Here is a 142,881-nt window from a genome sequence, read left to right as displayed (position 1 = left end):
TTTGGTGACCTAGGCAGGTAATGGCTCCCTTGTTACTCAGTAAATCCTATAATATGCTAAGACCAATCCCCCCAAACAGTAGTGACTATATAGTGGTAGATACCAGCTCTACACAGGTTCTGCAGACTGTAAAAATAATCACAGTTAACTTATATCTAGTGACTCACAGGGGGCGTCTTCCCTGGTTGGAATGGTTAACTTTTATTTACATTTGGCCTGGGACACAACTTTTCTCTTCATAAAACATTTTATATTACTTGCTCCAACACATATAGTATTAAGTCTCTATACACCCCTTTTGGTATTAGACACCTATGTTCCTCCATATAGTAGTTAGACCCCTCTGTGCCTCCCATTTAGTATTTAGGCCCCTATGTGTATATAGTAATTGAGCCCCTCTGTGCCCCATATAATAGTTAGGTACATCTAAGCTCCCATATAGTATTTGGGTCCCCTCTGTGTCCCCATATATTAATTCGGCCCATCTGTGCCCTCATATAGTAGTAAGGTTTCTCTGTGCTCACAATACAAAATTCTGTCTGAAGCTAAATATTAATATACATGCCTTACACTACATCTAGTATGTGATTTAGACACTTTTCCTTTAAGACCTAGAGAAGAAGGATGTGGTTTGTGATAAAGGGCATGGCTTGAAATGCAAACATGTGCTCCAACATTTTGGTGCAATGTCTATCATGGTGAACAAAATATATCATCAGCATTGCCTGAGTTCAAGCCGTCTTTATTTTAGACGTTAGGGTTATTTTAGGGTTAGTAAATTTGTGCCACTTTTTTGATTTCCATGTTAAAATTATAACAAAGTTTATAGAAGATAGATACCGGCACTACTCTGTAATATGGAAGTATTCTTGGTAAATGGAGTAACTTGGTGTCACTGAGGGGTGCACTTTTGAGATATGCTATGACTTGGAACTTTAACAATCTTCAGAAAAAGTGAGAGTAAGAGGCACTCACCACTTTTTATTGCTGCTTCATGGTGCAAGAAATCATAATGTAGATAGGAGTCAGCATGGACGCCCAACACTTGATCAGTGTGACAGCTGTTTCGCGCGTATTAGCCGCGCTTCCCCAGATACTGCCCTTCTGAGTCTGCCGCAGGTTAAATATCCAATGTGAGATGTCATCAAGGGGGCAAATGCAAAATGTTACATTAAAAACAAAGTTACAATATATACAAATTCTTACATGACAATGCAATTCTTTTTACAAAAACATACTTAAATTGACACTCTCGTTCAGACCACATGGGCCTTGTGCGTTTGTTTCTAATATCCAACAAGCTTCTTTTTGCTTTTGTTCCTGTCCATTTTCCTATTTATATATAACTGTTCTAGACCCATGAATTGTTGTTCTTGCATGTGTTGGATGACCCTAGGTACTCCTTTTGCAGAGAGCACTGTGTCAGACTAAAAAGAAAACACCACTTCCTGCAGGACATACAGCAGCTGATAAGTACGGGAAGATCTTTAAATAGAAGTAAATTACAAATCTATATAGCTTTCTAAAACCAGTTGATTTGAAAGAAAAAGATTTATGCTGGATAACCCCTTTAAGATCTTGCATGCTTACTAAAACGTTTGTTAAACGGCCTGATCATCTTTCCAACATAAAATCTTCCACAACTACATGTCAATGTAAAACAATATTACAGGTACGACAGCAGATCATGTCTTTTATTTGTTTTGTTATGGAGGAATAATGAAACAAAACATGGGAGGAATAACAAAACAAATCATAGACATGATCTATTGTTGTACCTGTAATGTTCTTTATGCATTCACATGTACTTGTGGAAGATTTTATGCTGTAAAGACGATCAGGCCACTTAACAATCGTTTTTAGTGAGCATGTGAGATCTTTAGTGAACAATTTAGACCTTTGTTTAATGCTGATAGCACATGTTCATTTAATTGTAGGTCCGTTAAATTCACGACTAATGGTGCCTTTACACAGAGAAAATTATCTGACAGATTTGTGAAGCCAAAGCCAGGAATGGATTTGAAAAGATGAGAAATCTCAGTCTTTCCTTTATAACCTGTTCTCTGTTTATAGTCTGTTCCTGGCTTTGGCTTCAAAGATCCGTCAGATAAATCTCTCCGTGTAAACGCACCATGAATTCAAGTTCAGTGTCCACATTTTCCAGCTGACTTGCTTCCTTTTCACACTTTCGGTTTTTGTACTTTCGTCCTCTGCCGCGTCTTGTTTTCCTTCTAAAGGGACAAACAATTGAGGTTGTTTCATTCTCTTGTGTAATGCTGGGTTTACACGTAGCGATAATTCGCCCGATCTCACAATGAACGATTTCGAAGTTACAATTTTTTTTTATAACAATCAGCGTTTAGACGGAACAATGTATCGTACAGAAAAATCGTTTTGCGATCGCTTAAGCCTATCCCGCACATAGGTTAAATTGGTGAACGACTGTTTACAAAGAACGATTTGCGAATTTTTTGCGAACAACCAACGACGATTTGAGAACATGTTCAAAGATCAAAATGAACGATTTCTCGCTCGTCGCTTGATCGTTCGCTGCGTTTACACGTACGATTATCGTTCAAATGTGATCGTTATTGTGCAAATTCGCACGATAATCGTTCTGTGTAAACTCAGCATAACTGTAGTAACTTGATTCAAATTTATTATTCTGGGTACAAAGTTCTGTTTATTTTTGTTGTCGTTTTCCTTTTTGTGCAGTTCTTTTCTTTATCTGTTTATTCTGTTCATGAAGAGTCACTTTCTTTAATATAAAAATCGTGCGTTTTCCTCTCTTTTTTGTCCTGCATTCCTAGTGTCTTTGGAAAAAAAACACATTTTATAATTAGATTTAACACCCAAAAATTATTATTTGTAAATTGTTGTTGTTGTTTAAAAAAAAAAAAAAAAAAAGATCTGTGTAAATTGTGGGACGGTGTTTCTTTTTTACATTTTTTTTTTATATATGCTGACACCTAGTGGTCAAACAGACTACACTGCAGACTGGTACAAAATAAAAGATATCCAGTTTCACAGGCCACACAGTGACAAGTAAAGATGTTATCGCATCACTATTACTAGAAGACAGAGGATTAGTAACTGTGACTACTGGCACAGAGCAGAGTAGATAGGTCAAGTATTTCAAGATATTGTTGGCAAATATTTGGCGGAATACGTCATTTTCAAGTTCTAATGCTGTAGGGCTGGGTTCACAAACAGAGTGAAACTAACACCAAGAAAAACTATAACATATGTAGCCTTTTCTGTAAAAAAATACTGACCAGATACTCAGCGAAACACTGAGCGAACAAACACCTGATGAACATTTGTTTACCGCCATTCTTCTCGAATCCTTTATACACATGCATATATTTATTATGGGGAGAGGGGCCTGACAGAAGCATATCTCTTGTGGGAGCAAATGATCTGGCGTGTTGAATTTCTCAGAACACGTGATATCATTGAGGAGGTGACATTTCTCAATACATGTAAGAGTATAGGCTGCTCCTGGCAGGTTTGACAAACTTAACTGTAGTTCGGTCTGAAAAAAATTGTTTTCAGATTGACTGGAGACAGAAAGTTATAAGAATATGTAATTACTTCTATTTAAAAATATCAAGTCTTCCAGTACTTATCAGCTGCTGTATGTCCTGGAGGATGAGATGTGTTATTTTCAGTATGACACTGGCCTATCACTGGCCACAGCAGTGTCCCTTCTTGGCCAGTGATTGGCTGAGTTGGATTGGGGTGTAAATAAAAATACCTTTTTCTATGGCTATATATATATATATATATATATATATATATATATATATATATATATAACAAATAGATAATCCACGGCACTCACAGGGTTAAACGGTGAAAAAAGTAAGTGATTTATTGCAGCATTCCATTTTGGAATGCTGCAATAAATCACTTACTTTTTTCACCGTTTAACCCTGTGAGTGCCGTGGATTATCTATTTGTTATTTGGGAACGATCTGTGGTCAGGATCCAGGACCGCTGGCACCCGAACATTTTTGAGCAGTGCTGCTTAGATTTTCTGTTACATATATATATATATATATATATATATATATATATATATATATATATACAAAAAATAAGAAAGTCCTGCAGCACTCCTTCAGCAAAAAAGTGGTGCAAAAAGTGGTTCGCACTTAAGGGACCACAAGTGCAACAATGTACAGTCAGCAAAAAAACGCAGCACTCCGAAGATAACTTCAAAAAGACGTGATGTTTATTTTACAAAAAAATCTAAGACGCTTCGCCCTCCCACTCAGAAGATAACTTCAAAAAGATGTGATGTTTATTTCACCCCAAAATCTGCGACGTTTCGCCCTCATATTGAGAGCTTTTTCAAGCAATTGAATGAAGTAGAAGTCAGATATGCACACTGCTGCAGCATACATTGTATATGGGAGGTATCAGAGATAACAGCGCTGTACACGGCTATGTATAAAATTACAGGCGGTTCCAGCAGTTGGGCTTCCTGTGATCATATAATTATCCCCTATCCTGTGGATACAGGGCATTTGTTCATGGTGGGACAGCTCCAGCAGTAGGTTTCAATCCACCCATCTGGCCTGTAGATGGCAGTGTTCCACTGACTTGCAGAGAACTCTTCTGACATTAAACAGTCTTTTAGACAGAGCAAACTGATTAGATCGGGAATTACAGAGAATTAAGAATGTGTGATAACATAAAGAATGAAATGAATGTAGATCAGCAAACTTTCCCAACGCACTTATTTCTCATTTTCATTCTGTAACACATCTGCAACTAAATTCTCTGGCATAAATATTTCATTATCTCTATTGTTCTGACATACATATTTGTCTGACTCAATAACCACTCTGACCTGCCATAACATTAAAACCAGTTAATATTGTGTAGGTATGGCAGCCTAAAGCTGTCCTGTGGTACCTGGCACCAAGATATTTTAAATGGGCATTGTCATTACTGATAAATAATCAGCAGGGGAGGTGATATACTACATCTTTGCAATTTACTTCATTTATTTTTTTTGCCAGTTTTTATATGAAATTAAATGTTAAAAAAAGGCCACTAGGTGTCTCACTTTCTGGAGAACGAAGTCTCCATCACTTATGCCGTTTGGTCTTTAGTAACAGCAAAAAAAGACCAAACGCAGGAACTGATGTAAGTTGTCCCTCTACTCCGCACAGACTGGTCCAGTGAAGAAGAATGCTGATTGGCCAGCAGCTGTGCATGCCCCTGTATGCCCCCCCTGTACACAACCCCTGTGCATGCCCCCTGTACACAACCCCTGTGCATGCCCCCTGTACACACCCCCTGTGCATGGCCCCTGTACACCCCCCCTGTGCATGGCCCCTGTACACACCCCCTGTGCATGGCCCCTGTACACACCCCCTGTGCACTGCTGCAGCTGAGCAAACTAACAGATCTAAAGCAAATGCCATTTATTAAAAAGACCCCCCCAACTGGCTCAGAGTGAAATCCAGAAGCATAAGCAGCATATATCATAACAGGTACACTTTAAGTCCCCTAAGATGCCAGGTGTGGCCTCCACAGATCGGACTTGTTTTTCCAGCACATCCCATAGATAGTTATGTAGATACTTTAGTGGCCAAGATAACACCTTGAACTCTTTGTCATGTTTGTTAAACCATTTCTGAAAATATTTTGCTTTGAGGCGAGTCACATTATCCTGCTGAAAGAGACCACTGCTGTTAGGGAATAACACTGTCATGTATTAGCTCTGCAACAATGTTTAGTAAGGGGTTATATCAAAGTAGCATGCAGCTAGATCCCAAGGTTTCCCAGAAGAACACTGCTCATAGTATCACACTGGGGTATTACACCACCAGCTTTCCCATGTCTGCGATGCAAGTGCACCCAGACATTCATGTGATATAGAAAAAAAAAATCATACCCATAATCATAATCATACCCAACTAAACTAATAAGGGGGATGGAGCATCTTAGTTATGAGGAGAGATTAAAAGAATTACATTTGTTTAGTCTGGAGAAGAGACGTTTAAGGGGAGATATGATTAACTTATTTAAATATATAAATGGCCCCTACAAGAAATATGGGGAAAAGATGTTCCAGGTAAAACCCCCTCAAAGGTCACTGGGAGAGGGAGGTGTTTATGGGAGGGGACGTACACGCCGTCGAACATCTGCAGTGCTGGCTGAGGTATATTGATGATATTTTGTTTATCTGGCAGGGGTCGCCATCCCAGTTGGAGAACTTTATGGTGGGGTTAAACAATAATACCAAAAATATAAAGTTGACATTTAAATGGAGTCCGAACAGGATTGAATTCTTGGATGTAGACATTGAAAGGGACGAACAGGGACAATTACAAACAAATGTATATAGAAAGGCCACATCAACTAACTCATTACTTCATGCCTCTTCTGCCCACGTCAGGTCGACTATTGAGGCAAACCCAATTGGGCAGTTTCAAAGAATGAAAAGGATCTGTTCGTCAGATGAAAGATTTGAAAAACAGGCGATTGATCTAACAGATCGTTTTTTAGATAGAGGATATAGCAAGCGTTGCATTAAGAAGGGGTACAGGCGTGCAAAAGAAATGCAGAGGAGGGAACTCCTACAACCTAAAAACCGACCTAAACAAACAGAAGATAAGGTAAGATTTATTTCCACATTTAACTGCCGATGGCCAGAAATGCGGCAAATAATGCAAAAACATTGGTCAGTGCTACAAATAGATCCAATTGTGAAGCAATACTTACCTGACTACCCACTGATGACAGCCCGTAGAGGGAAAAATCTACGTGACTTATTGGTACGGAGCCATTATGTAGCAAAAACTAATAGTATAGGCGATTCGTCTAAGATGAAAGTGGGCAGCTTTCCTTGTGGGGATTGTGTAGCATGCACCAATGTTGAAAGAGCAACGACGTTCAAAACAGCGGACGGGAAAAGAGAGTACAAGATTAGAGATTATTTATTATGCGACTTGTGATTGTGGAAAAATCTATGTTGGTCTAATGTCAAGAACCCTTCGCATTAGAGTGAGAGAGCATGTGCGAGGAATATTGGCCGCGAAAGATGTGGAAGATCTTACACAACTTAAAACTATACCGAGACATTTTAAAATCCATCACAGAAGCAACCCCAAATCGTTTAAGGTTAGAGGAATAGAACATGTGAGAACTGGCATCAGAGGAGGGAATGTGAGACAGATCCTTGCCCAGAAGGAGACACGGTGGATCTCAATTTTGGGTACGGAGGTGCCCAATGGTTTAAACGAACACTGTAGTTTTGTGCCATTTTTATAATATGACTGTTCATATTTTAATGTGTTGTCTGTTTTATGTTTTTATTCAGATATAACTGAAGTATGTGGTCTCGATATTTGATGTATGAAATGAATGTGAGTGGAGTACAACAGGAAATGAATAGCTATGGAATGACCTGTTGGGAGGAAAAAGGAGAAGACACCATAAGAAACAAGAATTTTTTTTTTTTTTTTTTCTTGCTGCGTTTTTGATGCGGTTTTTCACTTAACATTGCATTTTTTTGTGTATAAGCTGTCACTTATTGCGGTATATGTATACTCATATTATTATGTTTTTTGACACTTATTTTGAATGAATTATTGCACTTTTGCACTTGCACTTTTTTTGATCATAATTCACATTAGTACTCTCTAATTGAGCGAGACTTAGGCATTTTTTATGATATTCTATATATAAGTAATGGATTTATATCACAGTTTTTATAGTATAGCACTTTGGCACTTTTATGTACTTATGGGTAAACTTAAGACACACTCCATCCCCCATTTCTATTGAATAGATATTATTATAAGGTTTACTACCATTTCCTTTAGTAACATCAACTTAGCTCACATTGAGATTTTTTTTACTGAACTAGGATATGGCCGCCTCCATGGATGTGCGCATGTGTGGAGAAGTAACCTGGACGCTGCTCTGCCGGGCGGACGTAGGTGACGCTTCCATGTTGGCAGCCATTTTGGTTGTGGGCATCGGAGTGTGACTGGACGCCTAGGGAGGAGCGCTGTGATTTCCGGGAGCTATTCACGCATGCGCCGTTTAATCCGGAAGTAGCTATGACATCATCAGATCAGGACATAAAAGAGAGCCCACATGACTGAATAGGCAACGCCCCCTGAGGAAGCAAAAAGGTCGCTTTACGATCGCGAAACGTGCGTTGGGGAACTGACCAGACCGGTGACTTTATGGGTAAGAGGCAATGATCATTTAGATGGCTTGTGCAATATGTGTGTTTATATTCACATTTGAGCATAGTGCGGACCTTTATGCACTAAGAAGCTCATAGAGAGTGCTGTTTAGAGATGGTATTGATGGGACGCAGTTGACTGAACACTATGTGGGTGTAGAGCAAGACATGCCTTAGTATACTGTGATCCGTTACATATACAGCTATAATAGCAATCAGTTTGCACTATTTGCACTTTTTTCTCTGAATATTGTTTACAGCACATAGCCTTACTTTATAAGTAAAAACATTCTTGTTTCCCTAATCACTTGGTCTGGAACTCTTTTCATGTTTGGAATTGCCTCTTGGTTATTTTATTGTATGTTTATTGTCTAAAATAAAGAAGTTTTGATTTTTATACGGGTGTTGATCCAATTTCTGTAGATATGTATATTATGGGGGATCTCCGTGATTACTAGATGGGATGAGTACTAATTGTGGAACATCATCACTTGCTGATGTGCATTTATCATCCACTGGAGTACCTGTATATATATTCATGTGATATAGAAAAAAAAAATCATACCCATAATCATAATCATACCCAACTAAACTAATAAGGGGAATTGAGCATCTTAGTTATGAGGAGAGATTAAAAGAATTACATTTGTTTAGTCTGGAGAAGAGACGTTTAGGGGAGATATGATTAATTTATTTAAATATATAAATGGCCCCTACAAGAAATATGGGGAAAAGATGTTCCAGGTAAAACCCCCTCAAAGGACAAGGGGGCACTGCTTCCGCCTCGAGAAAAAAAGGTTCAACCTCCGGAGGCGACAAGCCTTCTTTACAATGACAACTGTGAATCTGTGGAACAGTCTACCCCAGGATCTGGTCACAGCAACAACAGTAGAGGGCTTCAAAACAGGGCTAGACAAGTTCTTAGAGCAAAATAACATAAATGCATATGTATAGAACCTATCGCCCCTCCCCCTTCCCTATATCCATCCCCTCCTTGGTTGAACTTGATGGACATGTGTCTTTTTTCAACCATATTAACTATGTAACTATGTAACAGACCAGACTTATATAATCACTCTCTGCACTCTTCAGCCCTCTTCATGTCCAGGCCTAAAAAACATTAAATATACTGTTTTTAGACCTTTTTCCGTTTTGTGTCATGTTTGCCTGTATTTGTAGCTGTTTTTTTTGCAGCAAAAGCTATACTCACAAAACTGTTAAAGGACAAGTCCCATGAAAGTAAATAATGACAGAAAGGCTGGGAGTGCGGGAACATAATAAAAAAACTATACTTTTCTGTCCTTTTGCCCCGTAGCGCCGCTCCCGGGTGTCGCTGACAGTCGCTGGCCTCCTGCAGCTGCAATGTCATGTACTCGGCTGATGGATTGCCAGCTCAGCCAAGCAGTGGTCCCGCCCACTCACTCACTGACTGGGCAGGCAATCGACCAGCTGGGCTTTGAGGTTGCAGTTGGAGGAGCCGGGTACGTGATATAACTGGATGCCATCCAAAAATGACAGCCAGAGAGACCCGGGAGCTGCACAACGGAGGCACAGGGATAGGTAAGTATACTTTAAGTTTATTATGTTCCTGCACTTCCCTCTGGCCTTCCTGTGATTTTTTAGTTTCATGGGACTTCTCTTTTAAATTTATGCCCAAAAAATACAAACAGCCATTATATTTAATAGAACTAAGTAAAACAAATGGCAGGTTTTGTGTTGTTTTTACTATTTTAACAAAACAAATTAAAATGGCTCCAATACTATGGGGGACATTTATTAAGTCCGGTGTTTTCTGTGCCGGACTTAAAAATCTCCCCGCAGCTCCAGCACTACGGAGATTTATGTAGAGGCGCACTGCCTCTACATAAATCCCGTGCGCACCAGTGCGCGTGTCAGGAAACCTACGCCAGCTAAGAGCTGGAGTAGGTTTCCTGACTATTTCTTTGACGAAGATAATCATGAATAGCGCTGACTCTGAGTCCGTGCCCCCTGTTCCGCCCCCTTCACACCCCCTCGGCGGACCGGGCGGAAAGGGGCTAGATGCGAATATTTTATTCGCAAAACGGCCGTTTGCAAATAAATTTATTTGCATCTGGCCCCTTTCCGACGAATAATACGCATTTTTACAATGGTAAATGTCCCCCTATTTGTGAACAGGCTCACGGTTATAATGTTACGGTTGATTGGTGTATGTTTTTACCTACCATAGGTACATATAGCGGTAGTACTATGTGAGCTACTAGATATATAGAAAAAAAGAGAGATTCTGTTTTGAAGCCAAAGCCCAGCCACACCAAATATTCATGTGATTTTGATTTATCTTCTGTTCATTCACTGTTCAGGACCATCTATAAAATTCCCCAAAATAAGCAAAACAAAATCTCCATTTAGTGACATGTCTGGCAAGGAGTTCAAGAACTGGAAATTTATAACAGTATAAGGCTATGTTCCCACAAAGTATAAACGGACGTTCTGCCAAAGCGCTCCCCAATTCTTCAATAGAAAACCTGATAAAGAATCACGACTTCTACTGCAAAAAAGAATTTTTAGCCCCCCCCCCCCCCCCCCCCTAAAAAAATCAACCCACTGTGAAAGTTGTGCAAGGTGCAGCTGGGGAAACCTTATTCTAGTAGCTTTTGCAAAAATCTGCATTTGTTACATAAATGATGGTTTGGGTGTATTCTCACATGCCAGGAAGGCACAGTATGATGTATGGACAAAAACCACATTCAAAAAGTAACATCAATCTTTGTTTCTACAGCCCCATCACATTATGCAGCACTTAACAATACAGATGAAATCAGACATTACAGAGGAGCAAACTTATCAATAATTCAGACAAGAAGCCCAAGTTTTCTGTCTAGATGGCACAGCACTGGTGCCTAGTGACATGTGAGTATACACCCTGGGGAATGGCTGCTCATGAAGTTACAGACACATGATATAAGATGAAGGATTACTGTATATATATCGTAGAATTCATAGGAACAGCAATGACTTTCCCTTTGAAATCATTTCAGCTGCATTTCTTTGCTTTATTCACTTTCCTTATGAACTACTTAATATTGGACTGAAATCCGCTGAGCTGGAGAATGATTTAAAGCTCACAAAGAAATATTGTTGTAGTTGAGACTTTAAGTGGATGAAGTAAGGATGAGTCACAAAATTCTGCCCCCACTCTCCACTCCTCTGCAAATACTTGATGGATTTTACAGTGAATTACATTATGCTCAGTCTGATTACAGCTAAATAGCTGGTAACTAGTTATAGTGAACCCTGGACCGGACAGCTGTTCAGAGCCGCCATCTGAGAAACTATTGTAGATTTGTTTTCTTTATACAAAATACATATGCAGTCCCCGTGTGTTACTGAGTGAGGAAGGAGTCTGAAGTCATGTTGCATCGATTGCCATTACTGCTCTGCGTTTCTTTCCTTGGGGAACAGAAAATATGCCATAGGGTATAGTCATTAGATCATTAGACAATCCAGCCTTAACCTACCCTCTGACCATGTGAAAATTAAATAGTGTTGATACATGTATGTGCATGTGTGTCTATTTCATATTTTACACCACTGAAGGTTATGCTCTCTATGACTCAGACCAGAAATGGGCTTATCGTGTTATAAAAGGGCCTGGAGATAACGTTTTCTGACATATAAGACGACTGGGCGTATAAGATGACCCCCAACTTTTCCAGTTAAAATATAGAGTTTGGGATATACTCACTGTATAAGATTACCCCTCTTTAAACGCACACAAAATAAGAATTTATAAAAAACATCAAAGATTACTGGACCTGTTAGATGTGCCGGTAATCGGGCAGTAAGGGCTGTATGGACATTGTTAGTGTTGGTTTAGGTTTGGACCTAATCATTGGGCCGGCTGACGATACCTCAAACACCTGATACCTTACCTCTCCCTGCCTTCTATCCTGTGCTCTGCAACTTCCCGATCCATGCATCAGCTGACAGGCCACTGCCACGGTTTGTGATCGGCTGAGTAGCCTTTCCGTTGACAGACCACTGAGAAGCTGCAGCCGCAGGGACCCGGAAGCTGCTGAGCACAGGAGAGAAGACGGGGAGCGGTACGGTATCAGGTGCTTGGGGAATTGTCAGCCAGCCCAACGATTTTAGGTCCAAACTTAAACCAACAATCAGCTGATGATCGTTTCATAGGCTGATTGTTGTCTCTATTATGGTGCGCTTACACTGAACGATTTTTGTTCGAATTTTCGCAATAACTATCGCATTTGAGCGATAATAGGCGTGTGTAAATACAGAGAACGATCAAGCGATGAGCGAGAAATTGTTAATTCAACATGTTCTCAAATCGTCGTTGGTCGCAAAAAATTTGCAGATCGCTTTGTGTAAACAGTCTTACATAGGTTCACCCTATGTGTGGGATGGGCTTAAGTGATGTTAAAACGATCGCAATAACAATTTTTTTAACAATTTTTCACACTGTCTAAATGCTGATATAAAAACCAAATCGTTGTTTCAAAATCGTTAAATGATCGATTGGGCGAATTATAGCTTCCTGTAAAAGTAGCATTACATGGAGCGATAATAAGCCGAAAAGCCCCAATTCAGCCAATTATCGCTCCGTGTAATAGGGCCCTTACGTATGTATTTTTTATTAGACAGTATAAGTACATACTGTAGATGCCTATGGACACATTCCTTCCATATTACTGACAGCAGCAGCCCATAAACTGAATGTACACCTTTTTAAAGTCTGTTGCTTATATATGCACCATTTTGTGCTTTTTGGTTTCTTAATATATGTTTATGAGGGCCAGTCTTCATTTTTTTCAATATTTGTCTCTACTTCCCCTGCATAGTCCTAGAGCTAAACAGTAAAATTCAGGCTACCTGTAGCCACCAGTAGGTAGAGCTTAAAGGCCCTATTACTCATTACAGTGTGTTGGGGGGGGGGGCAACCAAGCGATTGTCAGATCGTCTGGGCAGCCCATAGGAGATGGCGGCGGTCTTCTGCCACCGCTTCTATTTCGCGAAGGGACGGCAGCAGATTGTTGTTAGGCACATCGTTTGTGTTTTAGCCTGTTGAAAGACAACAATCAGCCGATCGCTGTCTTCTATTACATGAAACGATTATCGGCCAATAATCGCTTTGTGTAATAGGGCCTTAAGAGTTCAATGCATACTATGTATACATAAACATGCACGCTAATATAAAAGAGTATGCAGTTAGATCCTCCTCAGGGGCAGATTAACTTTACCATAGGCCCCGGGCTGTTCAACAAGCCTGGCCTCCCCACCCCACTGTAACTATGGCAGCACTAGCATGGTGCTCATAGTACAGGATAGATAGTGATAGTGTTTTCACACCTACCATCCCTCCTGAGTCTGTCTCCGTTTGAATTTCCCGCTGCTTGCAGGTCCCTGAAACTCCAGTTGCTGTATTCATTTCTTCTTTACTTCCTGGTTTGGGCTTTCCCATGATGCACTTTGTCTACTGTGATGTCTGTGCCCAACCACCCCACCCCTTCCCCAACACACACACACACAGTGAAACCTGACAGCTATTAGCTCTGGGCTGCAGCGCTGGGGGAGAGAGGAGGGGGAGACAGGCAGCAGTGACAGAGGAAAGAGCAAATTCACTGCCTGAGCTCCGGGAGAGAGAAGTGCTTATCTGCACGGAAGAAGGGGAGATAACAGGATTCATTTACTCACTGACTGTACTGGGCACAGAGAGAGAGGGGGGGTCCCTGTAACTGCTGGGGAAAGAGAAGATGATTAATTCATCGACTCTGTAGAACTGTTAGATGGCTTCCAGCTTGCTCAGCCAATCAGAGCTAAGCAAGCTGAGTCATCTGACAAGGGAGGCTGGCCTAACAGGGTGACATCATTGTCACAAAATGGCGGCCACAGAACAGCCTGGTGACAACAGTCGTCAGATATGAATGAGTTTACTTCACTTCCTGGTTGAGGGTGGAGGGGGTAAAAGATAGGGAAGGGGGGCAGATAGGTGATTGAAGCATATTACAAAGTTAAATAACTTTGTAACATGTTTCAGTTACTGGGAAAAAGCTTTTCACAGGAGTTGTCCTTTAAAGCAGAGCTCTGAACCATTTTAAATCCTTGGCGACATCCACCATGTATTTATGCTGGAAAGTATGTAGTGGAGTCACCTCTGATGCCAGTCATATACCCTTTACATGCTGCATGACATGTGCATGATCTAGGCTGTTAGATGACAGGTGCCGCTCCTGTCATGTTTTCTAATTGCCTTCTAAAGAAGGTACTTTAGCATCAAATGGCAAATATTCATGAACATTTCCAAAATCAGTTTTTTAAGGGACCAGATCATTTTTGAAGTAGGTTTGATAAGCCTATATACTGTATTAGAAACCCCCATAAAGAAAAAAACTGCACCCTCAAAGAATTCACAACAAAATTTAGGACCTTTGTGGTGGTTCAAAGGAATTAAAGTGAATATGAAAATTTAAAAATACAACTTGCAAACTTTCATTACATATCTACTGTAACAGCGGGTAGTAACAGAGAAGTCAACTAAATATTTATTACTCTGAATCTACAATTTTTAGACATATCCCATGCGTGGTCCTAGTGCACTGCTTGACGTACATACAGGCCTGTTACGGCCGCGGCGGCGTCCCGCGTTCCGGGCCGCCGCCGCGACCGCTACCTGCCCTATGCAGCAGCCGGTGTCCATAGTCGGGGACCCGGCGCTGCTGTCACCTCGGCCCCGGGGGGCGCCTCACCTCTCCACGCTCCTGTCTCCCGCTGTGCCGGCCGGCGCGCGCGTCCCCGCCTCCTAGGGCGCGCGCGCGCCGGCTGTCTCAGATTTAAAGGGGCAGTGCGCTCCTAATTGGTAGTTGCACCCAATCACTCCCCTATAAATCCCAGCATGCCCTGTCCTTAGGGTTGGAGCCTCTACATGCTTCCCATAGCGTTTGGCCCAGCTCCCTGTTGTTCCTGTGTCCTGTCCGTTACCTGGTCCCTAGTCCCTGTTCCTGAGTCCTGTCCGTTACCTGGTCCCTAGTCCCTGTTCCTGGTTCCTGTTCCCCTGTCACTCCACCTGTTCCTGTGTCCAGCTTGTCACGTGCTCTCTCATCTGCAGACTATTGCCTGTGCCATCTCCAGCCACGCCTCGCCTGCCGACACCAGCAACCAAGCCAGGGGTAGCGACCTGGGGGTCGCCTGCCGCAGCAAGTCCATCCCGCCTTGCGGCGGGCTCTGGTGAAAACCAGCGGCCCCTTAGACTCCGCTCCCTGGTGAGGTTTGTGCCATCGCTGGTGCCGGTCCAGTGGATCCACTACTCCGGGCGTTACAGTAGGCTCCAACCATGGATCCCGGCGAGGTGCCAGATCTCCGTGACGTCGCCAGAGTGGTCGCGCAACAGGCTCAACAAATCCAGAAACAGTCACAGCAGATCCAGCAACTCACTGCCGCCTTACAGCAGCAGACTACTGCCCAGCGCACACCATCTCCTGACGCTGCTTCTTCACTCCGACTGGCTCTCCCAAGCAAGTACTCTGGGGACTCTAAGTTGTGCAGAGGATTCCTGACTCAGTGCACCATGCACATTGAACTTTTGAGTAGTCAGTTTTCCACCGAGCGCTCTAAAGTGGCTTTCATCATCAGCCTATTAGAGGGTAGAGCCCTGGCCTGGGCCACGCCACTGTGGGACCGTGATGATCCTGTTGCTGCCAATCTCCGGGCCTTCCTATTCGAGTTTCGCTCCGTCTTTGAGGAACCTGCCCGTGCTTCTTCGGCCGAGACTGCTCTCCTCAACCTCTCTCAAGGCAGCTCCTCTGTCGGTGACTACGCCATCCAGTTCCGCACCCTGGCAGCTGAATTGGACTGGAACGAGGCCGCCCTGTTGGCCACCTTCAAGAAGGGCCTGTCTAGTCGAGTGAGAGACGTGCTCGCTGCCCGAGACCTGCCTACCTCCCTGAACGAACTCATTCTACTGGCCACCCGAGTTGATACTCGTTTTTCGGAGAGGGAGGAGGAGGTTCGGCATGAACATTTACTAACCCATTCCCGTCGCCACCCCCAGTTGGCGCCGGTTTTCCAGAATCCTGACCTTTCGATGTCCCAGCCCTCTCCTGAGATTCCTATGCAGGTGGAACGGGCTCACCTGACGCCTGATGAAAGAATCCGGCGCCTGGAGCAGAATCTCTGTCTCTATTGCGGTGGTTCCGATCACTTCCGGCTGGGATGTTCCCTACGTCCCCAAACATCCGGAGGACGCTCGCACCTAGGTCCGGTGGGACAGGTGTCCCTAGGTGCGAATGCCACCATTCCAAGTCTGTCTATGCCTGTTTCCATCCGGACTCCCTCAGGACAAAATCATCAGACTACTGCCTTCCTCGATTCTGGCTCAGCAGGCAGTTTTATTGCGGCAACATTGGTCCAAAGATGGCGGCTACCCGTGACCCGACTAGCCAGGCCCCTGACTATCTCCTCGGTCACGGGCGAAATTCTTACCGACCGTGTGTACTACCAGACCGCATCTTTAGTCCTCCAGGTGGGTCCTTCACATCAAGAAGAGATATCCTTCTACGTCCTGCCCCATTCTTCCCCCGCGGTCCTCCTGGGACTCCCGTGGCTACAAGAACATGCCCCTCAGCTGGACTGGAGAACCGGGGAGATTCTCAGTTGGGGTCAGGACTGTTCCCACCAGTGTCTCAAGTCACCTCAGACCAAGTGTATTATGTCATTTCCTGTCCCGGCCAAGCCTCTATCCGGCCTACCGGCAGAAGACCAAGACTCGGCGGATGCCTTCTCTGCCGAGGTGTACCCTCTCCCCGTACCCAAGACTAAGGTCGTGTCCTCTCACCACCGGAAGAACTCACAGAAGGTCCCTTGCCACGTTATACCGCCTGATCGCCTAGTACCAGTCGTCACCTCCACTCTTCAGAGAGTACCCCCCGGAAAGACTCATGTTCACCCTGCGCTTCGAAGAGGTATTTTGAACTGGGGACATTCCTCGTTGGAGGCCGGGCACCCGGGAGTCCGTAAGACCGGCCAACGGATCTCTCGCCACTACTGGTGGCCCAGCCTATCCCAAGATGTCAAAGACTTTGTGGCTTCCTGTGCCATTTGCAGGCAAGAAAGAGGGGGAGGCCAAAGGGGGGGGGTACTGTTACGGCCGCGGCGGCGTCCCGCGTTCCGGGCCGCCGCCGCGACCGCTACCTGCCCTATGCAGCAGCCGGTGTCCATAGTCGGGGACCCGGCGCTGCTGTCACCTCGGCCCCGGGGGGCGCCTCACCTCTCCACGCTCCTGTCTCCCGCTGTGCCGGCCGGCGCGCGCGTCCCCGCCTCCTAGGGCGCGCGCGCGCCGGCTGTCTCAGATTTAAAGGGGCAGTGCGCTCCTAATTGGTAGTTGCACCCAATCACTCCCCTATAAATCCCAGCATGCCCTGTCCTTAGGGTTGGAGCCTCTACATGCTTCCCATAGCGTTTGGCCCAGCTCCCTGTTGTTCCTGTGTCCTGTCCGTTACCTGGTCCCTAGTCCCTGTTCCTGAGTCCTGTCCGTTACCTGGTCCCTAGTCCCTGTTCCTGGTTCCTGTTCCCCTGTCACTCCACCTGTTCCTGTGTCCAGCTTGTCACGTGCTCTCTCATCTGCAGACTATTGCCTGTGCCATCTCCAGCCACGCCTCGCCTGCCGACACCAGCAACCAAGCCAGGGGTAGCGACCTGGGGGTCGCCTGCCGCAGCAAGTCCATCCCGCCTTGCGGCGGGCTCTGGTGAAAACCAGCGGCCCCTTAGACTCCGCTCCCTGGTGAGGTTTGTGCCATCGCTGGTGCCGGTCCAGTGGATCCACTACTCCGGGCGTTACAAGGCCTCTGAAGCGTTGAGGGTACAGCCTGCTCTCTCTCCAAGCTCAAAGCGACGTGGCCTAAGGGAGAAGTAAAGGAAGGTCTGGACAGTGGGTCAGCTACATGGGCAGCAGAGAAGGAGCATGGACCCCTATTAAATAACATCAGGGGCATTGATGGTATGTTCACACATTCAGGTTTTTAATTGCAGTTAGTAAAAACAAAGACAGATATTGCGTTGAAAAGAGGAAAAATCTCAAGTCTTTTCTTTACGACATAAGTGAACACACTCTTAGGCTACAGAGAAATCTAGCTCTATTCTTCTTTAAAGTAACTGAAAATTCCAGACGTAAGCAATGGTATAGGATCCATTCTCATAAAGTTAACAGCACTGCGTAATAAAACAATGAAGAGAAGCATGACTGCACACCCGAGAACAGATGGGGGGGGCAGGTCATTATACAAGGCTAAAAAGATCCTGTCGCTACAGTTAAAGGCTATTCCTGAAGCTGAAATGTGTACGCTGAAAATGTCTGCCATTTGAAGGTGTCCAAATAAAGATTTTACGTTTTATTTCCGTGACAGCTTGGATCACCCGTTTGTTTTTAAAAGATTATTTAAGACGGAATTACATGACATTGGGATTTATTATATTATAAGTCATCTGTCGCTTGGAGGAAGGAGGTCAGGCTTGGGAAGATCTAACTCCCTGCAGCTGCTATGACAAGGGATAACAAGCTAACTGGTGAAGACCACTGGGAGCACCACTGATCCCAACAACAGGCAGAACTGCCCCCAGAAGAAGGGTGTGCACCGTGCAGGCGTGGCCATGACTCCATTCATTCTCTATAGGCCATTAACATTGAGGAGCACTGAACTCAGTCCCGGGTCCTGGCTTCAGTCTTTAGAACCATATTTGTCAGCTTATCCCCTATATTAATTTATCCCCTAACTCATCAAATGGGAATACCCCTTTAAAAACACAGTATACAGTACGCTTCCATCCTCCCTTTAAATGTAGTTATTTGCACTTAGAAAGTTTTATACCTATGCATGAAATCTGGAGCTGTTTTAGTAAAATATAGTAAATTAAATAGAATGTGGGACTTGTTCATTAAAATGTGGGCTTTAAAGGGAACCAATCACCCAGAAAATCAATGTAAAGACAAGGATATGTGCTGATAGATCACCCAGCACACTTCCCAAATATGCCCCTGTAACCTCTGTGCCCCCCTCAATTAGACAGTAATCTTACTTTGTTCAGGTCACGCGCTGTATGTAAATTTTTGCTAACTAGTCCTGGTGGGCGTATGTAGTCCTGGTGGGCGTATGTAGTCACGGTCCGGGGGCGTATGTAGTCATGGTCTGGGGCTGTAATCACGCCCAGAGGGGCGTGATTCGGAGGCTTGCGGTCCAGTGACGTCATCCGTCGGCTTGCATTCCGCGTCGCGGCCGCGCTGACGTGTTCGGGAACCCGCGCATGCGCAGTACGTCAGCGTCGTCTCCCGCCGTACTGCGCATGTGCGGGTTCCCGAACACGTCAGCGCGGCCGCGACGCGGAACGCAAGCCGCCGGATGACGTCACTGGACCGCAAGCCTCCGAATCACGCCCCTCTGGGCGTGATTACAGCCCCAGACCGTGACTACATACGCCCCCGGACCGTGACTAGATACGCCCCCGGACCGTGACTACATACGCCCACCAGGTCTACATACGCCCACCAGGACTAGTTAGCAAAAATTTACATACAGCGCGTGACCTGAACAAAGTAAGATTACTGTCTAATTGAGGGGGGCACAGAGGTTACAGGGGCATATTTGGGAAGTGTGCTGGGTGATCTATCAGCACATATCCTTGTCTTTACATTGATTTTCTGGGTGATTGGTTCCCTTTAAAGTGTCACTGTCGTTATAACTTTCACAATCTAAATAAACAGTAGATGTGATATAAAGCAAGTTTGCGATTGACATTAATTTTTTTTTAGTTATCATGGAAAACACGACACTTCCTGTTTTTCTGGAAAAAAAAAACAGGAAACAGTCAGAAAACAGGAAATCCTGTGTATCCCAGGCCAACTGAGCGCTCAAAGAGAAATCGGTCATATGATTGATGGACACTTTGAGCCGTGACTCTCTGTACTTGCTGGAATTCCTGTGTTTAGTTTGTTTTTCCCAACCAGCACAAGTCAGAAAATCTGCCTTTAGGAGACTGGACCTGGATTTCTGGTAAGTTCAGCTTTGTTTTACAGCATGACAACAAAAAAAATAATGTATGTATATGGCAAACTTGCTTTATATCGAATCTACTGTTGATTTAGACTTTGAAAGTTATAAACGTCAGGTACACTTTGATATGAGATAAAGCCACTCTCCAAATATAACAAAACAGTGGTTGTAAAGTGGCATGCTGCTATTGTGAATGCTCACCACTGCCCAGAATTCAGTAAGGTTTATTTTATTAAGAAGGACACAAATGGTTCATTTTCCATCCAGGCTAATACAAGATGTTAGCAGGATCTGCATACATCAAGTCAACAAGGAACTGCATTTAATAGGATAAGACACAGAAAATAAGATTTCAGAATCTGCAAACAATGGAAAGCGGTTATGTAAATGAATTGCAGTAATACTATTATACTAACAGGCTTATTCGTGTTAGCCGACACACAAGGATTGTGTTTGACTCGGCATTGAAGCTGCTGCATATAAAATAATCTGAAAATATTCATTATTTTAATAGTGACATCTTGAAGGACAAAGTGATGAAATGCACATGATGGTTCAGGATGCATGGCAGTTTTATTAAGGTTACTCTGATTATATATTTAAATGCTATCAAATTAGTAAGGGGAACATCATCTGTCTGTTTAGTGAGTGCTTAAATCATGCTATTGCTCAGTACTAAATTTCCAAATATCAGGGGGGAGGGGGGCTGTGGAGTATTTCCAAATGGGAACAAGTCACTCATAAAATGAAAGTGTACTTGTACTTTTCAAAAAATAAAATCCTATATATTGAGAGTCCTCTTAATTTCGGGAGGCAGGTAGAGATGAGCGAACCCGCCGGATTTTTGGTTCGTATGAACCAGAACTCTCGGCGTCTGATTCCAGTTGTCCGCAGGCTCCGTGCAGCGGGTGGATACAGCCTAAGGACCGCCTGGAAAATTGGGATACACCCGCTGCACGGAGCCTGCAGACAGTCGGAATCAGATGCCGAGAGTTCTGGTTCATACGAACCAGAAATCCGGCGGGTTCACTCATCTCTAGAGGCAGGACAAGAGCTGGGTTACAGGCACCTATCTTCTCTTAGGGCCCTATTACACGGAGCGATAATCTTTCAGATTGGTTTGATTCGGCCGATTATTGCAACGTGTAATAAAGAGAATGATCAGCCAATATAACAATTATTGGCTGTTTTTTTAGGTTCAGACCTAAAATCATTGGGCGCTGACCACACATCGCTACAAGTAATAGTGATGCGTGGCCGATGGCTGATGATTATAGTATAAAATAATAAATATTAACTTTCCACGTGGTGTGCAGCTCTGCTTCTGCTCTTTGCAGTGCCAGGCCGCGGTCGCTCAGCCAATCACCGGCCGAGAAACACCGCTCAGCCAATCACTGGCCACGACCTCGGTCTCGGCCGGTGATTGGCTGAGCGACCAGCAGCCTGTAACTGCAAAGACTGGAGCAGAAGCAGAGCATTACACAGTGCAGAAGGCCTCTGAGGACGCCCGGGAACACGTTAAGTTAATATTTATTATTTTACACTAAATGTACAGGCTGCATGGACATCCCTTGCTGCCCGATATTAATACACAAAACACAAAAGTGTAATTGGCCTGTGTAATAGCTCAGTAGCTAGCAGATTGGCGCTTGTTTACTGTTTATTATTGGGCCGTGTAATAGCATCCTTACTGTCACACAGCAGCATTTACTCCTGCCATGACATAGTGCTAAGAAAAAAATCACTAGACTGATCTCCTGGATTACATTCAGGAGGCAGCACTGTATACATACAGTAGAAAGAGCATTGGTATTTACATATGGGACATCTGCTCAGAAACATATGGGTGCTCAGTGAATTTACCCCACAGCGTCCTCTGGAGGGGGCAGACAAGGTTACAGATTGCAGGAAGACAGCCCAGGCTCTCTCCTTGCACAAGCTATGTCATAAAAATACTTTTCAAAGTTGTTCATAGTCTTTAACTTTTACTTCATACAAAGCTTATTAAGAAAAACATATGGTTTTACTAAATTCAGGTTGCACTGAACTTCCATTTTAAGCAAAACTAACTTCAAGACGGAATAACAGTTATTCACTTATTCTTTCTCTTCATAGTAGTAGTTTCATGGGGTCATAAGTGTAAACCAGTGCTTCTCTTTAAGTGGTGATAAAAGTGGTCCCTCTTCTCTCCCCACATGACCCTCCAAGTCATGTTTGAGTTGCTCTACTCCCACAGATTTATGACCCTAAGTTGTAAAACACACGTACAAAAAACAAATGGTATCATGAGAAAAAGATTTCTGAGCACAATAAAGAGAAAGAAAGAAAGACCTGGTTGCTTCTGCAGAAACCTTTGTGAGACCTGGGTTGTAGCTCACACTCTTGGGATGAAAGTGTAACACAAAATGATTCAATCTTTGCTCCACTCAAAGAATTGACGTGTGAAAGTAGAGCGGCGGATAGCAGAGGTGTGCGAGGCATCGCAATGGCACACTGAGGCAGGTGGGATTCCGAGTGGAGTCCATGGCAGGGGTTCCGCTTAGCATTCCGCTACTTTTTCTCAGTGTGAACATACCCTTATATTGTAATATATCGCCTAGGCTTATGGATATATCCACACAGTAACTAGTATCATTGATGACAGATACTGACCATTATGTTCTGGAATGCCAACAATACTGGAGAAATCTGAAAAATTTCCACACAAATCATATATTACAATTTCATAAGTATAGGGCACTGCATGCGGAGTAACTGGGATCAGTGTCAGTTTAGTTACCAGGTTTAGGGTCTTTTCAGCGGCACATTTGTCCACTGAACATTAGTCATGGCTGCAGCCTATTACCACAGATACAGGAATCTAACTATAGAGAAGGGGTAGTAAATTGGAAATCCCCAGATGATGTGCACTTATTGCACTCATCTTTCTCCGTCACTTTGCTGCTGACCCACTCTATATGAGCAGCTGCCTTGCTAGTGCCAGCCTCACCCACTGACCTCACGTCTGTTATACGGATTGCAGTTAGTGGAGCCAATTATAGACTCATCTACTGGTATTAGATATATCTTGCTAAGGGCAGACATGTCACACTCCAACATTGGTCTGTTTCATATTACCCTTTAAAATCTCTGTCACTTTGACTATATTAAAGTCCTGAGGCTGGCGGCCAGCTGTCATCTTTACAGTTGTCATATTATAAGTGGGCTGAAAACAATTATACTTTTTATTATTACCAATGTACACAACTCTAACCCTTTAAATAAGTGACAAGGGTTTTGGAATTGGAGTACCAGCGATAACTCTTTAGTTTCTTATAGCCTAGGAGATTGATATATGAACCTTCATTTACTTACTCGCACTATTTTTGTATTCAGTTTCTGATAGGAGTTGTATGAGATAATAAAAAAAAAAAAGTTTTCTTTATTTCAACAGTACCACTCATATCCATGGGCTGTCACTGGTGTTACTGAACTGGGTAACCCCTTTTAAATGGGTTAAATCAACTCTCTATCATGCTCATAGCTGCAGACATGAGCAGATAGCTGATAGGGCAGACCTGGGCATTGTAAGGCCTGCGGGTTACATCAGGGTGGCCCGCTAGCTGAATCTGAACGGCCTGCTCACTAACTCTGCCTGCCCCGTGTCCCCCTTTCAGAATCCCTAGAAGCTGCAGCCATGCAGGACCTGTCAGTGTCAGACAGAGAGGCAGGACCTCTCAGCATCCTGCTGTTCTATTCATTGACATAGACCTTGGGAACCGGGGGGGGGGGGGGGGGGGGGGGAAAGGGGGCAGTACGGGACACGGGACTATTACTGTGGGTGGGTAGGGGTCTCTACATAATGGGGCGGCATTATTACAATGGGTGGTGGGGGTTGCATAGTAGGGGGCATTATTACTATGGGGGCACAGCAAGGAGCACTGTTACTGCATGGGAGTGCAAAGCAGGAGCATTACCAGTATGTGGGAGTGCACAGTAGGAGGCACTATTACTGTGTTGGTGGGGGACACAGCAGAAGGCATTATTACTATGTGGTCGGGTCATAGAAGGGGATATTATTACTTTGTGGGGGTGTCCCCGGGGGCAACCCACATACCTACACACTTTACTGCGCATGTCACCAAACAGCAGAATTACTACTATGGACCCTATATCTAGAAAAAAATGGAAAAAAGTTGAAGTAAAAGTACGGAAAAGATGTTTGTCTGGCAGGTTCTGAAGCAATGAATTGTAGCTGGAAGAAATCATCACAGTGGTCTGGGCTAGATAGAGAGGAAAAGGGAAAATGATGCCTCAGATCAAAGATGATGTCACCTGTGAGTCACTGAATTAAGTTTTTCATACTTTGTACAACCTTATTTGGTAGGTTGAAAAAAGGTGGAAAAGGTCTGGAAACAATGGGGAAGGGATGGTGCAGGCAAATGTTTTGCACAGGGGCCCTATGCAGTCTGTGTCCGCCTATACGTCAGAGCATTTGTGATGCTGAATCACTGAGTATCAGCAGCACTCTGTACATTACTTTTAGAGCCCCAAAATGTAATGTTGACATGCTGACACGCCAGTGTACAGTCCCTGTACTATCAGCTATCTACCTATGTCTGTAGCTCTGAGCATAGTATAGAACAGGTTCCCCATAGTTTCCTATAAGCAGGTACTAGAGTAAAAAACTAAAAAATAAACTCTTACTCCCATAAATAGTTTCCTATAGGCAGGTACTAGAATAGAAAACTAAAAAATAAATTCTTACTCCTCTAAATCTGTTGCAGCTCCAGCACCACTGTCATTCTGATGTCCCCTGCCTGTACAATGTGCTTGGGATGCTACAGCCAATCTCTAGCCTCACTAGGCACATGCAGGAAGAGACTACTGAGGCCAGTCATGGCTGCAGCATCACAAGTGTATCACAACCCTTCCGGTGGGAAACACCAGAGAATCAGCAAATTTAGAGGTAAATAACATTTTTTTTAATTTTTAATCTTTAATTGTGAAAACCCTTTCTCAGTAATTATTAGGGTCTGATTAAAATATGGTGGATATTTAACTCAAGTCTGAAGAACAGAGCTCAAAAGTACAGTAAAACTACAGGTGGACTTTATATATTATAGAACTCTTTTAATATTAGAGATGAGCGAACCTTGAACACTCTGCATTTAATTATCGGTGAAGAAGTTGGATGCAGCCCCAAGGCTGCTCGGAAAACATGGATACAGCCATAGGCCATGTTCACACAACGTAAATTTTCTATTAATCACGGCTGCTGTTGCCGACTTGCAACAGCCGTGAATAATAGAAAATTTATATTGTGCTGCAGACAACGGAATCAGGGCTAAAGTGTATACACATAGTATACGCTCCGGCCGGGATTCCTAGCAGTCGCAATAAAAACAGACATGTCAGTTTTGTGCGGCCACTATTCATTGAATAGCCGCACAACCCTGACAGCTCACACTGGAGAGTGCGGCTCCGTGTATGCCCACATTCCAATTCAATAGAAATTAAGTTTATCTGGCCAGGATAAACTTCACTGACACCGGCCGTTCTGTGACATGGCTGTGTCATACCTTGTGTGAATGTGGCCATAGGCTGTATCTATGTTTTCCAGGACTCCCTAAGGCTGCATCCAAATTCTTTACCGACAATCAAATGCAGAGCGTTTGAGGTTCACTCATCTAAAATTATTATATATTATATAACTATTTCATGTAATCTTTGTACTGATGAGAAATAAAGGAAAACACTAACACCCAAAACTCTCTAAATGTTAAATAGTTTATTTTTCATCTCAGCACGGCCTGGTACATACCTCTCAGTACATTCTGTTACATTTCATTATGCCTAGGCTTCTCTATATGAAACTTCACAGAGATTTGTACGTACACAGCTGGTGGACAGTAATTTAAAAATTCATTTCCTGTGTCATCAGTGCAAGAAAATCTAACAATAAAATTACAGTACATAAATTCACAACAATATTACAGTAAAACTCTGATTCATTCTTATGAAGGATGGTACAGTACAGGGTAGAAGTTATGTACATGCACTAAAGTGCCTGTATCATCTATGCAGTGATACATCTCGGTTTGCATACAGTTTTTTGCCGTATTTCTCCCTCTCGATTCCTAAAATCCACTTCAGTTCAGCTAACTGATTGGCTTTTTGCTTTCGCTACAGCTTCAGATAATATGAAGTTTTATCATTTTCCTATGTTATAACAAACGTATAAATAATAACAAGTGACTACAACAACAAATAGTAAAAAAAAAAGAAACATATAAAAACAATGTAAAATTAAAATAAAAATAAAAAAAACTAAAGGCAGCCAGCACTGAGGAAAAAAAAGATATTTTTTTCTTCCAACTTCTGTGATTTCTGCAGGAAATAAAGACAATGGGAATTTCTTCATGATCATCTCATACAGGCACATATATGTTCCATAATAGAAACACGACCACATGTATAACAGAGCAAACATTCAGCAATTGCATGTATCATTCCTCTTCTGATGTCTAGTGGCACAAACTGGGCCGCATGGACCTGGCTTAACACATACTGGGTTGTATGAGTGAAAGTTCATGCAAGATGGCGTCAGTTCTCCTTTCCCTCGGCTCAAGTTTCCTGGTTTCCCTGCTCCTCGTGTAGATTGTTACTAGAAGGAGTTCGGGAGGCAGTCGGGGAATGTGAAGCCCATCTGGAAGGCAGGCGCCGGTTCGCTGGTCTCTCTGGTCTGGAAAAGCTAGATTCTAAGGACGGAGCTAACGCAGCACAAGGAAGTTCCTTTACAAAAAAGGGAGATATAATAACAATAAATATATATAATACATAGGTCATTGTATTTATAAAACAAAGAAAACTGCAATGTATAATATAACAATACAATAACTACATGGGAAATTATTTATTTATTTATTTTTACATGATCTGTACAACTTTTTTTGTGTGTAAAAAATATGATTCTGAAAAATAGTATCTGAACGGGAATAGCGGTAAGGATCCTCTGGTTAGGATCTTCCTTTTGAACTACACTGGAGAGCTTTCCCTTACCATGAAGTTTAATAAACAGTTCCCCATCGTCAAACAAGGGCAGAGAGATACTTAAGAAGCTAGAAGAGGAGGAGACAACAGTCCTCACACTGAATTAGTGCTAAAAGTCGGCCAAAGAGTGGTGTGGGCAGTGGTAAACAATGGTGTAGGATCACCACCACTACACAGATTTGTGAACCGGCTGTCATTTTAAATACCAGATCACTGGGACCAGTGAGAACTGTCTGGATCCCAATTGAACTGTCTGGATCCCAATTCTGCAGACAACAATTAACAGTCTTCTGCAAAATAGGATAACTACAACTAACAATGTGGTGTATTTATCAAAGGGCGTGCAAAAAGAACAAAGAAAAAGAATGGATTTGCCACCACAGCAAACAATAAGTCTCCAAGATCCACAGAGAGATGAAAGATGAGATTTCATTGACTGTTGTGGGCAACTTCTTTGCAAATTTTTTTTACACTTCCCTAAAGTATCCATCCTGTATTAAAAGGCAATGCAGTAGCGAGCTGCAAACTTTGCATGTGTGATGTATTCTCCTTGTATATTGATAACAGTAATAATAGAAATAATGGTGTATTAGTATTCTGCATTGTATAAAAGTGGAAAGAATGTGGTACACAGCTAGTTTGTTCTTTAATCCAATTATTTTACATACCGCATGGAAATTCCCAAATGCTACAATGGAAATGCTTTATAAGACTGGGGTTGAAATCTATAGGGTATATTCAATACACTTGGGCTAAAGATACACTCACCGGCCACTTTATTAGGTACACCTGTCCAACTGCACATTACCACTTAATTTCTAATCAGCCAATCACATGGCGGCAACTCAGTGCATTTAGGCATGTAGACATGGTCAAGACAATCTCCTGCAGTTCAAACCGAGCATCAGTATGGGGAAGAAAGGTGATTTGAGGGCCTTTGAACGTGGCACGGTTGTTGGTGCCAGAAGGGCTGGTCTGAGTATTTCAGAAACTGCTGATCTACTGGGATTTTCACGCACAACCATCTCTAGGGTTTACAGAGAATGGTCCGAAAAAGAAAAAACATCCAGTGAGCGGCAGTTCTGTGGGCGGAAATGCCTTGTTGATGCCAGAGGTCAGAGGAGAATGGGCAGACTGGTTTGAGCTGATAGAAAGGCAACAGTGACTCAAAAAGCCAACCGTTACAACCAAGGTAGGCAGAAGAGCATCTCTGAACGCACAGTACTTCGAACTTTGAGGTAGATGGGCTACAACAGCAGAAGACCACACCGGGTGCCACTCCTTTCAGCTAAGAACAGGAAACTGAGGCTACAATGTGCACAAGCTCATCGAAATTGGACAGTAGAAGATTGGAAAAACGTTGCCTGGTCTGATGAGTCTCGATTTCTGCTGCGACAGGTAGGGTCAGAATTTGGCGTCAACAACATGAAAGCATGGATCCATCCTGCCTTGTGTCAACGGTTCAGGCTGGTGGTGGTGGTGTCATGGTGTGGGGAATATTTTCTTGGCACTCTTTGGGCCCCTTGGTACCAATTGAGCATCGTTGCTACGCCACAGCCTACCTGAGTATTGTTGCTGACCATGTCCATCCCTTTATGACCACAATGTACCCAACATCTGATGGCTACTTTCAGCAGGATAATGCGCCATCTCATAAAGCTAGAATCATCTCAGACTGGTTTCTTGAACATGACAATGAGTTCACTGTACTCAAATGGCCTCCACAGTCACCAGATCTCAATCCAATAGAGTATCTTTGGGATGTGGTGGAACGGGAGATTCGCATCATGGATGTGCAGCCGACAAATCTGCGGCAACTGTGTGATGCCATCATGTCAATATGGACCAAAATCTCTGAGGAATGCTTCCAGCACCTTGTTGTATCTATGCTACGAAGAATTGAGGCAGTTCTGAAGGCAAAAGGGGGTCCAACCCGTTACTAGCATGGTGTACCTAATAAAGTGGCCGGTGAGTGTACAACCATGCTAAAATTTATGGAAAGCTTTATGGAAAGTGCAGTTAAACCATCTAAACTGTTGCTCAATGCTGCTGGGATGCCGAGGCAAACAATATATCAAAGTGAATGTATAATGAGAAAATTACATTTTACTTTATATACTTGGGGCTGTTCTTTTAGCCTAATTACTAAAATATTCCATTTATCTAACCACCCCTCAGAACAGAGACAATAGTCCAACACTTCCTGCATTCTATAACTCACTTGTCAGCTTTGCTGTATAGACTGGGACAGAGAAAGCAGAATAAAATTAGAATGCAGGGAATGTAAGGACAGCTCTGGTATGCTGCTGGAGGCCTGGATTTCTGGATGGGGCGACTGTACTCCATCACTCTGTAAATTGACTCTCTTAATCCAGTTGACATATGAAACACACCCTGCTGAACAGTGTCTATACAGACAATACAGGAAAGTAGTATATCTCCAATATAATCACACATAGGGAACTTTTTTCAAATAAAAAAAAAATAGCTTAAATTTATAAAAATTGGGACAAGCATTATTTATCTTCTACAAATTTATGTCAAGTTATAAAACTGAAATAAATGGACTGGAAGGAATAGCAGTAAATGGCTGTATGAATAACCTGTTGCATCATTACCTACCTAGCAAACACAGTATAACATAAGGCTTGCACATGATGGCAAATACATGGGAACACAGTGTTGTAAAAGAAAATTTTCATTGATAATGAATGAAACATTCGAAGAAAAACACCTGTAAGCATTATAGTGGCATTCTATGACATTAAAGAACAGGCATTCATCATAGAATGAAACATCAAGACCGGGAGAAAAGGAGAATTATGTATCAAGCTTATACATTTAAGGATCATATGTTGTTTTTAACTTATACTATGAGAAATTACAGTATGTAATTCTATTATCAGAACCATTCCCTTTAAAGTTATATAGAAGCAGAAAAAAGGAAAATAGTTGTAGAGAACCCATGTTTTCTACTGTCTAACCAAGACTCTAGCAGACTACAGGACAGAAAAAACATATTCTTCTCATGGAACAACATATACACACTGGAGGCAAATTACTGAGACCAACATTTCTTATGAAAGCCTTGTGCCAAACTACACTAGAGTAAGATGGTATATATTTAAAGAGACTCTGTACCCACAATCTGACCCCCCCAAACCGCTTGTACCTTCAGATAGCTGCTTTTACTCCAAGATCTGTCCTGGGGTCTGTTTGGCAGGTGATGCAGTTATTGTCCTAAAAAACAACTTTTGAACTTACAGCCCTGTGCCCAACAGTCGGGGCCTAGATTGTGTATGCATTAGGCTGGCACAACCTCTCTGTCCCTCCTTCCCACCCTCTTCATCATTAGGAATGCTCCAGGCAGATTTTCTCCTATTCCTCACCTGTGTCAGCACGGCACATGGGCTAGATTGTTAAGGCACCTGTGCAATGTTCAGACAGGAGAAAATGCTCTAGGGGCATTCCTAATGATGAAGAGGGTGGGGAGGAGGGACGGAGGGGTGGTGCAAAGTTAGGGCACAGATAATGTAAGCCACAGCTGTTTGACACAGGGCTACAGGTTTAAAAAGTTGTTTTTTAGGACAATAACTGCATCACCTGCCGAACAGACACTGGGACAGATCTTGGATTAAAAGCAGCTATCTGAAGGTACAAGTGGTTTGGGGGGGGGGGTCAGATTGTGGGTACAGAGTCGCTTTAAGGCATCTATCTGGCTGCTACAAACAGAAATCTATGGCGGCTATGAGCTGGTGTACATTTTCACCAGTTTATGGCCTAAATTATAGTGAATCTGTCAGGTAAGTGAGATCCTGCCTCTTTTCAATAGACCCCACCCACTGAAAAAATTGCAAAACAGTGGTGTAAAGCCCCTAATAAATTCCTCATTCTTCACCCATATCGTCTGCTTGCAAAGGGAAAAGTTCAGATAATAAGAATATATTAGGAACTTTTGTCAAGTAATTTCATAACAAGGCTATGCTCCCACTGCGTAAATACAACAGCCGTTATTAGGCACTTAAAAGAACAGCCATTGTTTTAGTATCAAACAACGCTATTTTAAATGAAAATTTGCATAGAAGTCTATGGACAGCGGCTGAAAAAAACATTATCTCGCCGGCTGTAGCCAAAAAAAGGACCATTGTTCAATACATTGTGTGACTTCAATGCAAATCTTTGCATTATAAAATAAATGGCCATTGTTTTAATTGAAAACAATGGACGTTCTTTTCATAAACGATGTGTGAACATGGCCTAAATAAGTACAGTCTGGAATACAAAATAGCTTGAGAAATAATCTCCTAGAAATGACACATATCAAACACCAAACATTTACAGGCGACCACAGACACCAGGGAGATCACAAAAGACACAGAAATCAAATTCCGAGCAAGAAGAAAAAGAAAGAGAAAGATTGTTATGATGTTAGTTTCGGACAGACGGCCACAACAGTCAAGTGAGTTGTTTGGCTGAACAATGTAGAAAAAAAAAAAGTTGGAGAAAGTGAAAAGAGAAGGACAAAACATAATGCTTGTGATGATCAAAACCCTTATCAAGAAAATGAGAGACTGGTTTAAAGGGTACCTCCAGTGAAAAATGAACTTCACATTGTTCTTAGAGCCTCACACGTAGCCTTTCCCTCACATCCCTCTTACACTGCAGAAAGAGAATGAGACTGTCTGCTTGAAATGGTGCTGAGGCTGCAGTTATCACAGGACTTTATTATTTAGTAAGTTCTCTCTACAGAGAGAAATGAAATAAGTGTGCAGTCTGCATGTAAAACAAGCTAAAAAGATCATAGAGTAACCATGTTTTACTTATATATTAAGATATGCAAGTCTGTGTGTAAATTTGAGATTCTAAGAGATTTAGGTGAATCACTGGGGGTACACTTTAAGGCTATGTTCCCACACAGTAGTTTTGCTCAGTATTTTGGTCAGTATTTTGCAACCAAAACCAGGAGTGGATTGAAAACACACAAAGGCTCTGTTCTCACAATGTTGGAATTGAGTGGATGGCCGCCATATAATAGCAAATAATTACCATTATTTTACAACAACGGCTATTGTTTTAAAATAACTAATTTGCCGTTAAATGGCGGCCATCCACTCAATTCCAACAGTGTGTGAACAGAGCCTTTCTGTGTTTTCAATCCACTCCCGGTTTTGGTTGCAAAATACTGACCAAAATACTGAGTGTTAACATAGCCTAAATAAGTACATTACTGGTTATTTAAAAGTGAATGCTTGTAAACCTAACATTAATCTAATTTAATGTCTACCGCAGAGTTCACACTTGGTATCAGAGATCAATAAAAAAAACAGACAGAGGGAGCAACTGATGCAACTAAACAATACATACTATAGTAGTACTTATATCAACTCTTTCTTTATTCAATTATTGTGCTGCTTTTACTAGTTAACATAAAAATGAAACTAACATCTTCCATATCCACATCTGACATCTTCCATAATCAGAACCTCACACTCCCGCCTCCAAGACTTCTCTCGTGCTGCACCAGTTCTCTGGAACGCTTTATCCAAAGACCTCAGACTCACACCCAATTCTCACAGTTTCAAGCACGCCATAAAGACTCATCTCTTCAGGCACGCTTATAACATTCCCTAAACTTGTCTCCCCCTCTGTTGGTCCCTCCCCATCTTCAACAGCTCCATGCACTTTTTACCTGTAGGTTCGCAGGGGACTGGCTCTCCCCACACCCATAGGCACTTTCTAATTCTATGTACAATGGCTGGACCATCTGCAAATGAAGCTCTTACTGCATCTTGTGTCACCCCCAGTCCTCCTAGTCAGTAAGCTCTTGCGAGCAGGTCTCTAACTCTCTTTGTATCTTTATTTATTTCATTTATTTATTCCTGTTATGTGTAAATGTAACCCCTGTATTGTGTAAGTGAAAAAAGCCCTGCGGAATCTGTTGGCACTATATAAATAAATAAATATGATGATGATGATGATGATGATGAAAATTACCAAAACCATGGAAATAAAGAAGAGAACAAAAGAGAACAATGAAAAAATATGCATGCAACTCTACAATAACTCTACAATGGCTCTTTTTACTATTTAAATTACAAAGACTGCACTGAGGGTTTGTGAAGTATTATCATATCATAATTAAAGGAAATAGATATACACACCTGTTAGAATGTGATGATAGTAAACCCAGCGATTATTATGTGCTGTTTAGGAAATATGCTTTGGAAAAAAATTAAACCTTTTTATACTTTGGGGAAGGGCCTGAGCCCCCCAACACACGACTTCACAAAATATCATTAGAAGGCTTCCAAAGTGGGTGGCTGTAACAGTACCAAAATTACTAATTTGCATATTTTCTTTTCAAAGCATATCTCTCAAACAGCTCATTAGACTAGCATAAGAAAAGCATTGCTGGGTTCAAGATGGTGGATATCAGCACATACTAACAGATGTGTATATCTAATGTTGGTGAGAGATTCCCTTTAATACACTATAGTATAAGGTAATAAGACTGCATATCATCAGAAAATGTGAATTTTGCTTTTAATGGTGTTTTTTCTTTTTTCTTTAGCTTTTCTGTTTAGACTGTGACAGAAGAATCATCTGGCCCACCAGAGAACCAGAGGATCCTCCGGTGGGCCCCAGATACCCCAGTCCGACATTGGAACAGTTCACTGCTGAGGACAAGATAAGGCAAAATAATACCACTATAAGGCTGGGTTCACACTACGTATATTTCAGTCAGTATTGTGGTCCTCATATTGCAACCAAAACCAGGAGTGGATTGAAAACACAGAAAGGCTCTGTTCACACACTGTTGAAATTGAGTGGATGGCCGCCATATAACAGTAAATAACTGCCATTACTTCAATATAACAGCCGTTGTTTTAAAATAACAGCAAATATTTGCCATTAAATGGCGGCCATCCACTCAATTTCAACATTGTGTGAACAGATCCTGTGTTTTTAATCCACTCCTGGTTTTGGTAGCAATATTAGGACCACAATACTGACTGAAATATACGTAGTGTGAACCCAGCCTATGGTTGTGTATGAAGCACCCCAGTCATTCTAGGCTCTATGGGGGTAAGGGTAACTGTATTAAACCTTATCCTGAAAACTGTATTGGTCTATTGTCACTTTTCCAACTATTACCTTCCATTTACTGCACCTGTCATAAAACACGCACACCATGCTACATCAATAGAGACAACATAGGAAGGAAGTTTAGTGTAGGACAGGCAGGGAATTGAGCCACATGGTAAAGGGATGTTACCATTAACCCCTTACCTATTAATGATATGGTGGTATTATTTGGGCACAGATGGCACTGTTGTGCGGGGGAATATCTGGCAGTGTAATATTGGCATATATACAGTATACTTTGGAAATAAGTGAACAACTGTCTTAACATTGGACGCTGTGTTCGGATTTATTTCTTGACCAAGGACAGATTTTGAATAAAATCGGGTACAGAACTGTATGACTTTGCTTAGTCAGACCACTTTAGCAGCAACTGTGGTCCCTGGTAGCTAAGCAACAAGCTCTTATTGTTTTTTTTTTTTTTTGGGGGGGGGGGGGGGAGGGGGGGTCACGACACAAAAACTACAAAAAGAAAAGTACCAGCAGAAAATGTTTGAGTACATTATTTACCTGGTTCCTGAGATTTATTATAAAGTATAAAACAGTGCAGTGTTTAGTAGACTAAATATCTAATAATTCATAACTTGCAGAATTGTCCCTCATTTATATAACAAACATTAAAGCAAGATGTAATGATACAAAATGGTAAAAGAATCTATTGGTCTATGGAACCAGGAAGGCCCTAATGGAGCTAGGGAACTGTCCCAAGTTAGGCATCTCTAATGGGCTGACTGTTCTTTATACACCACTGCTGTTGTAAGATTATCTGTAAATACAGTCTGCATCAAGCTACTGTCCAGCCTGGTCTGGTTTTGTCCTAGTACATAAGCGTTCTTCCACGCTCTTCTGGGTTGAGTTTATAAATAACAGTTGCCAGTTGCATCTATATTTAAAGTACTGACTTATAAAGTGATTGCTGTGAGCACTAAGAAAGCCAGAAGGAGCTAGTGATCACTGTGATTGCTGCACCTACAACTCCAAATCCATTTATTGTTGGCTCTGCTTCAAAACAGTGTTCAAAAGTTTTAGAGTAAGACATAAAGTGGAAACAAAAATTAAACGGAAACTTACAGCTGTGTAGCAGGCATAGTTAGAGTCCCCAGGGGGCAGTTAGTAAGACAGATTGATTCTAGACAGGATAGACAGAAAGAAAGCAAAAAGATTGAGGACTATATTAAAGTGAATAGTCAGTATTAGTTGTCTTTTCCAGCAGATGGACATTTCCACTTTGCTAAAGACTGTGCAAGGAAGAGTTACCAGAAAGAGAAATATCAGTAGTATTGTTAGTACATAGCAAGGAATGCTCTACAGACATAGACTACAAAAAAGATCTACAAAAAAGGTCAACTTTATACAAATAAAGTATACAATAAAAATGCAACAATCAGTTCTCATAGACAAATTGTATCTTTAAGATTAGGGTTACCCCACAAATATTGTTACACCTACACTGATTCTGCACTAGGGGCCACATACTGCTTTGGCTATGGGCCACAATATCACACATTGTACAGTATGTCAGTATATAGCCTGAGCATTAGGTGTTTTTATTACTTGATCCTGATTGCTGCTTTTTAGCTGATATATGGAGCCTAAGGCTATTTTCACGCAACATCTTTTTTTGGCCATTTCTGGACCTTTTTTTTGATGGCCATCGCTTTGGCACCAAAACACACCCTGCAAAACAGCCAAAAAAAAAAGATGTTGTGTGAACATAGCCTAAAGCTGGCTATAGACAAAGTTATAGACATGATACAATAAATGTGCCAGTTGGTTCTTTCCAGCTAAGCATCCATCAGGAAAATGGTAACATCTATTATAGGTTTTGGTACTAGTGTGAAAATTACTCCTGTGTTACAACTAGAAAACATTTTTTATGCAAACTAAGAGAGTTACGTGAATTATTAGTAGTAGTAACAAACAAACATTCCCATAAATGCCTCTTCAAATGTCTTCTTTTATCATCCATACCTTAAAAGAGTCATGTATTCAGCAATTGTCCAGAACTGGGCAATACTTTCAAAACTTTCTTCCAGAAATGATAGACTTTTTTTCCCCTCAATAAGCAAGAACATCTTTTCATAAGACATGATTCTTTTTAAGAGACTAATGCATCCTGCTTAACCAACAATATAGATTATATCACTTTAATGCCAATTGCCTTGGTGGGGCATCACCTAATAACAGCTGGTTGGGTTCATAAAATATTGTTCTAAAGACAAGAAGAATGCACACTAAACGCCCTTACCTCAATAGATGCTTGCTCAATTTTTAACAGTTCTGCAGCATTGTGGTTTCTGTAGCCTCTTGTTGGACTATCTGGAATTTGCTTTTGATCTTCTAAGATTTTCTTGCTAAGAATTCTGGCAGCATTTTCTGTCAGTGAGTAACCTGGAGGGGCAGAGAGGTCTTGCCTGCTACAGTTGACATCAGTGTACTGATCCCTTTGGAGCTCTATAGTTATTCTGATAGGACTTGGCGACCTTCCCCTCCCATCTAAGCATACTTCAGACATGGTCCCAAACTCTGGTCTGGCTTCTGCCGACCGAGATCTACTACTTGGCCTAGATGTTTTTTGCAAATGGTCACAAGTTACTGGGCTGTGGTCAATGATGTTGAATAGACTTGAAAGACCATCATTGATAGTTGTATGAACTGGACTCTCTCTTGTTGTTGTTGATCTAGCCCAGGCAGACTCATTGAATCCTTTTTGGGGTGTACCTAAGGTGACACGATTAGCTTGCTGATCTGCTTTGGGTAGAGGTTTCTTCTGCAGTTTTGGGGAACCATATTTCGGGGAACAACAACTACGTTCAAACTTAGCTTGCACCTTTTCAATAGCGGGAGCAACTTGCCTGCTCCTCAAACTACGAGAAGGTGAGGAAATAGGGGTAGAACCTCCTTTTGGAGTTAGACACTTGTGTGGACTGCTGGTAATGCTTCGTAAAGCTTCAGTTTGCAAGCCAACACTAATGGTTTGAGTGGTTTGCGTTCCTGTACTCTTTAAACCATTGGTCTGACAAGCAATGTCTCTGAACTGAGATTCTGCTGGGTTTGTTCGGATAGCATTTCTTACAGAATTGGCAACTTCTTTCATGTCATCGCTCATGTTTCTTGACAACTCTATACTGTGCAATGAAGATGCAAAACCGACAGTAGTGCAAACAGGTCGATCCATTGGGTGTAAACCACTCTCTAAAAAGTCTTTATGCTGATTATTAAGCTCACACGGCCATCTTCCATATACCTCAGTGGAACCATTTCTTGCTTCAGGGACATTTCCATTTGCTTTAGTTGTAGAAAAAAGTAAATCTGGTTCAATGTGTGTTATCTCTTCATTGCCATTAATGACAGATTTATCAAACCTACGAACCACAGGTGGACTGTGGAAGACCCTGACCCCCATTCTTTCTGCAGCAACAGGGCTTCGCGGAGACTGCTTCAGGCAGTGTTCAGGACTGGTCACTGTGTTTGTTGTCATAGTAACACTAGTAGTAAGGAACCATGAAGAAGACTGGAATGTTTCAGAAGGTGACTTTGACTCCACTTTTCCATTCCCTGCTCTTTCCCCACCTACTCTCAAGATTTTATCACCCTGGCCCACACTACTATAGTCCCAATTCTTGTTAAACTCTTCAATGTACTTCAGGTCATCAGGGGACAAGGGGGGAGTTAATTCATCCTTGTCGCCAGAAAGATCTAAATTCTTGTCGGGAAGGAAAGGAGAGCTCTCCATTAATCGATGAAATTCAGACATGGAGGAAACAGACATGACCCTATAAGACAAAGGGCATGTAAGCATCAAGAAATGTGGCTCCATCCTTTGAAAAAATGTCAAAACACAGGACAGGGAAACATGCATGGCTACAAAAAGCATGCAGATCAAAAAAATACACGCAAACTCCACCGCTAAATCCACAAAACATGGGGTATAGGTAATGACAGGTTTAGTAGTAATACGTACCTCTGCAATCCTCCTTTTTGTATATCTTCCTGCAATAATAAGCAACATAGGTTTGTCAATGACCATAAAAGTGTCATATCACACATTTATCTCTAGGAAGCAGTGTCCATTGATATACATTACCTTTTGGATAAACCATGCCATACCAAGTATCAGATTTAGAAACTATGACTTATTATACCATGAAATTCCATGTAAGGCACAGTAGTAAGGTATTTAGGGGCAGCATGAGTAGATTTACTTAGTTCTGCACAAGATGTTTTATTTTTATTCTTCTTTCATGTAAACCTATCACCAGTTGCATGTAGACTTAACTATGAGCAGAATTAAACAATGAAGAGTTTCCTTATCACCGTAATATATTATTCACTATGGATAGCTGTTCTGTTTAAGGCCTTTTTAGTCACAGCTGCAAATTCAGCTGGAAATGGGGATCCTAGTCACTGAGGTGGTCTCTCATGATTGATATTGCTCCCTATTCGCATATATAGAGGGAGGGATCTATCAATCAGAACTGTTGGACCACCCCAATGACTTAGAGCCATGTTCCCAGCCAAAGTTACAAGATTCCCCTGAAACAGCATACCCATCCAGGGTCAATAAAAACATACAATTTTTATAAGCCAGCCCGTCAGTGTTTAATTCATCCTGTTGTTCAACCAGTAGCCAACTGGCGACAAGTTCCCCTCCAATAGGAAGCACATGTTAGAAGTGAACCTGTTATGCGTAGACCTGTGGGATAAATAACATTTTGTTGGGGAGAGGTTTTTTTTTTACATGAGAAAGAAAAACATTAACTGAAGTAATTTCCACGTCTAGGTGTAACGCACACCGAAAGTGGGACATGGATCTGAAACAATGCAGTAAAAAGTATGTTCCTCTGAAGTTTTTACTTTTCCTAGTTTTATCTCTCCTTAGCTTTGAGATAAGGACGAGTAGGTTAGAAAATAATGTTTTTCTTTCCTTGCCTATAATATGTAATACTCTCAATGATACCTAAATATTTTTATTGTATTAGGAGAAGTATATCTACTATATCTTGTCTCCCTTCCCTTTTCCCCTATCCTTTATTTTTACTGTTATTCTAAAAAACCTACAATAAAATTTTACTGGGGGAAAAAAAGTATGATACCTGCTTCTTGTCAAAGCACAGGAGTGTTGCTCCTCCCCTTCAAATTACTTGCTATTTTGGGCTATGTTCCCACAACGACTTTGTAGCCAAAAAAAACCCCATCATTGTTTTTAAAATAATGTCCGTAAATAACCACCATGATTATTATTAACCCCTTCATGACCGAGCTCAAAATTACCTAAATGACTATACCAATTTTTATTTTTGCCTTTTTGTTTTTTTCCCTTTTTGCCTCCTAAGAGCTCTAGCACTTTCATTTTTCTATCTACAGGGCTATGTAAGGGCTTGTTTCAAGGAACAGGTGTACTTTGTATTAGCACCTTTCATTCTACCATAACATGTATGACGGAACCCCCAAAATATTATTTATTAAAATAAAAATAGGTGAAATTGGAAAAAAATGCAATATTGTAACCTTTGCTGGGTTCCTGTGTCTACATAAACACTTTACGGTAAAAATTACATGATATTGTTATTCTAAAGGACAGTCCGAACAAAACGATACGTACACTTACACAGATTTAGTTGTTTTGTTTTTTTTGCAGATTATTATTAGTAAAATGCCCCTATTGTGACTTTTATCATTGTTTTAGTTTTTCATCTATGGGGCTGTATGGGGTGTCACTTTTTGCGCCATGATCTCTTGTTTTTATGAATACCATATTAGTATAGATCACAGTTTTGATTTTTTTTTTTTTTTTTTTTTATACATATAATGTGACAAAAAAATCAGCCACAGGCAGACTCTATATGCAGAACACTGTCCGGAAGGCACAGAGGAAGGTAAGAGACCTCCGGAGGTCCGGGAAAGCGATCGGGGCCCCCGCAATCACACTGCCGGAGTTCTGATGGGTAAGTGACAGGAGATGCTCCTGTCACTTACACTTAAAGTTTAAGGGGTGAATGACAGGATGCAGCACGATCGGTGCAGCCTGTCATTAATGGTGAGAGCCCGGCTGCTATGAAGCGCACTCTGCTCCTGAGCACGCTTCATAGCGGGATATGCACTCTGGACGTACCTGTATGCCCAGGGTCATCTGGTGACAGCAGCCAGGGCGTACAGGAACTTCCAGGGTCGTCATGTTAACAGCCGTCATTATAAAAAAATTGACGTGTGAACATAGCCTTAATATTCCTGACAGAAAGTCTTTAGGAACAAACTCAAGTCCCCATCTAGATGGGTTCGGGCTGCTTTAAGGTTTTTACTAGTATCCTTAAAACATTATGTATATGTGATTATATTTGGTCAAATGTATGTCAATGTGAATGTAGATGTAATTTGGAAAGCTCTATACAATGTCTCTCAGCAGAATACTGACGTGTCAATCATTTGCATATGTGAGCAATAGTATGGACAGTAGAGATTTTGGTAGAGATTTCAGACTGATAATCCTACGTAAGATACGTCAAAGTCAGTTCTAGAAAACAAAATTACAGTGCTAACTAGTTTATTTTAACACAAAAGACAGATTTGAACTTTGAAAAAGACTATAAAAAGATAAAAATGTAAGGGTCTAAAATAGTACAATAAATAGATAAAAGACATCAATGCAGAAGAGTACACATAAAACAGCTGCAGCGTTCACGGCTGGAATAAGAATCACGGGTGATTGAAGTGCAGTACTATGAAGTAAATCCACCTACATTCTGTGGCCAAAAATGGAGCAGCAAGAGAGAAGACGCATTACCTCAGTGGAGAACTTATCACGCTCCAGTTTGCGGGGCTGAGGCAAATCGGCCTCGTCAGCAGAATCCAGAGAAAGTGCATCAAGGAAGAGGTTTTCAGAGCCAGAGCATCGATCAGTCCCTTTTAACTTGGGCAGTAACTGTTCTTCAAATGGCATTTCATCAGAATCAGAAAACGACCTGGACGCGTGAGACTGGGACCTAGGCAGTGCGGCCTTGGATAAATACTGAGTGACAGCGCCATCACTTTGGTCAGTAAGGAAAGGGTCTGTTTTTCGGGGGCTTGACTCTTTTTGAAACTAGAAAATAAGCAGATTAAAATAACCTCTTAGTGAAGTATTTTATTGCTAAAACCTAAAAAATATTGCTTTCACAGAAGAACCTAGTTACTCCAAAAATAAAAGATTTTAGTTTCCATAGTGGCACAGTATTTGACTGGTGTAAAGTAAATCATGGCACAATAAATTCAAACAATCAATCAATCAGACATCTTGGGGGACATTAATTGACCGGCATGCAAGTATGCTGGTCTTAAATTAAGCCCTGCCCCCTTTTCTCGCTGGGATTAACGCCTCTTAGTAAAGCCGGCCGGCCCAGCGCTTGACCTTGCAGTCACTGCAACAACAGGCATATATCATGATAAATGTGTTATAGACCAGAAGCCAGGCAGGTGGATATATACTTTTGTGGAAAAGGTTCCACGACAACTTGTCATATATTCAGGTAAATCTCTGTTTATTCAGAGTTAAGTAGTCAAGTAGGTGGTCCTACTCAATCACTGAGTATAATTGTACCTATAACAACAGTTATCACTGATAAGAACTGGCCTCTTGACTACTTAGCCAGAATGAGCAGTGATTAACAAGAATAAATGACTAGTTATCCTAGACCTTCCCACAATATTACAAGTCAATCTGCTTAGTTCCTCCTGATCTATAACATGAAGCCTGCAGATTGTACTGCATTTTCAATATGACAGATTTCTTTTAAAGGGGTACTTCAGTGATTTTTTTTTTCCAAATGAACTGTTATCAGAAAGTTGTGCAGATTTGCAAATCCCCATAGGAAAACTCTTCTGCAGTGAACAGTTCCTGTCACGGACAGAGGTGACAGTAGAGAGCAATGTGTCAGACTGGAAAGAATACACCACTTCCTGCAGGACATACAGCAGCTGATACGTACTGGAAGACTTGAGATTTTTAAATAGAAGTAATTTAAAAATCTGTATAACTTTGTGGGGCCAGGTGATCTGAAAACATTTTTTTCCCCACCAGGGTACCCCTTTAACTAGGACAAAATATTTTAATAGCATAGCATAGATTAGTATATTTGCATAAAACCAGAAACCGCCTTTAAGCATTAAAAGTCTCCAGAAAATATTTCTTTTAAGTAAAGTCTTACAGACAAACTGTACACTGAACAGTAGTATTTTACTTCTCCTTTCAGAGCCAGGCATTACTACAACGGAAAAACTGAACCTGTGTCCAGACTCCTGAAAACTTCTGATGCCTAAAGATTACAACTTTAATTATATAATGATATCACAGCTGCTAAACCTATGCCATGCACTGGAAATAATCTGGGGATAACATATACCAAATAATGTTACATTCTGTCATACGGAACCATATATATTATTTGTGGTCAAAGCCATGGGAACAAAGTCTAAATGCTATTCCAGTTGATGTCTGGCAAAGTGTAAGGAGTACCCGCAAACATGAATACCCCTTAGGGTTGAAAGAAGCCTTAAACCATAGCTAAGGAGTGCTTGTGATGTATTTAGCAATGTTAAAAGTGTACTAGGTCAGAGACCTGATTTCCCACAGCTCTATACCCATAAACCCTCCACTAGCTGATATTTGCTTTCCTATAAGCTGCTTTTAAGAAACCCCAGAGAACATGATGCCAGGATGGGTTAGGTGATTACTGCTTGAATGGTATAAAAGTTTCCTACTCATGTAAGACTCAGAGACCTATATTTATGAGACGCACACAGTTACTGTAGGTCTGGCTACTCTTAAAGTGATATCCCTGGTATAAGAAGCAAAATCCAAAGGAATTATAGTACTCTACAATGATTTCTAATACAATGTTTTAAAATACATGAAATGACTTGAAAATGTGACTATATATCAAGACAACTCTCTCCTGAATGTATTAAAAGCAGGAAGCAAATCCGTCTGGAGCTATCCTATAATTTAAGGCTTAGGAGACACTTTAATCACGCTCTAGGAACATTATGCAATTTTATTTAATTCTCCAAACCTCCATTATCCATTAAAAGCAAATCTGATTGGTGTTTTATCCCAAATTAAAATGGTAAATTGAATTATAGCACAAAAATGGTAACATTAGTTTCAGCTGTAGAAGTAAATGTAGAAGCTCTACAGTACACATGAGCAGTCAAATTAACCCCTTAAGGACGGGGCCAATTTTCGTTTTTGCGTTTTCGTTTTTTCCTCCTTGTGTTTAAAAGGCCATAGCACTTGCATTTTTCCACCTAGAGACCCACATGAGTCCTTATTTTTTGCGTCACTAATTGTACTTTGCAATGACAGGCTCAAATTTTGCATAAAGTACACTGCGAAACCAGAAAAAAATTCAAAGTGGGGTGAAATTGAACAAAAAATTTTTTTTTCTTTTTTTTTTTTTTTATTTAGGGGTTTTTTGTTTTTACCCCATTCGCCCTGGGGTAAAACTGACTTGTTATGCATGTTCCTTAAGTTGTTACGATTACAACGATATATAACATGTATAACTTTTCTTTTATCTGATGGCCTGTAAAAAATTCAAACTATTGTTAACAAATATACGTTCCTTAAAATCGCTCCATTCCCAGGCTTATAACGCTTTTATCCTTTGGTCTATGGGGCAGTGTCAGGTGTCATTTTTTGCGCCATGATGTGTTCTTTCTATCGCTACCTTGATTGCACATATACGACTTTTTGGTTGCTTTTTATTACATTTTTTATGGACTTGATGCAATTAAAAAATGCGCAATTTAGCACTTTGGGATTTTTTGGCGCTTACGCCGTTTACCGTGCGAGATCGGAAATGTGATTAATTAATAGTTCAGGCGATTATGTACACGGCGATACCAAACATGTTTATTTATTTATTTACTTTTTAAAACATGGGAAAAGGGGGGTGATTCAGACTTTTATTAGGGGAGGGGGCTTTTTACTAATAACACTTTTTTTTTTTACACTTATACTAGAAGCCCCCCTGGGGTTAGGGTTATTCCCCCTGGGGGACTTCCAGTATAAGTGCATTGATCTCTCATTGAGATCTTTGCTGTATTTCTATACAGCAAAGATTAATGAGATCGGCACTCGGATGCTTTCAGCTGCTGCAGCCGAAAGCGTCCGAGTGCCGAGCCAGGATCAGCGCCATTTTGGCGAAGACCCCAGCAGCAGTAAGATATGTGGATGGCTCCTCCGGGACAACGTCCACGACAATGTCCCGGAAGAGCGATTCACCCCACTAGACACCAGGGAAGTGCTGGATCCGGTAATCGGATGCAGATGTCATCTTTGACAGCTGCATCCGATTACCATATTAGTGGGCACGGCGATCGGGCTGTGCCCGCAAATACGCATGGCCTTACTCTGAACACCTATCTGGGACATATGACGTATGTCCCTAAGAGGTTAAAAGGGTACTCCGCCGGGGGGGTGGGCACTTTTTTGATGGGACCAGGGAGGGGGTGGCTGAGGAAAAAGACGTCCACTCACCTCCGGAGCGCCGCAATGCGGGACCCGCCGCTGGAACCGGGGAGGTGAGTGGACGTCTTTTTCCTCAGCCACCCCCTCCCCGATCCCATCAAAAAAGTGCCCCCCTGCTGGAGTACGCATTTAATAGATGCACATAGCAGAATCTTTACAGATCTGCAAACGAAGGCCTTATGCACATGCTCAGTATTTTTTCAAGTCCGTAGATTCCTCCCGCTATCCATCCGTATAATCCGCTAAAAATTACGGATAGGGCATATTTTGTGCATCAGTATTTCTGTAAATCTTTTTTTTTCTTCAACATTTCAAATTATCACTCATCCGTATTTTTTTACGGAAATACAGATGCCAAACAGGTTACAATCCATAAAAAATTGCGGATCCCATTGATTTTTATGAGAGAATCTGTAAAAAAACTGGGTCCGCACTAGGACATGTCCTTCTTTTTCAGCATTGGTCTGCGTCCTTGTAATCTACTGATCATGTGAATAGCCCAATAGACAACAACGTGTACTAACTCGAATATTGCATAGTAGCTGCAAGGGCACTGACCATGTAATTCCGTCAGGTTCCTATGTTTTATTTATGGCAGCCTACCTGTTCTATTCTTCTCAGGAGCTCTCTCCGTTGCTGCTCCCAGTCATGCCTCTCTCTGTCAAATTGCTCCAGTATCTCTGCTCTCTCCCGGTTCCAGTTCTTATCACTCTGCTGGACTTGTCTACGAAGGTCCATCACCAACCTGTGGCTCTCAGACAACAGCTTCTTGTACTCATCATGCTCACGGTTATAGGATGCCTTCTTCTCAGTGGGGCTCAAATCTCCTGGCATTTTTGGTTTTCTTGTTTCAAACTACACAAGAGAAATAAAAATATTCTGAACTTTAGGCTTGTAACAAAGCAGAAACCTCAAAGGTATCTTATACACTATGGGGGCCTACTTGTACGTCAGTCTTAAATAAAGGCCAGTCCCCATTTACCCAGACAGATTTACTAAGAGGTGCACGCTTTTTAGTAAAGCCAGACAGACCTGCGCCTGTTGCAGGGATTGTGCAAAAACCTACACCTCCTCCGCAGCAGGTGTAGGTTTTTGCTTGGTTTACCATGATAAATTAGTAAGGGGGGGGGGGCAACAGTTTGTTTGTTTTTTGACTTTTATGGAGGATTTCTCAACATATCTGTGCAGAGGTCATTGTGCAGAGAGGCAATTCACTTATTTTGAATTGCTTAACCCCATCTTATCTATATACTAGTGTCAACTTTCATTGTAATCCTGTCTGTGAAGGTAAGGAGGAGATGGCTGAAAAGTGCCCTCTACTATAAAGAATGGGGAAGCTGTAAGGTACTGGGGCCAAGGTACTCTCTCTCATGGTATGTTTACACAGATAGATTTATCTGACAGATTATTGAAGCCAAAGCCAGGAATGGATTTGAGAAAAGGAGAAATCTCAGTCTTTCCTTTATGAGCTGTTCCCTGTTTATAGTCTGTTCCTGGCTTTGGCTTAAAAAATCTGTCAGATAAATCTGTCTGTGTAACGGAGAAGACTTGTTTTAAAGGAAACCAGTCAAGTCCTAAAGGCTCCAAAACACCTTAGACGTCAACTGGTTAATATTCATTAATATTTTAAGAAATACAAGACATACGATGATGACTCATATTTCTCCAATTGAGAAGTTAAGTCGGATTGGATACAGCACATGGTAAATGTCAGGAAACATGATATCATATTATGAACAGACGCAATGTCTGACTCGGGGAACACCCAGATTTAGGTAGGAAAAGTAGTGATTTATAATCCAAACATTTCATTAGTGGCCAGCGTCTCCGCTCTGCGCTGAATGATCTTGTTCCAGATATTGCAGTCATCCTGCTAATCGTTCTTCCACAAAAACATATTTCAACCTGTCAGTATGAAGTGGTTGCCAGGAGTGATTATAAAATCCTTAGTGCGGTGTCCTGATTACTAAACCACCTGCCACCGGGAACAAACAACTGGTATACAGCTAAAAAGACCCCTAAATACATGATCGCAGAGCTCTAAAGCAGCAAATACATGTTACCAAAGCAAGAGTCATGCTCCGGCTCTATATGGCAAGACTATCACTTGTCACCAGAAGGAAAAATCCCAAATTGAAAATCAATATTTCCAGCAACCTTCAGCAATAAAAAAAATGCAAACACCGGGTGAAAGCATACAAAGATACGCCCATCATTCTCACAGTCAGCATTTAGTCTGATCAAGTATTGATGACAACATAGACTATCAATTCACAAAGTGCAATAGATTCAATAGTATTCCATAAAACACAGGATGTGAACAGGTACGTGTAAGCTAGACGCGTTGCGGCTGTTACCAGACTTTATCACAGCAAGTAAAAGTAATGTATTAGCACAGGATGACATACTGTTTAAAAACTTTCATGTTTATCGGTTTCATGAAAACTGTTGACTGTGTGGTAGCCTCCTGACTCTCCGCTGACCGACCATGTCTGTAGGGAGAAGTGTCAAGCCTGTTGGATTTTCTTCAACCCCATGTAATGGTTTTGTTTTGGGAGGGATAAACCAGTGCCAGAGGATTCTGAAAATTGGGAGAGGTAAGGAGAAGCCTTGATAAATGCCCCCCAATTATTTCTTGCCATAGGCTGTACCCATGTTTTCCTGGCAGCCCTAGGGCAGAATCCAACTTCTCTAGGCGCTAGGAGTCAAATGCTGAGTGTTTGGGGTTGGAGAACTTTGCCGAACCAAACAGTTCGTCAAGCCTTCTGAACACTATTGATAAATAAAAGAGGACCTGTCACCACTCCTGACCTGTCTGTTTTACCAAATACATGCAATGTACATGAAATAGCCATTCTGGATTTCTTATTTTTATAGCTTTGTGTTGGGTCATGTCTTTGTTATTCCTAATAGAAATGTATGACTCGATAACCAACTAACGTGACGATTGGTGATCTAGAAGAGATTTTCCTGTTTCATATTGTATAATGCCTCCCTTCTTAAGATGCTACAGCCCTTTCCTCTTTTTTTTGCACTACAGCCACTGTACAAGGAAAACAGCAACCAAAAGCATCGCTGTGTGGAGACATACTGTAAGGAGACCACCAAGATGCACCTCTATATTTTTACGATGAATGGGAGTTTGGTAGTCAGAGTACCACTGATCAGAAAGTAGTGGCATATCCTAGTGTTACTGTACTCATGTATTACTTTATAAAGTACAAAACCCCCTTGAACATCCAGACTACATTACCCTGAGGACTACATTAAAGTACCCTGAGTTCTGGTGCTCTCGTCTGAGAAGTGGTAAATTAAGATACAAGACTCTTGGATAGACTGGGCTATCACCTTAGAACTCTTATAATTACAGGCTGGAGATTAGATGTAACTGTACAAGCTTTCTGAAAGGATTTATTCCTAGTATAGTGCACTTTGGTTGGAAGCAGAGAAATGAGGTTAATCTCAATTGTAATCTCTGTTTAATCTCGCTCTGTCTCACTAATCTTTTTCCCTGTAGGCACATCTGAGGCGGCAGGCACATCCTCATTTTTTATATGTGAACTGTTTGGTTTTTCAAGTCCTAACATTTTTATTAATTTATTCGCTTGATCTCAAGAACAGTTAACAACAAGGAGACAGTCTGATGGTCACCAAGGTCTGTCCTGAGAAGTTGCTATGTGATAATTTGTGATTTTTACCATAGTACCTGTGTAGAACAGACAAAAAAAAGAAGATACGAGTTGTACAACTATATGCGAAGTGTGGGATTTAATATGACCGACATCTCGTACCAGTGTTAAAAATTGGCCCACCAGCATACAAGCTAAAAACAAACAATTGTGCATATATTATGTGAATATTTGCCCTCTGTGATGCTTGCGCTGGATAATGAATTCCCCTCAAGGTCTAAGTCTCTTCTATCTGGCTTTTAGGCTGCTCAGAGACATACTTTTTGACGGATTCAGCCAATTCCGGTGGAATCTGTAAACAATATTATGTCAATAGGCTATATTACATTGGCAGATTATCCATGTGTAATATTACATGGACCAATATTACCCATGTAACAGGGCCAATGATCAGCCAACATGCAAGCAAGCATTCAGCAGCTGATCACTCCGACACTCCGAGCTTAAAAACTTTTGGCGACACATCTCCATGTGTAATAGGAGATGTGCAGTCAACAGCCGATTAAAGCGAAGGGCCAGGCTTGCTGGCTCATTCGTCCAGCTCTAGCCAAACAATTACTGAGACGTGTAATCTGTAAACGAGCACCCGTATGGGAGATCACACCCATTTACTAAGTGGTTTGGTCCTAAGAACCATCAAAGACATTAGACTCTACATAAATCTTATATCTGTGGTCACCTTTAGACCATAGTTAGATGCTGCATCTTGAAAGGGTACTACAATTTTAAAATAACTTTTCACGTGTCATATAGACATGTGTAAAGTTTTGATTGGTCAGGGTGTTAGCACCTCTAAGATCATTAAACCAAGTGGGGAGAAGAGCTCAGCTGATTCTAAAAAAAAGTCCATGCAGCTAAACAGAGAAAGACCCGGCCCCCCTCACCAAATAGCTTTCAGTAGCTGGAGGTGTTAGAATAGCTTAAAGCAAATGTACCATCAGTACATGCACTTATTTCTCATGTATAGAATGGTGCGGGCGCAGGGAAGCCAATGCCATAGTCTTTTTTTTGCACTGTGTTCCCGTGTACCGGCCTGGGCTGAAGCACTGGAGGCGAGCCATCCCATCCCCAGGGGGAGGAAACCCTTGTCCCGCTAGGACGTGGCTCCATAATAATCAATGGAGATGCATGATAGAGGGGTGGGGGTTTCCTCCCACTGGGGGCGAGGCAGTCCACCTCCAGTGTTTCACCCCAAGCCAGTACCCGGGAATAGGACAGCACCGTACTGGGCTGCGGTTCAAAAAAACTGTGCCGTTCTATCCATGTGAAACACTTAAAGCAAATGTACTGATGGTACATTTGCTTTAAAGGGCATTTGTCAGCTGTAATTTATGTTCCTAACTGCTGAAACTTTTAAATAGCTGTTAGGTCAAGGAGACACGTGGTACCTTTCATGTATCCAGCTGTGCTTCCAAGATGTAGAGAAATGCATTTATTCTGTGGTACAAAGAGTTAAAGAGGCTATTCCAAGCTCCTGAATAACTGCAAGCTGGAATGATTCCTTTCTCCCCTTCCCTGCTTTATTGACACCTGAAAACCGAATCCCTAGCAGGATCATGTATGGGAGGGGAGGAGGCGTTACAGCTTGCTAAACTTCAGGGGCTTGGGAAAGCTTCTTTTGACTTTTCTTTTTATAAAATAAAAGCAATTTTTCTATGTTATGGGATCACAGACAGATGTATGAACGGTACCAGGTGCAGCTGACAAATTCCCTTTAAAACAGTCAAAGTAGGCTGTTTTACTCATTTTGCGTAACTCTTGTTAAGCTTTATGGCTATGCTGTGTCTGTAACTCGAGGTGGGGGTGCTGGTGGTGGGGTAACCCCAGATCAGTTCCAAATGGCAATACCACTTTAAAGCGAATGCACCATCAGTTAAGAAAATAAAGTCTACACACTACCTGATTGGGGCTGCCATGCTGAATCCAACGGTGCCCCCCCGGTCTCCAAGATATCAACATTTTTGTGGATATGCTAATTAGCTAGTTTGGTGCACTTAGCAGCGGGCTAATTAGCATATCTACAAATTATAGAAACCATAGAAACCAGGCGGCGATTTTCATAACCAGGGCACCACTGGAATGAGCGCAGCAGCGTCAAACAGGTAGTTGTGGTAACTTAATATACTTGACTGATGGTACATTTGCTTTACTGCTGGCCACACACGATATAGTTGTTCGGCAAACCCTTGTGTTTCCCCCATACAGTTATATTACTGGATCTGAATGGATATCTGAAAAGCTGACATTTATCTAATGTGTATGGTCATCTTCAGTATGTTTTTATCCCACACTAGATATACACCTTGCAGAGTTTATATGTACTGTTCTGGTTGACCTCCTCATAAAACCAGAATATTTATGATTACAAATGTAGTTATTAGCTTCTGCCATGGAGTATGGGGTTCCATACCTGCTCCAGACGACATCTAAGTTCTGTTTCCTCCACTTCCCAAGCAGCTTTGTCCTCAGCATAGCGTTGATGGACTTTGTGTCTGTCTGTTGCCTCATCCCGCAGTTCAGAGCGGAAATCATCCAATAAGCCCTTAAATGCAGCAAGGAGGCGACGATTTTCAATTGCCTAAAGGAACAGTTAGAAATAAATCAACTTAAGATGTAACAAAGTGACCTCTATAAATAGGGGCTATATACGGAAATGTTATTATTATTCTATTACGCATACTTACTGGTAGAAGGTAAATTATATCAAAGCTATTTACTAAATAATCTGCAGACAGAGATTTCCATACTCATCATATGTTACTGTCTACATTAATTATGAATCCTCCTCATCCCCAGGGATTGATGTTCCGGCCTTTTATATGAGATAGGTGAGTAGCCACAATGACTGCATTGATGTTGTGGTTGGAAGATGTCCATCTTAATACTCCCCAAGGAGATTTTGGCAGTCATCATCCTACCACAAATTCAACAGTGAAAACAGTAAAAAAAGGGGTCATTTACACTTTTGTTATATTGTACATATCTGACTATACTAAGAGGAGTAGTTTCATAGATAGCATACAAAGGCCTGATTTAGATCTAGAAGCACAGGGATCAGCACTTCTACCTGCTGACTCAACATTACAATAGAACATTGCTTATCACTCCGATGTGTTGTACCTTATCTGACACCACAAGAACACATTTCATTGATCTACCTAGAAACATTGCCTGGACAATTGTAAATCATCAGGGCCCCCGGTGGCAACAAAAGTTTAATGCTATCTGAAGTGATTTTAACTATTTTAGGTAATTTTACTGTACTAATCTTTAGTGCCACAGTTGTTATACTGATCCATGCTTGTGACAGACAGAGGCAGCATGGGAAATATAAAGAAGAATGAGTTTCGTTTACAGAATGCTTCCTTATGCTGAACAATGCCACAGGAAGAGCAGCAGATAGGGGATGAATACAACTGCTGAAAACTGTTATGTGATGTTCTGCAGCAGCTCTGGACAGGGAGATGGCAATAGTGGCTATTGCTGTATGCAGCGGGACCCAAATGCCGATTGTTTGGACTTTGGGTAAGCTGGCTCATCTCTAGTGGTTATAGAACTGGGGCAGACAGATAGATTGGACAACTGCAATGGTACCAGCGGTTTGGGGAGGGGGGGGGGAGGGGGGAGATTAGCTCAGATATGAGATTCCATTTCCAAAAAAAACATTTACATATTGTATATATGGTGCAGGTATGCCAGACCTGCTTTTTGTATTCCTTTCTGCAAATGCAATGTGACGTGCTTCAGCTTGCAGGCATTGAACACTGCAGTACCTGCTTCTGATGCTGGAGTATCTCGGCTGTCTGTAACTGAGGGCTGAGGTCTCGGCTGTGCTCTGCTGTGGAATGTTGGGGATAATCTGTTAAGGCAAACACTCCGTCATCCTCCTCCTCCTCCTCCACTTCTTCCAAGTCAGGATCACCTTCTCTAAAGTCAAAGTGTGCAGCAAATTCAGGAAGGGCGATCAGCTGGTCGATCTGCACAGAAGCAACAGTTCACAAATCAATCTCCTCATCAGTTGTAAATGCAGTGTTTTAGGCCAGAATAGTCACCTACAGCTGCAGAGACACATCAAGCTTTTGGGGAAGTAAGAATAAGTCATCAAGTTGCGCTCAGTACAAATATACAACCATATTACACAATAAGTTATAAATCCAATATTACACCAATCAGCCAAAACATTAAAGCGATGCTGTACCCACAATCTGCCCCCTCCTAACCGCTTGTACCTTCAGTTTAATCCAAGATCTGTCCTGGGGTCCGTTTGGCAGGTGATACAGTTATTGTCCTAAAAAATACTTTTAAGCTTGCAGTTCCAAATTGGAGTGTCTGTGTCCAGGCTTGCATCGCCTCTCCGTTACTCCTCCCCACCCTCTTCACCATTAGGAATGCTCCTGGGCAGGTTTTTTTTCTTTTCATCACTTGTCTGAAAACTGCACAGGTGCCTTAACGTCCAACACATGTGCAGAGTTCTTACAGGTGATGAATAGGAGAATACCAGCTTGGGGCATTCCAAATGATGAAGAGGGCAGGGAGGAGGGACGGAGGGCTGGTGCAAGTCTAATGCACAGACACTCTAGGCCACGCCAATTTGACACAGGGCTGCAAGTTTAAAAGTTGTTTTTTAGGATAATAACGGCATCATCTGCCGAACGGACCCCAGGACAGATCTTGGATTAAAAGCAGCTATCTGAAGGTACAAGCGGTTTGTGGGGGGCAGATTGTGGGTACAGAGTCGCTTTAAGAATGCCTAAAAAATATTGTGAATCTCTTTGATCAAAATTACTGTGGCTCATTCATGGAGTCATGTACTCCACTGTGGGTATTTACCATGGGATACCCCAATCACCCCTACAGACCTGTTACTTTGTAGATGCTTTGACCTAGTCATCTAGCCATCAAAATATGGCTCAGAGTCACTTAACTTACACTTGCCCAACTCTACTGGTTCTAACACATGGGTGTAAAGAACTGTTTTGGAGATGTGTTTTTGGAGATTTACCTGCAGTAACTCATCTCCTACTTCTTCTTCTTCCACCCTTTTGCATTGTCGCCAATGTGCCAGCAGCCACTTTAATTTGACATAAAGAACAAAGACATTTTGTTTGAAGTTCCTCAGATCTTGCTCGAGGAGGCTCTTTTCCTGACCCCATGTTTTCTCCTCCAACTTATTCTGCAGTGTGAGGCTCTGCAGCTCCAGGTCTTTCCTCCTGATGTTCTTTAGATGCTCTTCTTCTATCTGTGTGATGAAAAGCAGAAGGCACTTCAACATAATATATTTAACCTACATCACCAAGGTACATCAATGTTTGTCTTTATCATGACATGTACAGTTTTTCACTGGCATTTATAGTTCTCCCAACAATCTAAAAGAAAAGATTCTACTGTTGATTTTCTTAACCCATTTTACTCCTTTTTAAATCAATGGCAGCAAAGCAATGATGAGACATACACTATATATTGAATGTCCTGTACAAAGATACTTTTCTTTGCTTACTAATCTGACAAAATGATGACATACAGAAGAGAGAATAAAGCCTGAATATCACTCTGCAACAACAGATTAATATTTTATAAGACATATGGATTTGTCATACTGGAGCTCAGCACCATCCATATCTATCAGCAGCTTGTGATAAGTGAGCATTTACATAGGAATGACGGTAACGCCTAATAGACAGCATTACAGCAGCACATAACTACAGTACATCTAATTTATACCCATCACCACAACAGTGAGATATAGACAATATCTGCTGTGAAACGTCTGATAATACCATGTGCATGGCACTTTGGGGTAATCAGTAACGTCATTTTGGGATCTCTTTCAGCCCATCTCCCCTGGCAGTTTGTGCAGTACTGGATTTACAATGACTAAGATCCCAGACATAGAAATAAGCTGGAATGAATGAATCTGTTTTCGTAGACTGATCATTTATAACACTGGGTGAATGTTGAATTGTCTCTTTGGTTGCATTGTCTAATGACAGCAGCACCTTTTAAGAGGTTGGATATATTAGGCAACACATGACCAGTCGCTTCATGAAACTGAACAATGGGAAAGCGGAAGGATCTTAGGGATTTTGACAGGGACCAAACTGTTATGACTAGAAGACTTTCAGAGCATTATCAAAACAGCAGGACTTATAGGATATTCCAGGGCAGTGATTGTTACCCATTAAAACTGGCCAGTGGTGAAACCGAGTCCTGGAGTCCAAGGCTCATTGATATAATGGGATGCTCTTGGCATTGTTGGGAAACCTTGGGTTCTGGTATTCATGTGAATGTTACCTTGACATGTAAGACCTACCGAAACACTGCTGCAGACCAAGTACACCCTCAATGGCAACAGTATTCCCTAATGGCAGTAGCCTCCATCTGCAGGATAACATGTGTGTAGTAGGCCTCCAAAGTCCTCAGATCTTCCAGTTAAGCATCTGTGGGGTATGCTAGACTTCCATTATACATGGCTTGATTTGCTGCCTATCATAGAAAAATGGCAGTGACTCCCCATCTTCATTACTCTTTGGTTGTAGGCTGAATTTTCTGACTCTGGATTTATTTAGCTAAGGAACTTAAAGGGGTACTCCAGAGGAAGAAAGTTTTCAAATCAACTAGTGTTAGAAAGTTATACAGATTTGTAAATTATATAATCTCAAATCTTCTTGTACTTATCAGCTGCTGTATCTGTATGCTCTGCAGGAATCAATGTTTTCTTTTAAGTCTGACACAGTGCTCTCTGCTGCCACCTATGTTCGTTATAGAAACTGTCCAGAGCAGGAAAGATTTTCGACTGCTCTGGACAGTTCCTGAATTTGACAGAGGTGGCAGCAGAGAGCACTGTGTCAGACTGGAAAGAACACACCATTTCCTGCAGAACATATAGCAGCTGATAAGTACTGGAAGACTAGAGTTAAAAAAAAAAATAGAAGTAATTTACAAATCTGTATAACTTTCCAACAACAGTTGATTTAATAAAAAAAATTTCCGGAGTACCTCTTTACATTTATTAGGTAGCCCAAAAGTGGTGCTTGCTTATTAGTATCAGTCTTGATCATCTGGTACAAAGGCCAAGAACCAGCTGTGAGAATTCAGAGGCCTAAGTTATCAGATAAAAAGAGAAGGAACCATCAAAAGCTAATTTCAAATGTCAGAAAAGTAGGAATGTGTCAAAGACCTGGTTCAAATGTGCCTAATAAAAAAATAAAAATTTAATCTTAAAAAATGAATGTCAATAAAATTAATCAAATTTTATACCAACGATATGACTTATATGCGTTAGGTATAAAAATAACTATTATCATTTTTTTTTATGAACATACATTAAAACTGTAAGTATGTTGTCTAGACACAAGATGTTAGCCATGACGGTGGCAGAGGAAAGGATATACGTTTATGTTTTGGAATGATAGTGTTATTATGTAGGACAGTGGAGTATGACACCATTGTACAGCTTATTGTGCTCCACAACAGACACACAAAAGAGAAACCTCATGAAGAACAAAGACAAGGCCATTGTTTTCTTGTTACCCAGTGTTCTATTTGTTTGGTGAGTGAAATGTGGCTGGTAGTGGATTAGAGATTCATAATACCTGAATGAGCCTGTCTGTCACCTTGTCATGCTCTTCTTGGTGAAGTCTCCGTTCCTGTTCAAGAATAGCCTGTAGTTCACGTAACGCTGAATTCTTTTCAGGTGACACATGATTGCTGAGCTGATTATTAGAGAAGACATACAGCAGTGTCACTTATAGATAAGTCAGGGCATAAGCAAAATGATACAAAAACAGCAAACCCCCTGATACTAGCACTATTCACCGAAAACAAGTTCTAACTGTGTATGTTCACATTTCTTCAGTAACCAACCAATAACGTTAACTTTTCGTTCTAGTGATTTTCAGTGATTTTAGATTATTTGGGACTGAGTTGGGAACTTTAGAATTTTCATGAAGGAGTATTCCAGAGAAAAAGCAAAAAAAAAAAATGATTTAACTGGTGGCAGAAAGTCATACATATTGGCAAATGACTTCTATTAAAAAAATCTAATAATTAAAAAAAAATATATAATAATTACCAGCTGCAGGAGGTTTTGTCTTTCATTGCAATCTGACAAAGTGCTCTTTGCTGCCACCTCTGTCTGTGTCAGGAACTGTCCAGATCATGTTCAGAGTTGGCAGCATGGAGCACCATGTCACACAGGAAAGAACTATACGATATCCTCCAGGACATGCAGAAGCTGATAAGTACTGGAATGCTTACATTTTATAACTCCTTAGGTAACACCAATACGCTATTTCAATGCTGTCACTAATGGGCCTTATTCTACTACATGTGCCTTTTTACAGCAGTATCAGAATGTTGTGCTCTAGTGCCAAAATCATGAGAGATCAGCTGTCTGTAAGAAAGCCTGGCTCCATTGAAACTGCCCAAAGCGAAAAATCCTCTGCTCTTGGTAGTTTAACCTGTTAGATGTTGCTGTCCAATCATGACAGCTGCATGTAACAGGTTCTGATAGTGTGATGGTGGTATACTTACCCATTGGAAGTTCAGTGGTGGTCTCCATGGCGGGCCTCTTCATGGCTGTATAGATTGCTTGTCAGCATAACAGTGACACTACAGTGGTAGTGTGTGTAACAGTGATCAGCAGATCACTTTTACATAAGTGTAAAAGTGAAAAATGTGTGAAATAAAACATAATAAAAATCCTCCCATCCTACCCCTCCCAAACATTTAAAGCGGCACTATCAGCAGGTTTGGGCCAGTCAACCTGCTGATATGAGCCGGCCGCTATTTCCCTCAAGAATCCCCGTCTGTCCTCTTTATACCTGTACAGTCCGGTATAGTGTTGTTTTCAGCTAATTACTGATATGCTAATTAGCGTGCTAGGAGCATTTGGGACGTTCCCCATGCACCGGGAGAACCCTCTCGGGCTGCCTAGCCTGCCCCCTCCCGGCCCACCTACTTTGCATTTTCATATATGCATAGCTAGGCCGCTTGTTACGGCGCATGTGCAGGAAGCAGCCCGTTACAAGCGGCCTAGCTATGCACATATAAATATGCATAGTGGGTGGGCTGTGGGGGGCAGGCTAAGCGGGCCGAGCGGGTGCTTCGGGAGCATGGGGAACACCCCAAATGCTCCGAGCACGCAAACTGGCATAGCAGTAATTAGCTGAAAACAACACTATACCGGACCACACCGGAATAAAGAGGACAGCATAGGAATCCTGAGGCCGCTTTAAATGACATTTTATTCCCCATACAACATGAATTGTTACATCAAATTATACCACTATTTACACTGCACGGTGCACACTGGAAAAAAAAAATATTTAAACCGACAGCGCCAAAATTGCTGTAATTTGTCAATCCGCCTCAGAAAAGACATCATAAAAGAGATTAAAAAGTCATATATATGCAAAACTTGTTATCAATAAAAACTACACATCTTCCCTCAGAAAATGTGCCTGCAACCAGCTCTGTCACAACAACCATGCACATTTGCTATCATTGCAACCGAGTGACCCAAAGAATACAATTATATAATAAAAATGACACTTTTCCATTATTCACCCCCCCCCCCCCCCAAAAAAAAGAAAGGAAGAAAGAAAAGGTTTAATAAAGATAAATCAAAAAGTTACATGAATCCCAAAATTGTGGCAATAAAAAGTAAAATAACCCCGCATATGGCTACATGGGCAAAAATAAAGCAACGGTATGACTCTTGTAGAGCAGTAGAAAGTAAAAAGATAGCTCGGTTACTAAGGGGTTCTGTATAATCTGTATAACTTTCTGACATCAGTTGATGTAAAAACAACTTTCTCTAGAATACCCCTTTAACACCAAATAATGTCAATGCAGAGCTTCCTACACTCATAGCTCGCTCTTCCACTGCACTAACGGATGAAAGCAGCCCATGCCCAGAATGGGAGGGTATCCTAGTGGTTGGATTGCCATATATAATGACAAGTCAATAAACACTGCTGTGGGGGGACACTGTTTGGTTAGTCACTAGAATACAATGTCACTCAATTTTTATTAGGAACAAGCTGGGAAATAAGGAGTTCAGTTGGGATGAGAAAAAAGGCAAAATAAATAAATATAAAAATCGGCTTTGGTACTATGGCCATAAAGAGTGTTTTATACAAAAAGACTGGTTTGTGGACAATGAGCGCCCTGATGCTGCTACTCTGCACCTATCCTGACCCCTTGTATGTGCAGACAAATCAGTGTAGGTTGCTGCACACAATATGTCTTGGACATTTCCTTAAACAGTTACCAAGCCCTGCAATCTGTCAAGTGGGGTATGTTTGGCAAAGGGTGCATATGAAGTATGTGCGGTTTATACTATAGTCAATCCCCAGGGCACTATTTACTTAAGAATTCTTATCTGGACAAATGCATATAGGAGATTACACCACGTACAGCCTAATAGTATTCATCATATGAAAATTCATAATTACTTCGATTCAAGTTCTTTTTGGTTTCTGTAAATCGCTAACAACTAGCATTCTATTTGTTTTATATATCATATATATATATATATATATATATATATATTTAGCAGAAAGCATAGTGCTTTTTGTCTTTTAATGTCTACTATACCCTTCTTATCCCCTTTTTGTCAGAGGTCACATGTTGTGTAAATATTACATCACATCCAGCCTAACATTACATGTAAAATTCTGTGTGGATATGACTGCATTGCAATAAATGAAATCTGTGCTGACAATCCGGGGCTTTTCTCCAGCAGACAGGACATGCTGATGATATAAATAATCACTGATATGTCTAGAGTTGTGATTTTAGTAAACTGCATGTGAATGGGGCTTGTCCAATTCACTTACATTGTACATTTTTACAACAAAATATGTGAGCCATATAGAATGCCCTGTGGCACAGATTTTAGGAATGATAGAACACCAGTTGTCAGTGCAGCCATGTGTAATATCTGAGCAATGTCTGAAAACATGGTACCACACTGTACAGAAATGAAAACTTAAAGGGGTACTATCAATTATGAATCTAACCTGCTGATAGCTCCCTATTGTGCATAGGGCGGCGAAGAGGAAGGTATGTCTCTTACTTGTATCCTCTGCGCCATTCTGTACAGTTGTTAATGTAATTGTGTCTCCGGTAAGGCCGTTAGGAGCGCTGCCCATCCCCCAGAGCACTGATCTGAGGGCAATAACCCCTAGTACTCCTAACAGCCTTAAAGGACAAGTGCCATGAAAAACTTTTTCCCAGTAATTGAAGCACATTACAAAGTTATATAACTCTGTAATGTGCTTCAATCACCTATCTGCCTCCCTTCCCTGTCTTTTCCCCCCTCCACCCCCCACCAGGAAGTGTCCTAACTCACACAGACCTAATGACTGTCGTCACCGTCTCCAAGCTCTTCTCTCAGCTCCTTCTCCTGTTACATCAGCCTCCCCCCTCCCCTGTCTTGTCAGGTGACTAAGCTTGCTCAGCTCCCATTGGCTGAGCAACTGCAAGCCATCACTTGGACTGGGGAGGGGGGCTGCTGTAACAGGACCTAGAGCAGCCCTCCTGCTGATGACTCACAAGAAGAAGCTGCCTGGTGACGGTGATGGCAGTCATTAGGTCTGTGTGAGTTAGGACACTTCCTGCTGGGTGGTGGAGGGGGGAAAAGACAGGGAAGGGAGGCAGATAGGTGATTGAAGTATATTACAGAGTTATATAACTTTGTAATGTGCTTCAATTACTAGGAAAAAGTTTTTCATGGCACTTGTCCTTTAACAGAGACACAATTACATTAACATCTGAACAGGAACAGTGTTGATGATGAAGGTAAGAGACATACCTCCATCCTCTGCACCCTGTGTACAATCTGTAGCTATCAGCAGCTCAGATTGGTCTAATTCTCTCAAGACTGCATCTAGCTTCTCCAGGCACCTCTGCTGAAAGAAATGAACTTTGCATTGATTATGGAGGTACACTAAAGGGAATGTGTCACATCGAAAATGCTGTCTCATCTGCAAGCAGCACATTAAGGGAGCCAGAAGACAGAAGCTGAGCGGAGTGACGTTTAATACAGCAGGAAAAGATTCCGTGCCCAAGCGGACTTATGTGTCCTGTGGGTGGTCTCATAAGTGACTGACACCAGATTCCCTGTGAAAGATATTACGGTGCACGCTGGCCATCTTCTTTGGGAACACCACCCCCTAAAGACCAGGCTTCAATGTAATTTTGTATGCATTGTATATTGAATCTTTTCTCACAAAATTATATTATCAGTCTAGTAACCGTCCCCTGCTCTATTACCCTGCCTGCATATTGCTTCACATTTCCAACATTTTCTTCCTTTTTACATAATTTATCACTGCTAGTTCTAAAACATATATCTTTTCTGCTTTCATGCCTTCTAAAATATAGACTTATCTTGACGCTTACTTACCTTCACAGGCAGCCATTTTTCCCCTTTTAGACTAAATAAATAAATGTAAAGGTGGAGCATGTTTACATAGGACCTGCGGCCTCATCAAAACCCTTTCTCTCTCATAAACCATGTGTGGCTGCTACTCCATAGGTTCCTATGTTTCTTATTTTATTTTTCTAAACCTAAACCCACTCTCTGTCTATTGCTGCTGTTATGTTACCAGTGCATAGACTGCCAGCTGGGCAGTCACAACGCTCAGTTCTCAATGAGGAGAGCACTGAAGTTCACACTCTCATGACCACCCATTTTATAGTATACTAGCATATTGGGCCCCTAAACTAATGGCTCTGGTATCTATGCAATGCAGGAGGCTAAAAGAAAAGCACAGGATTCTGTGTTGCTATGGGTCCTTATGAATTACAGCAACTTAAAAACTATAGACACCTGTGAGAATGATTTTTAAAAAGGTTTTGCTTTGTAGGTATTATGATGCAGAATACATTTTGTGCAAAGGTCTTTGTTAAAATGTTTGCTTGCTTACTTACATAGTCTATATGACTGTCCCCAGCAAACTACCTTACATCTGCTCTCCCCTCTGTTTTCAGCCTGTCTGAGCTTTCCTCAGGGTTTCTCTCCCGCCTGTCTTCTATCTGAGCCTGGTGTGTAACCCCCTTCTTACCCCTCTCTAACAACGAGAGAGCAGAAAGTCCATCAACAATAACAAGAGAAAATCAGTGGAAAGGTGTCCATAGTTTTAAGGTTTTCGAAGAGGCAAGAGTGGCGGCACCTGTTTCTAAACAGCCCTGAACACTTAAGTAAGAGCAGTACGGCAAGGAACAAGCTTGTGAAAATTAATGATTAATTGCTCTCATTGAATTTCCCTTTAAGCCTCGTGCTCCATCGGGAACCATGGTACTAAACATTTTACTCATGCAAAAATGTGTCTTTCTATCCAAATGTCATTACGTCTAGTTGGAAGGGGTTATACAACATTGCTGACCTCTAGACTGAAACAGCCCTTGTCTCCTGGCCTGCCGTGTTCACTGTCTCCATCTGCTCTGCGATGTGACTCGTGAGTAACATGGAGACGGTGTGCATCTTCTTCATGCTCATGATGGAGTTGCCATTCCATTTGTTCCCTCAGCTTGGGCTGCTAAGTGCATGGGCAGTATATAAACACAAAATAAAAAAAAGACCAAGGTGGGGGAGTAAAGAAAAACAAAATAAACAGACATATACACAACAAAATAGGTAAGGAAAATAACTTAAAAACACTACAAAACAAAGAAAAGCGTGAACAGGAAGACTAACTTAAAAATGGTGGTATAAGACAATGATGAAAACATAACCAAAAAGAGGATGAGCAAAATGATGGGTTGAAATATCTGCAAAGCAAAAGAGAAAAAAACAAGGGGGAAAAAAGAATGCAAACACTGGTTATGAGACGCGCATGCAATGAGAGATGCATGTGTCATACCAACAGCAAGCGTGCAAGCAATGAAAGCTTCAGAAAACCAAGTTTCTTCCCCAATTTAAGACTACTTCATGCATTTCAATAGGACTAGTTAACTGTCTTGTCATAATGCAAATATATAGCATTATAGTTGATAGTAAACAGGTTATTAACTACAAGGTTACAATCTAATAGCTCAGTTATTACTAAACTTTTTCTAAATGAAGTTGTATGTATACCTTTGACTGTAATTTTGCAGTTAATATACAGATGCAATCTACATATAACACTAAGTAACTTTATAATTACAGTGCATTATTATCTCCTACTTATCCTGAGTTACAGCCTGTTTTATTGTTCAGAGCTGCTTTCACAATGGCAAAAGGTAGTGGAGCTGTAATAGCCCAGCATTTTCTGCTAGTGTAAAGGGAATATGTTGCCTAGATTTTTTTTCCCCCCTCTGATTATAGCCAGATATGGAAACATGTTCTTTTTTTATAATCTGTTCCTTTTTTTTCATGTAATATTTTTTTTATTATTTTTGGTACATTATCATAGGGGCAGTGGACATGCCTGAGCTGTCTTAACAGCATTTAGAGATATGACAATAGACAGGAGCCGTGAAAAGGTAATGCCACAGAAAGGGGGAGGCTGAGTTGTAAACATCATCTATTGTCTTCTCTATCTACTAGTGTCACCTTGCACTTTAAGGCCATGTTCACATGGCGCAAGAGACCGGCCATTCCGTGACCCGGCCAGGTCACGGAACGGCCGGTGTCAGAAAAGATCATCCTGGCTGGTACTGCTGTACCGACCGGATGATCTTTGCTACCGCTTAATTCGGATGCGGGTGCATCCGCGAGCACCCGCATGTGAATTCCACTCTGCACACAATGGAGCGTGCGGCCGCTAGGGATGTGTATACACTCCGGCCGGGATTCCCTCAGGTGTAGCACTACGTAAGTACCACAGAAATCACGGCCGTTGTTACAATGCCTGTGATTACTACGGTGCTTAAGTAGTGTGAACATGGCCTAATGCTGTACAGGTCAATTTTTCTGCAGGTTCTTATTATCGCCACAGGAAAAACAAGGAGCTTTAGCTTAGTTTTAAAGGGGCTATCCAGCGCTACAAAAACATGGCCACTTTTCCCCCTGCCTTGTCTTCAGTTCAGGTGCGGTTTGCAATTAAGCTCCATTTACTTCAATGGAACTGAGTTTGAAACCCCACCCATCTGGAGACAAGAGAGGGGGAAAAGTGGCCATGTTTTTGTAGCGCTGGATAACCCCTTTAAGCTTAGCGGTAAGAATGAAAACTGCAAGACTTCAAGATTATTTTAAAATATAAATAGTAAAATGGAAAATTGGGGGGAAAAAAACGTTTAAAAAATTCTTAAAAACTAAGTGTAACATTAAAATTTGATTTTAATAATAGTCAATTTTCTGAAGATACATTCCCATTAAAGTCTCCATAGAGAAAGCTCAGGTGATTTGCATTCTGAGAAGTGTCACCTTTACACCAGGTACTGGACAGGAATCTGGTGCAGGTATCTGTCCTACTACATTATAGGTGCTCAGCTAAGCTGTCAAGGATGTATAAAGCTGCTTTTAGCCAATATACAAGCTGTAACTGAGGACTAGTATCAGTAGATTAGTAGATCTACATATAAACTGTAAAATTATGTTCAAAGGTGGGCGTGCAATTTGTTATATTACTCTTCCAATGCTAGTTAGCTGGGGAAAAAACAATGTCTATGTGTTAATGACAAAAAGCAAAAAGATCATGTAAACTCACAACATCAAGTTACCTGAAAGTCAGTTATCAGATCCTTTCCAAGATTTCCAATAGGAGAATCTCGAGATGCTGAGGTCAAATTGGACATAAAACTTGATGAATCTGTGAGATGTGGCATTGGGGAGAGGTCTTCTACCTGCTCTTTTAGACCTTCGCCTGTGTTCTCAATCACATCTAGAAAACTATTCAGTTCTTTCTTGAACATTTTCATTTTATTATTGATGCTGTTCAAAACATCTGACCCAGTAAGGTCTTCCTTTTCTTGAGAGCTCCTCAGCACCTCCTCCACAGATCCAGCTGTCATCTGCAGCTTGGCATCATAGATCAGGCTGTCTGTGTCTGTAATAAGGCGGTCCACAGTTCTTCCCAGTCGATCAGCCTCCCGTTTTATGCTCATAAAATATTGTGCATCCTCTCGCTTTTTAGCCAGCTCCATACAGTACACATCACTCACTTCTGATGGTTTTACACTTTCAAAGCCAGACGTTTTTTCATAGGCATCTTCAGAGTCACTCTCCCCGCCAACAGGTCCTTCCCTCTTTGGTTGAACAGGACGTCCATCTTCACTGTCACTTTCTTTTTTTCCTGCGTCACTTTCTGCATCGCTGTCCCGTGGACTTGCTGTTCTCATTCCCAGGTGTGAAACAAGATCATAACGTTGTACATTTGACAATAAAACCCTATTTTCGTATTGGAGTTTCATAACCTTTGCACTTAGGTCACTTATCTGGACTCTAGCAGACTTTAGCTCCTCCTGTGTACCATTGCATTTGGAGGAACTGTCATCGATCCAGACTAGGTCCTGAACTGGTCCAAACTTAAATCTATTTAGCTCTGTTGTAAGTTGTTTATTGTGATCCTCTATCTCTGAAATGGATCTCCTCAAGAGCTCTGCTTCCTCCTCCACAAACTGGAGATGACGCCGCAGCTCTGTGGCAGATTCCATGGAATCACCATATGGTGAGGTAGGAATGCTTGAAACATACTCCCTGCTAAGAAATTCTTTTTCATACTGACACCTGAGGTCTTCCATTTCTGCTTTAATGCCCCTATTTTCCACCTCCAGCTCAACTATTTTTCGGCCAAGGATATTTGCTTCCTCTTCCACCAACTTTAGACGCAGCTTTAGTTCAGCCTCTCTTGTGCTGGGTGGACCTCCAGTTTCCCCTGCTGGAAGAGGACTTTCAACATCTCCGTAAATCGACTTGTATTTTTCTAGTTCTTGCTCTAGTTCGTCTTTCTCTTTTCCAAGTTTTGCCATTTTTTTTCTCATCAACGCTGCTTCTTCCTTTGAAAACTGCAGTTGGCACTTTAAGTCAGCGCTGTCCTCCTGTGTATTAGGAAATACATTCACATTACACTACTGCTGTTGTAAATAAATGGCATGCCATAGTCATATAAGATGCAAACCACAGGCAAACATAAGCGCTGCCATTTTCAAAAATGTCTGACACATCACAGAGACATATCAACATTTCAACATGTCAACTATGGGGGTCTGGATGCTCACACTCCCACCAATCACTAGACAGTGAGGACACCGACACGGCAGAATGCTTCACTCCTTATCTTGGTGCAGGAGACTCACTATATCACAAACTCGTAGCAGAGACAAATAACGAATTATTAAAGGACAATTTTCAAGTACAATGATGCCCTTGACAGCCAAGAGCACACTTTCCCTACTCCATCTATACCTTTTAATACACTCACTTTGCCATATTTCGGCATGTTTATTTATATCACATGCATTACCATTACACATGTGTACATAAAGCTCAGTACAGTTTAGAGATATACAGACGATATTCCCTGCTGACCACCCTTTCAGTAGATTCTTTCAATTAACAGTAATGATTATGGTATGTCACTAGAATCATTACATATTCCTTAAAGGGGTTGTCCGGCGATAAAAAATTATTCACAGAATAACACACATTACAAAGTTATACAACTTTGTAATGTATGTTATGTCTGTGAATGGCCCCCTTCCCCGTGTCACACCACCCCCACCCGTGTACCCGGAAGTGTGGTGCGCTATACATTACCTGTCACGTGCCGACCACGGTCTCCGATCCTCAGCAGTGACGTCTTCTTTGGGAGGCCGGCGGATCTTCCCGAGTGCCAGCCGCCCTCTGTAGCGTCATCCGAAGCTCAGCCGCGATTGGCTGAGCATAACTGTGCTCAGCCAATCGCGGCTGAGCGGCTGATGACGCGGCCACGTCATCAGCTGCTCAGCCGCGATTGGCTGAGCACAGTTATGCTCAGCCAATCGCGGCTGAGCTTCGGATGACGCTGCAGAGGGTGGCCGGCACTCGGGAAGATCCGCCGGCCTCCCGAAGAAGACGTCACTGCTGAGGATCGGAGACCGTGGACGACACGAGATGCGGTGAGTATAATGGACCACACTTCCGGGTCTAGCGTGGGTAGGGGGAAACACATCATACATGTCCGCTGATCGTTGCCTTTTAACATGAGCTATTACACCAAATGATTATCGGCCAGAAATCAGCCAAGTACGGCTAATAATCGTTTGGTGTAATAGGGCCTTTACACTGTGGCCTTGTTCTATAAAATTATGCAACTCTGCCTCACTCCCAACCCCAATCCCTATGTGCAGATAGCTCATCCCTCCATACATGGATGCCTATGGAGCAGCTTATGATGATATACGTCACTGTGGCTCTCCCATAACCATTACACTGCACTGAAGCAAGGAACACAGGCACAGTGACGTGTACAAAGTGACAGAAGAGCAGAGCTGCATTATTATAAAGAAGGGGCTCAGAGCAAGGAATATGTATTAGTCAGTGTCATACTATGATCATTACTGTTGATTGTAAAAAAAAAAAAAACTTTTAAAAAAGGTGGCCAGCCCCTTTAAGGCCAGTTTTAAGTGTGTGTAGGTAGGTCCTGGTTAGGGATCTAGGATGCGTTTAGTTAAGATCATCAGATCTACAGTCAGGCTGGGACTTGCAGCTGTAATACTAAAGCAGAAATCTGTGCATATTAGATGGTCCCATCACCACTGATAAAGATTAACTTATCTCCTTCAAAACTCAATATTAAACCATTATGTAGCATTCTCCCAAGTAATAATGATTTCATCATGTAATTGCCATAAAGTAATTGCAAGGGTTTCCGGGTATTATGTTTTTCCCATATACCACTCACATCCTGGCAGTGGCTCGGACACTGCACAACCTTTCTGAACAGTTAATTAGATAAGCGTGATAAAAGTTACAGCTACTGAAGCCAAAATCCAGATACCTGACTGGACGCCTTCTTATCTTTGTGCATCTCTCGGCTTCCTCTTCGTTTTAGTGTGGTCTGAAAACAAGACAGAGCCTCTGGTTATTCAGGAATATTTAACACAGCGGAGAACTGAATTATTCATTCAATGTACTATTAATACAAATGGAAGTGCTGAGTTCAATCAAGTATCTGCAACTTTGGATAAGAAAGATAAATAAAAAACTATTATACACCCAGTACATAAAACACCATAACAAACATACTGTACATACCAAGTTTACCTTTTCAGAAATGTCAACCCTGACTGGCTTCTATATATACAGTATACAGTACATAGAAGTGTAATTAGCAAAGGTTTAGCATGTTGTGACATCGGTGACCTGTGTTATATGTCATTTTATTAAGAAATATGGACCTTTATGTTTTTCTCATAAGTCACTATATAGGAGGTGCACTATGAGCAGTAAAATATCATAGTCTTCAATGGCTCTAAAGGGAATCGGTCAGCACTCAAGGTGATGACAGTGTGCGGTAGTTGGCAGTCCACTTAAGAGCATGGCACCAGTTTGTAATTTGTCTGTTTCTCCTACTTTAAAGGGAACCTGTCACCCCCCGTGCCGGGGTGACAGGCTCCCGACCCCCCGTTAGAGCCCCCTATACTCACCTGATCCCGTCGGGTCCCGCTTCTGGATCCAGTCGGGTGACGGAGATCTCAGCCGCTGCAGCCCGGCGCGCGCGCTGAGAGATGAGTCCAACGCTCATAGAGAATGACAGGAGAGTCCAGCGCTCCGTCATTCTCTATGAGCGTTGGACTCATCTCTCAGCGCGCGCGCGCCGGGCTGCAGCGGCTGAGATCTCAGTCACCCGACCGGATCCAGATGCGGGACCCGGCGGGATCAGGTGAGTATAGGGGGCTCTAACGGGGGGTCGGGAGAATGTCACCCCGGCACGGGGGGTGACAGGTTCCCTTTAATGAAGAGTCAAAGAGGAGTGGTGGCTAAGTGTTTGTACCGCACTCTAGCACACCTCACCACTGATTTCTCCTCCCTCTTTTTCATGAATAATCTCTGCTGCCCAGCCTCCTGCTTGCTCAGCTATCAGACAGTGTCTCTGATTGCAGTGTCTCTAATTGTAATAATCTATTACATTTTTCATATTCACTAAGGATGCATTTTTACATAAAAAGTGGCACTGGTATTCTGTAGTGTGACTACTGATGGTGCAGTAACACCATCTGCATATTGCTACAAATTGCCCTGTTTTTTCTCAGCATGGCTTCTACAGGTGAAACAAGTTGAAAGCATTTAAATTAACTAAACAAGTTATCTCAAAGATGTGGCAATGCACCATGTGTAAAGTTTTAGAAACTTGCCTTACAGCATATTACCAGTGCTGTTCATCATGTAATGAATGTCATTTAGCTGCACCTTTTCAAGGCACAATTTAGGCTGTATTACACGGCACATGTGAGGAGGAAGCAAGCGTTGACCTGTCCAGTCAGCGCTGTGCTATTACACGCACAGACATAGAGCAGGGAGGAGCATGGGGGAGGGGCAGCGGGAGGGGCTGCCTGGACAAACCTTCCTTTTAACATGCGCTATTACACCAAACGATTAACAGCCGGAACGTCTGGTAATGTGCCACATATGGCCAATACTGGTTTGGTGTAATAGAGTCTTTAATTATGTGTCTGTTCCACACTAACAATCACTGGGTTGTTTATGTAGCCATTTAAATGTATTGTTATCAGCCACATACCCTCTATTTAAACAGCAAGATGATTTTACCAGCAGTACAAAAGATTAAATCAGCTGATGATCGAGTGTTTGCTTTCTTGTTCGCTGACCTGTTTACACAGACTGAAAATATAGGACATTTGGGGAAATCTATCACAGGCTATGCACCTATTTTTAGGTGAATAATTGGATTTTTCACCCATTTTTGGTCTAAGTTCTATTTATGAACTAGTATTCGATGGGTGAATATTTTTTAGATGCAACTTTTTTTTAATTTGCCTGTTTTGAGTATTCACCCAAAAGTTCGGATAATCTGGGATTAGCGCCCATTTTATCATTTGTGACTTTTTAAAAAGTCGCACAAACAGGTGCAGGCCTACATCTGGTCAGTATCAGGTGAATATGCTTGTGCAATTTTTGAACTTTTTCTGCGCCTTTTTTGCGTCTTTTTACTTAGATACATTCACTAAGGCAGTACAACATTTTAATTAATCAGTCAGAAAATATTGGACCAAAATATACACCAATCCTCATTAGAATATTTGAACACATTAGACTCGTTACTAAATGTCCCCCGTAGTTCTGAGCTTTCATTGACACATCAACTGCACTACTTGGCTGTGCTCTGTGTAGACTGCCATAAAATACAGTACAATTACTGCCAATGACACAGCACAGCCCTGTCTGACTGCGGGTTCATGCTGGGTAAAGACAGCTCATATAAAAGCTGCTACTTTGCTCTGTGGTGGCAACAACATAAGGCATCTATGACTGGCAGAGTGCAACCTGGCTTTCTTTCTATCTATAAATACAAGTGTCATGGCTGCAGACATTACGCATTAGTGTTATAAGGTTACTGTCAGGGACGGACAAGACGGAACGAGGACAGGTGAACCCTAACACTGGCACCCACCCTGCTGATACTACCTACTTGCCTCAGATGCCCTAGATGGCAAACGGGCAACTGGGCGGCAGTCCCTGCACTAGCTAAAGTGCCACACAAAACAAACGAGACAGACAAACACAACAAGAGAAGGGTCAGGATACCGGGTCAATAACTAACGGGCAGCGAAGTACAAAACACGAGTCCAAAAGAGTAGTCAGAAAGGCAAGCCAAAAGGTCAGACAACGGGAAAAGCAAGGTCAGAATGAATGCTAGGTCAAGATACACTAGGTAAACTAGGCTCTATCACAGGCAGGGGCTAAGACACAGGGAGAGGAATATATACAGCCTGGAGTCCAGCCCTCTAAACGTAATTGGAGCCGAGACTCCATGTGACCCAGAGAGATGGATTGACTGGAGCACCCTGCTGACAGCCATCCATCTCTAACGCCGCTCAGCTGATGAATTCAGCCCGGCCGCGGCTAGCCAGGTGAATGTAACGTCGGGCTGACTGCCAGGGACGCTATCGACGCACCCCTAGCAACCAGCCCGGCACTAAGGACGCCGTCGGCGTCTCCTGAGCCTGGCCGCGCGCCCCGCAGAGCGAGAGCCGGGAGCGCGGCCGGCTGTAATCATGCTGCAGTGAGCCGGCTGCTAGGGACGCCGGCGGCGCGCCCCCAGCAACCGGCCCCGCACGTTACTAGGGACGCCGGCGGCTCTGTTCAGAGTCCGGCCGCGCGCCTCGGCAGAGCCAGGAGCCGAGCGCACGGCCCGGACCCTGACAGAACCCCCCCCTTGAGGAGGGGCCTCCGGACCCTCACGGGAACCTCCAGGTTTGGTAGGGTGTTCTTCATGAAATTTTTTAATCAACAGAGGGGCATGAAGATCCTGAGAAGTGACCCATGTGCGCTCCTCCGGTCCGTATCCCTTCCAATGTACGAGATATTGTATTGTTCTGCGGATTCTCCTAGAATCCAAAATTCTTTCAATCTCATATTCTAGTTCGCCTTGAACCACTAACGGGAGTGGAGGGGAACTAGTATTGGTTGGAGGTACATATCTCTTAAGTAGGCATTTATGAAACACCGGATGGACTTTCAAAGCTTGAGGCAATTGTAATCTAAAAGACACTGGACTTATAATGTCTACTATAGGAAACGGACCAATATATTTCGGGGCGAGTTTATACGAAGGAACTCGGAGGCGTAAGTTTCTTGTAGACAGCCATACTTTCTCGCCTACCACATACTGGGGACCGGGGCGGCGTTTCCGATTCGCATATAGGATTTGTTTTTCTTGGGAAACGGTTAGAGTCGCTAGACTCTCCGCCCAAACTGTGCACAGTTTCTTGGTGAGTTCTTTGGCAGAAGAGAAGTGTGTTTCCTGACCTGGAACAGCAGAGAATCTGGGATGATAGCCATAATTGCAATAGAACGGAGTAACCTGCGTGGAAGCATTTACATGATTGTTCAAGGCGAATTCCGCCATAGGTAAGTATTCTGACCATGTAGACTGATTATCTGAAACGAAACACCTAAGATATTGCTCCAGGGATTGATTGGTCCGTTCCGTCTGACCGTTGGTTTCGGGGTGAAATGCTGAGGAAAAAGACAGTGATATATTTAACAGTTTACAAAAGGCTCTCCAGAATTTAGAAACGAATTGTACTCCTCGGTCTGAGACTATGTTGGTAGGTATACCATGCAGACGAAGGATATGTTTGACAAACAACTTGGCGAGAGACCTGGCGTTGGGAAGTTTTTTTAAAGCAGAAAAATGGCACATTTTGCTGAACCTATCAACCACCACCCAGATTACTGTCTTCCCTAGAGAGGGAGGAAGATCAGTAATAAAATCCATGGATAGGTGAGACCAAGGACGACCAGGTAACGGTAGTGGTTGGAGTAAGCCTTCAGGCAGTGACCTTGGGGTTTTAGCTCGGGCACACGTTTCACAAGATTTGACATATTCCCTTACGTCCCGCTGCCATGAGGGCCACCAGCAGGAACGAGATAGGAGGTAAGTAGTACCGGCAATACCAGGGTGTCCGGCGAGTGTAGACGCATGAACCTCATTCAAAACTGCTAACCTTAGGTGTACAGGGACGAACAACTTATCAGGAGGTACATTAGCAGGCGCATCATTTTGAGATCTCAAAATTTTTTGTTTTAAATCCATGGATACACTAGCAATTACAATACCTGGGTTTAGGATATTTTTGGGTTCCTCCTCAGGCATATCCTTATGCCCAAAGCTCCGAGATAGGGCGTCAGCCTTTACATTTTTGGCCCCTGGGCGATATGTTACCAAAAAATTGAACCTGGTGAAGAACAAGGCCCAACGTGCTTGGCGTGGGTTCAATCTCTTGGCCTTATCCAGATATAATAGGTTCTTATGATCCGTAAGAACCGTAATCTGGTGTTTGGCACCCTCCAAAAAATGTCTCCACTCCTCAAAAGCCCATTTGATGGCCAACAGTTCCCTATTACCAACGTCATAATTGACTTCGGAGGAGGAGAATTTCCTGGAGAAATATGCCACGGGTCTAAGATTAGTATAAGGTTCCCTTCCTTGGGACAACACTGCTCCGACCCCAAACTCTGATGCATCTACTTCTACCACGAATGGTGAATCTAAGTCAGGGTGCACCAGTACCGGTGCGGACGAAAAACTATACTTAAGCTGGGTGAAAGCTAGGTCAGCCTCTGGAGGCCAGGAGGTTGGATTCGCACCTTTCTTTGTTAATTCTGTTAAAGGCTTGACAATAAGCGAGAAATTACGGATAAATTTTCTGTAGAAGTTAGCAAAACCCAAGAATCTTTGAATTTCTTTCAAGGTGGTGGGTTTTGCCCAGTTGAGTACTGCTGCCACCTTCTGGGGATCCATCTGTACAGACTCAGGAGTTAAAATGTATCCTAGGAATCCAACCTCCTTAACCCCGAACAGGCATTTAGATAATTTGGCACATAGGGCATTCTTTCGAAGTCTAGATAGAACCTCACGCACATGTTGAACGTGGGATTCCCAGTCAGAAGAATAAATCAGTATGTCATCGAGATAAATAACTACGAATTGACCAAATAGATCCCGAAAGAGATCGTTAACAAACCTTTGGAAGACGGCTGGGGCATTGCTTAACCCGAAGGGCATTACTAAGTACTCAAAATGCCCCTCAGGCGTGTTAAAAGCCGTCTTCCACTCATCCCCTTCTCTGATCCGAATCAAATTGTAGGCGCCCCGCAGGTCAATTTTAGAAAACCAGTGGGCCCCTACCACCTGGTTCAAAAGATCCGGGATCAGGGGAAGGGGATGTTGATCCCTGATGGTGATTTTATTGAGTTCCCTGTAGTCGATACAGGGACGCAGACCACCGTCTTTTTTCCCTACAAAAAAGAACCCTGCCCCCATAGGGGATACTGAAGGTCGAATATGACCCTTCCTCAGGCTATCCTGAACGTACTGGCGCATCGACTCTCGCTCCGGAGGAGACAGGTTAAAAATGCGGCCCTTAGGAAACCTGGCCCCGGGCACGAGATCGATGGCACAGTCGTACGGACGATGAGGAGGTAAGGCGTCGGCAATGGCCTCATCAAATACCTCAAAAAAATCTGAAATAAAATCAGGAATAGGTGACTCAATCACTGTACATATTACAGGTTTAACCTGTAGCAAATGGGCGTCGCAGGAGCCACCCCACCGCACCAGCTCCGCAGACGGCCAATCAAATACCGGATTGTGCTGACGCAACCAAGGCAGACCCAGTATAATATCGGCGGCCAACTCATCCAACACAAAAAATGATATTTCTTCGCGATGAAGACACCCAACTTGCATTGATATCTCTGGAGACCGAAATCTCACTGAACCGCCTCTCAGAGGGGCGGAGTCCACACCTGCCACTGTAAACGGAGAACTGAGAGATATCAATGTTAATCCTAATGAGTCCATAACAGAGGTACGGACGAAATTCAGGGCGGCACCTGAATCAACCATGGCAGAACATGAAATTACTGTATTTTTCCACACCAGGGTAACCGGTAAACAAAAATTATCAATCTGTTTAGGAGGTACCTGTGTGCCTGAGTGACCCTCCGGATTATCACTCAGGCACTGAAGTTTTCCGGCTTCCGGGAAGGCTTGGTGGGACAGTCCTTCAGATAGTGCCCTGGCTTTCCGCAGTAAAGGCAGAGAGAATGTTCCATACGGAATTTTCTTCGTGCTGAGGCACTTCCCAGGATCATAGGCTCGTCAGAACTCGTAGGAGAGGGAAGCGACTCTGTCACCTTGGGGAACGGTTTAGGGAGCTGACTGACTCTTGACTGTACTGTAGTCACCCCCATCTTTTCCCGTTTTCGTTCCCTGAGTCTCCGGTCAATGCTAATAGCCAAGGTCATATAGGCGCTAAGAGAATCAGGGGTGGGATGACTGACCATAGCATCCTTGATGGAATCTGTGAGACCCTGTCGGAACAGGGTTTTCAGGGGGGAATCCTGCCATCCAGTCAGGGCGCACCACTGGCGGAACTCCGAGCAGTACTCTTCCGCAGTGCGGCGGCCTTGCTGGATGGACAATAGGTGGGACTCTGCTACTGCAGCACGGTTGGGATCGTCATAGATTTGGCCCAGGGAGGAAAAGAACGTTTCCACCGAATTCCACTCTGGCGCATCAGAGGGAAGGGCTAAGGCCCAGTCCTGAGGAGGCCCTTGAAGGAGAGAAACAATTAGTGCTACCCTTTCGGCATCAGAAACAAAAGGGTCAAAACGAAAATACAAATAGCAAGACTCCCGAAAAGTACGGAACTTGTCAGTGCTTCCACTAAATCTATCAGGTAGTATCATTTTGGTTTTGTGCTTAACTACCTGGACGGGGGCTGACTCTGGACTCAGTGTCACCGGGCGGGATGAGGTAGCCTGAGACAAAGTATCCACACGATTAGCCAACTGGGCTACCAACCCCGCCACACCTTTAAGCTGGGTAGTCAACTCATCGAGACGGTCAGCGACCGATGTATCGGTACTCATGCTGTTCCGTCGAGAGTGACGTAGGTATGATTTGGGCCTGTGATAATGTCAGGGACGGACAAGACGGAACGAGGACAGGTGAACCCTAACACTGGCACCCACCCTGCTGATACTACCTACTTGCCTCAGATGCCCTAGATGGCAAACGGGCAACTGGGCGGCAGTCCCTGCACTAGCTAAAGTGCCACACAAAACAAACGAGACAGACAAACACAACAAGAGAAGGGTCAGGATACCGGGTCAATAACTAACGGGCAGCGAAGTACAAAACACGAGTCCAAAAGAGTAGTCAGAAAGGCAAGCCAAAAGGTCAGACAACGGGAAAAGCAAGGTCAGAATGAATGCTAGGTCAAGATACACTAGGTAAACTAGGCTCTATCACAGGCAGGGGCTAAGACACAGGGAGAGGAATATATACAGCCTGGAGTCCAGCCCTCTAAACGTAATTGGAGCCGAGACTCCATGTGACCCAGAGAGATGGATTGACTGGAGCACCCTGCTGACAGCCATCCATCTCTAACGCCGCTCAGCTGATGAATTCAGCCCGGCCGCGGCTAGCCAGGTGAATGTAACGTCGGGCTGACTGCCAGGGACGCTATCGACGCACCCCTAGCAACCAGCCCGGCACTAAGGACGCCGTCGGCGTCTCCTGAGCCTGGCCGCGCGCCCCGCAGAGCGAGAGCCGGGAGCGCGGCCGGCTGTAATCATGCTGCAGTGAGCCGGCTGCTAGGGACGCCGGCGGCGCGCCCCCAGCAACCGGCCCCGCACGTTACTAGGGACGCCGGCGGCTCTGTTCAGAGTCCGGCCGCGCGCCTCGGCAGAGCCAGGAGCCGAGCGCACGGCCCGGACCCTGACAGTTACAGTATGGTATTGGTAATAAACAGTGAACTGCTTAAATAATTACATGGAATAATTGAATCAATGTAATAGTCTCAGCTGTCTTCCCATATCCCTTTTGCGGCAAGCAGCAGAGCCAGCTGTCTGTCTGATCCTTGCAGAAATACGTTCTCATGGTGAACACAAAACAAAAGTATATGGCTCTTTTCACATCATGTTAGGGTTCTATGATATACATACTGGAATGGTGCTGCCTTATGTACATCTGTACAACTGTATGAAATTGTATTTACTTTTTTGATTGATCCACTAAGACATCATTCACATATGTATTAGATGTACTGTACCAATAGAAATCACGGTCAAACATTTCACAGAAAATTCTTGATAAAATAGTGCACAATGTGACTTCCTAAGACATTCACAAAGGAATTAAAGTGGTGTGGGGGCAAAAATTGCTGTTTCCACCAAAATTTGTGACCAAGTTCAATTCCAGTAAGAAAGACCTTTCATTCAGGCAGCTTCTCTGAGCTATGCCACTAGGACATAGGCCCCACCTCTTTGACCCCGCACCGCCCAAATAAAAGATCTTTTTTTTCGTGGAATGCCGGCACCAGGAGAAAAACGGACCCCGGTACCAGCCATGGATTTGTTAAAGCTACATAACGGTACTGGTGGTTTGAGGGGGTAGGGAAAGATTTGCTTTAATAGAGTTGATGTACACTGTGATAGATTTATCAAAGATTGCACAAGCAGTTGTAGATTTTCTGCACCATGTATTAATAAATTAAACTAGATGTATACATCGGCTAATATGGTACCAAATGTTAGCTAATGTCTATATTCGAAAAGGAAAAAACAAAAAACGCAGCATATCCTAATGTCTTTATTCGAAAGGAAAAAACAAAAAACGCAGCATATCCTTTGATAGAATTGCAGTCATATTGCTACCCATAAATGGATTATAGGGATTGTGTGATTTCTATACATTGTAATGTCCCATTGTGATCGGTCCTCTTGGAGGTGGATGTTCTGCCAGTGTACATGGCAGCTATAGAATTTCGGCAGCACAGAAGCAGTTTAATATGAATCACATACTATACAGGTCAGAATGCCAACATTACACAGATGATGACATACCATATACCTTACGGGCCTAAGACACGTTCCCACAAGTTATTTATCATATGCTCAGCAATGAGACAGAGAAAATTGCCAAACTCTGTAAAATATTTTTCACCGCCATCTGCTTCCCTGGCAGCTCATACACACACATATTTTGGCATTTCTATCTGTGCCTGTCATTAGACTAACAACACATCCAATTTAACAGATTATTACAATAATTGCTTTCATTTTTCTTATTCAAAGCAATGCTGAAAGGTGAATAATGTTACTGTGTCTATGACAAGATTAACCATCAATTATGACTTTTCATTCCCCTCGATGTAATTATTACTTTTGGTGTAAGATGAATAGTTACACGGGATGAGACTCCTTACAAAGTGAGCACAGCAATTGTTATTAGACTGTGAAAAATACATGTCAGTGTTCACACGTGGCATATTTCAAAGTCCAGAACACTGTACAAAATGTTCCGCCCCAATGCTTTTGTTTACTTACCTCATTGACATGCTGCTGATCCCACTGCAGCCAATCACTGAGGCTATAGTGGGTTTGGAACGTCATCAGCAGTGCGTTATTAAGCTAAGTAAACAGAGTTCTGGTAGTACCCCTCACATGATCACGAATGAAAAATGTCAAGGTGCATGTGACCAAAAGGTATGGCTCAGTAGTAGAGATGAGCGAACCGGGTTCGAGTTCGAGAACATCTGAATCCGAACGTTCGGTATTTGATTAGCTGGGGCTGATGAACTTGGATAAAGCTCTAAGGTTGTCTGGAAAACCTGGATACAGCCAATGACTATATCCATGTTTTCCACATAGCCTTAGGGCTTTATCCAACTTCAGCAGCCACCGCTAATCAAATGCCGAAAGTTCAGGTTCGGATGGACTCGAGCATGCTCCAGGTTCGCTCATCTCTACTCAGTAGCCATTGTTTCATATGGTCAGTAGAAATGCAGGGTGCTGTGCAGTGTTTTGGCTACATCATAATAAATGTCAGCGTTTCCTTTCCAGTTTCGGGAAACAACCAGGAATGTGATACATTGGTCAGAAACAGTTTATCAAAGGATAACTCCAAAGAAATGAAGCCAGTACTGGGTAACCTTCCAAACCTTAAGTGGCCACCTGGATTGCCAGTCCAGATTCAACCAGTACCACGCAATAAGGTCACAGTGGAGACAGAGGTCCGAGCAAATTAAGCCGTATGAAAGTTTATTTAGGTCCACAAACACAGATGTAATGTTTCGCCCAGCATTTAGTCCTGTAACATCCAGCATTCATTTTTTCACACTTTCCAGCTATAACTTAGCATTAAAGTATAATGTACTACAATATACATAATACCTAGGTAGGTTACAAAAGAAGGTGGTATGGAGAAGGTATACAAAGTACCTGATCAATAAAGCTTTAAATGGTTTATTGGATCAGCCCTGAAGAGGTGGGAACATGACTGTGATCATATCCTGAGAAGCCGCTCAATAAGAGAACCAAATTCCCCAAGACACTGAGTAGATGAAAATAGATAGATGAGCCAAGGGCAAGACAGTAATGAGTAGGGAGCTGTGAAGACAGAGGTGCTGGGCACACACACGCTTACACAGGGAAATTGCATATTCACATCTAGGCACGAGGAATTCACATTACTTGGGGAAGTGGAAACACTGGATTAAACAATGTTTGCTTCAGGCAAGATCAATAGCAGGATTATTAAAAACTCAAGAGCAAACAGAAGCCTAGCTCCATTTCCATCTCCTGTCTATGATCTATAACACGAGAGCACCCGAATGTTATGTCACATTTGGATATAACAGGTGGTATTGGACCATAATAATGAGTATGATAAGTAAACATTCACCAATAATATCTTCCCACAAAAAGCAGCAGATGCAAAAAATCAGCAGTGAATGGTTTAAGAATCTAATGCAGTTTTCATGAGAACATGTCATAGAAACGCAAGAAAAGTTTTCATTGATGGGAGTCTGGGTGCTGAGACCCCCGCTGTTCATTAGAAAGAGCGTGGAAAAGCGCATGGCTAGACGCTGTTTTTCCCTGCTGTCACACGCCCATTGAAGAAGGACTCCATAGACTTAGTAGAATAATACAAAATGGTATACCTACAAGATACCTGACAGAATAGGCACAATACGTTCCAAAAATAAGAATATACCCACTACAATGTGCACACTTTCTCACTACCAACTTGGTTATGTGAAATCCTGCAAAAGAATTCAATAAATTACTGGCAGCATGGTAATAAAAGGGACAGTATATACAGCGGGGAAAATAAGAATTTAATACACTGCAAGTTTTCCCACCTACTTTATCGTAGGTTCACTTCAACTGTGGAGAAATAAAATCTATTACAAAAAAAAGCAAAAAAACAGTAAATCACATTGTATGATTTTTAAATAATTAATTTGCATTTTATTGCATGAAATGAAAGTGCTTGATCACCTACTAACCAGCAAGAATTCAAGCTCTCACAGACCAGGATTTCTTTAAAGTGAATCTTAGTAGTCAAAATAATTTTTTTTCATTACTCAGTCAGTGTCGGTGTGCTGATCCGTTGCAGTCCAGTTTTCAAAACGCTGTCAGATTCCTGCACTCTGAGCCATTTTCTTCTCGAGCACTGGCCCACTCTATGTATTGGAGGCGTCACTGAGGGAAGGGGATATCATTATACTGGATGGCCCCAAGGCCCTCAGTGTAATGATATCCCCTCTCCTCCGTGATGTGCCACCATTAGAATCAAGCTTGGCCGCATCACTGCGTATTTAAGGGAGGATGGATGGGCCATGAATCAAAAGATTTTGTCCAACAACATCCTTCTCTAAGTGAGACCATTGAAGATGGGCTCTGGCTAAGTCTTCCAGAATGACCAGAAACACATAGCCGGGGCAGCTAAGGAGTGGCCTAGCTAGTCTCCAGACCTCAACCCAGTGGAAAATCTTTGGAGGGAGTGGAAACTCAATGTCGCCCATTGACAACTCCGAAACCTGAAAGGTGTGGAGAAGATCTGTATGGAGGAGTGGGACAAAATCCCTGCTGCAGTGTGTGCAAACTTGGTCAAGAACTACAGGAACCGCCTGACCTCTAATTGCAAACAAAGGTTTCTGTACCAAATATTAATTTGTTTTTCTATTGTATGAAATACTTATTTCATGCATGATGATAATTTAAAAATCCTACAATGTGATTTTCTGGAACTTGTTTATTGATTCTGTCTCTCACAGCCGAAGTGTACCTACAATAAAAATTACAGAGCTCTCCATTCTTTGTAGGTGGGAAAACTTGCAAAATCGTCAATGTATCAAATACTTATTTTCCCACTGTATGTGTTCCCATGATAGTGTGAAATAAATAACTAGCAGCCTGAATATACTAGTGTATACATGCATTCCTACATTACTGTGCAATATATACCTAGCAGTTTGGCTATACAAGTCTATATATGCATTCCTATAATACTGTGCAATACATGACTAGCAACCCAGTTATACAAGTGTATACATGCAGTGTTTCAATACTGACTTAAATATGACTAGCAACCTGGCTGCAAAGTACAGGTAAGCTCCAATGAGTAACGAACCAGTGTAAATTAACAGAGTTAAGATGATTTCACACATGGTGTTCTTCTGGACAAACACTAGTTGATTCATGACATTTTCTTCTGCAAAAACCCTGCGTCCGGGTGTTCATTGGGAGTCAACAGGGAGATATAAAATGCTTTACCTACAATGCTTTTTGTTTGTGACTTCTCTCTCCCTTGAGTTGCGTTTCTTGGGTTGTGGCAGTTTTTCCAAAGCCGATTGCTGGGCCTATACCTGTTTAGCCAATCACCGCCCTATGTGATACGGTCCTTATTTTTCTAAAATGATGTAATTGACAACAGTTTTCTTCTGATCACCTTTTTGAATTATGTGCTCACCGTCATATAAACACTGAAAGTCTGACTATACCAAGAGACTATAGACTATAGGAGCCAGCTAGATAAGTCCAGAAGTTAGTTTAAACCTTTAGGAACTCAAACCATAAAATCTCTCATAGACATTACCAACAAGCAGACAGCACCAAATTTCTATGTGGACTGTCAATCTGGAACATACTAGCTAATCCCATCTATTCAGAAGTGGCCATCCTTCGCACATTGACAATAAATAGTTAAAATAGTATTTTTGTCATCACTATCTATACGTATGCCATTCACAAACATCATATCATCCTTTGACATTGAACAGGTATCACAAATCCGATAACCACAGCAGCTAAAGACACATCTCATCTGTCGGTCATCTAAAAATAGTATTCCATACTGTGACCTTGCAATGTTTAACGTTCATTCAAGGTTACCTGTGGTTGGGATCAGCGATCGATGACTCACAAATGCACACTTATACCCCTAGACAAGTAGCACTGTACTGGCTACTTAGTGAATCACTTGAAGCATCACTGATCACTACACATGCACCTAATCTAAATCTATAAGCGCATGTACATAGAGAGATCTGGCCTTCTGCTGGAATGATTTATAGATATGTAGAAAAACATAGAAGTGGATATACAATGTGGGAATTAATCGTTCCCTTGGTATGAGAAAAAGTGCTGTATCGGCAAGGCTGCTGAGTGCTCTTCTATGCTATAAATGGAAGAGACGCCTAATGGCTGCCGGGATCATGTGCTTAACCATTTACAAGCATCCTGAAACTCCACAACCCCCAATGGAAGCAAACAAAATCAATAGGTCAAGAAATGGTGGTGCCAGCCACAAAGTCACGTCTCCTAGCTTCTAATCTTTAAAGCAATTAACATGTAAAATACAAGTTTTGGTATTATTCCTCTGTCGTTCAAATATAACCTAAAATAACCATGGGCTGGAAGAGGCACCCAAGTTGTGCACGGTCCTGAAATGTTCTCGGTTTACTCTAGAGATAGCACATTATTCTCGTTCTGCATTTATACATACACTATGCTGTAGTTGTACTCATTCTGTAATTTAATGCTCGGTACTGTACGCATACCACATCCCATTGTATGATAGGCGTAGCTGACTAGGTGGCACCTCAGATACAACTCTGCTGGCTCAGTTTTTTAAGACACACAATGAGATTATTCTACAGTATATATGAGTCTTGGCAGGTTTAGGAGAATATAAGGCAAGTCATTTATCCTGAGAGTGTTTATATGTGTGTCTTTCAAACTTGAAAACAATGATGAGTAAATGCAAGTGTTGTAGAACATTGTCTATATACCATCCTAAATAATATTTTGTATTTTCTTCAATCTGAGCCCGAAGATACATGCTTTTTTCAAATTTTTTGGCTTTTTAAAGGAAACTAATAGCAGGTTATAAGAGGTTATGTTCCAGTAGGGCAGGGACACTGAGTAAGAGGGAAGTTTATTGAAGGAGCTGTCCGCCCCTCTTCATGAATATTCATCAGGCATTCTGCAGTGATAAGCAGTCGGAGTAACGTCAAAGCAGAGCGCTGCCTGAATACTCATGTGGGGTGGGGCGGTAGGTGGAGCGGTGCAACAAGAACAGAGGATTGCAGGAAAATGGTGCTTAGGATACCTATCTTTTTTCTACTTTCTCCAGCCCTATGGGAAAAAACAGCAGGTTAGATTCTTATAAACTGCTTTTAATTTCCCGAAGTTTATAGTAGAACAAAGTAACAGAGGTGTACAGGAAATTAATAGGGTCCTTCTCCTGACAACCCCACTGATCAGCTTATTAAAGGGGCTGTGGTGATACAAGTAAACTGAAAGGGAGAAGCTTCAATAGCAGGCACAGCTGCTACGGAGTGTACTGATCTGTGACGTGGCCCCAGTGCTCGCATGAGTGCCATAAACCATTCAATCAGCCAATCAGAGATTGTAAGAGTCAAACCCCCCACCATTTGAATATTGATGGGTCATTAATATGAAAGAAATTACCTTAAAGGCCAGACTTACCACTGTGGGAGGTTTTGTGACCCTAGTGTTGTGTACGCCGCAGCCTCTGAGTAAGCAGATATTACAATGCTTACTCTGCTACAGGCTGCAGTGCACACAGCTCCCTGCTAAAATGCAGTATACAATACTTTAAAGGAGGCTCTCTCTTTGATTAGCACTGTGTGCACTGCAGCATAGCGATCAGTGGGTGAGCGGGTTCAAGGGAATGTTCTGTGACACAGACATTGGCAGCGGTAGGGAGGCTGTGTTGGCTCTTACTCATGCTAGCCAATGTCCAAAGGAAGATTTAAGAAAAACTTTGCACATTTTTTAAATAAAAGTATATTAGAAAACTAAATAACTTTATTAGAGCAGTATAATTTTAAAAAATCCCCCCTTTAAATATATGCCAACCTGATATAACTCTTAGGGCCCCATTAAAGGGGCTGATGGTTAGAGATTACCCCAGTATTAAACTCCAAAATCCCATGTGAACAGTGCTCTATCCATTACAGCTATATACATCAGTTTTTGAAAAATAAACAGTTGTGACGACTTTGTAGAGTTTTTTTTAGCACTGGGGTCTATCTTACATTGTTACTGACATATAAAAAAATTATCAAACATGGTGTAAAGTGAAACTGTCTCAGTTGCCAAGAGCAACCAATCAGATTTTACCTTTCATTTTCCAAAGAGTCTGTGAGGAATGAAAACTGGAATCTGATTGGTTGCTAGGGGCAACTGAGACAGTTTCACTTTACACCATGTTTGATAAATCTCCCCCATAGTGTGTAAGTTTTCCGGAGTAAGCACAGTGCATGTTCTTTCACACAAACCATATATTATAAAACAAACCCAAAATGCATAATCCTGGAATAGAAATGTTGTTTATGAACCAGGAATAAGAACATTATGTTATGTTCAAGGAAATATATTTGTGAAAATAGAGAGGCAAACAAAAAAGCAAAGGTTAACATGACATACTACTTCAAAGTTACGCTCTTCTGGCAGCCATATTTGAATACCAAAATCCATACTCACAAATACAATTTATATATACAAATACAAGCAATGTATTGTTTCCCAATTATTGACATCTGTGGGGAACAAGAACATCTTCTACTTAATTGCCATTTAAGGGAACATTACTAGAGACATGATGCAACCATACAACAAAAACACCTTATTTAAGCATATTGTGGCTGCTCTATTGTACGCAGGCTGCAGACATAATACTAAGACATGAAATCCGATCATCATAGAAGTGGCCGGGATAAACAGCGCTTGCTGAGTGTTAGGACAGGCCTGAAACCACTCCACATCAGAGTTTTTTTTTCTTTTAAATGAACTATTTAATGTTTCCATGTAAGGACATCAGCAAGACTCCAAACACACTTCACTGCCATCTTTAATCTGCTGTCAGACTTTTATGCTTTATAGGTTTTCATTTTGCAGTTACTTTAAGGAGCCTGAAAGATAATAAGAACTGTGCACATAAGAATAAATTGCTAAGGAATCAAAGGAGGAATAATCTCACTTTATAAGCAAAATATACGTAGGAGATTATTCTTCACTATGAATGCACTACTGAAAGAGCAAAGTCTTCATACAATTGTCAGGGAGATCTAGAAAGGTGCAAACACATCCAAGTAACTGCGTTAGATATATGCACATCTTTAAGGCTGGGTTCACATTATGTATATTTGAGGCTGTATTTGGTCCTCATGTCAGGTCCTCATAGCAACCAAAACCAGGAGTGGATTGAAAACACAGAAAGGCTCTGTTCACATAATGTTGTAATTGAGTGGATGGCCGCCATATAACAGTAAATAACGGCCATTATTTCAATACAACAGCCATTGTTTTAAAATAACAGCACATATTTGCCATTAAATGATGGCCATCCACTCAATTACAACATTATGTGAACAGAGCCTTTCTGTGTTTTCAATCCACTCCTTGTTTTAGTTGCTATACAGCCTCAAATATACGTAGTGTTAACATAGCCTAATAAAGCTGTAACTTTACAGTATTTTAGGAAGGAGGCCGGGGATGGATGTTTTCTACTGTGTTTCCTGGAACAAATCTGCAGCAATATCTCTGTGGCAAGTTTGTAAAATCTTATCCACTTGCCTGTTACTGTATCCGGCCAGTGTCCGACTGGGGTATCTGGGGCCCACCAGAAGAAATCATTCTGGGGGCCCACCAATGAAGAACCAGTGAGAAACCACATATCATAAAGTGTTTGTGCAGGTTCTAAAGCTGGGGGCCCACCGGAGGATGCTCTGGTCCTCTGGTGGGCCAGTCCAACAATTAATTTGGCTGTGTATTGTAATAGGGCAGGTTTGCAAGCCAAATCTGCAGCATTTCTACTACATTAGAACTACCATTGATCTCCATGAGAGTCAGTGCCATTCCCCTTCTTTCTGCACTGGAGGCATCTCTCTGGCCAACCAGCATTCTGCTCCGTACTGAGGAGGGAAGGGAACACTGTAACAGCTGTCTACAGATGGGTCCTCTTCTCAGCAGTGGATAAAATATACCCTGGTCCATGGACTGTCCACACACACTGTGCAGCTCCCCTAAATTAGATGGCACCCATGATGATAATAAATAATGGGGGGAAAAAACTCACTTCCCACACGCTCCCTTGTTGCTACAGCTCTCCCATCCAATGCAGCGTACCGACAGGCGGGCGGGACTTCTGATGCAGGAAGCATCTATAACACACACTGCCTGCACAGGAAGTCAGAAGAAGAGAGCACACGCCCAGATAGCTGCCACAAGGGGGAAGCATGTATTGTCATCATGGGACACATATCACTTTGATCGGCCAGGGAAAAGAAGAACGTTCATGCCATCTATGCAGACCGCCTTCTAAATATGACAGCAGTCTAGCTCAGGAATGAGCGCATATTGAACGTTTCAACCTCAAACAAACCATCAAGATTAAAAACTAGTGCACTTAAAGGTGAATATAACCTGTACAAGTTTTGCATTTTGAAACCAATAAAGTTTGCAAAAATAATTTTTTGGATTGGTTTGTGTCTTCATTATTGGCTATTCCATACCTGCATACAAGGGAGGATCATGGCAGTATGTATTAGTTGGATTTGGCTAATATGACAGAACAAATCTGTAATAAACTTTTAATATTAGTCATAAAAGTGTACCTATCAAAAAAACTGGGGGACATGTTATAAGTTTTGATCGGTCAGGGTATTACTGCTAAGACCCCCTGCGATCATAAGAAGAAGAGAAGATGCAGTAGTGTACTTCACATCCTCAATGTCACTCATCTTGCTCCAGCAACCCCAAGACCTAGAGCCACTGGATGGATATCACTTTCAGGAGTGAAATGTGCTACCACCCTCTATATAAATCCCTCTATAGACACAACCCTGTATATAAATCCCAGCACACCTGCCCATGCGCCCTCACATAAATTCAGCTAAAATGTACCTGTGTATAAGCACAAATTGTAGTAAACATACACCCCCTCCGTGTCATGCCACGCTCCCTCTCCACCCACCTGGTGAGTACCATGTAGATCTGGCTAGAGGACACAAAATATTACACAATTTGCTAGCACAACATTTTGTGACTTTTTGCCGCCTACTGCTTCTACTAAAAGTGATGCCAAAAAATTATGTTATGTCTACGGCTTACTCATATTACTAAGAGTTGTGAGCATATAAACATACCCCCTACAACACTTTATTCATAACAGACTTCACCTGCAGCCCTGCAGGTATAAGGTGTAATGTATACCAATGCCAACATGATGAAACCAGCTTACAACATTGACCTGGAATCATAAGCATCCTGTAACAGTTGACGATGGAGGAATACATCTGTAAGGAAGGCATGGCTTCAAGCCTTTACACATAGACTAAGGACTTGTGGATTAGGGTACACATATGCTGTGTATTACAAATTTGTTAAAAAAAAAATAATTCCAGAACCGGTTTTCAGACATATACCAAAATATGTGGTATATATATATCAGCAAAAATTTACATATCAAATACTCCAGATCTTCCTACTATTGCAAAAGCTCAATAAATGTATGCGTGAATGTAGTATTAATATTGGTTCTGCTATTAAACTGTAATTGATCTAAAAGATGAGTTTCCCAAGCAGGCTGATCAATATTAACATCCTGAAAAAACTCTATATAGAGTTAAATCATTCACCAATGTCAGCCAGCTCATTAGGAAACTTCTCATTGTACAAACAAACTATAAAGAGCAGCCTTCTCCCAGGGTCTGTACAGGAGATGCTTGACCTTACATATGACTATTGATCATGAGTTCATTAAGGAGGACCCCTGATTTTTTAAATGATTATGTCTAAGAACCTGAAGACAATTTAACCCTCTATCATAATGTAAGAATCTATTACCCAGCCAGAAGTGTGCAATGAACAACGCATCACACAATTTCCCAAACTAATGCCCCTTCTACCATTACAGCACTGCCAATTGTCTCTCTATCCAGTACAGTGAGTCCTCAGTAACTGCAGAGTTTCAAACATCATATGGCATTACAATCAGTGCAGAACCTGTCCACCAGAAGCCTAATGGCATGGACTACCATGACCTGCACAGAGGTTGGAGGGGATCATTGGATCACGAGACCCCGTCTCGGCCGGAGGGAGGAAAAGAAGAGGAGCGTGTCAGAGTGGACCTGGATAGAAGCTGATTTCTTCATCTGAGAGGGAGAATCAGTGCGGCTAGCTGAAGAACGGTGCAAGAACGAAAATAGAAGCATTTTACAGAATGCGTGTAAGTATGCTTCTACATTTTATTAAGTAATGAAAGCTTTGAGGTGAATACCCCTTTAACCTGTGCGGGGATCAGATTCTGTAAGGAACAGCTGCCGGAGCCTAGTACTTACCCTGAATGGAAGCAAGCCGTAGTACAACTAATATAGCCCAATAGGATTTTGTAAAGCATTTACATTCCCATCATATACAGAAAACTATAATTACATGTTACACCTTGTTTTTATTGGAACTGACAAACATAGCGGTAGATGGAATAATGAGCTCACTCTACGCTGAAGTCTATCAGTGCGCTACAATTATGCAAAGCAGCAGGAGACAATAATTAGCTGCAATCCTCCTTATTGATTCCAGTGCACATTAGACTTTTATGTTTATAACGAGAGCAGTCAGGCTTTTCCTGTGTCTTCACAGTTTAGAGTTTTTAGCAGGAAAGTGGCTGCACAGGCAGAGAATGGATTATTATACTATACCGTATACCACGCCTGTGTGCATTCGATTTACAACTAAGGTAGGGTCACACTTCAGCTGGGGCTCTGTTCGAAGCTTTGGTCAGAGAACCATTTGGCGCCACAGAACGGAGCCAGACAGTGTGGTCAAGAATGGGCACTGATTAAGACAGATACCCATGAAATCCCATTGACTTCAATGGTATATGTCAAATATCCATGTGGTGTTTGAGAGGACAAAAAATTACTACCTGCAGTATTTCTTGTCCGCTCAGATCCTGCAAGAAAAAAAGAATTTCCGATAAAGTTCTGTGAATGGAGCCCCAGCCCCAGTGTGAACCTAAGCTAAGATTCTGTACTCTATCTGTATTCTGAGTGCAACACCGGACCTCATGCAGTTCTTCTGAAGAAATGTATTAAATGTGAGACCACACATGCAATATTTACATGCCCCAAATGCAATGTACAACAGGTTTAAGTGATAGCTTGAAATGTGTTGGTGGTCTTAGGTCCCCCTTTTTTGTGCATTTTATGGAACGAACAAAGACCGCACATTTTAATGAAGCCGGACATTGTCCTTCTTTTGCACAATATGTGGGTTGCACTGCACATAACCTAAAGAGATGTAGAGATCAACACATAGCTTATTGGAGCATGTTTTGTCTGCATTTTACATGCCTTATGGCTGTCAAGCTTTTTTAAAATAAAGAAATAAAAATTACAGTTTTTATGCTTCTGGAGCTTCCTTCTTCTGCATATATGTCTCTTGTTGTTGTAAGTCTGATTTGTGGATCTGCAGAATTCCAGTGCAAAATCTGGAATACTGGAATATGGCCTGTTAACACAGGTACAATATGTCCATCTAAATGAGGGCATATACTGTACATATTTGAAAACATATACAGTATATATATATATATATATATATATATATATATATATATATATATATATATACACAGACTTGTTTGGTTACTGCTGCCATTTTTTACTACCTAGCAGACATTATAAGGACTGGCATGTAGCACCATATTTTTTCCTAGAAGCATTGCTTCAAGGGGAGAGACCAGTCATCCAATATATGCTGAAGTACACAATGATTTCTTTCCTATTGGTTCTCAATGAATTAGACTGAAAAAAAAACATGTGCTCTGTGTAAAATTCGAGGCTCCTGTAAGTGCGGTACTGGACCACAGACATTTATGGCCACCTGACTTGTCGCTTCCAAATACCTTTTCATAAGTAGGGTATGTAAGGACGCAATGTGCATGAAAATGTCTCCCAATGTGGGAGGAATCTATTGTGTCACTTATGACAGCTTTTTGGTGACATATCTCTCCTACACTTTTGCTGGAAATCTAATCCCACTTGTCTATTGTACCGGTCTGCACTTCTCAGTCTTGACGTTTCCTTCTACAGAGAACACAGAGCAGCACGCCGCTGTGTTATTATCTCTGCATTAGGCAGAGCCTCTCCAGGCACTTCTATACACTAGGATTTTCTACAGCAAGACCTGTGGGACCTGGCTAGACAAATTGTATCAGAGCAGGGACCCCGGGCTCACTGATTTATGAGCATGTCCTGTTACTGTGGACGGGAACTGAGCTATCTGATCAATAAAAGTATTATACTTCTGTCATTTCTGGCAGCATTTATATATTCATCTATCAATAAATCAGTATTTTGCACCAACAACTAAATAAAACCAGTCTGTACGTGTAAATGAGTGCTATCATTTTGCATTGTTACTGCTTTTTTCTTACAAAAAAATAGACATAGGGGGAGATTTATCAAAGGGTGTAAAATTTAGACTGGTGCAAACTGCCCACAGCAACCAATCACAGCTCAGCTTTCCTTTCAGCACTGCCTAAAGCTGAGCTGTGATTGGTTGCTGTGGGTAGTTTGCACCAGTCTAGATTTTACACCCTTTGATAAATCTCCCACATAGTGTTATAGCACCTGCAGAATAGTAAATGTGCTGTTTTTAACATGGAAACACACTGTATGCTCCATTATATATACTGCATTGCCCTTTTGTTTTCTCTGGTTACTCTGTCACACATGGTTACTCGCTGTACAGGAAGAAATCCATAAGCTGTCTCTTCAGGTGAATTACAGTTATCCGCAGCATAGGGATACACAGAGCTGTACAGAGAGGGCTGACATCATTCAAGTCAAGAGGATCAACAGGGTGATAACTGGTTAGCAACAATGGTCGGTGAAGCTGATACCTAGCCCTTACCCATCAGGGACCATATGACTATCTTCATCATACCAGTGCTACAGGATATGTTGACAGTATGAAAAACATGACAATTCACTATATGAAATGTCAGCTTGGTATGGGACATCACTGGTGGCGACTGCTTTTTGAAACATAACATAACTGGTGGGTAGCTTGCTATATGTCACTATAGGCTTGGTATATGACATCATGGACAGCTATTGGTGCTTAGCTTGTTTGTGACAGACATCATAGGCAGTTAGCTTCCTAAGTGATATATATATATATAAAGTTACACTAAAGGCAACAGTACATTTGACATCATAGGCAATCAACCTGCTACATGACATCACTGGTGGTTAGCTTATGTCAAGCTAGTTTGGTATGTGACATCATAGGCTTACATCATTTTAGTCTCATCTGTTTAAAATAAGACCAGTATTCCAGTATGAATGCACAAGTATAAATTGAGCCTTTACATGCTATAAGATGGAGAGCAAAGGCTTCAGCAGTAATGATCTTTATTCATTGATAAATGCAATGTTACGACTATCACTGATCATTAGCTCTATTACACAGGATCCAGTAAAGGGAAGAGTTTTTTTTTTTTTTTTTTTTATACAGATGGATTATGACCATGCTGTCCCTTTCTATAAGGAATGTTGGCCTTACATTGGCTCTTTACGTATATAAATGTTATTATATACGTGCTGCATGATAGTAATGCTGTCAAACACTTCTCCGCTGACGTCTCACACTCCCTCCTACTGATTCCCAATTCCATTCAGCAACCAGGAGGGGAGATGACACACTCTGCTCTTGCCAAGAAAACTACAGTGGAATTGTACTGTACCTCCTGCTCAGCCAACTCCCTGGCATTCTGCATTAGATGCTGATAATGTGAAATGACAAGACCTTCCAGTTTTGTGCTCTATGTGAAAAATGCAAAATGATACGAGAAAGAGCAGACTATAGACTGGCATAAACATCTTGTCTACTCCATAGAGCGCAAGCATGAAGGTAACACTGAGGCTTGGGGATGTAGAGAACACAGTGTATATGTTATAATAATAGAAATTAGGTGATAAGTAAACATATGGTGATAGTACAGCAAGTAATACAATTGCCTAGTAAACAACTCTAAGAAGAAATCTGTCATCTCTGTATAAGGACGCGCTGTTTCCATGACTCCCATAAAGTCGTAGTGAGTAGCAGCGCTCATACTCTCTATACAACCTCTTACGTTAGTAGGCTGGAAAGGGAACTAGACTACCACATCTAGCAACCAGTGGGCATCTCAGCAGGCCAACCATCTAATATTTATCCCCTACAGAGAGGCCAGTACAGATGTACTCTGAATAAACAAAAACGTATTCCAGCAGTCCAATAAAATTCAATATTTATTGTAAATGTTCCATAAAATGGTTACATACAAAGAAGTGCAAGTTCCATAAGGATGCTGAACACATTTCAACTCGCTCTGAGCCTTGATCACAGCCTTGATGCACAGAAGTACTCTGTCTGGAATAGCCCTTTAAGGGCAGTAGTTGAAAAAACAATGGTTTGGATTGGCTTGGATCTATGCCCAGCTTAATGGGGTTCGCTAGTTTAGAAAAACTATATAGAGAGAACTCTGAGTTATTAAACAGAGGATCCTCTTTTTGTCTTTTTCATCCCTTGGCCAGAGATGTTATACGTAGTGTCTCCGTCCTGCCTTGGATTACACAGACAACCCACTGATATGAATGGGCACTGTGACATGCATGTGGCCTTGGAGAGAAGTTTGACACTTCCTACCTTGTTTCCCTACAGATACAGGGACACATTGTAGGTAGAAAGTATGTAAAATGGAGAACCCATCTAACAGCCAAGACTACTTCCTTTTTTGATTGACTGGCAATAAATCTTTTGGGATCGGTAAGTTGCGTTTGTTGGCATGAAAGGGACAGGACAGTAAAACTTCATGGGGGAGATTTATCAAACATGGTGTAAAGTGAAACTGTCTCAGTTGCCCCTAGCAACCAATCAGATTCCACCTTTCATTTTCCAAAGCGTCTGTGAGGAATAAAAAATTGGAATCTGATTGGTTGCCAGGGGCAACTGAGCCGGTTTCACTTTGCACCATGTTTGATAAATCTCCCCCCATGTCTGTTGAAATGCTGTGAGATCCCATGAGCTACTGGTCTGAAAGGATGTACAGTACTGCTCAGTACCTACAATTGTGGGAATGTGTTTATATCCTGTGATTTTCTTTAAATAAAAATAACAATGTAAAGTCTTTTTTCAGAACCATCCATTTTGTGGGAAATAGGTAAATTTGCTGGTTAGTCTAATGTGCAATGAAAGCTCCCAACATGTCAAGTCACTCGGGCCGTCTGTTTTCTTCTAAATAATGAGGTCTGTCAGCTGTGGAGTGCGGCTCAGGAGCAGAAAACACCCTCTTCTCCTTTCTCTACATGGCGGCCCTGATCCATTCACTCTTTTAACAAAACCATTTAAACTATTCATAACAAATCCCTGTGCAGCTGCTACCCTGCATCTAATCCTCCTGGAGCTTTGTGCTCTGCAGCAGGGTTGCCCCAACACTATGTGAAGCCCAGCCAGGCAACTGTCTGAAGGTTTCTTGGCAATATCAACAGCATGAGTCCATCACAAAGAGGCACAAAGTAACTTCTAGCAGCTGCATATCAATGAAAGATATTGCCATTTTTAAAAATGTATTGCTAGGAAATGACTGGAATTATAAATTTTGTCTGCTTCCTAATGCTAACCTTACAACTGTGTCATATAGTGCAAGGACTGAAAGCTTGCTTTATCTTCTCCAAATATATACTCATATACACTTATACATATACTGTGTATAGTAAAGAGAAAAGTCATGTAAATGTTCTAACAGAATATATTACAAATTAATGTTTCATCCTTGCACCAACTTCCCCCTTATTTACAACCATGACCACTAGTAATAATACTGAGGGCTCCTGAGTCCATAATAAATTCAGTCATTACTGTCGCCTTTTATATCTCCAGACATGAAATGCACTAAAGTGCCCATAGTTTACACCTCTACTAAATAAAGGAGAGGGAAATTACATGAAATAGCTTACAATGTTACATTGGCATTTTCAGACATTATATTTCCAATCATTTGGCTCCATAAGAACACAGGGTTACACGTAAGTTGCAGTCATATCGCTCCATTACCATGACTTGTGAGTCAATTTAATGTTTTGATATGAAAAACATTGTTGCTTGTGGTCTTATTCTTGTCATGGAGCCCTCACTGGTGTATAGCGGGCTAAAGAGATCATAACAGCTCTTCTAGATATAATGGAGCCACAAATAAACACTGGGTGCAAAGGACGATTTTTTTTTTTACAATAAAGAAAGAATTGTAGAGGTGATACTTTATATTCGGGTAATGTATCCCATTAGGATCTATGTCCTTAATAAGCTCGATGAATTTCCACCTGCTGTGCTATATAGGGAGATTTTAAGGTCTGTCTACATCCCTTTCACAGGGGCATTTGATATAGCAGCAGCTGCAAGATACACCCATTGATAACCTCCTGTCACCTACTTTGTGTGGCTGCAATCTGGCAGTGCTACATAATAATCCTGTGCTGAATGGCAGCAGGAAAAGCTGGGAAAGACGCACTTATACATTCAAAAGGAATGTGTCCTTTATTACTGATTAGAGCCAGATACTGTAACATGTTTGTTTTCTGTGATCTCTTTCTTTACTGCTGTAATTTTTATTTTATTTAAATTTGTTAGTATGTTATTAAGGAGGCTGCCTAAGGTTTCTTATAAGGGGGCTGCCTAAGGTTTCTTATAAGGGGGCTGCCTAAGGTTTCTTATAAGGGGGCTGCCTAAGGTTTCTGCACAGCATATAGAGATACACTTTCCAGCAGCCACAAGGACATAGAAAACAACAAAATAATAATCTATGAGAACGTTTTCTAGGCATGCTCTGCAGCCTGTGCAGAGATCATTGTACAGGGAGGGGGACAGCAGTGCGATCCACTCCCTGGCCATATCTTTGTAACAGCTTATTCTGACAATGTAAGTCCATTAAGGCTACATGTCAGAATTAGTGAACAATCAGGGAGCGGATAGCTCTCTCCCCAGCTATATCTTCTGTTCACAGCTGTGGTCAATAACTGCCGAATCTGTTGGCGCTATACAAATAAAAATTATTATTATTATTATTTTACATGCCTGATTACATTTTTTAAGACAGTGACTCTATCTGTATCTCTATCTTTCTGCTGCATTTTTTCCTGCTAAAAGTATTGCGATTCTTTGATCATGTGATTCAAGGATCTCTCGTGAATGCTTTTTAGGCAGTAAAAAAAATTCTAAAGGAGCTCTACAAAACACACATGATAAAGCACCCTAAGGTGTTTTATTATTATTTTTTGGGCAGCCTCTTTAGGGTCTGTTCCCACGTACAGGATCTGCAGCAGATTTGAAGCTGCAGATATCATTGTGACTTAAAGTGTCACTGTCGTGAAATTTTTTTTTGCAGAAATCAATAGTCCAGGCGATTTTAAGAAACTTTGTAATTGGGTTTATTATCCGAAAAATGCATTTTTATCATGAAAAAGCAGTTTGAAGCTCTCCCCCCTGTCTTCATTGTTCTCCTATGGAGAGAGCTAAAGAAAAGACCAAAACAGGACAACAAAGTGTTAATCTACAAATCCCTCACCCGTTATCTGTTCTGACCATCACCAGTGACCTGTCTGAGCTCAGATTACAGCTGTCACCCAGCTCCGTGCCTGTAATCCTCTGTTATCTGCTTTCTGCTGCCGGCTAACTCCCTCCTTCCTCCTCCCCCCTCCCCTCTCCCTAGAGCAGACAGGGTACGTCTCCTGCAACAAGTCACAATTTTCAGATTTTTCAGAGTGGATGAAAAAGAGGAAGGAGGGGGGGACCTGGGAAAAGGCTTTTTACATGCAGATAATGGCAGATTTGGCTAATAAACCCAATTACAAAGTTTCTTAAAATCGCCTGGACTATTGATTTCTGCAAAAAAAAAAAATACGACAGTGACTCTTTAATGACGGATGCTGCAGATCCTGTACATGTGAACACACCTATAATACATTTTTTCCGGTGGATTTTATTAAAATTTCTCCAGTCACTGTGGAATAATTGTGAGTACTATCATTGACTAGGACAGGGAAGAGCACCTTGCTGCAGCACAGCAGTTCTCACCTCTTTTGCTCTTTCCAGCTCATTGTGTAATGCCTGCTTGGCCACATCCATTTCAATGATTTGTTGACGCAACATTTCATTTTCATCTTCTGCTTTAATTCGCTTCTCTTCCACATTTTCCAGCTCGTGGTGCAACCTGACAGATACATCTTTGGCTACCTGTTGACACATATACACAGATGATTAAAAGGATTGAGGCCTCTAGCACATTCAGCAGCTGTGAAACACAAAGCACTCTCTGGTCCTTAATGCACAATACGTATGTATGTGCTCTATTCAGGATATATGTCAAATATATCTATACAATCACATTGACATTTTAGACATCACAATCAATTTCTGAGGCAATTCTAGTCTTCTCTGATTTGCTACATGACCACATGACTACTCAACATAAAAACTTGCCCTTAATCCAATATAGTGGCTTTCAAGAAAGAAGCAATATTCTGGATATAGCCTAAAAGATAGGCCCCCTCATCGATTCCCTGCTGGGGAATATATATCATTTTCCCTTTAATTTCTGAAATAAAAGGGTGTCCTGAGACTTGTGACTTACCATGTACATTGGCATCGGTGAGAGGCATAGGTTAAGAAATCCGATGGACATTACAAAATGCAGTGCAAAACCAATATTGTGAAAGACCTCCTTGTGCTCTGACCTGTCAAGGCATGGACTCTTTAAGATCTATTAGTGGTCCCGTGATATGTGGGACTAAGGTGTTAGCTATACAAACAGTCCTGTATCCTTCAAGGATCAGACTCATTCTTTTAGCAGATCCCAGAGATACTTAACTGGATTAAAGGGGTACTCCAGTGGGGGGGAGGCTATTTTTGGATCTGGCCGGGGAGGAGACGGCTGAGAGAAAAGACGCAAACTCACCTCCCCGCTTCCAGCGGCGGGTCCCATATCGCTGCGCTCCGGTCCGCGGGCGCTTCCTGGTGTCTGACGCGGGCTCGAGACATGGCGTCTCAAGTCCGCTCAGTCAGTCAGTGACAGAGCCGGGATCCGTTTCAAGTCCGCTCAGATCCCGCCTCTGTCACTGACTGGCTGAGCGGACTTGAGACGTCACGTCTCGAGCCCGCGTCAGACACCAGGAAGCGGCCGGGAACCGGAGACCGGAGCGCCGCAATAGGAGGTGAGTGGATGTCTTTTCTCTCAGCCACATCCTCCCTGACCAGATCCCATATTAGTGCCCCCCCCCCCCCCCCCACTGGAGTACCCCTTTAAGAGCTATTTAGAGCCTGTACTTTTTACCATGTTCCTAACACCATTCCAGGGTGCATTATCCTGCAGAAGGAAGCCACTGCCATTAGAGAATGGTGTTGCCATAAAGCTGATCACTTGGCCTGCACTTATGTTAAAGGGGTACTCCGGCCGCCGGTCACTTACTTCCCCGGTTCCAGCACCAGGTCCTGGATCGTGCCGCCCCGTTCTCCCGTCCCGCGGGACCCCGCTAGGACCGCTGGATGGCTGAGCTGCCTTGAGACATCACGTCTCAAGCCGCAGCTCAGACTAGGAAGCAGCCGTGGGATGGGAGAACGGGGCGTGCACGATCTGGGACCCGGCTCTGGAACCGGGAAGGTAAGTGACCGGTGCCCTCTATATCCACCCCCCTCCCCGACCACAGACTAAAAGTACTGCTAGCCCGGAGTACCCCTTTAAGGAGGTAGTATGTGTCCTCATAACATCTATATGAATGCCAGAACCCAGTACAAGTAACACAGTAATGCAATCCACTTGACTTTCCATAAAACTTTCACTATAGTTCTTCTACACTCACAAGGTAAGTAGACTGCTGAATATTTTTCTGAGCAACGTAAGTTCTCCTAGATGCACTGTAATGCATGTAAAATCCTCCACATAATAAAGCTTGCTGCTTAGTGGAGCCTTGGCAATGGAGCCTTATTTTGGAACCAGTGCCCCTAATGATCTTCAATGCTGTACAATACGCTGCCATAGCTGTTATTTCCCAGTTCCTAGGAAATCTTTTTATAGTTGACAGGAAGCACTCCAGTGTTTATATGCTCCGCAAGTAATGAAGCAGCCGGCACATGATCCTAGAGGGTCCGGCCAAAGCCAGGACTGAAGGCTTTGTTTAGCTGTGAGAATTTGTCCTCTGACATTTTTAATTAATAGAAAAGCAAGTGGCTGAAATAAAAGGGAACTTCAGCAGAACATATGCCAATGGGCCCCTTCATGGTCAGCATGCTAGGACCTGGCCAGAACATCCAATTAGGTTTTGGGTTTTATGTCCTCTCTGCCATATTAAGGGGTTAATAGAGAAATATTTTATTTAGCTATTTAATTTATTTATAAATAAACTGTAACGTTTCCACCTACAAATTATTTTCCCAAAACAAATCCCATTTTCCATTTTGTAAAGAAACATTGGGGGAGATTTATCAAACATGGTGTAAAGTGAAACTGTCTCAGTTGCCCCTAGCAACCAATCAGATTCCACCTTTAATTCCTCACAGACTTTTTAGAAAATGAAAGGTGGAATCTGATTGGTTGCTAGGGGCAACTAAGCCAGTATCACTTGACACAGTGTTTGATAAATCTCCCCCATTGTCTTTCTCAGAAAGCTTCTCAGAAAGTATAAGGAGCAGTTGCAAGACAATAGAATTGTATCCATCTTTCCCATAAATTTGTATAACTAGAAAAAAAATGAGTCGTTTATTAAAATGGTTATCCATGGTTAGAAAAAAGCACTGCTACTTTTGCTGTTTCTGGAAGAAAGCAGACATGTTTTTGTAAGCCTGGACAAACCCTTTAATGCACAAAATGTAACGGTTGTCAAAAGCTGGAAGCATCATTCTGAATATTCTGCTGCAAAATGAATAATGTCAACAGCTTACAATACATATCCCACCTTTAAGTCTTGCTCTAGACTCCTAATGAGCTCTCCATCCACTTGGCCTGTCTGTGCAACTTTTAAGCTTTTTTGCTCTGCTTTCCTGAGGCGGTATTGCAAGATACGGCAGTTCTTATTGGCTCGGTCAAGCTCCCTTCGGAGCTCCTGCAACTGGTAAACATCTTCTTCTAGATAGCTGTCACGCATCTCCTCCATTTCAGCTCGCAGCTCATCCAGCTCATCCTGTGGAAAATCCCATCAAGAGTTATTAGCATTTATACACACACTGAAGAAAAAGTCTGGAAAATGGGAGAAAAATACAAATTCAGATTGTGAAGGAGATTATTATACAGTTTTGCAGCCGCCTCTAGGGGGAGTTTTATGTATATTCATTATGTTCTATGCAAGACATATGCAGTAAGCTCCTTAGCTTCTAGAGATGAGCGAACCTCAAGCATGCTCAAGTCCATCCGAACCCAATCGATCGGCATTTGATTAGTGGCGGCTGCTGAAGTTGGACAAAGCTCTAAGGTTGTCTGGAAAACATGGATACAGCCAATGACTATATCCATGATTTCCACATAGCCTTAGGGCTTTATCCAATTTCAGCAGCCACCTCTAATCAAATGCTGAACGATCGGGTTCAGATAGACTCCAGCATGCTCGAGGTTCGCTCATCTCTATTAGCTTCCCCTAGTGGTGACTGCTGGCAACAAGTAATTTATATTTTGGAAATAATCCCTCTACCCACATCAAGTTATATTATGAAAATATTTTTTCAGAGGTTTTGGATGAAAAAAGAATGGATCTACAGTACACAAGTTTATATAAGCCATATAAGACGGTTGGTTTTCTTAATACCCTAAATACATATCTAGAAGTCAGAACTGTATACATAAGGGTCTGAATCAAAACATAAATATAAGTACATAATATACTAGACTCTATTACTATTACTAGTAACCATTACTATTAGACAGCTGCTCCACTGCCAGCAAGCTCTAATAATATTAGAGACCACAGCTATGGTTCTGCAAAGAGGCCGACAGAACACTCTTTTGGCCTCTATGGGGCTAATGTAACCCTATGAACACATTAGTATTTATGACTGCTTTACACCAGTTTTCCGACATGCAAAATTGCCTTTTAATAACTCTTGTGCATCCTATGCCACCACTCTTATGGGTTATTCTAATAAAACCAGAAGAAGGCTGGGAGGAGGGCAGAGGCAGCTCCGCCTTCATGCCTAGTTACCGGGATGGAGGATTATTTTGAATTTGCCATCCCGCTTGAGTCTGCCGGGCACATTGTTGGAGAACAGCTCTAAGGTACTGAGGCCAAGTCACACTTCCTTAGGTAGGTACCCTTTAACTCAGAAATCTGCAGAATTGTGATTGCAGCAGTGGATATTTGTCCACCATTTATTGATATTTAAAAAACTTCTGAAGATCACATGTGCTTTCAGTTTTTGGAGACACACTATAATTTGCAGTGTAAAAACAATACAACAATCACTGCTACATATGTCTATTATGCTGCAAGGCCAAAGGAGGTGGGAGAATCACACAATAATAATATTTACAGTTATGTTGATGGCAACTGAGTGAGAATATAAAGTTTCAAATGTATCTCCTAAGATAGAACTCTGTCTCAGAGAACCACTCATTCCATTACCAGCCCGCTGCCCTTGGGATATGAACACACTATTATTAGGTTTGCACTCAATTTTAGGCAGGAAGGAGGTACAGTATGCCAGAGCAAACTCAAAGTAGGCACGATTTTCCATTACAGCTTCTCCGCCTTGTATTTACATGGACACTGTATTCCCATAGCAAAACAAAATAAAAATAAGATCAAATAAAATTAGAGCAACAGAAACAAAGAGCAGAAATGTTGTAATGTAATTATATGTCAAGGAAACAAGACAGAGTTTACTTACAATGTCAAGATATAACTTAAAGAACTGAAAGTGTATATTTTGGAGGAAAGAAGGGAAATGAGGGACATGGTCAAAATCTTCAAATAAGGTTCACAATAAGGTGAACACAATAACAAGGGGCCACAATCTTAGGTTAAAAATAAAAATCCCCACACACCTTATACTTTAGTCTGCCATACCAGTCACTCACAACGGGTCCAGCTGTCAGTATAAGTTATAGGTTCACGTATGACACCGGCCGTTCTGTGACCCAGCCGTGTCACAGAACGGATGTGTCTGTGAAGTTCATCCCGGACGGTACTGCAGTAGTAGCCGAATAAACGTCACTTCTGTTGAATCAGGACGCGGGCGCCTTCGGGTGCGCCCGCATCCCAATTCACCATAGCGGCCTAAGGTGCACTTTCCATTGTGTGAACTGTCAGTGTTGTGCGGCCACTATTCAAATGATAGCGGCCGCAAAAATGGTGCGTGGTCAGCGCCTGACGATTATAGGTCAGAACCTATATCAACGATCAGCCGATGACAACGATCATCGGCTGATTGTGTCTTTATTACAAGGATAGGGCCGATTCGGCCGATTATCGTTCCGTGTAATAGAACCCTTACACTTGCTGATTACCAGAAATGAGCTCATTTGGCCGATAATTGGCCAGTGTAAAAGTGTCAGCAGTCAAGTGAGCTGGAAGACGCCCGGTCGGCAGCTGACTGTGTCTTTTGAGCAGCCCTAAAAACCATTGCTTACCAGTCGCACATCTCCCTGTGTAAACAGGGATGTGTGGCTGATAGCAATGTATTTAAATAGCCCCACGAACCATACAGGGACTGATCATGTAGCCCGGCTGTAAAGGCACTGTAAGGGCCCTATTCCACCGGACGATTATCGTTTGCATAATCGTTAACGATTAACAATCTCAAACGACCGCTATTGCGAAAGACCTGAAAACGTTCACTCATTTCCATGGAACAATAATCGTTACTTATGATCGTAATTGCGATCGTTTCTCTTTGCTATTTATTCGCTATTGCGTTCGTATCTATTGCGAACGACCGAACGATGTCTTATTCAATGCGAACGATTTGCGAACGTTTTGCAAACGAGCAACGATAAAAATAGGTCCAGGTCTTATAAAGCGATCAACGATTTCTCGTTCGGTCGTTAATCGTTAACTGCATTTCAACCGAACGATTATCGTTTAGATTCGAACGATTTAACGATAATCTGAACGATAATCGTCCGGTGGAATAGGGTCCTAAGTGAGCACTGATCTCGCTGAAGATCATGTAAAAGCTCCATTATTTGTTGGCCACCTTCATACACACCACTGAATCCCGCTCCTGAGAGCGGTGGAGGAGCAGTGGGAGGTTACGGAGGGGGTTTGGTGAAGAGAAAGGAGGAGGAGCGTCCAGACAGTAGCCTCTCCTCTCCACAATGTCTAAGGTGGTGTCAAAAGATACAAATGGTTCAGTTCTGTTGTGTAATGATGGCGTCAGCATTTCCATTCCTCAATTCCTCCAATGTTCTCAACCTTATAGACCCAGTGGGTCATTGTGGGAGAGTCAGCATATTTCTAGTGGGTTGATACACAGGCTCTGGATAATGTAAGTCTAGTCTAAGTCTAGTCTAGGGAACCATGGCTCTCCAGCTGTTGCAAGACTACAACTTCCATCATGCCTGGACAGCCAAAGGTTCAGCCAAATAACAAACTAGTGGAGTCTGTCCACTCAGAACTAAGTTAAAGAATACCATTACATTTACAGAACCTGCAAAAAAAAAAAAAAATACAAAAGATCCAAGAAATGCTGAATAGACGCATATTGTTCCTATATCTTGTGTGTGTTTACAGTTCCTAAAAGGTGTGCGCTGTTCTCCTTCATATAGGAAAGTTAAAAGCCCAAAATTAAAATAACATATAACAACACTGTGTAAAAGGAGTGATCTGTACAATAAGAAACGCTTATTGTAAAATCCTGTACCTGTTCCTTCATGACACTGATGCATCACTACTGTCTAAACGCCAGGGATGTATCAGATTATGTGATGCTGTCTGCATAAGTATTTGGAATTGTGCAGGCAATGGCTGATCTCCGTTAAAGGCGTTGTCCAGAGAAAATTTTTCTTTCAAATCAACTGGTTTCAGAAAGTTATATAGATATGTAATTTACTATTAAAAAAATCTCATGTCTTCCCATACTTATCAGCTGCTGTATGTCCTGTAGGAAGTGGTGTTTTCTTTTCAGTCTGACAGTTCCTGTCTCGGACAGAGATGTCAGCAGAGAGCACTGTGTCAGACTGGAAAGAAAGAACCACTTCCTACAGCACATGCAGCAGCTGATAAGTATGGGGATACTTTTTAAATAGAAGTAATTTACTAATCTATTTTACTTTCTGAAACCAGTTGATTTGAAAGAAAAGGATTTTCGCTGGATAACCCCTTTAAGGCCCTATTACACAGAGAGATCTGACAGATTATTGAAGCTGAAGCCAGAAACAGACTACAAACAGAGAACAGGTCATAAAGGAAAGACTGAGATTTCTCCTATTTTCAAATGCATTCCTGGCTTTGGCTTCAGTGATCCTTCAGATAAATCTGTGTGTGTAATAGAGCCTTTACAGTGTTATCCAAGCCTTATTTACTGTAGCTACCTTGGGGAACAACAGTCAAAGAGATTAAACAGACGCTACTATACATGACAATACGGTCAGGTGATTTCTATAGATTATACATCCATTAACAGAGGATCAAAAGTAAAAGGAATATCAAGCAAGTGGTTTAGCTGAGAACTGACAATGAAATAAAACTGTTCAAACATCAATGCAGGACTAAAAAAACTGATCTGATATGGCTATGCTGATACTGTATATATTAAAATATTTCTTAGTTTATCTGAAATTGTTGGAAATCTGTTAGGTGGGCATCACAGAGATACCCTCTTATGTACTTAAACCCTTACAGAAAGGGAACAGATCCCAAGGGAAAGAAGCAATAAACAACAAGGCGGGTAATTGACTGTTATGATATACTGCCATCAATATCTTCCACATACAAATAGATAAAGAGTAATAATACGAATGGCTAAATGTAGCAAAGATAATGCCAACTACACAATAAAATCCACAATGATGAAATATGTTACTTGTTGGCTGGGTTCACACTATGTATATTTCAGTCAGTATTGTGGTCCTCATATTGCAACCAAAACCAGGAGTGGATTGAAAACACAGAAGGGATCTGTTCACACAATGTTGAAATTGAGTGGATGGCCGCCATTTAATGGCAAATATTTGCTGTTATTTTAAAACAACGTCTGTTATATTGAAATAATGGCCGTTATTTACTGTTATATGGCGGCCATCCAGTCAATTTCAACATTGTGTGAACAGAGCCTTTCTGTGTTTTTTTTTTTAAATATATTTTTATTAGCACTCCGACAAAACTGTGAAAACCATATTGGCGTCGCAGCGCCCATTTTTTGTTTTATCGTAGAAACAGTATGAGTAAAAAATAACCGGACAGGTTCGAATATCTAAAGCCAATGCAAACAGTAATTAAACAAGTAAAAGCATCACAACAGAAATTCGCTGGAACAAAGATTGTCAGGTATATATCAGAGCACAAACTCTAGATTTAGTCTTAAAGGCCTTAAAGACCCTAAAGAGTGGGGCAGTTCTAAATGTGCCCTACCGTTCAGGGACTGGGCTACCAGTAACATCTGTGTCACCCCCAAGGTGCCAACAGTGCCTGGCAGAGAGAAAAGGAGAAGAAAGAGAAAGAGAAAAGAGAGAAAATAATAATAATAAAAAAAAAAAAAAAAAAAACACACTACACCACACACATCAATACAATGCACCCCGGGAAGGGAAGGGAGGGAAGCAGGGAAGAGCTCAACAAGGGTCACAGAAAGGGTCTCATGGAATGCTATCCTGCCAAGGTCGACCTCACACTATAAGCCACCTCAACCACGAGGAGGCAGCTTAAGAGGTCCCAATGCATCTTTAAGGTCTTCCGTCAGGTACCAGGTGGAAAACCTGTAGGGATATACAAAAGAGTGGACTTGCTCTCTCGTAAAATGCGTCAGAAGAAATGTCCTCCATTTAAGGAAAAACTGCTTCGCGTGTTTCTCAGTATTACGTTCCGCTTCCAAGCGGTCCGCTGCCAAAAAGGCCTTCAGATCTTCAACCACCATAGATAGCGTGGGTGGGGAGGAATTGAGCCACTCCCGAAGCAGTATCCTTTTGGCTATCAGTAGTACACCATGAACCAAGGGCGGCACCCGCTTCATCCCAGAGGCATCAACAATTGTAGAGTCGATGGACTGGAAAACCAAGGGGAGGGGATCGTCAGGGAGTGTCAGTTTCCAATGTCTGGCTATAAACAGAATAACCTCCTTCCAGAAGGACTGGGACAGAGAGCAGGACCATATACCGTGCCAGAAATCCGTGGCCGGGGTCCGGCACTTAGGACAGTGCAGGATTCGGTTCGGGTACAGAGGTGAAGCCGGTAGGTTTAAACCAAAGTAAGCGCTATGCATCACCTTAAAAAAGGTTTCCCTCCAGACTTCGCTTTCTGTGTTTTTAATCCACTCCTGGTTTTGGTTGCAATATGAGGACCACAATACTGACTGAAATATACGTAGTGTGAACCCAGCCTGGTATTGTAATCTTGCATTTATATATAAGTTCCTGGATAATGTAACCTTTATCTACAGTATTTAAACATGAATTGCTATCAAGGTAATTCTACAAAATCTGAGTGTTCAGACCGCCAAGTACCTCACTCCCCAGTTCGTGGCAATCTCTGTCTCACTGCAGGATTAGGTCTCGGTCTCCAAAGACTTATAATAGAGACTTCTGCAGATAGATGGAAACTAGCTCTATCATATACAAATAATAATAATGACCTGAACATGGAGACCCTCTGAACAAAACTGTGATATTGCTTATTCAAATTGAAAACTTGATTTAAAAGGTAGCTGAGTTTTCCAAAAACCTTTTTACATAGCCTAGGAACATGTGAAAAGTGGGGGTCTGGATGAACACTAGAAATAACAGGGAGAAACGTACGGATACGGATTGCTTTGCCTCCCTCTACACCAGCCCTATGAGGGCCCCATAATATACCTACTGAGTCTATATCAGTCACATGGCACAGGGCCCAGAAATCATGCACTGGGCATGGTCTTCTCCCAGGTATGGGTGTGAAAACTAAGACCGATGCATCAAAATGTTGGAAAAGTTCTAACAGCAAGAAAAAACAATCCGTATGACAAAGCAGAATGCGGATGCATGACAGAAGGCCAACAGGTGACAACCAAATAACATCACAGGTGAAGAACTCCAACAGCATCCAGGAAGGTGCAAAGGTTCAAGCTATTTATTGGATATCCAAACACATGGGAGCTACAATTCCACCTGCAATGTAGTTCACATGTGTTTGGATACCTTATAAAAATCTTGATCCTCCTGGATGCTGTTGAAGTTCTTCACTTATGATGTCCGTAGGACATGTCAAAATGTCAGCTAATCTATCATAGACTCATCAGACATGGAAGTATATACTGTACCTACAGAAACTATGTTAGAAATCCCCACATTTTATTTGTTGTTGTATAGGATTGTGATGTCAGTAGTTCTCCTGCCCTGAGTCTATGTATTTTGCACAGCAGTGACGCATTGATCATTGTCTTTGTCTGTCTCTTTGATATAAATATTGCCTCTATTGTAACCAGTTGGGAGAGTGACATCTAAGGCTAGGTTCACACTGCGTTTTCAGCATCCGTTTAACGCATCCGTTTTTTTGCAAAAAACGCATGAAAAACGGATTGCAAAAAACGGATTCATTTGTGTGCATCCGTTTTTCCATTGACTTCCATTATAAAAAAAAACGGATCCGTTTTTTTTGGCGGACCAAAACGGACCATAAAACGTTGCTGACCCTATTTTTGTGGACGTTAAAAAAAACGGATCCGTTAAACGGATGCTGAAAACGCAGTGTGAACCTAGCCTTACTAGGCATTCATTTTCAGTACTTCTCAATGAATATTTACTGTCTGGAGAATGAGGATTGTTGATCTCAGCCAGCAAACAATGGGGAGGTACAAGTTAAGCTTAATGCGAACAAACATCAGGAACCTGCAGTTCAGATGAGTACATTGTCTCACAACGGCTGTACACATAGTACGGCAATAACTGGTTTTAACAACCTTTTGTTAAAAAAAAATGAAAAACAAGTGTCAGGAGATTAACCATCAGGTGCAGGTGGAAGACAGATGGAGGATCACAGATGGGCTCTTAGCAAAGGAAATGGACCATAAGAAAAGATCTGTTGCAGGATGTAAGGAGACGGCAATTTATATTACTCAACTAACAACATATCTCAGTAAGTTCCTATGTTGGAAATGACCAGCGATATGTGCAGATAAGTGTGCATGTGCCTTTCAGCAAAGATATACATTGGATGGATTTCTTGGACCTGACAGAACACTATAATGGTCACTGCATGGGAATATTTACTAGAAAAAAAAATGTTGTGTGGTATAATTTTTTTACTGTATCCCCAAGTTCCTAAAAAAAAGGGTATGCTAATGCACATTAGCACGGCACACTGTGCCTGGGTTCACACTACGTATATTTCAGTCAGTATTGTGGTCCTCATATTGCAACCAAAACCAGGAGTGGATTAAAAACACAGAAAGGCTCTGTTCACACAATGGTGAAATAGAGTGGATGGCCGCCATTTAATGGCAAATATTTGCTGTTATTTTAAAACAACGGCTGTTGTATTAAAATAATGGTTTTGGTTGCAATATGAGGACCACAATACTGACTGAAATATACGTAGTGTGAACCCAGCCTGGGCCAGTGGGGCTGGGTTCACACTATGTATATTTGAGGCTGTATTTGGTCCTCATGTCAGGTCCTCATAGCAACCAAAACCAGGAGTGGATTAAAAACACAGAAAGGATCTGTTCACACAATGGTGAAATTGAGTGGATGGCCACCATATAACAGTAAATAACGGCCATTATTTCAATATAACAGCCGTTGTTTTAAAATAACAGCAAATATTTGCCATTAAATGACGGCCATCCACTCAATTACAACATTATGTGAACAGAGCCTTTCTGTGTTTTCAATCCACTCCTGGTTTTGGTTGCTATACAGCCTCAAATATACATAGTGTGAACCCAGCCTAAGGGTACAAACACACACAGCAGATACACAGCAGATTTGATACTGTGTTCAGTTATTTAGATCTAACCTGCTGCGTATCTGCTGCGTATCGCAGCAGTAAATACGCAGCATATAAGCCGTGTGTGTTTGTATCCTTGGGGTATAAACCCACACACCGTATACGCAGCAAAAACGCAGCAGATGTGATGGTGAAGATTTGATGCTGTGTTCAGTTATTTAGATCTAATCTGCTGCGTATTTGCTGCGTATTTGCTGCGTATCGCAGTAGTAAATACGCTGCATATACAGTTTGTGGGTTTGTACCCTTGGGTACAAACCCACTTGACGTATTTGCTGCGTGAATCAGTCTTAAAAATAAGCAGGCAAAACGCAGTTTAGCTTTATACGATTGTTCTGCGTTAAAATACGCAATTGCGTATTTTTGAACCGTGAAGCTTGTTGTTAGCAAAGCATCAGTTGTTAACAACCTGTGCGAAAAACGCATGTAGCTTCACGCTTCAAAAATACGCAATTGCGTATTTTAACAACTGATGCTTTGCTAACAACAAGCTTCACGCTTCAAAAATACGCAATTGCGTATTTTAACGCAGAACAATTGTATAAAGCCAACCTGCGTTTTGCCTGCTTATTTTTAAGACTGATTCACGCAGCAAATACGTCAAGTGGGTTTGTACCCTTAGGGTACAAACACACACCGTATACGCAGCAAATACGCAGCAGATCTGCAGCAGATTTGATGGTGCAGATTTGATGCTGTGTTCAGTTATTTAGATCTAATCTGCTGCGTATTTGTTGCGTATTAGCTGCGTATTGCAGCAGTAAATACGCTACGTATATGGTGTGTGTGTTTATACCCTAAATGATATTTGGCCGAGTCGGGCTGCAAAAGAGCAGCCGCTTGATCAACGCTTGTTTGCAGCGCAGGTATGAATAATTACCTGGCAAGGCCCCTGAATTGTTTGTGCGGCTGTTGGAGTACATTTCTATTGGCCGAACATCTCCTGTTTTCACGGAGAGATATGTGGCCAATAACTATGATTTTTTTGGTGCCGCACGGCTGATTGTCGTCTTTAGCACTTTAAGGCTATGTTCACACTACGTAAAACTACGGCCGTAGTTCTCGCCGCAGAACTACGGCCGTACTTTTGAGGGGTGAAACATAGCCTTATTTTCAATGGGATTCCGGCCGGAGCGTACACACATTGTATGCGCTCCGGCCGGGATCCCATGCGGCGCCGGAAAAAACTGACATGTCAGTTTTCTGCGGCCGGAATTCAGTGAATTCCAGCTGCAGAAAGACCTGTCAGTTCACACAGTGAAGCTAGCGGATCCGGCCACTTGCTTCACTGTGGGCTATGGGAAGCTCTGATGTGGGCGGAAAGATCACCCGGCCGGGATCATGCGGGCTGAGACCGGCCAAACCGTGACCGTGGCCGGGGTCACAGGAATGGCCGGGTGTTCACGTTGTGTGAACATAGCCTAAGGCTGTGTTCACACATGTAGAAATGCAATTAAAATGCCTAATTTATTTGCAGTAATTTATTATTTCATTGCGTTACTGCATCATTTCATTGCAGTTCTGAATTATTTAATTGTCGTCCAGCTTTCCTTTATTGCGCTAACACATTGAAACTTCAGTGCTTGTGTGAACATACTCTTACCAAGACTGATTATTACCTAATAGAATGTTCATTGGAAACCCGCTGCCGATAATGGGTACGTGTAAAAGGGCCCTAACTCCGACTCCACAGCCCTAAAACCAGATCATGTCCTTTTGTAATGTGTGTTATTTAAGTGAATGGCCCCCTTCCCCGTGTTCCCCCCACCCCGCAAGTGTGGTGCATTATACTCACCGACCCCAGCCGCCATGTTGGGTCGACGATGTCATCTTCAGGAGGCCGGCCGGACCCAAGATGGTGGCCGGGTTCGACAGCAATTGAGTAAGTATAATGCACCACACTACATCTATAATATATATATATATATATATACCCCAATATAAGCTACAGCTTATCCTGCAAAAAAAAAAGAAAAGAAAAGAAAAAAAGAATCTTTATTCAGCCCTGTCACCAGATAAATACAAAACATATGGGAATATAGTGAAACATTTTTCTTCTACAAGAAATAAAACATAATAAAAACCTATAAATATGGTATCACTGTTTCCCCCTTAAGGTCAATGCCAATTTTCATTTTTGAGCTTTTGCTTTTGCTTTTTCCACTTTAGATTTAAAAGGCCATAGCACTTGCATTTTTCCACCTAGAAACCCACATGAGCCCTTATTTTTTGCGTCACTAATTGTACTTTGCAATGACAGGCTGAATTTTTGCATAAAGTACACTGCGAAACCAGAAAAAAATTCAATGTGAGTCCGTGGAGTCTCGGTTTCGAGTCTCAAAACACGGGATAGCCAGATATCTCTAGCCTGTTGCCACGGGGTGCCTCCATGATGTGGAGAGCACCACACCACCCTGATAAATAGCCCCTTAAGTCCCACTCGGTTGCGAGTATTGGAACATAAATAGGGAAATACCAGGGTGGCCCCTTTTTGTCAATGTCTAGCTCAAGGTACGAGTATTGCGATAGTGACAAGGGCTTGCCAAGGCAGGCATCCATCCACAGACAGCCGTTTCGGGGTATTTGCCCCTCATCAGTGTAGAGTAGGATTCTGGCTAGTTGGGGCAATGACAAATCAACCAACAAAACACAGTAATCACTGAACTCAAGGAGAACAGTGAAAAAAACTTCAATGAAGTACTCAATCAAGAGTCTCCACTGATGCCCCAAAAATCTGGCTATCCCCTGTTTTGAGACTCGCAACCGAGACTCCACGGACTCTTGTTTTGCACAGTACATTATGTAGTATAATGGTGCCATTAAAACATCTCATTGATAAACTTAATGGGTTATCCCAAGATTTAAAGTTATCATCTGTCCATAGGACAACAAACAACCAGCTGATCAGTGGGGTACGGTGCTTCACTATGTCCTGAGGTGAAAACAAATATTTGGGCAAATTAGGTGCAATTTTACATCTTGGAGCCAGTACCAGAGGACTAAGGAGCCAGTACCAGAGGACTAAGGAACCAGTACCAGAGAACTAAAGGACCAGTACCAGAGGACTAAAGAACCAGTACCACTGGACTAAGGAACCAGTACCAGAGAACTAAGAAACCAGTTCCAGAGAACTAAGGAACCAGTACCAGAGAACTAAGGAACCAGTACCAGAGGACTAAGGAACCAGTACCAGAGAACTAAGGAACCAGTACCAGAGAACTAAGGAACCAGTACCAGAGGACTAAGGAACCAGTACCAGAGGACTAAGGAACCAGTACCAGAGAACTAAGGAGTGGGCAACAGGCAACAACCACTCACTGTATTTGTACGCTGAAGTTTTGTAGTGTGTCATTTCCTAATCTGCAAAATAAAGCATCGACTAAAGGGCCGATTATCACCTAAATTTCTCTGGAACAGTATCCATGCATAAGGGCCCAATTTCACTGACAGATTTCTGACCAATTTATATGATTTTTTAAAGCCAAAGCCAGGAATGGATTTGAAAAGAGGAGAAATCTCAGTCTTTTCTTTATTACCTGTTCTCTGTTTACAGTCTGTTCCTGGTTTCAAAAATCTGTCAGATAAATTGGTAAGATATCTGTTGGGTTTTAGGGCCCTAAGGCCTCATGCTGCAATAAAAGGTTTAAGTGTATGGAGCATCAACTGTACTTTTGTGTGTCTCAAATTTCAAATAGAGGTATATGGCTTTTTATACTGTCAGACTCTATAAAACGCAACAGGAATAGTCACAGCATCTTCCATCAGATGCCTTATGCTTATGCAGATAGTCTCCCTTGAAACATTATTGCCAGGGGAGCACATCTATCCCCTAACTCCTCCTTTCTCACATTACACATATACTGTATGTGAGTGTATGCAAATATACTATACATGCTGTAGATCAGGAGTCTCAAACTCGCGGCCCTCCAGCTGTTGCAAAACTACAATTCCCACCATGCCTGGACAGCCAAAGCTTCGCTTTGGCTGTCCAGGCATGATGGGAATTGTAGTTTTGCAACAGCTGGAGGGCCACGAGTTTGAGACCCCTGCTGTAGATGATATTCTGCAAACCACAGCCGTAAATGAACACAAAATGAAACAATGAGGGCGAGTTTACCACCACAAATCTGTCTCTGCAATCAGGTACATTTAGGTGCAGAAGTAAGGTACAGACAAAGAGAAAGCAGAGATCCATGGTAATGAGGCTCAGTAGGAGGTGAGTAATCAGAAGACAATGACCTGTAACATCCTTTGTTACACCATCTGCTTGGGCTCCAGTGATGTCACTGCATTTATTACGCATTAATAAGGCAGTGACAGTCACAGCTCAGGAAGCACAAATACTGGATGCAAATGAAAAGTGTTTTTCTATATTCAGACAGACTTCCCTCTGCATCCCTCTGCTTGTATGTAGATGGGTAAAAACATATATGTATACAGTAGTTGTACAGCATGTGTTTGAAAACTGCTGGGTATTAATGTGCTTCCAGTGAGTCAGACTGTATTGCTATACCCACTGTCTTTCTTTAAATATAAGACCTATCCAGAAAATAAGACCTAGCTTTATTTTGCAGGCTTTGTGGAGTATGCTTGAAATATAAGCTACTCAAAAAATAAGCCCTAGCAACAGCAGGTAGATGGGGCCCAAGTGCAGTCCCACCTAGGTGACACTGTCCATCTATGAAATTAAGCCAGAGTAAGAGGGGTGACATTTGGTCTATATTCTATACATATATGTGTGTGTGTCTGTGCATTTTTTTTTTTCATTTTCTGGAACTCAAAAGTGCAGCAGACCATGCTTTTTGGTACCAAAAAAATTAGCAATTTGCACTAACTTTTCTCTCACTTTAAAAGGAGTTGTGTAAATAGTATAGCACCTGAAGCTACTCTCTTTGCGTAACTTCTGGAGTAACATTAAAGGGGTTGTCCAGTGAAAATCTTTTTCTTTCAAATTAACTGGTGTCACAAAGTTATATAGATTTGTAATTTACTTCTATTAAAAAAAACTCAAGTCTTCCCATACTTATTAGCTGCTGTATGCCCTGCAGAAAATGTTTTTTTTCTTTTCAGTCTGACACATTGCTCCCTGCTGACATCTCTGGCTGAGGCAGGAACTTCCAGAGCAGGAGAGTTTTTCTATGGGGATTCATAGAAAACCAAGACGGAGTTCCCTTCAGAGATGTCAGCAGAGAGCACTGTGTCAGACTGAAAATAAAACATTTCCTGCAGGACATACATCAGCTGATAAGTATGGGAAGACTTGAGATTTTTTTATAGAAGTAAATTACAAATCTATAACTTTTTTTATATCAGTTAATTTGAAACAAAAAGATTTTCGTTGGACAGCCCTTTTCAGGCTATGTTCACACTACGTATATTTCCGGCCGTAGTGCGAACCGCAAATATACGCCCGTAGTTTTGAGGTTGATGCGTACGCTTGGAAGTATATGATATACGGCCGCACAATGCACACTACGTATGAGCTTATGGCCGGATCGTATGCGGCGCCGTGAAAAATGAACAAGACCATTGTTTGAGGACGGAAATGTTCCAACTCACGGCCGTGGATTTCCATGCGCTCCCGTACGAAGTACTTATTTCAGCCAAATTGAACTTGATTTTTAGATCCAAAAGGTTCTGCGTGGTTTACTGGGCTGGGCGAAGATTTCCAAGTAAATGACCTGTTTCAGATCGCTTCGAAACAAGCTAGGGAAGCATAACTGTACTACGGCCGTATGTTCCCGGTTCGCCAGCATGTTCGCAATCCGGCCGCATGTCTATTTTTCCCACGGCCGTAGTTTCAGCCGCACATGTCCGGCCGCGTACGAACTACAGCCGGACATATATGTAAGGTGAACATAGCCTAACAGTGTTGCACGCAGGGCTATGCCACATAAACAATCCCCATTAACTGCTTCCTCGCCACCTCTTCTACCTCCAAACAGAGCAGAGGGATCCAAGAGGCCTTGTTTTTGGGACTTGGAGTATGTCATGGCATGCTGCTTTTTTAACATGTTGCTGATATATACCTATAAGCTGTAGTAGACATAATGCTCTTTACATATGTAGTGCAAAATCTTTATATGTGTATTACACAGAACTAAAAAATAGTAGACTTTCACTTATGAATGTGAGATCACGTGTTTACACAAGAACAAGTGTGAATGAGGATCAAAGCCTGTGATGTCTAATATGTAACAACACAAAGTGACACAATATTTCATTGAGACAGTCCAGCTGAAAAGTGCTGCTTCATATCACAGCATCCTGAGAGCTACACATAAGACACTAAACAACTGTGACAGCGTGGAAATGAACCTTACAAAAAGCCTGTAGAACAAGAGCCCATGTACATGGTGGTGTCACATCTCAGCTTATTTCTGTGATCACTGTGTAACGGCAGTAAAAAGCAGTTATTTTTGCAGTTTAAGCATTTTGCAGTTCCAACAAACCGCCGGTTGACTGCATTGTCTGAACAGATCCTAATTTGTTATCAATGATAATGTCTTTCTCTTGTACTTGAGACCCATCCTGATGCCTAAAGGCCGTATTACACGTAGTGATTATCTTTCAAAGATTCACTGTAACGATCGCTCGCTAGCGATAACTAGCGATTTTGTAGCAAATGATTCTGAGGTTATGACATTCATTGATTACTGTTATGAACGCTTGTTTTTACGTCGTTAAATGGGCGCTAATCGAACGGCCCACACAACATCTTTTATCGGCGAACGACTTATTACATGAACAAATATGCGAACGATCAGCGAACTACCAACGATAATTTTCCAACATGTTAAAAGACAAAAATGAACGATTTTTTTTTTCATTCGTAGTTTCTTTGTTTGGTGTTATTACACAGACAGATAATCAATCATATTGATCGTTTTAGATTTTTAAATTTTTAAACCATAATTGTTTCGTGTAATAGGGGCTTTTATATAATTCAACACCAAGCTAGCAAAAAGTGCACAAGCACAAATAGTTTGTGAAATCCTCTGCTGTCCAGACATGTGCAGACAGACGTCAGTCATAGAACAAAAACTGTGACTAGAATTTTAAAACCTTCCACAATCACAATTCTGCTTCAATTCTTCTATAGATTTATTTTCCTAAGGCTAGTTTCACACTGCCTTAAAATTTCAGAAAAGTAAAAAAAAAACCATGCTGTTTTTTTTTTTTGCAAAAATGCCAACAGCCAAATGTTAGTTAGAAGTCAATGGACGTTTGTGATCTGCCTTACACACATAGCGTTTTTTGATGTGGCGTTTTTTTTGGCTCTGTGGGAATTTTTTTTCAAAATGCAGCATGCTGAGGGTGTGGCGTTTTTTTTTTTCCTGCAAACTGTAGCGTTTCTCTTACATAGGGTTCCATGGCGTTTCTTCTGCTTGTCTAAAAAACACCATAGCTTATGTGTATGGCATCTTTGGTGGAGTTCTTTGTGCCAGTCTGGCTCCAAGGGGATTAAGTGAAGATGCATTGCATCCCCACCATTTAACCCCCTAGGGGCCAGACTGACCTTGCATTGCACCCCTGCCAGCAAGGAAGGGGGTTAAGGGACTTCATTGCTGGGACATGCATAGGCGACGGGTGGAGGGCTTTATGTTTGCCATCAAATGTCTTCCTTCTTTACAAGCCCCAGCACACTCAGCTTGATGTGTGCCAGGCTCTTCTCCTGCAAGTCCGCTCAGCCAATCAAGTGGCCCAGCACAAAGAAAATTCAGTGCACCGAGTGTGGCCCCACCCCCAGCAAGGAACTGGCATAGGTGCGCTCGGGTTCAGCGTTTTGACCCAAACATGGACTTTAGCAATGGAGCCTGTGTTTGGGTCTGAGAAAGCATTAAAGGAGAAGTCCGGCGAAAATTATTTTTTTATATGTTATTACTTATGGAAAGTTATACAATTTTCTAATGTACATTAATTATGGGAAATGCTCATATACTGCTATTTCCCTTAATTTAGTGTATCAGGAAGTGTTAGAATTATCTCTGAAGCAGTGACGTCACGACCAACGGTGTAATTCCTATGGAGTGTCCAGCAGGGGGCGCTCTATATATAGAAGTCAATGAGTACCATTGACTTCTATATATAGTGCGCCCCTGCTGGACACTCCATAGGAATTACAGTGTATGTAATGTAATGTAATGTAATGCACTGTACTGTTGTGACTTTATGAATACATTTATGGAATACTTTGGGGAGCAAGTGTCCTTGCTCCCCAAAGTATCCCATAAATGTATTCAATGAATACATTTGCAGGGCACCGAGCAGGGAGGGAGAGAGGTGCCATCTACCTCCTCCCTCCCTGCTCGGTGCTGGGAACATATACAAAGTACTACTCCCCCATTATCTGCAGATAATGGGGGAGTAGTACCTGTGCTATCCCTATCACCGCCCGCGCCGCCGCCGCTCACACAGGGGCTGCTATTCATGCCCCCCGCCGCTCCCCCTCCTCCTCCTCCCGGCATCAAACTTACGATCGCGCCGCTGATTCCCCACCGCCCGCGCCGCTCCTAACTACCCGCCCGCTCGCTTGCCCGCCCCGTTCCTGGCCGCCGCTCTCTGCTCTTGCATGCCCGCCCCCACCCTGGCCTGGAGCACGGCGCTTCCTGGTGTCCCCGGCCGGGGTGGGGGCGGGCTGACGCGGCCGGCATGAGCAGAGAGCGGCGGCCAGGAACGGGGCGGGCGAGCGAGCGGGCGGGTAGTTAGGAGCGGTGCGGGCGGCGGGGAATCAGCGGCGCGATGAATAGCAGCCCCTGTGTGAGCGGCGGCGGCGGCGCGGGCGGTGATAGGGATAGCACAGGTACTACTCCCCCATTATCTGCAGATAATGGGGGAGTAGTACTTTGTATATGTTCCCAGCACCGAGCAAGGAGGGGGGAGGTAGATGGCACCTCTCTCCCTCCCTGCTCGGTGCCCTGCAAATGTATTCATTGAATACATTTATGGGATACTTTGGGGAGCAAGGACACTTGCTCCCCAAAGTATTCCATAAATGTATTCATAAAGTCACAACAGTACAGTGCATTACATTACATTACATACACTGTAATTCCTATGGAGTGTCCAGCAGGGGCGCACTATATATAGAAGTCAATGGTACTCATTGACTTCTCTATATAGAGCGCCCCCTGCTGGACACTCCATAGGAATTACACCGTTGGTCGTGACGTCACTGCTTCAGAGATAATTCTAACACTTCCTGATACACTAAATTAAGGGAAATAGCAGTATATGAGCATTTCCCATAATTAATGTACATTAGAAAATTGTATGCTGTGCTTTTCTTGGGAGCAGAAGATTGAAAAAAGAAGCAGGCAGATTTACTGCATTAGGGACGCCAATGAAACCCGGTAGACCCCATTAAAGTCACTGGTTCCCGGTATTGTATCATTTTACTGATAATTGTTTTTGTCTGGTAATTTGAATGCAATTGCAACGGACGCCCTAAAAGAGCCCTTGCCGCAGAACAGAGCATAGTCTCACCTCTCAAAGACTCAAAGAATATTTATTTCTTTGCCTTCTAGTATTCTGACAGAAATGCTAGAATGCCGTTTAAAAACACATGCATATGGGAAAGTCGTAAGGTTGCCATATACTAAGCTACTATGCCCTAGCAAAGTCTATTATAGAACCACATCCTTACACTTCTTTAATGGATGATGAACTGTCTCCCCAAAAGTATGATTGCAGATTACATCACAGGCAGTCACTGTGATGCCGCCGGGGCAGATCAGACACAGAGACTACAGTTGTATATTACAGCCTGGCTTATAAGAGGCCCTGTCTGCTCCATGCTATTACAGGCATAATCACAAGACAGGGCCAGGGTCCTCTCTATTGACTTAAAGTGGTTGTACAGGAAAAATTCATACTTAGCCATGCTGACGCAGCTGTGGGGACCATGTCTGTAATGTGTACTTATTTGTTCCGCTGCTGCCAGTTCCCGGGCCACTTGCTCTGTGCCACTGTGTCAGCACAGAAGCTATGCTGAGCGGCCATTTCCGGTAGAAGGGGCACGTCATCGTAAGTTTTCAAAACGCTAACAGTGGTGGAGAGAGGGTGGTTGGATTTAAGTATGAATTTTTCCAGACAACCCCTTTAAGCATGAAACTTTTTACCAAATGTAGATTCTTACTGGAAGCATTGGGGCTTAGAAATCTACTTTGGTCAGAAAAGACAAATGAAATGGACAAATAAGGTCAAGCTTCATCTAGTGACATACAGAATACGTGATGGCTGGGGTGGTAAAAACAAATAGCTTCACAATAGCTTAGGGCCACCTCCCCCAAGTAAGGCACAGTCTCAAGTGATGTCAGCCCCATACCCCATGTGTCTCACTGTCCCTATTCTTTCTATATAAAAGAAAATAATAAATAGCAATACGCTCTGACAAAGGAATCCTCTTTTGTCTTGTTTGGAAGCCTGAAATAAAGAGAGCTCCCCCGCCCCCATTAGGTTCTCTGAATAAAAGACCTAACCAGCCTTTCATCTCTCTACTATCCCGTCTGTCTCCCTGGTCACTTGGCGAGGGTATTAGCAGGTGAAGAACAGACTTGAGAGCTTTAGCATCAAATTAAAGTCTTTTTCTGAGCAGATGAGCTAAACAAAATAAAAGTGGATAAATGTAATTAGAATTTTTTATGTTTGTTCACATATGATATCAAGCACCAGTTTTACCAGTAGTATCATTACGTTTTCATTTTTAGGAGGGAATCATTACATTACAGGAGTAGTATCATTACATTATGTTTTCAGGAGGGAATAAATAACTTATACTATGCATCCCCTTTAGGAAGGGGCTCTCACTGCTATTGGTTAAGGGGTTTTCCTGGGCAAAATGTATTAATGAGTAACCCCTTTAAGTCCCTCAGAGTCCCCTTCATAGTGCACAGCTAAAGCTCATCTTCACCATTTCAGGGGAAGGAACCAGGGCTAAGGGTCCTATTAAACTAAGCGATTTGTAATGATTAACGATAAACTAAAGCTACCTCATTAACCATATTACACAGAACGATAGTCGTTAGTCGTTACTACGATCATTTACTCCATCTGATCCTAGCAAATGAACGAACGAGGTGGAATTACAGGGAAGGAATGTGGGATTACAGACAACGATAAGCGATTATTTTAGGTTCAGCTCAAAACATGCGATCAACAACACAAAAACATTTTTTCCCGTTTGTTGCCTGCATTCACACTAAACAATTATCGCTCAAATCCACACGTTAATAGGGCCCGGAATTGTTTGCTTGTAGTACACAAACAGCACAAACTTCTCTCTGCTATGTGCTGGAAAAGGTGAACTGAACAGGCTGGCACGATTTACAGAAAATTGCCACATGTGGGTGAAGAAGAGGTTACTTTGTATAAATAGTGTTACTTGCATAGTGTAAAAATGAAAACTTAAATTTGCTATATTGCAGAGGTTTTTCAATGTTACCCCACAGTTTTTTTTTTTAAAGTTTCTCCATACATTTATGGTAAAATGAAAGGTGTCATTATAATGTATAACAGATCAAGGAGAAAAAAAAATCCCTCTCATGGCTCTATATGTGGAAAAACAAAAAGCATTATGGGGGCACATGCACTATTTTGTTTGCGTCCTTTTTTTACACTTGGCAGGGGCATGTCTTCTTATTAGCTACTTTGTTAGAGTTATCATGTGCGATTTCTCACCGATTTTAGCACCAAAGTACTTCAGTACCACAGTACTCCACACCTACCCTAGCATAGTTTTTTTAGCCAAGCTGTTTCAGCCAAAACAAATTGCACAAAAAATGTTCGAACTTTATCAAGGCACTGTAAGCAACACTGTACTGACACAGCCGCACAGCTGTATCAGTACAGTCCCGCAGAGATTTAAATACTTTTGGCACTCTGGGCAGGATAATTATACATGATGCAGGAAGGTCTGTGATTCCACCGTGCCGCTTCTTAGTGCGCAGCCTCTGTAATTCACAGAGTATGTGCATTATATGTCTCACATATACTGCAAACACTTCCCTGTATCACTATAGCACCCGACATTATAGAGCTGTAATGAGCAGTCTAATCTGTTAATCAACCACGGGGTGAGAAAGTAGCACTATCAGATGCTTTAGCACTATCTCCCTAGGATTCTATAAGCAGCATGTAACTTATACCTCAGTGAGCTAATCAGGCTATTTTCACAATAGCAGTCCTCATTTCCCATGTTCGCTGAAAAAATCCCAGCGTTTGTAATAAACAACTCAACAGACCCGATTACCTGAATGAGGGCAAAACAGTGTTATTTTGGCAATATACTACATGATTTACACAAGTGCCGTTTGCCTGAGCCCCCTAAAAATGGGAGACCGAAATAGTTGTAATGGTATTTCCCTTTTAGTAAGTAATGCTTGTGAACAATGATCAAACAATGATCAAACCCTCAACACAGTAAATATATTACTTAGTGAATACAGTGTGTGCACAGTGTGGATAGGCTGGAATAACCCTTTAAGTTGCCATCTGGAGCTGCACATGCTTTAGGCCATCAGCAGATGCCTTTGGAGGGGCTTGGTCAGATTCAGTTATGTATCTCAGTTGTTTACCTTAATATATATATATATATATATATATATATATATATATATATATATAGTTAGCAACTAATACATTCACAATAAAATAACAAGAAAGGTAAGTGGAAAACAGAACAATTACATCACAGACTGGCTGTCTGGCCATTTCTGTATCTTCCTGTTTTATGAGCTGTATCTGTATTTGCAATGCGAATACCGGAAGAGACCTATCAATGGATACAAGATAATGGAGGTGTAATGAGATCATAAAGGCTGAGTGAGGTAATGGCATACTGTCAATACTGTAAATGTATCCACTTGTGGTTAACCCACTATAGATCTATTGTCAGTACTGTTGGCACCTGTGCAGGTGTATTAAGTATTTTAATATAGCGCACTTACCATGATATCCTTAGTACGCGGTTGTGTATTTATAGTGCTTGGCATCCTCATGTATACAAAATAGGTGACCTACATTTTATTACACCTCAGCCCAGCCAGATGTGTGGAGCCGCATCCGTCATCATCAAGAATATGGTTTATCTGTTGCTCGATGAATGCAGCCATATCTAGCCACAGTACTATACCACACTGAGTGGTATCAGGGTATCACCACAGTAAAGGGTTAATCTTAATTTTACCAAGGAATGAAGCATGACCTAATAACCATTCCAGACACTCCCCCTGCTTCTCCCAGAGCTTGATGAGAAATGGATAAGCTGAATGAGGAGCTGTACACTGCGGGGATTTGGCCTACCGCTAGTCAATTTATCTCTGACATAGCGGCCATTATACTACAACCGTGCTTTCAGGTCAACCCCCTGCAAGGGAGTAACCACAAACACTCCACCACCAAGAAGAAAAGATACTCACAGAAGGGAGGAGGGGTCCTCTCTGCAGTCTGGCCTCTACTGAGTGGAAGTATAATGATTATAAGTAAAGGGTCTCAGTCACCTCCAACCCCCCTAAATGACAGGAGTCAATACGAAGGTTAAAAAAGGCCCCATTACACTAAATGATTATTGGTCTTATTCGGCCAATTACCGACCACTCAGGCCAATAATCGTTAAGTGTAATAGCCACAATCAGCCACATGCACTTTAAGTGCAGCAATGCTATTGCAGGGAGTGATGCGCAGCAGACCGCCGCTGACTTCATTGGGCAGCCCGAATGATCTAATGATTGTTCGGGCAGCCCCTTATGCTCCTCCCCACTCACTGTCTGTGAATGTAATAGCACAGGCAGCGAACGGTGAACGAGGGGGAAGAGAGCGCTAAACTGACAGTTCAACGCTCTCTTTCCCCAGAAAACTGTGCTTGTAATATAGGCTTAACTCATCTTTCTAGCATTTCTGGGCTGGAAGCCTGCAAATAGGGCTCCATGCTGATGTATGGGGAGGACTACAAGGACTACTAAGCTCAGCAATGTAATGTACTCAGACTGGGTCGACACTGTGTATTGCGAGTCCATGGGTAGTATACAGTACAGAATGCGGCTATCATCTGAGCAGTGCACCGGGTAACAGATACAGAGTGAACAGCAGCAGCAAGGCCTCTGATGATCTACTGCGAAAGAAGCGCGTTGGACCATGGAGATCAGTCTGAAGGACTCCCAAAGCAAAATAAAGGAAAGTAATATACCTTCAAAGTATGATGGAAATATGGATGTTTATAAAATAAAAAGACATGCATATAACTATGAAAAAAAAAGGGACAAATGTAAGACACTGCTAACAAAGTACAGTAAGATGCACTATAACTGATATATCTAAGGAAGTAAAGTGCAATTAACTATTTAAAACAATAAGTGCAATAGACTATTTGAAGGAAAGAGTGCAATATAAAATTATATGTGCAATTGAGACCTATAGCAGTGCAATATACAGGACGCTTTGTGTGAAGTAAATGCAATAGATTTATACATAATCTGCGTGCAAAGACAAGCATATAAGGGAACGCATGCAGGGTGATGGATGGAAAACGCATAATCTGAACTGTGTGCCAATTAAGGGTGCAAAGGTGATGGTTGTGAAGATCTGTGATGGCTGTGATTTTCTTTTCATGATTTTCTTTTGATTAATTACAATAAATATTAAATATATTCCTATTTGTTCGGTAAAGATAGTATATTGTACAGTACAGTACAGTACAGTGGCATCCTATCAAAGAGGTATGCTGACTAGAGATGAGCGAAGCAGTTCCGTTTTGCGTACAAAGCAAAACTAATCTGTGCTCATATCCCTCAGACTGTCCGCTCCATGCAGAGGGAGGATACGGCTCGAGAACCGCCTGGACAATACGGTAACAGCTAGGGCTGTATCCATGTTTTCCATGCATTTTGCAGGTGGCCCCCGGGTGGTATCCTCCCCCTGCACGGAGCAGACAGCCTGAGGGATACGAACGCAGATCAGTTTTGCTTCGTTCATCTCTAATGCTGTTGTATACTGCAGCAAATCTATTCAGCTTTACGGACTGAACATCCTCAGCCAGTGACTACATTTAGACCATATACAACATGTATACATTTGTAATGGGGGAGCATCCTGCTAAATAAACATATACATGCAGGGCATGGCTTGAACAGAGATAGTAGTTGATGACGTTCGGCCATTTAAGTGCATAGATCCTCTGCCAGTACAACACAGTATATATATATGCATATGTTTTTGACAGGAAGCCAACATGTGTCACTGGTGGACTGTGATCCCAGACCCAAACTCCAGTGCTTGCAGGCTTATAGAGGGGGATGCAGGAAGATAGAAATGACAGGCTCTTACTCAGTACCTTGTAAGCTCTTTATTGATGAGTTTAGGGGGTTGTGGAGGTGATGGTGTCTCTAACACGTTATAACACAAAAGGGCAGAATAATGTGGCAAATAATGTGATTCTGATAGTATAGGTTTTTTCTCATTATACCTTTTATTAATGTACAATTTATTACAAATCCACAGAATAAAAAATAGAATACACTTTCTTAGGGTAATACCCAATGGTCCCTATTGTTTACATATTTGTATATTTTGACAAATGCACCCTACCACCCCCTTTGGCCTCGCTCCCATCCTCTTATCTACCTCTACTCTGTACCTCTTACCCCACTATACTAAAGAAGGGATGAAAGAAGAAGGAGAAAATAGTGACAGTATAGTTATAAGATGTCACCATGAGAGAGTACTGGAAATGCCACTAGTGCTGACTTCCTGAATAAGGACACAGCCTAGTTTGGGCTATAAGGAGTCAGTGTATTCTATCTGTAATATTTATACTTTAAACCACAGGGTCTGCCATGCCCATATATGTTTGACAGATGTGGGGCCCACATCTGATACCAACACCTACATTGAGAACATGGGCCCCCTGTAGAGATGAGCGAACTGGGTTTGGGTTCGAGTCGATCCGAACCTGAACGTTCGGCATTTGATTAGCGGTGGCTGCTGAACTTGGATAAAGCTCTAAGGTTGTCTGGAAAACATGAATACAGCCAATGACTATATCCATGATTTCCACATAGCCTTAGGGCTTTATCCAACTTCAGCAGCCACCGCTAATCAAATGCCAAAAGTTTGGGTTCGGATCAACTCGAGCATGCTCGAGGTTCGCTCATCTCTAGCCCCCTGTCCACATCAATCCTGCAAGTGGTTGCTGGAGGTGGTCAGGCAGTATTAAATAGAAATGCAGGCTGTTTAACACAGTTAGCATAACTCCCATTGACTTCAATGTGAGCTGAGTAAGTAGTGTTGCATGACACTGTTCTCAGCTTACAGCAACAGGATAAGTAGCATAATACTTGCCCATCTATTTGAGGCTTCCTGCCCACCTCCGAACACTGCAGACAGGCCAGGCAAGGCCAGGGACCCTTTTTGATGTAGATGCTGGTCTCAGAGGTGGATATGGCTTAAATGCAGTGCACTGATTGGCTGATGGGCAGCAAGGGGAACCGGGAGCCTCACACACAGCTGCGGCACCGAGCAGGTAATGTATGCTCCGGCCGGAGGCTGTGGGAGGTTAAAGGGGCTGGATCACATACTGGCAGCGGAATGAAAATTCCACTGTGGGTATGTGCTTTCTGGCAGAATTTAAAGAGTATTCTGAGTCAAATTCAGCATGGATTTTGTCTGATATCAGTTCCTTATTAATTTCAATGGAATTTCCATGGCCATGTTTACACATTGTAATTTCATCATGTAAATTTATAACATATGTAACTGTTGAGGTAGAATCCATAAGAAAACATACCACTGAATTCAGAAAAACGTTGTCATTTTGCTCCAAATCTGCCACTTTCCCCTTTAAATAAGCCGCATTTTGCTCCAAATGTCCCAGTTCCCAGTTCAAAATGGGGCTCACAATGGAGTGCATGACAACGTTGGGGGACATACATATGTGGTGTCCGACCATGGGTGTTTCCTATATCACACCTGTCACAAAAGCCTTTTTACTAAAGACTACGTGGTAATGAAGGTATTTATTAATTTCACCACTAGATGTCAGTGTTTTGTATGTAAACTTGTATCTTTTGCACTGCTGTAGTGAACAAAGGGTTACTGCTACTTCTATGTTATGTATTTTGCTGATCAATAGAGATACTCTTCCTAACTAACATTCTCTTGTAGCACACATTTTTCTCCACCGCTCACAGTGGCTTTTACATATCCCTGTAGGAAGTAGTGACTAGGTGGAAGAAAGCATAAGGCAGTTTCCCTCAGATTCTTGTGGGAGGATAACACATAGAGTAGGCATCCATGCTGTAGCTAAGCCAGGGCCTGGCTCTGCCAGCACCCCTGTCTGAGACAGTCCAGTTGTTTTGGAGAGTCGGTACACACGGGTATGAAGCAGCTAAAGACTCTCAGTTTCTCTAGTCTATCCACGATTTCCACTATGCAGTGTTAGCCGCTATCTCACTGTGCAGGGGAAACCGGAAAATTTAGGACACTTAGCTTCGCCCAGGTCGCCCCACGACTGGGACTTGTGTCACCCTAGTAGGACGAGTACCTCAACACTTCAAATACATAAACTATTAATAAGTTCCACCTTTGTTCCCAAGTGTGGTTGTGGAAGAGGGCGATGGCTCATTTCTGACCCTGGGATACACCTACAGGCATCTTTTACATATCCTGTCCAAATGTATAAATACAAGGAGTAGGAGAAACAAATAGCTCTCTAAAGCATATAACTATTATGATGTGGGGAGGATGTGGTGGTCTGGGCTGGATAAGCTATAATCATCAGGCTTTTATGTGGTTTGCAGCTAACTGTAACTTTAATGGGGAATAGAACACACTTCCAAATCCTAATCCTCGTATATGGGCTTTTCCCTATCCCACCTCAGCAGATGGAAAGACACAGTCTAAGTTGTTTCCTGGACCAAAGTATCAATGATCTGTTTTCAGCACAGCATGAAGGTGACTTTTTTTTGCAGAATTACAAGTCCATGGAATACTGGAAAGTCCATAGCATCCCATAGAATCTGCTTAGATTGTTTTCCCATCATCTGTGACCACCCCCATACATGGAAAACTCTCCAGAGTATCTAACAGAGAATACAGGCAAACAATAAGGGTCTCCCCATTGTTATGTCGGGCTGGATTCTCTATAAATGTCACTGCTGTCACATAACACTCAACAAATTCTGAAAACACGTTCACTCTTACTGATTAACGTAAGCCTATAATAAAATAAATAAAGGTTAAGTACATATGTGTTTAAGTTTCACAAATAAGCACTGAAAAAAGCTATGACCTAGGACTAACACCCCCCCAAAAGGCATAAGCAGATTACAACCTCCCACCTTGGGCAGCCAACAAAGTATGTGTGAATTTACCTGTGACAACAAACATAATGCATCAAAGCAAAAAATGTCTTTTTGCGGCAAAACTTGTCATGCTGTCAGAAGTCATGTGTTATGTGACAGATATGTAAATTATTTCAGCTGTCGAGGAACGACTTCAGCTGTGCTCTGGTTAGACATTGGGTCTTACAAGAGGGCATTAATGTTGCCATACAAAAGGATAGTGTACCTCTTGTGAATATAGGGTGATAGGTGAAATGTTACAGGTGGTGTGCATGTTTTACACTGAGGGATGTGCATATCTAATAAATCCCACCGGATGATATTCACTCCCATTATTAAAATTAAGTTCATGCCTGTGACAGACTGTTACCTTAATTGACACATTGGTGGCTGACTTACTAAGATTGTCTGGGCTAGTTTTCCTTACTGACAGATTCATCAATGTGTCCTATTGCCCTGAGTAAATCTGGAAGGTTTTTCACATGACAGAACTAAAACCAGACCGTCCAACACACTAGAGATGGCTTTTTTTTGGATCATGAAATCGGTACAAAAATGGCGGTTTGTTTAATAAATATTATGTTGGTTTTGGTAGGTTTTAAAGGGGCATGCCCACAACACCCCCACTTTTCAGGTTTTTGGACAAAAGCCATGGGCTAGTCAGGATTCTGAGTTTTTTGTGTCCCACACTATTAGTAAATAAGGTGGAACAGTAAACTGGCAGAGACATTTTTTCTGCTGGAACAACATTAGTAAACCAGCCCCATAAACAACATACATTTTTGGAAAGTATGTAAAGTAGCTAAATTAAAAATTAAATTAAAATGTCACAGTCGTTTTAAAAAACTTTTGACATGTCATGAGAAATGTCAAAAGTTTTGATAGATGAGTGTGCAGACCTGTACCGATCAAGAGAATGAGCCGGGAGAAGTCTCTCTGACATGTCAAAAGTTTTTTTTTAAAACGACAGTGACACTTTAAAGACTCTTTCCATACATTTGCCTCAACCTCAGGATGTGTGTTACAAATGTGTACAGTAAGTCAGAGATATCATCCAAACATGACCCAAACAATTCCTAAGAGTCTGTTCTGCAGGGAGACAGTCACCATAAACGATGAGCTTGTCCAATCTCTCTCTGAGGGTACGTTCACACTTACCGGATCCGCAGTGTATTTTCTGCTGCGGATCCACAGCAGATTTCATTTAAATAACTGAACACAGCATCAAATCTGCACCATCAAATCTGCAGCAGATCTGCTGCGGATCCTGTAGGTGTGAACCCACCCTTAAAAAGGTTTGCTGGGCTTTTTCTACTGATGGTCTATCCTAGATCATCAATGACTGATTGGTGTGGAGCCAACATTCAGCGTATTACATGATTCCCTGTGAGTAGACATAGGTGCTGCAATAGGTTAGTTTATGATGCATCTTCTACCATAGGGTTTCATCATGTCAATGCCAGAATGCAGAATGATATGATGTGATGCTATTTACCAATGACATCACAGCTCTCTAAGTGCTCATCATGCAGCTACAGAATATGGGAGACACAAACACTATAGTGGGTGATACTGCACGCACCCAGAGGTACATTACCAAAGTGCTGATAGGTAAAGAGAGATCATGTGATAAGTTGCACGTACATCTCAACTAATTATCAATGGTTGCAGTAGAGAACTAGTGTAAAAATGGCACAATGTTTTGTACACTGTACATAACATCCACAATGCTCTCAAATATTGCACAGAAACACAATAAAAGTTGACTACGCAAATATTTGCAAAAGTTTTACAAAACCTACACCAAAACCATTGATAAATTCTCCCCATAGTAAGTATTCTTAATCTATTTTTGTCTGTCTTTTTACATATGTTTTAGTAAGTTAGAAAAGGACAACACAAAGGGGGACATTTATGAAACGTCCGCCCGAGGCGTACGCCAGGAAGAAGGTGCAGATTTGGGTGGGCTGGGGGAGCTTGGGGGGGGGGGGGGGGGAGCGTGACAAGGCGGGGAGGAAGTGTAGCCTCCTCCCACGCCTCAGTTATCATGATTTATGGCTATGTCATAATCCAGATCTACACCTGCTGGAAGGTGTAGATTTAGTAGGCCGGGCACAGGTTCCGGCACCCAGCTGGCCGGGAAAAAGGTGGCGAGGCCTAATATAAGACCGGCGTACTTGTACGTTGTTCTTGATAAATCCCCACCAAAGTGCACACTCCCTACAGTGCACATCCCTTACAGTGCATAATCCCTACAGTGCACACCCCATACAATGCACACTTATTACAGTACATACTGCCTATAGTGCACAATCCCTACAATGCACACTCCCTACAGTGGGCAATCCCTACAGTGTACACTCCTTACAGTGGACAATCCCTATAGTGTACAATCCCTACAGTGCACACTCCCAACAGTACACACTCCCTACAATGCACACTCCTTACAGTGGACAATCCCTATAGTGTACACTCCTTACAATGGACAATCAATCTCTACAGTGCACAATCCCTATAGTGTATAATCCCTACAGTGCACACTCTTTACAGTACACACTCCCTATAGTACACAATCTCTACAATGCACACTCCCTACAGTGGACACTTCTTACAGTACACACTCCCTATAGTGCATACTCCCTACAGTGCACACCCTCTAAAGTGTACAATCCCTACAGTGCACACTCCCAACAGTACACACTCCCTATAGTGCACAATCCCTACAGTGGGTTCACAAGCATCTGGTTTGGTTGCATAAATTTCTGTAACTGAAAACCACTTCCATTCATCTGAATGGGATTGTGTTGGTGGAAAGCACATGGATTTCTGCAGGTTTCATATGGAATGAACAGGCCAGCGACAGAAATGTCTGTAATAAAATCTGCCACGTGTGAATGTGGCCTTATGGGAGCGGATTAATAAGGCAAGTCAGGTTACAAGTGCTGATTACAATACAGTACCTCCTCAGATGACAGGCCCAATCACCAACTAACACCTACTTTATGGTTTAAAAATCCTGTTATGGAACTGTTAAAGGAGAAGTCCCGCAAAAAATCTTATTAAAATATTGTATTGCCCCCCAAAAGTTATACAAATCACCAATATACACTTATTATGGGAAATGCACATAAAGTGCTTTTTCCCTGCACTTACTACTGCAGCAAGGCTTCACTTCCTGGATAACATGGTGATGTCACGACCCGACTCCCAGAGCTGTGCGGGCTGTGGCTGCTGGAGAGGATGATGGCAGGGGGACACTGAGGGACACAGGGCACTAGAGGGAAACTGAGCATCCCTCTGCCATCATCCTCTCCAGCAGCCACAGCCCACACAGCTCTGGGAGTCGGGTCGTGACATCACCATGTTATCCAGGAAGTGAAGCCTTGCTGCAGTAGTAAGTGCAGGGAAAAAGCACTTTATGTGCATTTCCCATAATAAGTGTATATTGGTGATTTGTATAACTTTTGGGGGGCAATACAATACTTTAATAAACATTTTCACTGGACTTCTCCTTTAACTTTTACACATTCACAGAAAAAAACTTTATTAAAAATAGTTTATATATGATATACATGATACCACCATGCAGTGACTAAAGGTAGTGTGCCCAGGAAGACAGAGTGGTTCCAGCACTCCAGAGAATTACTAAAACATAGATCCTTCATTTCATATCAAAGATAAAAAGCCCAAACCAATGCGTTTCCGGGCCGTTCACCCTCCTGGATGTTCTTCCGCTCTTAAACACATGCTGGAGGTGAGCCGCGTGCTCTTTATTTTTGAAATAGTTGGTGTACCCAGGGCTAGGGCCAAATGCTAAAAGATAATGGCTTAGGTTAGGCATTGTGTGACATGCCTATCATCAGAAATTACACTGTACTCCTGGTGGCAGTATAGTGACATCACTATAGTCAGATATTACATTGCACCCACTTTACCCATCCTGGTGGCTCTGTAGTGACCTCCCTATAGTCAGATATTACATTGTTACCACTTTACCCATCCTGGTGGCTCTGTAGTGACCTCCCTATAGTCAGATATTACATTGCACCCATCCTGGTGGCTCTATAGTGACCTCCCAATAGTAATATATTACATTGCACCCATCCTGGTGGCTCTGTAGTGACATCCCAATAGTAATATATTACATTGCACCCATCCTGGTGGCTCTGTAGTGACCTCCCTATAGTCAGATATTACATTGCACCCATCCTGGTGGCTCTGTAGTGACCTCCCTATAGTCAGATATTACATTGCACCCATCCTGGTGGCTCTGTAGTGACATCCCAATAGTCAGATATTATATTGCACCCATCCTGGTGGCTCTGTAGTGACCTCCCTATAGTCAGATATTATATTGCACCCATCCTGGTGGCTCTGTAGTGACATCCTTATAGTCAGATATTACATTGCACCCATCCTGGTGGCTCTGTAGTGACATCCCAATAGTCAGATATTACATTGCACCCATCCTGGTGGCTCTGTAGTGACATCCCAATAGTCAGATATTACATTGCACCCATCCTGGTGGCTCTGTAGTAACATCCTTATAGTCAGATATTACATTGCACCCATCCTGGTGGCTCTGTAGTAACAGGGCACTTGACTTCTGCAAACAGAAGTGTTGCTGACTTCTATATGTGACCTGCAGGGTGGTGGTGGGGCATAGCTCTAGAGGCACCACCATCATCTCCATCACCATCTCCACCATCATCTCCATCTCCACCATCAACCCCACTATGCCCCAGCACCCTCACCCCCACCATGCCCCAGCACCCTCACCCCCACCATGCCCCAGCACCCTCACCATGCCCCAGCACCCTCACCCCCACCATGCCCCAGCACCCTCACCATGCCCCAGCACCCTCACCTTGAGATAGTCATTCTCTGAGCGCAGCTCCTCCAGCTCCCTGTACAGCTCCTCCTCCTCTTGCTGCCCCGGGGTTGGGGTGGCAGGGCTCTTGCTGGGGGTGCCCCCTGCCCCCCTGGGCTCCTCATACCTGCGGCCATCCCCCCTGGGCTCGGCAGTCAGCACGATCTCGGGCAGAGTTGTCACCAGGCTGCAGCCGGACTCGTTGTCGCTGCTGTGCGCGGGCAGGGGTCGCTGTTCATCGGAGAGGGGCTCGGAGGGGCAGTCGGACAGGTCGGAGCTGCTGTCGGTGTGGCTGACCCTGGTCAGGGCGCTCCCCGGTGAGGGGGTCTCCAGCCGCGGCCCCCTCCTCCGCCCGGCGGCCGCTGCAGGCAGGGGGGAGGACGGGGCACCCCGCGCATCCTTCCTGCCGCCCGGCTCCGGCCTGGATGCCCTCTTGCTGCTCAGGGACGCCTTGGCACTGGCAGCTTTGGCCGGGCTGGGCTTGTCTTTGGCCGGGACACTGCGCCTGGACAGGCGGTTCTGGGTGACGAGGAGCCCGGGGGACTGGTGTCTGATGCCAGGGCTGGGGGACTTGGGGGGCAGCACTGCGGGTTTGGCAGGGGGAGCCCGGGGGTGGGGATCCTTCAGGAAGGGTCTGGCCGGGGAGGGTGCCCTGTGGAGGCGCTTCTTGTCGGCATGGCTCTGCAGCAGCCTGGGCTCCGGAGTGACAGTCTCCATGGGATGCTGCAGGGACCCCCTCCTGCCCGCGGGCTATCCTGGCTGGGCCACAACAGCAATGCTACAGCATCCGAGCACAGTCCCAGCGCACAGTCTCATCACTTCTCGTGCCGGCCACCTGCGACCATCCTACTGCCTGCTGCACGGCTCCTGCACGACCAGCTCCCGGCCGGGGATCAATCCGCTCAGCAACGCTAACGTACACAATCCACCGCAACCGACATACCGGACTCCATCAGCTCCTCAGCCGGCTTCTCCCGACACCTCCTCGCCCTAATGTTCCTGCAAATCTGCAAACGCTGCTGTCTGTCACCCAGCCTGACGTCTTACAGCTGCCGCACCAGCGCCCCCGCCTGTCTGCTCGTGGTATTACACCTCTGCTGCTGCTGCTGCATACAGAGCAAGGTGCCTCCCCCGTATGTTATAACTACCCTGTCATGTGAGCCCTCCCTAGTGTACATTATAACTACCCTGTCATGTGAGCCCTCCATACATACTGTACATTATAGCTACCCTGTCATGTGAGCCCTCCATAGTGTACATTATAACTACCCTGTCATGTGAGCCCTCCATAGTGTACATTATAACTACCCTGTCATGTGAGCCTGCCATAGTGTACATTATAACTACCCTGTCATGTGAGCCTGCCATAGTGTACATTATAACTACCCTGTCATGTGAGCCCTCCATACATACTGTACATTATAGCTACCCTGTCATGTGAGCCCTCCATAGTGTACATTATAACTACCCTGTCATGTGAGCCCTCCATAGTGTACATTATAACTACCCTGTCATGTGAGCCCCCCATACTGTACATTACAACTACCCTGTCATGTGAGCCCTCCATAGTGTACATTATAACTACCCTGTCATGTGAGCCCTCCATACTGTACATTACAACTACCCTGTCATGTGAGCCCTCCATAGTGTACATTATAACTACCCTGTCATGTGAGCCCCCCATAGTGTACATTATAACTACCCTGTCATGTGAGCCCTCCATAGTGTACATTATAACTACCCTGTCATGTGAGCCCCCCATAGTGTACATTATAACTACCCTGTCATGTGAGCCCTCCATACTGTACGTTACAACTACCCTGTCATGTGAGCCCTCCATAGTGTACATTATAACTACCCTGTCATGTGAGCCCTCCATACTGTACATTATAACTACCTTGTCATGTGAGCCCTTCATACTGTACATTATAACTACCCTGTCATGTGAGCCCTCCATACTGTACATTATAACTACCCTGTCATGTGAGCCCCCCATAGTGTACATTATAACTACCCTGTCATGTGAGCCCCCCATACTGTACATTACAACTACCCTGTCATGTGAGCCCTCCATAGTGTACATTATAACTACCCTGTCATGTGAGCCCTCCATACTGTACATTATAATAGTCCTGTCATGTGAGCCCTCCATAGTGTACATTATAACTACCCTGTCATGTGAGCCCTCCATAGTGTACATTAAAACTACCCTGTCATGTGAGCCCGCCATACTGTACATTATAACTACCCTGTCCATCAGGTTTCTAGGTCCCCGTGAAGGAAGGAGGGAGGGCTACTACCAAGATTCGGGTTACTAGGAAGAAGCAGTGTGTGTATTACAGAATAGAGCAGTTTTGCACCCCTACCAAATAATGTTAGGGTGCCTTCACACCTACCGGATCCGTAGCGGATCTCACTTCTGCGGATTCGCAGCGAGATCAGCTGCGGATCCAGTACCATTGATGCCTATGTTAGCACATACTCGCAGCGGGATTGACATCCCCTTGTGACTATGTACTTTAACCCCACAGCCCCGCTGCTGCATTAGCCCCGCCATCGGCATCCTCTATCCCCGCCTCTATCATCACCGCCGCCCGCATCCTTTATCCCGGCCCCCCATCAGCCCGGCCGCCGGCATCCTCCATCCCGGCCCCCTATCAGCACCGCTGCCCGCATCCTGCAGTGAGGCTCCCGGTCCCGCTCAGCCGATCAGTGTTGCCATGCGCTGATCGGCTGGGCGGGACCGGAGCCGGGAGCCTCACTGAAGCCGCGCCGCCGAGCAGGTAATGTATATGCTCTCGGCGGGATGGAGGATGCGGGCAGCGGGGATGATGGAGGATGTGGGCGGCGGGGAGGATGGAGAATGCGGGCGGCAGGGATGATGGGGGGCCGGGATGGAGGATGCAGGCGGCGGGGATGATGGGGGGCCCGGGATGGAGGATGCGGGCGGCGGGGATGATGGGGGCGGGGATAGAGGATGCCGGTGGCGGGGCTAATGCGAGCGGCGGGGCTGTGGGCGCCAGGGGGTTAAAGCACTTAGTCACAGCGGGATGTCAATCCCGCTGCGGGTATGTGCTAACATAGGCATCAATGGTACTGGATCCGCAGCTGATCTCGCTGCGGATCCGCAGAAGTGAGATCCGCTACGGATCCGGTAGGTGTGAAGGCACCCTTATACTGAATAGAAAAACATCATTCAGTGACTCACAGGTGACATCTTCCTTGATCTGAGGCGTCACTTTCCTTTTCCTCTCCTTCTGGCCCAAACCACCATGATGATTTCTTGCAGTTAGAATTCGTCTCTTCAGAACCTGCCAGACAAACATCTCAGGCTTCATACTTTTTCAGCAACTTCCTTCCCTTTTCCAACTTATAGGGTCTCAAAATGTAATAATTGCGCTGTTTGGTGCAGTAAAGTCAGTAGGTATGTGAGTTACCCCTTGTATGTAGGATCCCCTGCTGTGCATATAGTAATAATGTCCCCTGTGCCCATCGTATAGTAATAATGCCCCCTGTGCTGTGCCTTTATATAGTAATAATGTCCCCTGCTGTGCCCCATATAGTAATGATGTCTTCCTGCACTCACCCCATGTAGTAGTAATGTCCCCCTGCACTCACCCCATATGTCCCCCTGCATTTCCCATTTAGTAATAATGTCCTCCTGTACTCCCCCCCATACAGTAATAATGTCCTCCTCTACTCCCCTCATATAGTAATAATGTCCTCCTGTACTCCCCCCATATAGTAATAATGTCCTCCTGTACTCCCCCCATACAGTAATAATGTCCTCCCCCATACAGTAATAATGTCCTCCTGTACTCCCCCCATATAGTAATAATGTCCTCCTGTACTCCCCCATACAGTAATAATGTCCTCCTGTACTCCCCCATATAGTAATAATGTCCTCCTGTACTCCCCCATACAGTAATAATGTCCTCCTGTACTCCCCCCATATAGTAATAATGTCCTCCTGTACTCCCCCATATAGTAATAATGTCCTTCTGTACTCCCCCATACAGTAATAATGTCCTCCTGTACTCCCCCCATATAGTAATAATGTTCTCCTGTACTCTCCCCATACAGTAATAATGTCCTCCTGTACTCCCCCATACAGTAATAATGTCCTCCTGTACTCCCCCATATAGTAATAATGTACTCCTGTACTCCCCCCATATAGTAATAATGTCCTCCTGTACTCCCCCCATACAGTAATAATGTCCTCCCCCATACAGTAATAATGTCCTCCTGTACTCCCCCCATATAGTAATAATGTCCTCCTGTACTCCCCCATACAGTAATAATGTCCTCCTGTACTCCCCCATATAGTAATAATGTCCTCCTGTACTCCCCCATACAGTAATAATGTCCTCCTGTACTCCCCCCATATAGTAATAATGTCCTCCTGTACTCCCCCATATAGTAATAATGTCCTTCTGTACTCCCCCATACAGTAATAATGTCCTCCTGTACTCCCCCCATATAGTAATAATGTTCTCCTGTACTCTCCCCATACAGTAATAATGTCCTCCTGTACTCCCCCATACAGTAATAATGTCCTCCTGTACTCCCCCATATAGTAATAATGTCCTCCTGTACTCCCCATACAGTAATAATGTCCTCCTGTACTCCCCCATATAGTAATAATGTCCTCCTGTACTCCCCTATACAGTAATAATGTCCTCCTGTACTCCCCCCATATAGTAATAATGTCCTCCTGTACTCCCCTATACAGTAATAATGTCCTCCTGTACTCCCCCCATATAGTAATAATGTCCTCCTGTACTCTCCCCATACAGTAATAATGTCCTCCTGTACTCCCCCCATATAGTAATAATGTCCTCCTGTACTCCCCCATACAGTAATAATGTCCTCCTGTACTCCCCCCATATAGTAATAATGTTCTCCTGTACTCTCCCCATACAGTAATAATGTCCTCCTATACTCCCCCATATAGTAATAATGTCCTCCTGTACTCCCCCATATAGTAATAATGTCCTCCTGTACTCTCCCCATATAGTAATAATGTCCTCCTGTACTCCCCCATATAGTAATAATGTCCTCCTGTACTCCCCCCATATAGTAATAATGTCCTCCCCCATACAGTAATAATGTCCTCCTGTACTCCCCCCATATAGTAATAATGTCCTCCTGTACTCCCCCATACAGTAATAATGTCCTCCTGTACTCCCCCCATATAGTAATAATGTTCTCCTGTACTCTCCCCATACAGTAATAATGTCCTCCTATACTCCCCCATATAGTAATAATGTCCTCCTGTACTCCCCCATATAGTAATAATGTCCTCCTGTACTCTCCCCATATAGTAATAATGTCCTCCTGTACTCCCCCATATAGTAATAATGTCCTCCTGTACTCCCCCCATATAGTAATAATGTTCTCCTGTACTCTCCCCATACAGTAATAATGTCCTCCTATACTCCCCCATATAGTAATAATGTCCTCCTGTACTCCCCCATACAGTAATAATGTTCTCCTGTACTCCCCCTTATAGTAATAATGTCCTCCTGTACTCCCCCATATAGTAATAATGTCCTCCTGTACTCTCCCCATATAGTAATAATGTCCTCCTGTACTCCCCCCATATAGTAATAATGTCCCCTTGCATTAACCCCTCGGTCTCCACAGTAATGCTCAAAGTCCAAGTAATGTGCAAAGTTCAAGTTTAAAAAAACTAAAATCCTACTCACCTGTCCTCCGTTCCAACGCTGCTCGGCCTAATCCTCCTGTAGTCTGCGGCTTACAGGTCTTCTCCTACAGGCAGCGCGTGATGAAATGACGTCATCACGCACAGCCCGCAGGAGAGGATGTGCGCCATTCTTCTGTACAGGAGCAGGGAGTCCCTGCTTCTGTACGCACAATACAAAGTAAGCTACGAAATGTACGTACAGGAGCAGGGATTTCCCTCCTCCTGTACTGTAGTGAGTGGCAATGCGTACATAGTACGCATTGCCACTTACTTTTTAAAGTTTTGAGCAGCTGAGGGGGCGGCCGGCGGCAGTGTGCAGTGCTTCCCTTTCAGCTGTGTGGCCGCGCACCGCGCAGCTGAAAAAGAACACTGGCTGAGTCGGGGACGGCCGGCATTACAGCGACATAGAAGATTCTACGCCACCTCTAGGACCACAGATTCTGCCGCCCAACATGGCAGAAGCGGCCTGGAGGTGAGGGCGAAGATGAGGGAGGTGAGGGGGGAGATCCGGGAGGAGGGGGCGCCACCAGGGGGGGGGTTCGTTTTACCGCCCTCAGGGAAGAGGGGGCGGGATTGGTGATCAGGGGTGCCGATGATGCCGTAGGTCCGGGTGGCCTGTCGGGCGCCCCCTAGCGTTTGGCGCCCTGTGCGGTGGCCCGGCCCGCCCGGTTATAGAAACGGCCCTGCTGTATATTATAACTATCCTGTCATGTGAGCCCTCCATAGTGTACATTATAACTACCCTGTCATGTGAGCCTGCCATACTGTACATTATAACTACCCTGTCATGTGAGCCCTCCATACTGTACATTATAACTATCCTGTCATGTGAGCCCTCCATAGTGTACATTATAACTACCCTGTCATGTGAGCCTGCCATACTGTACATTATAACTACCCTTTCATGTGAGCCCTCCATACTGTACATTATAACTATCCTGTCATGTGAGCCCTCCATAGTGTACATTATAACTACCCTGTGATGTGAGCCCTCCATAGTGTACATTATAACTACCCTGTCATGTGAGCCTGCCATACTGTACATTATAACTACCCTGTCATGTGAGCCCTCCATACTGTACGTTATAACTACCCTGTCATGTGAGCCCTCCATAATGTACATTATAACTACCCTGTCATGTAAGGCCGCCATACCATACATTATAACTACCCTGTCATGTGAGCCCTCCATACTGTACATTATAACTACCCTGTCATGTGAGCCCTCCGTACTGTACATTATAACTACCCTGTCATGTGAGCCCTCCCTAGTGTACATTATAACTACCCTGTCATGTGAGCCCTCCATACTGTACATTATAATATTCCTGTCATGTGAGTCTTCCATAGTGTACATTATAATAGTCCTTGGCCTCCATACTGTGCATCAAAACTACCCCGTAGTGTACATTATAACTACCCTGTCATGTGAGCCTTCCATACTGTATGTTATAACTACCCTGTCATGTGAGCCCTCCATAGTGTACATTATAACTACCCTGTCATGTGAGCCCGCCATACTGTACATTATAATAGTCCTGTCATGTGAGCCTTTCATACTGTACATTATAACAGTCCTGTCATGTGAGCCCTCCATACTGTACATTATAACTACCCTGTCATGTGAGCCCTCCCTAGTGTACATTATAACTACCCTGTCATGTGAGCCCGCCATACTGTACATTATAATATTCCTGTCATGTGAGCCCTTGATACTGTACATTATAATAGTCCTGTCATGTGAGCCTTTCATACTGTACATTATAACTACCCTGTCATGTGAGCCTTCCATACTGTATAACTACCCTGTCATGTGAGCCCTCCATAGTGTACATTATAACTAAAAACAAAGAGTGGTCAGCACTCACAACATAAAAGTCCCTTTAGATGGAATGTGGTGTTCTTATTATGGCTGTATGCCTCTCCACGAGCACGCGAGAAAAAAACCCCGGACCCAAGGGCATCCAACAAGGTATAAGCACGAAAGTACTCTCCAGCTCGCTTGATTACTTTTAAACCTTTATTGTATAATGTTTAAAAGGCCGACGCGTTTCGGGCTCTCTTGCCCTTATTCATGGCTCTCTGTCAGGAGGTCCCGAGACGACCCATGAATTAAGAAGTCGTCACCCAAAATATAAGGGGGGACTATTCCCTGTCCATGCCCTACAATGATTATCATTGTAGGGCATGGACAGGGAATAGTCCCCCCTTATATTTTGGGTGACGACTTCTTAATTCATGGGTCGTCTCGGGACCTCCTGACAGAGAGCCATGAATAAGGGCAAGAGAGCCCGAAACGCGTCGGCCTTTTAAACATTATACAATAAAGGTTTAAAAGTAATCAAGCGAGCTGGAGAGTACTTTCGTGCTTATACTACATTATAACTACCCTGTCATGTGAGCCCTCCATAGTGTACATTATAACTACCCTGTCATGTGAGCCCGCCATAGTGTACATTATAATAGTCCTGTCATGTAAGCCCTCCATAGTGTACATTATAACAGTCCTGTCATGTGAGCCCGCCATACTGTACATTATAACAATCCTGTCATGTGAGCCCTCCATATTGTACATTATAATAATCTTTTAATATGTGACCCCCTACAATACACTTTGTACAAATAATTTGATCATATGAGCCCCTCTTCATTGAACATTATAACAGGTAAAATCCCTTTGGCTATTTAGTGTTATATTTTAAATAGGCATATTCACATCAGGGTATTAGGATGGAATGATATATGGGACTCTGGCAATGGATGCTATATGAAGTGACAACATAGAAGTGGATGTTAGGGTTGGTATTTTATGCTTATTTACTATTACAACTAATCAAAAATATCATCTTAGCATCTGACAAATCATAAAGAAAAGCTATTACTAAATAAGAACATTTCTACTATAGCGGTACATACTGTACACTACCATTCAAAAGTTTGGGGTCACCCAAACAATTTTGTCTTTTCCATGAAAAGTCACACTTATTCACCACCCTACGTTATGAAATGAATAGAAAATAGAGTCAAGACATTGACAAGGTTAGAAATAATAATTTGTATTTGAAATAACATTGTTTTTACATCAAACTTTGCTTTCGTCAAAGAATCCACCTTTTGCAGCAATTACAGCATTGCACACCTTTCGCATTCTAGCTATTAATCTGTTCAGGTAAGCTGAAGAAATTGCACCCCACGCTTCTAGAAGCAGCTCCCACAAGTTGGATTGGTTGGATGGGCACTTCTGGCGTACCATACGGTCAAGCTGCTCCCACAACAGCTCAATGGGGTTTAGATCTGGTGACTGCGCTGGCCACTCCATTACCGATAGAATACCAGCTGCTGCTTCTGCTGTAAATAGTTCTTGCACAATTTGGAGGTGTGTTTAGGGTCATTGTCCTGTTGTAGGATGAAATTGGCTCCAATCAAGCACTATCCACTGGGTATGGCATGGCGTTGCAAAATTGAGTGATAGCCTTCCTTATTCAGAATCCCTTTTACACTGTACAAATCTCCCACCTTACCAGCACCAAAGCAACCCCAGACCATCACATTACCTTCACCATGCTTAACAGATGGCGTCAGGCATTCTTCCAGCATTTTTTCATTTGTTCTGCGTCTCACAAACGTTCTTCTTTGTGATCCAAACACCTCAAACTTGGATTCATCCGTCCACAACACTTTTTTCCAGTCTTCCTCTGTCCAATGTCTGTGTTCTTTGGCCCATCTTAATCTTTTTCTTTTATTGGCCAGTCTCAGATATGGCTTTTTCTTTTCCACTCTGCCCTGAAGCCCAAAATCCCGCAGCCGCCTCTTCACTGTAGATGTTGACACTGGTGTTTTGCGGGTACTATTTAATGAAGATGACAGTTGGGGACCTGTGAGGCGTCTGTTTCTCAAACTAGAGACTCTAATGTGCTTATCTTCTTACTTAGTTGTGCAACGCGGCCTCCCACTTCTTTTTCTACTCTGGTTAGAGCCTGTTTGTGCTGTCCTCTGAAGGGAGTACTACACATCGTTGTAGGAAATCTTCAATTTCTTAGCAATTTCTTGCATGGAATAGCCTTCTTTTCTAAGAACAATAATAGATTGTCGAGTTTCAGATGAAAGTTCTCTTTTTCTGGCCATTTTGAGCGTTTAATTGACCCCACAAATGTGATGCTCCAGAAACACAATCTGCTCAAAGGAAGGTAGCTTCTTTTATAGCTTCTGTAACGAGCTAGACTGTTTTCAGATGTGTGAACACGATTGCACAAGGGTTTTCTAATCATCAATTAGCCTTCTGAGCCACTGAGCAAACACATTGTACCATTAGAACACTGGAGTGATAGTTGCTGGAAATGGGCCTCTATACACCCAGGCTCGGACTGGGCCACCGGGGGGCCGGGGAAATCCCCGGTGGGCCCCGAGCTGCAGTGGGCCCCCTGCTCCTAGGGGGGGCCGGGGGCCACACCTCCCTTTTTAACTGGAAGCGATCGCAACGATCGCTTCAATGTAAATGTAAGCAGTGTTCTGATTGACAGCCTATGGCTTCCCGCCCTGTCAATTACTCTTGTGACCGCAAGCAGAGATTTGCTTGCGATTACAAGAGTATTGCAAGCTCCGTTGCGAAGTCCAGCGCCATCACTGACCTCGTGTGCGCCACGGCGGCTAGGACTTCCGGTTCATGGAGTGCATACCGGAAGTCCCAGCCACCGCGGCGCACACTGAGGTCAGTGATGGCGCTGGCAGGACTTCGCAACGGAGCTGCTGATCTGTCAGGAGAAGAGAGAAGAGGAGGCCAGCGACCGACAGGGGAGCGTATGGTTAGGTGAGTTGTCTTGTGTGTTTTTTTCTTTTTATCAGAGGGGGCTATATACAGGTGGAGGACAACATAGGGGGGCTATATACAGGGGGAGGACAATATAAGGGGGGCTATATATACAGGGGGAGGACAACATAGTGGGGCTATATACAGGGGGAGGACAACATAGGGGGGCTATATACAGGGGGAGGACAACATAGGGGGGCTATATACAGGGGGAGGACAACATAGGGGGGGCTATATACAGGGGGAGGACAATATAAGGGGGGCTATATACAGGGGGAGGACAACATAGGGGGCTATATACAGGGGGAGGACAACATAGGGGGGCTATATACAGGGGGAGGACAATATAAGGGGGGCTATATACAGGGGGAGGACAACATAGGGGGCTATATACAGGGGGAGGACAACATAAGGGGGGCTATATACAGGGGGAGGACAACATAAGGGGGGCCTATATACAGGGGGAGGACAATATAAGGGGGGCTATATACAGGGGGAGGACAATATAAGGGGGGCTATATACAGGGGGAGGACAATATAAGGGTCTGTATACCGGGGAGGACAATATAAGGGGGGTATATACAAGGGGAGGACAACATAAGGGGCTATATACAGGGGGAGGACAACATAAGGGGGGCTTATATACAGGAGGAGGACAACATAATGGGGGGCTATATACAGGGGGAGGACAATATAAGGGGGGCTATATACAGGGGAAGGAAAACATAAGGGGGGCTATATTCAGGGGGAGGACAACATAAGGGGGCCTATATACAGGGGGAGGACAACATAAGGGGGACTATATACAGGGGAGGACAACATAAGGGGGCCTATATACAGGGGGAGGACAACATAAGGGGGGCTATATACAGGGGGAGGACAACATAAGGGGGACTATATACAGGGGGAGGACAACATAAGGGGGCCTATATACAGGGGGAGGACAACATGAGGGGGGCTATATATAGGGGGAGGACAATATAAGGGGGGCTATATACAGGGGGAGGACAATATAAGGGGGGCTATATACAGGGGGAGGACAATATAAGGGGGGCTATATACAGGGGGAGGACAACATAGGGGGGCTATATACAGGGGGAGGACAATATAAGGGGGGCTATACAGGGGGAGGACAACATAAGGGGGCCCTATATACAGGGGGAGGACAACATAAGGGGGGCTATATACAGGGGGAGGACAACATAAGGGGGGCCTATATACAGGGGGAGGACAACATAAGCGGGGCTATATACAGGGGAAGGACAACATAAGGGGGCTGTATACAGGGGGAGGACAACATAAGGGGGGTATATACAGGGCTAGGACAACATAAGGAGCTATATACAGGGAAGGACAACATAAGGGGCTGTATACAGGGAAGAACAACATA

General features: G+C 42.7%; 1 protein-coding gene across 5 annotated transcripts; it reads right to left on the bottom strand.

The window, feature by feature from the left end:
• Positions 1-26,014: 26,014 nt before the first annotated feature.
• On the bottom strand, positions 26,015-132,029 carry MTCL1 (microtubule crosslinking factor 1). Of its 5 annotated transcripts, none has more exons than XM_069957763.1 (16): positions 130,975-132,029; positions 98,602-98,826; positions 95,729-95,887; positions 67,536-67,595; positions 64,279-65,595; positions 62,019-62,171; positions 56,217-56,336; positions 53,627-53,863; positions 52,398-52,601; positions 51,035-51,202; positions 45,539-45,790; positions 41,213-41,509; positions 38,393-38,421; positions 36,677-38,204; positions 35,500-35,557; positions 26,939-27,027 (listed from the first exon to the last, which is right to left on the bottom strand). In XM_069957763.1, the coding sequence occupies exons 1-15, from the start codon at positions 131,692-131,694 to the stop codon at positions 35,519-35,521; spliced, it is 5,508 nt and encodes a 1,835-aa protein (XP_069813864.1). In that variant the 5' UTR covers positions 131,695-132,029; the 3' UTR covers positions 26,939-27,027; positions 35,500-35,518. The 5 variants fall into 5 exon arrangements, 4 of the variants coding, with proteins under 4 accessions (XP_069813862.1, XP_069813863.1, XP_069813865.1 ...); XR_011361656.1 differs by lacking the exon at positions 35,500-35,557 and adding an exon at positions 31,873-32,028 and having other exon boundaries at positions 26,946-27,027; XM_069957761.1 differs by lacking the exon at positions 35,500-35,557 and having other exon boundaries at positions 26,015-27,027.
• Positions 132,030-142,881: the final 10,852 nt, after the last annotated feature.

This window comes from Dendropsophus ebraccatus, chromosome 2, assembly GCF_027789765.1.
Source record: "Dendropsophus ebraccatus isolate aDenEbr1 chromosome 2, aDenEbr1.pat, whole genome shotgun sequence".
Lineage (NCBI taxonomy): Eukaryota > Metazoa > Chordata > Amphibia > Anura > Hylidae > Dendropsophus > Dendropsophus ebraccatus.
The sequence above is the reverse complement of the archived record's forward strand: the minus strand, read 5'-3'. Positions and strand labels throughout refer to the sequence as shown.

What these genes read in the sequence shown, in the direction of transcription:
- MTCL1 (XM_069957761.1), bottom strand. Translation starts at nt 131,694, where the DNA reads ATGGAGACTGTCACTCCGGAGCCCAGGCTGCTGCAGAGCCATGCCGAC. An exon ending in AGCTGGAAAGAGCAAAAGAG is followed by an intron (nt 67,596 to 95,728) that starts GTGAGAACTGCT and finishes TCTTGTTTTCAG; the next exon opens with ACCACACTAAAACGAAGAGG. An exon ending in CAAAAAGGAGGATTGCAGAG is followed by an intron (nt 38,205 to 38,392) that starts GTACGTATTACT and finishes TTTGTCTTATAG; the next exon opens with GGTCATGTCTGTTTCCTCCA.